Genomic DNA, 144,179 nt, shown 5'->3' on the forward strand with positions numbered 1-144,179 from the left:
TTAGTGAAATCAACGTCCAGGCGAATTCGGTAGAGGCAATTTCTATCACGTCTAGCTATATTGCGGGGCATGCAGAAGTCACAAGTAGGGTCGATACGTAGAAGGGGTCTGTATTGATGCTGCGGATCACACCACAAAGAGCGTTGCGTCTGCCAGGGTTTTGTAGTTAGAAGCCTCCACACCATCACTGCGAGAAAACGGTACAGGTAGGAGCAAGGTGGTGTCACCATGTGCCAACCTCGCTGCACCGTCAGCGTGATCGTTGCCTGCAAGGCCACAGTGAGCGGGTAACCACTGCAGCACAACACGGTGTCCAAGCTCACAGGCCTCAGAGTGGAATCTGTTTGAGTCATTGACAATCGGTTCCTAAAGGCTTCCTGGTGACTTTATAGATCGTAATGCAGCCCGGGAGTCACTGAAAATAACCCACGCTGTTGGCGGTTGTTGGAGAATGTAAGTAAATGCTGCTCGCAGAGCAGCCAGCTTGGTAGCAGTAGTCGAGGTGTGGTGACAGAGTGCCGCCGAAATTGTGGTGCGCGTTAACGGAACCCAGACGCCAATCTCTGATGAGACGGATGTGACAGAGCCATCAACGTAGATGTGACGGTAGGCACTGTAGCATCCATAAATGTGTTCAAGGGCAAAATATTTGTTGTTTTTCTTTTGATGCCAGGAACCGTTGTTTTGATTTGCCATGCTGTGTACCTCCAAGGTGGGGAGGAGGTCGTGACAGGGCGCTGGTAGTGTTGTGGGGGAATGTCAGAAACTTCCTCTATGTAGTGCGCTGCGAGTGGATGGTGAGGTACACGAGCCACGAACCGCATCTGGGCAAGAAGGAACTCCTCGGTTAGCAGTACTGATGTAGATAGACGTCTGCTCTCTGCTAGAGTACCCACTGTGGAGGTGGCCTTGGGAAGACCGAGGCAGATTGTGAAGGCCTTAGCTTGCATAGCTTCAAGGAGTTTGATATTTGTTTGTTAGATACCGTGAAGAGCTGGGAGACTGTAGCGTAGGAGGCCTTCACACAGCGCACCATACAGTCGTAGTAATGAAGGTGTAGAGAAGCCTTTTCTGGTGGCGGAGAGCATATGAAAGATAGAGGCGTAAGAGCAGAGCTTGATTTCAAGCTGTTGTACATGTAAGGACCATGGCAGTGACCTATCAAATGTCACCCCTAGGAATCTACGGCTAGTAACGTACGGTATTTGGGTACCAGCAACTTTTAGCACGTAGCGTGAAAGAACATGCCTCGAAAGCGCAATTGCTGAGCTTTTATCTGGCGACATGACGAGACCGCGCTTACTTAAAAATGATTCTATGCAACCTATGGCCCTCTGTAATTGGGCATGCACAATGCGCCTGTTGCGTCCGGAAAACCATATACAGATGTCATCGGCGTAAAGGAAGATTTAAACTGTAGCAGGCAAACATTCCACGCCAAGTGAGATATAGAAAAGGGTGGGAGTTAAAATCCCGCCCCCCTCCCGAGTTACTCCGCGAGATATATGATGCTGAGCTGTGTCACCTTCACTCGTTGACATGAAACTCAAACTGGATCTTTCGTGCAGATAGTCACACAGACAGTTATACATACGTCCACCAATGCCAACTGATTGTAAGGCTGAATGAGTTGCTTCACGTGTGATGTTATCAAAGGTTCCCTTCACGTCAAGAAACACAACAATGATCGTAGACCGCTCCGTTTTGCTGCGTTTGACACAAATGGTAAGGGCAATAACGTTGTCAATGCTGCTGCGTCCTTTTTGGAAACCAGACATGGCCGATGGGGAAATTTCCCTGTTCGTCAGGTCCCCGGTACAGCGGGAGTGTACTATTTTCTCCATCAGTTTTCCGACGCAGCTTAGAAGCGCAAGCGGGACGGTAGGCGTTTTAAGCCAGTTGATGGTTTTCCAGACTTGAGGATAGGTATCACACACGCACGCTCCCAACACGTTTCAAGGCGGTTGGTCTCCCAGGAGGTTTTATAAACTGCGAGCAGCTGAATCTTGGCCTTACTTGTCAGGTGAGAAAGCACATGAAGGTGGTGAGCACATGAAGGTAAGCACAAGACAAACGCTTTTATACAGCGAATGGCGCGTCTCACGATTTCCGGCAGTTGCTAGAGTGCTGTCGGCTCCGCATACGCAGCTGTGGCGAGGCGCAGCGAGTCACGTGATTCTACAGTTGCGGAGCCAGCGAGCGCCGTCGGCTCAACGCGCGCAGCTGTGGCGAGGCGTGGCGAGTCACGTGGCGTGACCTCAGAGCCGAGCCTCCGCTCCTCCTGAAGTTCGGAAGTACGGGCCGAAATTCTTAGCCTCAAAACCAAGTCAGCGGCGGGCCCTGGCGCTGTGACCAACAAAATTTTAAGAAACCTGGACGATGACTTCATTGGGGTTTTAGCGGAGCACAAGCCTGGAGTCGGGGCCGCCTCCCAAATCAGTGGACGACGGCAAACGTAATCCTAAACCCCAGACTAGGTAAGCCCCCAAAATTGGAAAACTTGAAACTCATCTCCCTTACTTAGCGCATAGGAAAACTGATGGAGCGCGTCATACAGACTAGGCTGACACGATTCATGGAACAGAACGGCCTGAGGCCGCACGAGATAGTCGGATTCCGGCCAGGCTTGTGCATGCAGGATGTGATGCTCCGCTGGAGACTCGACGTCAGCGAATCGAAATCGAGAGATACCAAGGGTATTCTAGGTCTAGCCTTGACCAAGGCGATAACGTCAGGCATGATGCAATACTCGACGGATTCCAAGATCTTGGAGTCGACGCGAGGACGTGTAACTGTATAGCCTTTTTTGTCGGACTGCAGCATCCGCATAAACTCTCAGGACTTTGAATCCCCATGGTTAGGCTAGGAAGCAGGGGCATGCCGCAAGGCTTGGCACTCTCCCCCTTCCTCTTCAACTTGGCTATCAGGGGCATTTCATCAGAAGAATAGAGTTCTTCATATTGAGTATGTACGCGGACGACGTCAACCTCTGGGTCAACCATGGGAGCGACGCGAGCATAGAGGACAGGCGGCGGCGGACACTGTGGTGCCCTACGCGGCCGAATGGGGCCTCTCGTGCTCTCCGCAAAAGTCAGAATTATTCTTCTATAATCCGAGAGCGCTCCGGTGTAATCCCGACTGGAAGTTTGAAATTGAAATAGAAGGCAAGACGGTGAGACATGGAAACCAAATCAGGATTCTCGGACTCTTTATACAAGAAAACGGATACAACAATGGAACAATAAAGAAGCTTGAAGCCTGCGCCACGCAGGTGTTGTGTATATTTAGGAGAGTTGGGCTGAATGGTCCAGGCCTCCAAGGGCGCAGCCTACTAAAACTCGTGCAGGCATCACGTGATCAGCCGCACATGTTATGCCATTCCGTTTCTCGATATTAGAACGGAAGAGAGCAATAAATTGGACTTCCTCATCAGGCGCTGCATGAAGAGGGCTCTGGGCTTTCCTATCAGAACGTTGACTGAGCGAATGCCGATGATTTGAGTCCACAACACTTGGAATGAGCTAGCTGAGACGTTGTTGACCTCGCAGCTTGAACGGCTAATTAAAACTGGCACAGACCGAACCACCCTCGAATGGGTGGGCCTACAATCGGACAGGGGTGCGCGCGGCAAGACAGACACCCCACTTCATTGTCGCGAAAACATTGCAGTTTTACCTCTGCTGAGAAAATGCACCTGATTCACAACGCGGAGAGGAGGGAGAAGAGAGCGGAGGCTCTGACAAGGCGCACCGAGAATACGGAACCGACAAGGGTCGCCTACGTGGACGCGGCTAGCGTTCGGTCGGGGCCGGCGCTCGCCTCGGTGATCGCCCGTCGCAGCTGCCTCCATTAGACGCCGAATCATAGACACGGCCGAAGAAGTTGCTATAACGCTCGCTTGCGTCGGAAAGGAAGCCACGTCAATAATTAGCGACAGCAAAACAGCTGTTGAAACTTCGGGGAGGGCACAATATCCCCCGAGGTGGCCAGGATCCTGTGGCACGGCAAGCTCAACCGAAAAATTAGCATAATTTGGACCCAGCACACGCGTCCTCCTCTGGCAACGAGGCGGCCCATGAGTTAGCCCGAGCTCTCTACTTCTGGGTGACCGTGGAGAGCCGCCCAACTGCAGGGTCATGGATGAGCGGCTGCAGACGTATGCAGAAATGGTTCAACATTAATGATTAGGAAGCAGACTGGCGCCACCACTGGACTGTAGCTGGACAAACAGAAAGGCTGTCGATTGGCGACGTCTGCAGGCCGGAAATTCTGTAAACCCGGCTTGGGTCTACAATTACCCAAACCGAATATTGAGACGCTGACAAATGTCGGACTTATGGGGCGAGAGGAACCCTCGACTACGTAAGTTGCGAATTCCCTGGCTACCCGGGTGTCAGGGAAAATATCACGAGTAGAGATGCCTCGGAGGCCCTGCTGCGAAGCGACGTCAACGCTGAACAGCTACGATATATGAGACAGATACTGTGCCATTTCCTTTCCCCAAAAAAACCAATTATTATTATTATTATGAACAGCTACGCGCAATCTGCCTAGCGGCCGAAGCAGCGAAGACGCAGTATCTTTCGGAGGCCCCGGCCCCCGTCCCCTGATCCTGCGTGCCGGGGGCGGGCAGTAGGAGACCTCCTACATTGGTGAAACAATATAGTTTTCAATCAGTCAATCAACCCGATCCTCCTGTTTTGAAGATCAAACTTCATAGCCACATGACCTTCGGCTCTATAAGGGAGGTCTAAAAACGTTTCGTGACATGGCCGACTTCCTGCATTAACGCTGAGAAACTTATCCGAGAGTCAAGCGGACAGAAAAACAAGAATCGTGTTGAAAATGCTTGTATCTGCATACGTAAGAATGTTTTTCTGGTAAATCATGTGAAAGTGAGCGACAAGCGTGCTTTGATCGCCACCCGCACCACTTCAAGCCCAAAGGTTCGAGTGGCAAGTGCGCTGTGGTCACCCCCTCCTCTCGTCGCAGCAGCTGCTCCCCCTTTCAGAGTTGCACCTGCTTCTGGTTCGTTTAACAGAATGTGATAAATGCCGCAAAGGAAAGCTACTACGAGCGAATGCAATGCCATTCAAACGGCGAGAGAAAGCGGGCTGCCGCGCAGGTGGCATAAGCGCAGGCGAAATAGAAAAAAAAGAAAATTGGTTTTTGAGGAAAGTAAATAGCGCAGTAATTGTCTCACATTAATTTATTTTTACAGGTTCCTACAGCGCCCTCCTGGGCATTATTACAGAGTATATAATTATATAGTATAATTGGTTTTTTTGGGGGAAAGGAAATGGCGCAGTATCTGTCTCATATATCGTTGGACACCTGAACCGCGCCGTAAGGGAAGGGATATGGGAGGGAGTGAAAGAAGAAAGGAAGGAATAGGCTCCGTAGTGGAGGGCTCCGGAATAATTTCGACCACCTGGGGATCTTTAACGTGCACTGACATCGCAGAGCACACGGGCGCCTTGGCGTTTTGCCTCCATAAAAACGCAGCCGCCGAGGTCGGGTTCGAACCCGGGAACTCCGGATCAGTAGTCGAGCGCCCTAACCACTAAGCCACCGCGGCGGGGTTATTACAGAGGAAATGCATCAAACCTGATGGAATATCGACATTCAGTGTATGATAAAAAATACATACATTATGCACATGAAACATCAAACTTGAGGACTTCAATGATAACACCACAATGGGCAGTAGACAACATACTATGTAGATAGATAATAAAACTGGGAAAGAATGCAGCAATTCAGTTATGCAAGATCAAAAAGTGTGGTCATGTAATAATGTGAAAAAGGCCGGAGAAGGCCCAGTGACGATTGAGTCCGGCAAACAGTTCCAGTCGTGTATCGTAAGGGGGGAAAAAGAAAATTTGGAAACATTTAGTCAGCAGGTATGCTGTCTTATTTTCATATTGTTGTCCACGTGGGCGGACACGTCAGCGGGCTCCTTTAGGTAAGGTGCACTATTGATTCCAGTTTTATTTTTATAATGCTAAAAAGCGATGGTACTCGTAAATACTTTACGCCTATCAGAGAGCAAAAGGCACCATAATCGTTTCACAATATTAGATGAGCGCTCGTGAAGTCATAGTTCCCCGTCATAAATCGAGTTCCACGCTTCTGCATTCACTCCAGTATATATATATATTATTTTCCGTTTCCAAGTCACATACTACGCACGCATACTCTAAGATCGTGCCAACATTTGCAGTATACTAGGTTAGTGTTAACTCCAGCGGAGCCTGCCTGAAGTAGCGTTTATCAAAGTTTATTTCCCATCTAGCACTACAGATGGAGGAATCGTAGAAAAAAACTGCCCTTGGGCAGCTTGACGAGTCTACACTAAAGACGAAATACACTAAAGAAGTAAAAAAAAATCATAGCTGGGGGAGCGGGATCCGAACCCGCGGCTGCGCTAAAAAATCAGTTCAGTTCCGCTGGCCGCAGCTTCACGGCTGTCGCGGACCTACGTGGTCACAACGTGCAATGATCCTCCGCGCGCGCATTGGCTTCGTGTGGCCCGGGGAACGACGGGTGCGTCACGGAATCGTGACGAGTGATGTGTGTGACGGATGCGGTGCAGTGGAAACACTAGAACACCTGCTACTTCACTGTACCGCGTTCGCCGATGCTCGTCGCGATATGCTCGCGGCCTATAGGGCGCAGGGCATACTACCCGACTCCATCAAGACGCTATTGTGGCCGCAGGGCAGTGCGCGCACTCGTGAGCGAACTTTGGTGAGCCTCTGTGCATTCCTCGAACACACGGGCTTGACATCCCGTCTGTTCTCCGTCAGGTAAGTTACACGCAGTGACCGAACGCTCCGCGAGTTCTACCTTGAACGATTAATAACTGGACGCCCAACTCCAGTTGTAGCCAACACAATGCTGTGCGCGTGTGGGATTTAATTCCTCTAAAATGAACTACTCACGCGCACAACCTGGACACATTTCTTATTGTGTAAATAGTTTGTACATATTACTTCTCCCCCTATCCTCTCTTCCTGTCCCCTCACCTCTTTCATTTCATTTCTCCATTCTGACTGCTAGCCTTTATTTCCGCTGCCCCAGCTGAGGTGCTTCAGTATCGATGACAGATGCCGGGGCTAGCAAAAATCTTTTCCTTCCTTTTTACTATTATTTTAATAAACAACCTCTACCACCACCACCACCACCACCTCAGCTTCAGACCACCACGCCATCACCACAGCCTTTTTTAATCATGGTATCTATTACATTGGATACGTATTCTATTTCCATTAACTAAATTATTTACAAAGCTTTTATGAAACCCCACGAAACACCGCAAAAATACAGGGCAGCAAAGCACTAGACGCGAGGTAAGGCTGTGCACGTCAAGAAGAAGGAGTGCCCCTCCGGTTTAAAGTCGGTCGGTTTATACACTTCTCTCAGATGAACAGTCAGTTCGGAGCAATCCTAACATCCTGCCTGCACGAGCTGCCAAGCTCTCCAGCTGTGCTTGAAGTGTGGTCGTCTTCGTCACGTACACGCGTTCACGCGTGTTAGACTGCCAGTCTCTCACGCTGTAGTTTGACAGAGTGCTCTTCATCATCTTCCATCCTTTCGCGCAGAAGCGCCATCAGATGAGCATGCCGTGAACCGAACGAAATGGCGGGAGATTAGAAGCAATGAAATTCAGAAGACCCAGTGCTATCGCAATGTCATCGGGTAAGGGTAAGTAAGCGACCTACAAACTTTTCTTGATCTCAGTCTATGCTGTACTTAGCGCTTACTGTAATTGCCGTGCTAAACGCTACTGCATAGTTTTCTAAATTTTCTTGCGTACATTAGTTTTTGTACACAGGCACAACAACGCGCTGACTCATTTTAGTAGTGCATATAGACAACAATGAAATATTGTAAGTGGAGGGCACATGTATGCATGCAGTGCGTGCCCGAAGTAAAGGCACAGTGATATTTTAAGGTTCAACTCGTAACTGCCTCGGTTTTGTCCCACGTATTAGCTCAAACAGCACGCACACACGTACACTCGAAAACACAACAATATAAGCATCTAGCCTCTCGTCCAATAGTGCCTTGAGGGCTTGTCTTATATGCTTATTACTCAGTAATATCCCCAAAAGTTGCCGACTACAAAAAATAATTCGAGTTTTAAAGGAACATGGACACCTAACTTCTGGGTGCTCACTTTCTTGTTTGTAATCATGCGTGAGGCATTATTATACATGGATTACCACGTGGTATTGTCCTACCAGAACTAAATAATTTATAATCTAATTTCTTTTGCGTTCTATTTCGGTCTCAGTTTCAACAGCCGAATGAGGACTGTGACGTCAACGTGCGCTTACAGGTCACGTGAGACATGAAAAATCTGCAATTGCTTCTCCCACATTCGTTGCCATTCCAGCTCTTGAGGAAGGCTGGCTTCAGCGCTGCAGTAAATTAAAACGATGACGCAGCCATTATATGAACGTTTTCATGCCTCACGTGACACAAAAGCACACTCTGATGTCAATGCCATCATTCGGCTGTTTAAACCTGAACAGCATGACAGAGAAAAATTTGATTATAAATTATTTAGCCGTCGTATGCGAATATGACATGGTGATTGACGCGTAGCAGTGTCTTCCGCATCATGGTAGAGAAGAAAGCATGCCACCAAAATTTGGGGTCTATACTCCTTTAATAGGACTGTTAGTGAGGATGAGGGTGACGGGGGACCGACGATGTGTGGTTGAGGGAGGGCAAGCAAATGTTTCGAAGTGAGAGTGAAGGTGAGATAGAGCCGGATAACTTTTCGAAATGGGGGCGGGGAGGGGCATGGATTCAAAAGTGAGGGTGAGGGAGGAAAAGTAAAAATGAGGGTATTTGGCCATCTCTGATCTAGACAGAGCGAGGGCACGGCTCCGGCGTAGCTGCGGTTGAGTGACGTCATGGTTGTCACGTGACTAGGCAGAGGCGAAGGGTCAGTTTCGGCGGCAGAGTGACGTCATAGCTGTCACGTGGTTTTTCCTCGGTTCAAGGTCTAACTAGGGCACACGGTTCACACGGTGAAGAAGTTACGAAAGCGAGTAGAAAAAGCCTGCTTTCGCTTTTAGAACCAACCATCGAAAATCTAATATATTGTTACGACGACGTGCCAGTGGAAGACGAAGTGGCCTTTCGCGTGAAAAGACGAACGAAGAAGAGGAGGTTAATGCAGCTCCCTGTTGGTGTTGGTGCTCCCTGCTGGGAACTCTTGATTCTAGCCCCTAACGCTTGCAAATAAATTTAAATAGTTTTTTCCCCGTTAAAGTCCTTGGTGGAGGTGCTGGGTGAACGCAACTACGTAGCGGACGACACCTACCACGGCCGACAATGACAGAAGCATCCCCCCAAGATTCGGCAGCATCGGTGTCCTCCGTAGTCTTCACTCACCCTCGTGATGCTTGACCGTTCTCTGGGAACACCGACTTCGACACTTGAGATCGCAGGTATGAACGGTGCAGCGCTAACAACCGCTCGGACCAAACTTTCATGCTTGCGAACATAGTTTTCCACCTTAAGGGCACGGCGTTCAATTGGTATGACACCAACGAAGAGACACTGATCATTTGGGCTGACTGTAAGCAGAAGCTCATCGACCAAAAGCCGACGGATCACCCAGCGTATCGCGCGCCTGTCCAACACGGCTGAGTCTCCCTCCTGCCAAGATCTTTGTTCTCGGAACCAGCCGACCTCAGCTGATAACGTGACCAGTATTGTGCGCCGTGAGCTTGAAGCAATTGGTCCGGCTCTCTTAGCAACTCCTATGGCCGACCAGCCGTTGACCCTTCCGCTTAATCAAGCCGTCGTGCGACAGGAAATTGCTAAATTCGGTTTCAACTCAGTCGCCGCTATTCAACCTCCCCAAGTACCCGAAGTCCCTAATCTTTATCCTGTCCGGCATGTTTACGCCACTCCTCGACCGCGCAATCCATCCGAGTGGCGTGCGCCTGACGACAGGCCCATATGATTTATTTGTTCCCGTGTAGGTCACATCGCCCGTCATTGCCATAGTCGATGGTACTCCTCCCAGAGGACCCGTTCCTCGACTCCCCCTTATCGGCCCAACGCTGCCCGCTCAAGCTCTTTCTTGCGACTGTTGGACCCATCAAGCCCCACCACCGACGTCTCACCGCCCCGCTTCAGCCGCTCACCATCCCCACAGCGCCGCCAGTCCCGTTCGCCGCAACGACCACGCGCCACCTCTCCTGGCCCCTACGGACGATCACAGGCGGAAAACTAGCTTCTGCAGCGTCTAGAGGTGACGCTGCAGTGAAGACCCGGCCCCAAAGTCCTCCTTTAGTTCTTCGGGATCCGCGGAATTTACTGACCATTAAAGTCGATGGAGTTGCCGTCTCTGTTCTGGTTGACACGGGCGCCCACATATCTGTGATGAGTTCCGGCCTACGACGCCGCCTCCGCAAAGTACTGACACCAGCTCCTACAGCCGTTGTTCGAGTTGCCGATGGCACAACGTCCCCAGTCCTCGGCCTGTGTGCTGCTCGTGTGACGATTTCTGATCGGCAAACCACCGTGCTCTTTGCCGTTCTCAACCACTGCCCTCATGAAATCATACTCGGCCTTGATTTCCTTAGTGAGCACGCAGCCCTGATTGACTGTGCTACAAGTGTTGTTCAGTTGGACCTACCGTTCCTCTTAGAAACACCTGCCCCAGTTGTGCACCGTCTCTGTACTGCTGAGTTCACCCGCTTACCACCTGCAGCCGCTACTTACGTTTTGTTTAAATCTGTTCCACCTCTTCCTAACGGCCAGTATGTCATCACTCCTAACCTTGATTTGCCCGTCACAAAGAATGCTGCCCTTGCACACACAGTTGTCACAGTATCGGCAAATAGCGCATGCCTACCTGTTTTCAACTTCAGTACGCACGTCCAGACGCTTCCTCAAGGCATGGGCCTCGCCACGCTGACCCCGACCGACGAATACGTGATTTCCGCAGTCACAAACTGTGTATCGCCCTCTTCGGGCGATCATTTCAAAGCTATTTCGAGACCTGGCCATTATGCCAATATGATCGCTTCCGCTCTCTCCGCAGACCAAGCTCAGGCGCTTACCCATTTACTGGCATCCTTTCAGGACATATTTGATTTCAATGACCGCCCCTTAGCGCGTACGAATATTGTGCAGCTTCGTATCAACACCGGTGACGCCGCTCATCTGCACCACCGGCCTTACAGGGTGTCCAGTTCCGACCGCCATGATACAAAAGGAAGTCGAAAAGATGCTCGCTAAGGACATCATCGAACCGTCTTCCATTCCTTTGGCCTCTCCCGTCGTCCAATTGTTAAAAAGAAGGCTGCAGTTGGCGTTTTTGCGTTGATTACGGTCACCTGAACCTCATCACAAGATGAGACATGCACCCACTCCCAAGGATCGATGACGCTCTCGACTGCCTCCACGGATCTCAATACTTCCATAGATCTTCGTTCCGGTTATTGTAAAATCGCAGTTGGTGAGCAGGATCGCGAAAAAACAGCTTTTGTCACGCCTGACGGTTTATACGCGTTCAAAGTCATGCCGTTCGGACATCGTAATGCACCAGCTACCTTCGAAAGGATGATGAACTCGCTCCATCGCGGATTTAAGTTGACTACGTGTATGATCTACGTCGACGATGATGTTGTCTTCTCGCCCACCTTTGCCTCGCTCCTTGAACGTCTCAGCAGTACCCTGACTGTATTTCGTACGGCTCAACTCGTCCGAATGCCAATTGACCGCCGGCAACTCACCGTTCTTGGACATCTCGTCGACGCCTCCGGTGTACGTCCTGATCCCGCAAAAATTGAAGCAGTGCAACACTTTCCTCGTCCACAGTCCCAGAAAGACGTGCGCAGTCTTTTTTATTATTTTTTCTTGGGGGGGGGGGGGGGGGGTTGTGTTTCTTCTTTCGCCGTTTTATTCATGATTTTGCCCTTATCGCTCGTCGCCTCACTGACCTACTGAAGACCGACACCGACCTTACCTGGGACTTGATCAACAAAATGCGTTTTCCACGCTTGTCCGCCTGCTGACGTCATCACCGAATCTGGCACATTGTGATCCCGCAGCCCTTACTGAACTCCGCACAGACGCCTGCGGCTACGGGATTGTAGCAGTACTCGCACAACACTCCCGGGGCCCAGACCGCGTCGTTGCGTATGCTAGCCGTCTGCTATCACCTGTATAGCGAAATTGCTCCATTACCGAACGGGAGTGCCTCGCCCTGGTTTAGGCTGTAGCTAAATTCCGGCCATACTTGTTCAGGTGTGTTTTTTTTCTGTTGTCACGGACCACCATGCCCTTTGCTGGCTCTCCTCGCTGAAAGACCCTTCCGAGCGTCTTGGCCGCTGGGCGCTACGCCTTCGGGAGTATTCGTACACTGTTGTGTAAAATTCTGGACGTCTTCATCACGACGCTGATTGTCTTTCTCGGTACCCTGTCGAGCCACTTGATCTCAATGGCACTGACGATATCCTTTCCCTCTTTGGAATTTCTGATCTACACAACATCGCCAAGGAGCAGAGCAAGGACCCATATTTGCAAATCATCATCGAGGGCCTCAGCTCTGGATGCTCGAAGCGCTCCCTGCAGCACTTCGATATTAAAAATAACATCCTCTGTCGCCGAAACTTCCGTCCTGACGGCACCTCCCTTCTGGTCATTCCCCAGCAGCTGCGCTCTTCTGTAATCTGCAGCTGGACACCTTGGTGAGGCAAGAACCTACGACCGGATACGGGGCCGCTTCTTTTGGCCTGGCTTATACCGTACAGTCCAGCGTTACGTCACCACTTGCGACCTCTATCAACGCAGGAAGAAGCCTTCGGCACCACCTCCTGGTCTTCTGCACCCTATAGACGTGCCTGTGGAGCCGTTCCACCGTGTAGGCTCGACCTTCTTGGACCATTCCCGACCTCGGAATCCGGAAATAGGTGCGTCGCAGTAGCCACCGACTATGCCAATCAATACGCTATCACCCGTGCATTGCCTACGAGCTGCGCGACCGATGTCGCTGACTTCCTTTTGCACTATCTTATTCTGCAGCATTGTGCCCGTCGTCAGTTACTCACAGACCGCGGACGCTATTTCATGTCTCGAATTGTTGACGACATCCTGCGCTCATACTCAACCAAGCACAACATTGCCACGGCATACCACCCGCCGACGAACGGGGTAACCGAGCGTTTGAACCGAACATTAACGGACAAGCTGTCATGTACGTCTCCCCCGACCACAAAGACTGGGATCTCGCCTTGCCCTATGTGACGTTCGCTTGCAACACCTCCAGGCACGACACAACTGGTTACTCTCCGTTCTATCTCTTATATTGGAGACACGCCGTCCTGCCTTTGGGCACACTTGTCCCATCCGCTGACCGTCCCGTCACCGCCTGCGCCCGTGACGCCATTGTCCAAGCTGCAGACGCTCGCCAAATCGCCCGTAGTCGGCTCCAAACGTCTCAGCAAGCACAGAAGTCTCTATACGACAATCGCCATCGGCACGTCAACAACGAGCTGCACCAGAGCTGCGGCAGACGGAAATAAAGGGGCAGGGGCAGAGGATGGCAAGGAGAAGAGGAAAATGAACATTGGTTTTGAGGAAATTAAATGACGCAGTAAGTGTCTCACGTATCTCGGTGGACACCCGAACCACGCCGTAAGGGAAATGATAAAGGAGGGAGTTAAAGAAGAAAGGAAGAAAGAGGTGCCGTAGTGGATGTCTTCGGATAACTATTTAGACCGCCTGGGGATCTTTATCATGCACTGACATCGCACAGCACACGGGCGCCTTTTGCGTTTCGCCTCCATCGAAACGCGACCGCCGCGGTCGGATTCGAACTCGGGTACTCCGGCTCAGTAGACGAGCGCCTTAACCGCTGAACCACCGAGGCGGGTCTAGTGCCCGGGCACTGTCAGAATTATAACCGCGCTATATAACACAGCGCGCTAACGGTATTTCTCAAATAGAGCACTGGGCATCCGCGACCTGGACCCGTTATTCCGCTAAGCACGCAATCACGTGGGGTATGTGCATGGACAAGTGTCAAAGAGAGACAGATAGAGAAACAACTTTATTTTTCGGCAAATCAAATTATAGGTCTACTGGGTCAATTCAGCCCCTCCAGGTTGCCGGCAGTCGTAGTCTGACGGTGACCTCTAGCGCTCTCATTGTCGCGCTGGACTGAACGCCGGGATCCGAACAGACGAGAACAGCTTCCCAATGTTCAGGAGAGGGAGCTATAACTAGATCTGCCGGACGCGGGTCCTGCGAGCAGTCCCAGATTATGTGGTCCATAGTGGCAGGCTGGCCGCCCAATTGGCAGAACGGGTATACCAGATCGGGGAATACGTTATGGTATGCCCATGGGTTCGGCTGCGACAGCGTCTGCAACCGTCGTCACGTGGTAGCCTGTTCTCTGCCGAGAAAATCGTGTGGAGGAGGCAGGCGCACTCGTAAGTCACTGCAGCATAGGCGCCGAGTTTCAAATCTTCCGGGGGGGGGGGGGGAGGTTCAGTTAGCACTCCATCTCTTTTTCATTCGCCCTCCCCCTTCCTCCGGGCATGCTCCTTGGCACGAGATTATTTATTTATTTATTTATTTTACTCTCAGGATACAGAGTACACCACAGCGACGTGACCACATTGTAGGGCGCACTACGTCTGTCTGTCATAACGCGCCACAGCAGGAACGCTCACGCATAGCTTTTACAGCACAAGTGTCCTCTCTGCCTCCCGCCAAGACGCGGGTCGTCATTGGTCATGTGCGACGGAACCGTCTGGAACCTTCCAGGGGCTCCTTCGCCGGTGTGTCACCGCCGCCTCCCAGCGATGAAGAGATGATGAAGCCAAGTGCGCGCAAGACACACACTCTCAACGCGTTTACAAGTAATACTTCAAGATTCTCTAACAGTCTATGCTGCGGCGCGTGCGCGCTTCCTTCGCGCCGTGCAGGCCTAACAAAAATGTGCGCCGATTTCATGACACGAGCCTCGCCCGCGGTAAAGAAAACAAGAGCATTTGCGTGGCGAGGCTGAAGGACACCAATATCTTAAAAAAGAGTGAGGATAAGATAGCCCGTGAACTCGTCGAGGCTTTCTTATTAGATCAAAGGTTAGTGATTGTGTAAAGTACCCTTTCAATCACCATGTATAAAAATGAAAGTGTGTTCTCAAAAATAATGAAGTGAGACATTTGTGTGCTGCTGTTTCTTCCTGAAACGCATTCCCTTGTGCGCATTGGTGGGTTCTCCTTACCCTCTTGATGTACCTTCTTATATTCACTCGCTCATGCTGAGAGTAAACACTTGCAAGTTGCGCCTGTCCAGTCTTTCTTGCTGTGTGTTATCTGATTTAGCGGCAGTGTTTTCTGTTTATATCAAAAAACCACTAGAAGAAAAACGGCGAAATACGTAGCCAGAGATTTTGTAAACACCAAGAGCTAATCAGGAATGCCACTACAGTAGAAGAAAACAAACAGATAGCCGGACTAAGATAAAACCCACAGGCGTACAACACACAGAGGCAAACTCAGACAGGATTATCTTGAATTAAGCCACTGAATTTCTTTTTGCCGAAGAGCGAGCGACGTACCACTGATGCGCGTGTCCTCACCAAATTTGTAAATCAATGAAACCTCAAGAATTTCTACTGCCAACGTATATTTTGAACGACCGACCACTTGGCTTGCCACAACAGAGGATGACAACCGCACTCCCTGCAATGCTTTGGCATTTGCCTGCCACTGGAAACCTGGAGGGAATTAGAATGTTCTCTTAATCAGTCGCTTAGGCACGGCAGGTTTGCCCTATGTATGAAAGACCGCAGCTCAGTAGGATTTTGTAAACAACGTTCACTGTGCACTCAACGAACTTGGTGGTGTGCTTGACGTTGCAAACGGGCTTTTTAGCCGAACTTCTGCTGGCCAGAGCGCAAAGATGACAACTTGTGGGGTGCAGTGAAGGCCACATCTACCCCGGACTTTCCTGCAATTCTTTTTAAATTGTGAGAGATGCCGTGGACGTGGGACAGCACTTCGACTTTCTTGATTTGCTTATTTTTCTGCCTGTCATCGGCGTTAGTGCATGCATGTTCTTGTCATAACTTCAACTCTAGACGGCTCATTTTATTGCGCGTTTTCTACTGTCAAACGATGCGTTAGATATTAGAATACATGGATTACCGGGTGGCATTTGCGTACAACCGCTGAATAATTTATAACTGAACATGTTCTCTCACGGCGTTTCCGTTTCATCGACAGAACGACGTCTGTGACGTCAAGTTGATGCTTTGGTCATGTGATCCACTAGAAAAACTACAATATATTCGCTGATATATAGCTTTTAATTCCCTACGCCATTGAATTCAGCCTTCTCCAAAGCCTGAGATGACAAAAAATGACCTCTCAGCGATTATATTACCGTTTTTCAAGTGGACCACGCGACCAAGACATCAACTTGACGTCACAGTCGTAGTTCGGTCGATGAAACCCAAACCGAAACAGCGCCAAGAAGAAATTCAATTATAAGTTATTTAGAGGTCTTACAAGAATACCACAAGGTGCTCCATGTATAGGAATGTCTCACGCATCGTTTGAAAGAATTCAGAGAACACGCAAGCAAATCTTGGTGTCTATATTCCTTTATCAGGCCTTCAGCTACAGCAGTGATTATCGGCAAAAGGTAACGGGCTTTCGTGAGTCTTTCAACCTGGAGGCCAAAACTTGAACCCATTCTGTGGCAACCATTCTGTGGCAACACGGCTTTAAAAGCGCGGCTCTAAGTGACAGCAAAGCAATGTCCTGTTTCACGAGTTTCGAATGTGATGATTTGAAATGGCAAGGGACGAACGCGGCATATAGGTCCAACAATGTGGCTAGTCAGGTTAAAAAACAGTCCTAAGTCTAAAAACTGTAGCGAGTGATGCCGAGTAAGCTCCAAGACATTGTCAGCGATTAAGGGAATATTATCTTCGGTTCGTTGTAACACAACCAAGAAGCCAACATACCTAAAAACTTTAACGACGCGTTCATCGATGAGTTTCTGATTTAGAGCGCAGTCAAGTTTCACCAAAAAGATTTCGCACAAATAGGGCGCCACACAAGAACCAATACAAATACCGCGTCTTTGAACATAAAATTTGTCATTAAAATTAGTATGGTGGAATTTAAGTAAAAAATTAGTAGCTCTTAAAATGCTTCCACAGAAAGGCCACAAGCATTCTGAAATGCTACATTTCCCTAAGTACCAATGCTCTCCCGAACAGCAACGAAGAGTTCATCATGCGGTACAGAATAAAATAAATCTTCAATATCCACCGATAAGGCGCTGTTTGCTCCGTGCAGGTCTTCACGAAGCATTTTGTCGCGTTGCTCACTTTGAACGGATCTTCAGAATGTAGCTTGCTGAGTTGATACTGCAGAAACTTGCCGACCTCAGCCTGCCTCGTGTCGCGCCGATATTTAATCGCTGCCACAGCATCGGTTCATTTTTTTTTACCATTTCCAGAGGGGCACGATGCAGCTGCCGAGGCGTGCGGACATATCTCACGCGAGCTCCACAAATTTTCGATGTTTTCGGCTGATTTAAGTCTGCGTCTTTAGAAACTTCAACCGGAGTCAGCCCCGGAAGCCACTAGGACCACCGGGATATCAAATTCACGCAAGTGAACCGATTTTGAGCGACTTTCGCGATCTTCAGATCGTCGCCCCGACGACGACGCTAAACCTAACGTCGATTCCGACTGCTGCCCACCCGCAAAGCGCCGGCCAGACACGTCGCCGACCTATAGGGCCGGAGACCGCGCTAGAATATTGCTATGAGTTACCGTATAGTAGGAAAGACGCTTCCGCCGGAGGAATTTTCCGTCAAATCCGGCTGGTTCGAGATAGGTAAAGCTAAAAGCGAAGCTCGCTCGCGCGGCAGCCACGAGGCAGGGGGAAGCCAAGATGGCGAACCTAACAGAGGAGACAAGATGGCGATCACGTGGCACTGCATTTGGTGGAAATGCAGCACATTCGACTCAGCCCCGGACTACATGAAGTCGTAGTTAGACCGAGCGAAAGATCGACTTAGGACTCTCTCGGCCTGCAAAAATGAGACGGTCTCGGACATCGTGAGGACGGCTGCGGGGACTGCGCTGGCTGACGCAAGATACAATATCAGCTTCATGAATCGGAAGTAAAATGCCATTTTGGTTGGCACCGACAGCAACGAGAAGGTGCAGAAATATCTGAACATTGCGCATCTCACATTAGACGTGGACAAATTCAAAGCGTTTATCTGGCGACCCCGGATGGATGCGGCAAGGGAGTCATTCACGGAGTTCCGGTGACTCGTACAATTCAACGCATTCGTGACAACTTAATCAGCAAGTACAAATCCAAAATTTGGAGGCTAGAACATTAGGGAAGGAAACAAGATCGATTCTGTTGCTATTTGAAGATGAGAAGGCACCATATTGGATCAACTACGCGAGCGTCCCCTTCGATGGATGGATGGATGGATGGACGGACGGACGGACGGATGGATGGATGGATGGATGGATGGATGGATGGACGGACGGACGGACGGACGGACGGACGGACGGACGGACGGACGGACGGATGGATGGATGGATGGATGGATGGATGGATGGATGGATGGATGGATGGATGGATGGATGGATGGATGGACGGACGGACGGACGGACGGACGGACGGACGGACGGACGGACGGATGGATGGATGGATGGATGGATGGATGGATGGATGGATGGATGGATGGATGGATGGATGGATGGATGGATATGGTGTCACCACTTCGCGCACTTTTGCGTGCGCTCCCAGACACAATTAGAGCGTGTGGGGGTAGCGGTCTCGGTCACAAAGAAGATGCCCTCGACTCAGCGTGGCATGCTCAGGCGGAGACCAGCGACCAAGTGACAAGGAGGTTGGTCGTTTGGTGCCCAACTTTCACCGATCGCAAGCCAGAGAACGGGTCGGAGCCAAAGGTTCATAAAAAAAAACAATGCTTATAGCGCAAATAGACGATACAGAGGATTTCACAATCACTCGTGCGAGCAAATACAAATTGATTTACAAATACAATGCATCTCATGCAAAGTAACAATCGAGATTACAATTCAAAACAATATTTGCATCTAAAGTGCACTAACACAGAGACAGACAAGCAACAGAACACAATTTGTTCACCGGGCACTGCGACAGTCCGGCTACCAGAGGAGCTCGACGGGGCCGTCCCGCAGGTTGGCGCACGTTGCCTCGCTGGTAGGGCTGGGCGAGTGGTGTTCTCCCGGGAGCCGAGCGGGCGCGCTTCTCGGAAGCTTAAACGGCGGCTCGGGCTAACAGACAGCGGTTGAAGCCCCTCATTTACAGGCGCAGTCCGCGTCTGTTTGTTCTTCGCGCCAAGGCAGGCGCGCACATGCAGTTTCCACTGCACAAGCTTCTTCTCTTTCTCGCGCCGGGCGCGCGACCTCATTGGTCGAGCCCGGAGACAGCCTTCGCGAAAATTCTGGGTCCTTCTTGCGATGCGAAGACGCCGGCGTGAGAGCGAAGGTGAGAGGGTATCACTTTAGCGCGGTCAAGGTCACGCCCTCTTCGTCGACGATGAGTAGAAACTACTCAGACATTCTAGAGAAATCGAAACCGCGCGTGGCCGTGTTTCCTTTGGGGCCGCGTCGGCGAGCGGAGTGGAAAGGGCAGCAGCACAAGCAAAGTTACGCGCTCTCCGGGGTTTCTTCCCCGCTGTTTTTTGTTTTATTTTACCGCGCCGTTTTTTTTTTCGAATATCGCCGAATTTTGTGACAGATGGATGGATGGATGGATGGATGGATGGATGGATGGATGGATGGATGGATGGATGGATGGGCGGGCGGCCTCCCGGGAGGGTGGATGGATGCATGGAAGCAAGGAAGGAGGGAAGGAAGGAGCGTCCCCTTTGAAACGGGGTGATGGCAGTTGCCACCATGCTCAGCTTTTCTTCTTTATTTTTGTTTTACTGTGCTGTAAGTGTAAACCTTGTGAACTATTGATGGAACCGCGCCGTGGGATCATTTGCGGCGCTTTCCATAGAATCCCGAAAGACGCCTTAAGGATGAATCTATCACACAGTCTTCGGGACGAAAATGTAGCGAACACAGGTGCGTGTACAACGATACTGCCTTTCACCTTTCGTAGCGACATAGCACGCAACCAAGTGGTCCGCCGTGGCTCATCTCCCGGCACTTTATGGTACACCATCCCACAGGCTCTGCTACTGCCCTGCGGTAATTCGGCACGGCTCTTAGGGCAACCAACGACGTCGCAATACCCGATCTTTTGCAGTACAGCAGCCTCCATCTGCCTTGCTAGTACGGCGCTGAGGTGTTGATCAAAAAGAAATCAACGACGCAGTACGTCCATGAACATTGGCTGTGCGCGCGGCGCGCACGGAGGCACGAATTAGCGTGCACTACACCGGCACAGTGTAAACAGCGGTACAGGCCAACAAATTGTTGCCGAGGCATAGCTTTGCGCGGGCAGCACGGTTAGGTTAGGCGCCGGCGGCTCATTTCCCCCTTCCGCCGTGATTATCCGTTGCAAATTAAATATATCCCCAGTGCGGGGAGTCGCGAGGGGCGGTTATAAGGTCGGCGCGTCGCGTGCATCGGAGGCTGTCCGAGGCTTTGGGGCCAATGGATTGTGATTTGTTGAACGGCGACGCTGCACGGTGCAGCAGGCGGCGTCGAGCAGGTTTCCCACGGTTGCAAGGGCAAGATTTTTTTGCCACACAAAAACGGATGGGTGCTCAAGGGCACTCGCATTTAAAGCTGGCAGCTTGAAATTAAAGCTGACGCACGACGCTTCAAAGGGTTAAGCGCTTAACACTGGACACCTTTAGCATACCAATGACAGTGTTGCCTTTACCGGTACCGGAGTACCGGGAGTCCACTCGCAGCTAATGCGCGAGCGCAAATCGTCTTGACGGCGCCAGATGGTGCCAGGTACCCGGCAGGCTTTAGGCAGCAGCGCGAGCGCCTGCAACATTGGGATGAACCAGCGCGGGCTCAACGTCGATGGGCGGGCTCCCGGTACTCCGGTAACGGAAACACGGTACACGGTATGCTAAAGGTGCCTGTTAAAGCAGTGTACACGAGACCGTGTGCCCTGCGCGCTTCCAAGGGTACAGAGTGCACTGGATCCGGCTCTGGCGACCACTTGCGTGCTGTTAGGTGTGGGGCTCCAACTCCATAGCAAGAAACCGGTGTTGTTGGATTACGCGTCGATCCCACCGCTGCCACCAGTTGTTAGATGCGGGCCCCTGGTTCGCCTGGGCCGTCTCTCGCCAAGGTCGATGTCCACGGGTTCCGGAACGGGAAACTGTTGTTATGGGGTGACGAAGAGATGAGAGGGTCTTCGAGGTGGAGAAGAGACTGAAAAGGGTTTATTTACATTTTTACATAGTGCAATAGAGAATCGGAGCTGGCGATCACACGCCAGATCGCTGCTTAAATACGGTCCCCTGTCCCCAGGTCCTTAGTTGGGGAATTTAGTTCATTGAAAATGCGTCCAATCACTGTAACGTCGATCACGTGTCCAGTCTTTAGGGTCCACCTTCCAGGACGCCCCCAACAACACACTCTTGCCACTTCTGGCAACTTATGGTCCGCGCTGTCCAGGAAGCAGTTATGAATAGCCCGAAGCGGGCCCGAAGCGGGCCCCAAGCAGCGTCGAAGGTCAGACACCTGCACTTCACAGCGGTAGCGTGGGAACGAAAGAATGCCATTGCACTTTGCAGAAGGTTCCACGTATAAGGAAAAGCACTTAGGGTAAGACGAGGTTGTTTTCGAAGCACGAGGATTCCGGCGTCGTTGGCTTAGTCAAACACGGCCGCATTTGCCACGGCTCATTTGCAGCCCCGCGCCGCTCGCCGCATGCCCCATCGTTCCTTCCGGGAGAAGGACATCGTTATGTCCCGGGTGGGTCCGGAGTTGAGAACAAACGACAACCACGATCCCCAAAAGCCGCTCTCAGGCAGCGGACAGCCGTTTCACCCCATAAATAGCAGGGGGGGGTGGGGGGGGGGGGGTGGGGGGGGGGGAGGGGGGGGGGGGGGGGAAGGTTCCTTGTAGACGCCGCCACCTGCATTCGTGGCGCCGCAACCCCGTCGACGGCCCTTTGAAGCCTCTGTCGATCGATGACTCCCAGTGGCTTGAATATTCTTGGCATGCTGGCGTCTCCAAATGTAACAGTGCACCTTAAGATGTGTACTCTGAATGGATTAAATTATCCGAGAGCTCAAATAGAACAGCTCCGCCCAACTGCCGATGTTAGTGAATAGAGCCGCAAACAAACGACGTGGAGGTGCGCGGAGTCTTGGTCTCCGCAGGTTCCAAACCTTTTTCTTAACAGCCCCGTATCCTGTCTCCCATCCCTAATAAATGATTTTCGTTAAGTAGTTCGAAGTTGACTGGCACATCCTGGAACGTTTCGCCGGCAAGCGTACGAACACACAAGTGCTCTTTATACTGCTGTCTCGTACGATCACCGACTATCGTGCCATTACAGTTTTTCATCAACCGTGGCGATCATCTGACCAGCCTCAACAGGCTCCTTCAAAGGTTAACTAGCACTTGAAGCGGCGCTTGGAGTCCCTCTGCTCTTCGGCGCTCGTAAATCGAGGCGCGTCAAAAACAAAACAAAACCACGGGGCACGCAAAGCGCATAGACGCGAAGCTCCATAACATACGGAAACTCCCCTGTCGGCCTGTGGTGCCGTCAAGCATCAGTTTTTTGCTTCCAACATTCAGGTTATACTTTGTCTATCTTCCTTGTGTGATAAAAGTGCACTATCGGTTTCAAAACAAACCTTACTTCAATATTGAACCGCACAACCTTCCTTTGTCAGCCTCAGAGATTCCTGGTTCCATGGAGCAAGGAAGGAAGGAAGGCAGGAAGGAAGGAATGAAGGAAGGAATGAAGGAAGGAAGGCAGGAAGGAAGGAAGGAAGGAAGGAAGGAAGGAAGGAAGGAAGGAAGGAAGGAAGGAAGGAAGGAAGGAAAGAAAACGTTTATTGAGCTCTAGAGAGTAGGTGAGCAATTTCGCGGAATCAGGTGTGTCGTCCGTCTTCTTACCAATGGTCGTCTGCCCCTAGTCCAGGGCTCCGCTGGATGCCGCTGCCAGCTGTGCTCGCCAGATCAGCCCAAGTTGGACGTCCTGACGGTCGCTGGAGAGCATTCCTTCCCATTGCTCCGCACTCGGGTTTGGTATTTTTGGTGCCACCTCTATTTTCTGGCAGGCCCACGTTATGTGATAGAGCGTGGGTGTTTCATGGCACCATGGGCATTTGTCTGTGTATTGTGTGGGTTGTATTTTGTTGAGTGTATTTAGATTCGGGTATGAGCCCGTCTGTAGGAGCCTTCAGGCGACGGCGTCTTCCCTGGAGAGAGATTTATGTGGTGGGGGGGGGTACCGTTTCCTGCAGCCCTTGTAGTGGTTTAAGATTGCAGAGTAATCTCTAGGGACAGGTTCGGCTTCCTCGAGGTCGCTTGTGGGAGCAGCTCGGTTAAAAGTGTACCCTCGAGCTACCCTGTCGACCGCTTGGTTGCCTTCCACTCCCGCGTGTCCCGGCGTCCATACTATCGTATCTTTTATTGGTTCTTCTGTGCTTTGTTTTGGTCGCTCCTCAGAGCGGAGTATGCGGAGCGCTCTGTGACCTATTCTGCCTAACATGAAGTTTCGGCATGCCGTTTGAGAGTCGGTTAAGGATCGTTAAGGATCGCTTAAGGTTATGGATTGTTAAGGATCGCATAGTCCGGTAGCCCTCCGCTGCCGCTAGAGCGACGGCCACTTCTTCAACCTCGACTATCATGCAGTCCCGTAGCGACGATCTGATGATTTCCCGCATGTCCGAGTTTATCACAGCCGCTACCGCGTTGGGGTTGTTTTGTCCCGTCCTTCTGGGGTATGAGGCAGCGTCCACATACATCGTTGTTGTCTGGCGGGCTAGTGATTTTTGGATGTACTCGGCTATCGCCTTTCTGCATTCTTCGTGTAGGTTGGGGTCCATGCTCTTTGGGATGGGGGTCACTTTAATTGTGCCCCGTATGCCGTCCGAGATAGTCGCGGTTCGCTGGATTTCTTGTATTTGTTCGTTGCATCCCAACTTCTGCAGAAGCTCCCTGCCAGACGGAGTCTGCTGTAGTCTCTGCAACTGGGCGACGTGTTGTGCCTCTCTCAGTTCTTCAAAGTTGTTTTGAAATCATAGTGCTAAAAGCTTCTCTGTGGATGCGCATTGCGGTAGATGGAGTGCTGTTTTGTATGCTTTGCGTATAATCGCATCAATCTGTTGGATTTCGCTTTTGATTGGGTTGTAGTATGTGAGACTAGGTGACTCGGCTGATCACCAGGCTCCTGACCAGCTTTAGCGTGTCTTCTTCTCACATGCCCGAGCGTTTATGGGAGACGCGCGTGATCATGCGAGCAACTTGTAGTGTGGAAGCTTTGAGTAGAGCAAGTGCATGTGTACACCGCTGGTTTGATTGTATCCACATGCCCAAGATTCTTATGAGTGTTTTCTCTGGTATGGGTTTTCCCTCTAGGTAGACGTTGAGCCTAAGCTCGTCGCTGTTCGGGACTGTGCGGTTATGTTTCCCTCTCCCGACTCTGAGCAGTTCTGATTTTTCGGTGGAGCATGCTAGCCCTCTCGCGTTTACGTAGTTCTCTACGCAGGTCGCGGCCTCCTGTAGTCTTTCTTCCTTTTCTTTTAGTGAGCCCGTATTTGTCCAGATGTTGATGTCGTCAGCATACATGGCATGATGTATTCCTTCCACTTCCTTATGTTGTTTTGCAAGGCTGATCATTGCAACGTTAAAAACCATAGGTGAGATGACCGAGCCCTGGCGAGTTCCCTTGTTAAGGGTGTGGAACTTCTCCGAGCGGAGTTCTACCAGCCCTATCGTCGCTGTTCTATCTGAGAGGAAAGCTTCGACGTAACCATGGAGGAAGGCAAATTCCTCCATAGTGGTGACGAGGGCGTCTCTTGTCCTATGACGTCATCACGCTTGTATTGCGAGATTGAAGACTAAACGATAGGGACTGAAGGAGGCAATCGCATGGCGGTGCCTCCAAAAAGGGAACTTCGTAAATCCGGTCTGGGCATATGATGCTCAGAAAGGTGAGAGACAAAACGATAAGTGCAAGCATTGTGGGGCCAGAGAGACCCTCGGCCACATAATCTGGGAATGCGCTAGCTCTCCAGGGGCTAAAGCAAATATAAATTGTAGAGAAAACTGGGAAGCCCTGCTGCGGAGCGGGGTCCCTGCTCCACAGCAACAAGCCATCCGCCTGGCGGAAGCCGCGAGGAGTCAGGACCTCATTGCCAGCTTCTAATCGCGGAGGTCCCGGCAGCCGTCACCCAGGTCTACGTTCTGGGGACGGGGAGTAGGAGGCCTCGTAATCTGGTGGAAAATAAAGTTGGTATCATCATCATCATCAGTTGCGATATTGGCCTGTGGCGGCGATATCTGTACTTTGGTCGTTGCTCTTTTCTATCTTACAAGAGCTTTGTTTTCAGCAAGAGTCGTTTTTGTTATCAGGAGCTGGTATTCTATGGATACAAGCCAACTTCAATTTCTCCTCAGTGTCCCTTTAAGAGAGCCGGAACGCAATTGAAGGAGAACGAATATATTGCAGTAGTCGCCATGCCTAGCGTGACCTACACGGATTTTTTTTACGTCATCCTCATCTCTCGGCTGTTGAATCCGAAGCGGAAACATGTGAGAGAAAGAATTCAGTTATAAATTATTTCGTGGTCACTGATGAACATCAGGTTGTCATCCATGCATGCTAATGTTAAACATCATTTGAAACGAGAAAACATACAACCAAAATTCGGTGTGCATAGTGGTTTAATTAGTAAATTTACCCGCCCTAAATTTAAAATCAGGAGCACGGGGTGCCTTTAATGCGGGCCTGCGTAGACGCAGCCGAACATGTGGCGGCTGGTTGCGTAGCCGCGTCAGGAGCGGCCTCCACCCTCGCTGCTCAGTTCTTCAGCGGCCGGTCTGTCCACGTCCCTCTCGTGGTCCGTGCGGCCTTTTCCGTGCTCGCGCAACTGCGCCGTCTCGGTCGCCGCCCGGTCCTTGTCCTCCAAGCCGTCGCACTCGAGCGTCAGGCGCGTCATCAGCAGCTCCGGATCCAGCGACTTGTCCTGTGCGGCAAGAACCACTTTCGCTCGAGGAGCAGAGGCCCTGGAGGGCACGCCCTGACGTTGGATAATGGCCGCCATCATGGCGGAGGCGTAAAGACCCGATTCATGGCCAGGTTTCGCGGGCGGCATCTGGCTCCTTGTGCTTTATGATCTATACCGTACCAAAAGCTTGAACAAACGCTAACATTATCTTAATTCATAAGAAAGGAGACGCCAAGGACATGAAAAATTACAGATCGATTAGCTTGATGTCCGCTGCCTACAAGCCAAATACTAAGGTAATCGCGCTAATAGAGTCAGGGCAACCTTAGACTTCAATCAGCCAAATGATCAGGCAGGCTTTCGTAATGTATATTCCACAATATATCATATTCACACTATCAATCAGGTGGTAGAGAAATGCGCAAAATATAGCCATCTCATATATATAGCCTTTATTGATTACGAGAAAGCATTTCACTCGGTGGAAACCTCGGCAGTCATGTAGGCATTGCGAACCAGGGTGTAAAAGAGCCTTATGTGAAAATACTGGAAGATGTCTATAGCAACTGCAAGGCTACCATAGGCCTCCATAAAGTCCGCAATAAAATTCCAATAAGGAAGGGCGAAAGGCAGGGAGACACGATCTCGCCTGTGCTTTTCGCCGCCTGTCTACAGGAGGTATTCCTAGGCCTGAATTTGGAACAGTTGGGAATAACAGTTAACGGATAATACCTAAAAAATCTGCGATTCGCAGATATCATTGCATTGCCGGTGAATTGCAAAGCATGATCAATGAGTTGGACAGGCAGAGCAGAACAGTGGATCTAAAAATTAACATGAAGGAAACCAAAGTAATGTTCAACACTCTAGCAAGGAACAGCAGTTCACAACTGGCAGCGAGGTGCTAGAAGTGGTAAAGGTCTACTTAGGGCAAATAGTGACCGCCGATCCGAATCACGAGAGGGAAATAACTAGAAGAATAAGAATGAGATAGAGCGCATATGGCAGGTTCTCTCAGGTCTTGAATGGCTGTTTACCAATATCCCTCAAAAGAAAAGTACTTTGTACTTTTAAGATACAACACTTGATACAACACTTTAATATACAACACTTGTATCTTACCGGTACTCACCTACGGCGCAGAACCGTCGAGGCTAACGAAAATGGTTGAGCTCAAGTTAAGGACAACGCAGCGAGCTACGGAAATAAAAATGGTGGGTGTAACGTTAAGTAAACCGGAGGTGGGCAGAGTGGGTGAGGGAAGAAACGTGGGTTAATGATATCCTGGTCCAAATCAAGAGGCAGAATGGGCTTGGGCAAGGCATGCAATGCGAAGGCAAGATAACCGCTGGTCCTTAAGGGTAACAGAGTGGATTCCAAGAGAAGGCAAGCGTAGCAGGTGGCGGCAGAAGTTTAGGTGGGCGGATGAGATTAAGGAGTTTGCGGGCATGCGGTGGGTGCAGCTGGCAAAGGACAGGGTTAACCGGAGAGACATGGGAGAGGCGTTTGCCCTGCAGTGAGTGCAGTCAGGCTGATGATGATGATGATCTGGCTCCTACGTAGCAACCTTGTATGCCCCACTACTATATGGTTTTGGTTTATGGGGGTGTAACGTCCCAAAGCGACTCGGGCTATGAGGGACGCCTCCCGAAATTTTGACCACCTGAGGTTCTTTAACGTGCACTGACATCGCACAGCACACGGGCCTCTAGAATTTCGCCTCCATCGAAATTCGTCCGCCGCGGCCGGGATGGAACCCGCGTCTTTGGAGCCAGCAGCCGAGCGCCATAACCACTCAGCCACCTCGGCGCCTTCCCCACTACTATATTGTCGCCGACAAACGTAGGGCGGCACGAAAAAAAGGGCTTTTGTTAGTCCGAAGGCCAGAAACCCAGCAGCGCGCGTTTGAACGGGAACGTCCTCTTCTTCGCTCCCACACGAGCCCAGTCATGCCGCTCGGCCGCATGGCGGCGCTCGCAGTGTGGCATTGCCCCTCTCCTTTCAAGAGGCATCGCCTCGATGCCTCCGGCAAGGGGGATAAAGAGTGTGGAGACACCGAAAGTGCGATGGCTTGTGGCGGCAGCACTGAATGTGAACTCCGGGAGGGGCTAACGGGCGTAATACGGTTTCATGCGGGACACGTGGACGACTTCAGACTTGGGCGGGCGAGAAGACCGGACAACTCCTTGCGGGTACACTTCATAGTTCACATCGCTGAGTTGACGTAGCACCTCGTAGGGACCGAAGTAGCGCCGCAGAAGCTTTTCAGAGCGACCGCGCACACGTATAGGGCTCCATACCCAGACGTGCTCGCCGGGTTGGTAAGTCACCTCCCTGTGGCGGAGGTTGTAACGCCGGGCGTCAGTTGTTTGCTGGTGGCGAATGCGTTGTCGAGCAAGGTGGCGAGCGGCTTCTGCATCGCGAACGAATTGGTCAGCGCCTGGGGCAGACGAGGGGGTACAATCCGGGAGCAGCATGGCGTCAAGCATGGTCAGGGCATCTCGGCCATACACCAAACGGAAGGGGGTGAAGCGCGTCGTTTCTTGGAGGGCGGTGTTGTACGCAAACGTGATGTAGGGAAGTATTTCGTCCCAGTTGCGATGGTCAGCGTCGACATACATAGACATCATATCTGTGATGGTCTTGTTCAGCCTCTCAGTAAGTCCATTCGTTTGAGGATGGTAAGCAGTAGTTTTTCTATGACTGGTGCCACTAAGACGGAGGACCTCGTGTGTAAGAGCCGACGTAAACGCGGTTCCCCGGTCAGTTAATACAACCACGGGGGCGCCGGGGCGAAGCACGATGTGGTGAACAAAGAACTGTGCAATTTCAGCCGCGGTGCCACGGGGAAGAGCCTTGGTTTCACAATAGCGGCTTAGGTAGTCCGTGGCAACAACAATATACCGGTTTCCCATGGAGGACACCGGGAATGGGCCCAGTAAGTCCATGCCGACTTGTTGGAATGGGATTTGCGGTGGATCAATTGGCTTCAGAAGGCCGGCCGGTTTTGTCGGTGGTACCTTCCGTCGTTGACACTCACGGCAGGTTCGAACGTAGCGTTGGACGACCGCAGCAAGCCGTGGCCAGTAGTACTTGTAGCGGAGGCGTCCCAATGTTCTAGAAAAACCGAGGTGGCCAGAAGAAATGTCGTCGTGGCATGCAGCGAGAACTTCCTGACGAAGTGCGGTTGGGACAACGAGGAGATACGCAGTTTCGGTCGGGCCGTAGTTTTTCTTGTAGAGGACTCCATCTATTAAGCAATACGACGAAAGTCCGCGAGAGAAGAGTCTGGGCGGAGACGGAGCGGTTCCTTCGAGGTACTCGATTAGAGGCAGCAGTTCGCAGTCGGCCCTCTGGTGGTGGGCAAGGTCGGATGTGGTGACAGCGCCGAGGAAAGCAGAATCGTCGTCGGACTCATCTGGTGGGCACGGAAGAGGAGCTCGGGAGAGACAGTCTGCATCGCTATGTTGAAGACCCGACTTATACACGATGGTGACGTCGAACTCTTGCAACCGAAGGCTCCACCGTGCAAGTCGCCCCGATGGATCTTTGAGGTTCGCAAGCCAGCACAAGGAGTGATGATCGCTAACGACTCGAAACGTGCGGCCGTACAGGTATGGGCGAAATTTTGTGATTGCCCACACAACAGCGAGACACTCCTTTTCCGTTGTGGAATAATTCACTTCGGAACGGGACAAAGTGCGACTTGCGTATGCGATCACGCGTTCCACACCGTCTTGCCACTGCACAATCACCGCACCGAGGCCCACATTGCTGGCATCTGTGTGCAGTTCCGTGTCGGCCTGCTCGTCGAAGTGGGCAAGAATAGGCGTAGATTGGAGGCGGGCCTTAAGCTCTATGAAAGCTTTTTCCTGATCTTGGTCCCAGAAAAAGGGTTCAGAGTCTTTTGTCAGGCGAGTCAGCGGCTCTGCGAGCTTGGAGAAGTTTTGAACGAACCTCCGATAATAGGCGCAAAGCCCCAGGAAACGCCGCAAGCTTCGTTTATCTGTTGGCTGGGGAAATGCAGCAACGGCGGCGGTCTTTTCTGGGTCGGGGCTAACGCCCTGAGCGCTCACAATGTGGCCAAGAAACTTGAGCTCCCGAAATGCGAAGTGGCACTTTTCAGGCTTGAGAGACAGACCCGCAGAACGAATTGCTTCGAAGACGGCACGCAAACGTTTCAGGTGCTCCTCGAACGTGTCGGAGAAAATCACGACGTCGTCGAGATAGACAAGGCAGGACTGCCACTTCAGGTCAGTTAATACGGTGTCCATCATACGTTGGAACGTCGCAGGGGCTGAACACAAGCCGAAAGGAAGCACCTTAAATTCGTACAGTCCGTCAGGAGTAACGAAGGCGGTCTTTTCTCGGTCACGTTCGTCGACCTCGATTTGCCAATAACCGCTACGAAGGTCGAGTGACGAAAAGTAGGTAGCATGGCGGAGGCGGTCTAATGAGTCATCAATGCGCGGCAGTGGATAGACATTTTTTTTGGTAACGTTATTGAGGCGTCTATAATCTACACAGAACCGTAGGCTGCCGTCCTTCTTTGCGACGAGGACAACAGGTGACGCCCAGGGGCTCGGCGATGGTTGTATGACGTCGTCGTGGAGCATTTCGGCAACTTGGCGGCGGATAGCATCGCGCTCCTTCGACGAAACACGATAAGGACGCTGACATAGCGGTCTCTGGTCACTGTCGACGATAATACGGTGCTTAGTTATTGGCGTCTGGCGAACCTTGGATGTTGATGCAAAACAGTCGCGGAAAGAGTCAATAAGGCTTTCCACGCGGCGTTTCTGATTGGTCAGAAGGTCAGGGTTCACGTCGCTCCTAATGGCTGTTGCAGTGTCCTGTTCGGCTATTTCGGGAGCCGTTGTTGATAAGGCACATTGGCCGGCATGTTCGCCAATTTCTTCAAAATGGGCAATCACCGTGTTTTTCGTCAAATGTTGGGGTTCACAACTAAAGTTTGTCACTAAGAGCGTGGTACGCGCGTGAACAAGGTCGACAAGGGCGCGAGCAACGCAAACTTGCCGAGACAGTAGCAGCGACATATTCGCTTCGGCAATGCCCCGAGTACCGGAGCTGGTATCACACTGGACTGTGACAAACTTGCTTGCTCTCGGCGGTATCGTTTTGTGGTCATCAGAGATGCGTAATGGTGCTCTGTGCGGCTCGGGGTCGGTATCAACGGCTCGCTGTGTCGAAAACGATACCAATTGCTCGTGCAGGTTGATGACCGCCCCATACTCTTTAAGGAAGTCCATGCCGAGAATCAGTTCTTTAGAGCACTCTCGTAGCACGGCGAAGGAGCCTGTGAAAGTTGCACCGCGGATCTTTATACGGCTGGTGCAGACGCCAACCGGCGTTACCACATGGCAACCAGCTGTGCGTATCTGCGGCCCATGCCAAGGTGTTAGAACCTTTCTGAGGGTTGCGGCTAGGTTACTACTCATGACAGAAAAGTCGGCTCCGGTATCGACGAGTGCAGATACGTCATAGCCATCGGCGGCAACAAGAATTTCGGCGGCGGAAACAATTGTTTGACAATTTGTCGGCGAGGTTTTTGGTGCCGTCGTCGATGGGGTCGTCGCTGAGGTTGTCGGTGAGGTCGGCGGTGGGATCGTCTTTAAGGTCGGCGGGTGGGGTCGTCGCATAAAATCGTCGGATGGAGGCTGTTCACTGTCTGCGGCAGCGGCGGTCCTACCCCCAGAGGACGCCGTCTTCAGTTTTCCCGGCGTGGGGACGTACCTCTGAACTGGCCAGAAGATGACGGGCGGCCGGGCGAAGAGAACCGCCTTGGGGATGGCGATCGGGACTGGCGTCGCTGCGAGGTCGAAGATTGCACGTTTTCAGCCAAGTACTGTTCGATATCCCGTGGTCTTTCACCGTAGCGTGGTCGAGGTGAGTCCGGTGAAAACCCCCTTAAACCCATCCTGCGGTAGGGGCAGTGGCAGAGGATATGGCCAGGCTCTCCGCAGTGGTAACAGAGCGGCCGATTGTTTGGCGTACGCCAAACGTGCGCTTTGCTCACGGGGGGCCTGAACTCCTGCCGCACGGAGGGTGCTGTTGCGATGCGATTGGCTCCTGCAGGTATTGCACAGGAGCGATGGGGGAAAAGGCTCGCATCGCTGGCCCGGGACTTCGTAGCGCCTCGCTGTACGTCATAACGGAGGGCGCCGGGTGTGGAGCTGGGGGTGGCTGCACAACTCGTCGGATTTCTTCGCGGACCACGTCCGTAATGGCAGCGACGCTGACCTGTGGAGCTTCAAAGCGAAGTTTCGCCAGTTCCTCGCGCACCAGGCTTCTTACAAGTTCCCGAAGGTCCTCGGCGGGCAGCGACGTAGGCGTGTACTGGGACTGAGAAGAGGCTGCTACAGTAGCCTGACGTCCGTAGTGGGCGCCCCGTTCCTGTAAAGAGCGCTCGATACCCATTGCCTCCTTGCTGAAGTCGGACACTATTCGTGGCGGGTCACGGACCAGTCCGGCAAACAGCTGCTCTTTTACGCCACGCATTAAGTGTCGTACCTTGTGGGCTTCGGGCATAGCAGGGTCGGCCCGGTTGAACAGTTGCGTCATGCCCTCGATGAACATCGCGACGCCCTCGTTCGGCTGCTGTGATCTCGAGCGCAGGGCGATTTCCGCTTTCTCTTTTCTTTCGCTGCTGGTAAATGTCGCTAGCAGCTCTCGACGAAAAGCCTCCCAGGTGGTAAAGGAAGCTTCGTGGTTCTCAAACCACGTTTTGGCCGAGTCCTGCAGCGCAAAGTAGACGTTGCGCAGCTTGCGCTCGCCGTCCCACTCATTGAAACTCGCCACTCGGTCAAAGCTGGCCAACCAGTCTTCGACGTCCTCGAACCTGTCCCCGTGGAACGGTGCCGGCGATCGAGGTGCGTGAAGGACAAATGGCGGGGTACTCCCGGAGTGCTGACTTGTCTGGCTAGCCGCGGTGGATGTCATGGCCCTTACCGGCGCTGTCAGTTGGCCGAACTCGGGTTGTAGGCCTCGCAGGCGGCGGCTCGCTTTGTGGACGGGTGTTGTGTCCAAGCGTCGCTGATCAGCATCAGAGTTGCCCCCGGGGTGAGCGTTCATGGAACGATACCCAGCGGCTCCACCAAAATGTCGCCGACAAACGTAGGGCGGCACGAAAAAAAGGGCTTTTGTTAGTCCGAAGGCCAGAAACCCAGCAGCGCGCGTTCGAACGGGAACGTCCTCTTCTTCGCTCCCACACGAGCCCAGTCATGCCGCTCGGCCGCATGGCGGCGCTCGCAGTGTGGCAATATATACTGCTAGGATGTTACTAGCAAAAAGTTCTAACTGAGGGGTGCTCTTGGGCCCAAAAGACGCAGCAAAAGGGTGCTGGGGAGGAGATAGCGCACCTCTCTTCTCTAATAGGTGTCCCGAGGGGCGCTGACATAAGTATCCTGCCCTACGCTTTGGGGTCCGGGTAATTGCATTCGCCGCACGACGTGATTGTCAAGCTCGTGTGGTCCCGAAGCGATGCGACCACCATCCTGTTGCTCGCCATGGTTGCCTGCAAAGGCGCGTCATACTAAAGTCTCATTATTAAGCTCGATATCGCGCTACATGATGCCTCTTGCGTACGCGCAGTGGCAGTGGTCGGGGCCAGGTGAGGTCAATGCCTCTGCGTAACCAGCGTTCGGGAATCTCGAATGCATGTCTCAGCTGCGCTAAATATCTCGGCTGGTGGGAACGGCGCTCCACGAATCCATCAATATTAGACGACTAGGTAACGGCGCTGCACCTGAAACGACGCCACTGTCACAGCATGTCGCAGTCTAAAACTACCGCTTTCAACTGCCAGCAAATCACGACGCTATCCAGGCAGTCCACAGAGTGAACGCTGCAAAGAGTGCGTCGTCAGATGGTCACGTGGCTCATGTGGGTACGAGTACACTCATGTCTTTGAAAGCACGCACTGTAAACATGACCGCGCTTATCACAAATAGAACAGATGGCCCCGTAAGGAGTATAGACTACCGAAGAAATTTAGGTAAGCTTCGAAGAAAAGCAAGACGAAGAAAAGAACCACGAACAATTTAAGGTGGTAAGGCGAGGCGACCGCCACCTTCCCTGAGTGAAAAACTTTCAATCGAAAGACCGCATTTGCCAAAATTTTCGTACGAAAAAAAGTTCCAAATATGCACTCTACAGACAAAACTACAGGCACTTCCCTTTGTGCTTCGTCCGAGAGCGTCCTCAAACAGAAAAAAATTCACGGGCTTTTTAGTTTCGGGATATCACAAATTACTGAGCGCTAGAACGGTCAGCCTTGGTTTCACATGGTTTATATTGACTTTTAGTGGTTGTGCTTGATTTGAACTATTTCTAGCGTATGATGTAAGTTTACGTGATGTGGCCTAATAGCAGACATTGAGTGCGGCAGAACTGGTGGTTCTCTACATTCATAGATCCCTGGGAGTCTTCATACCACTTCTGGAACAGCGGTGCAGCAGCTAAGCGGTTAGGCGATACGAAACTGCCCTGCGATGGCAGGTGCTGTTATCTGTGGGGCTTGAGCCACCCAGGTTGCTTTTCCCGAGGAACCTCTCGAAACTAATCACTAATTCAACTGCCACCTGCGACAGCGCACAGTTTGTTCACAATCCAGTGGCCAAATTGTGATAACCTCACAAAGTGACGTGACATAGGTAGACCACCTGCTTCCTAGGTTGCTTCTCTGGGGATTTTTATGGATTTTTCGCCCACGGTCCACGACGCCGATACCGGATTTTCTGCGACATGAGCTCCTTAACGCTGTCGCGTTAAAAAGCGGTCCAGTACAGTCGCTTTTGTTTACTCCTATGTATTCAAGGGAATCATTCTGGTTAAATAGATATCAGTTACCGGAATAATCGCATTTATAATCCCTCTCAAACTAGACATACGGCTATAAAGAAAAGCCAATACCGATTTTTAACATAGCCGAGACGTATAATAGACGCATAACAGTGTAAAGGGCGCCAGCAAAACATTTGCAGTGTTAGGTGAGTGGCCTGCCAGGGCATTGTGCGTGGCACCACCCGATGCTTGGACGACGCTTAACCTACCCTTAAGAGTAGAATGCGTTAGCACTATGATCCCTCAATGCAAGTACTCCTTCTCTTACAGAGATCGGGGATAATGCTGATACCATTACTGGCGCAGTGATGCAGCGGTTAAGCGATGCTCCACTGCTCCGGCAGTTACATGCTTAAAGCACAGCCACACTGTCGGCATGTGCGACTCAGGTTGCTCTTCGCAAGTTCACGTGAAGCTCATTTTTCACAGATAGTTCTTCGGGAGGTTGTGTCTATCTCGACCAAAGAACTGCTCCGGAGTGCTACGATCACCAGGTGTAAATTGCATTGAATTTATTTGGATTTATTTGAATGTCACGTGTCATGCTGACCAGGTGGCTCACAACCTGGTGGGCAGGTTGCCGCCTGCCCATCGTGGCGAGTGGGCCACCGGCTTTTTCGTGGTATGGACGGACGGACGCCGGCACATCTCGTCAACGGGACCTCTGATGCTACCGCATTAATAATCACTCGTTATTATCCCTCTGAAAACAGTCAGCCAAAGGGTCATAGTCCTGCCCTGAGGGCATTACGCGATAGCGTAATTGGTTCATTCCCATATATGAAGAAGGTTATTCTCTACTTTACATTCAGAGATTCCTGGGAGTCCTCATACCACTCCTGGCGCAGATGTGCAGCGGTTGAGCAATGGGCAACTGCCCTGCGATGGCAGGTGCTCCCAGCGATGGGCCTTGTGCATCCCGGGTTGGTCTTCCCGAGCGACCAATCATTAATATGACTGCCATCTACAGCGATGGGCAGTTTACTCACTATCCGGTGGCCAGGCTGTGATGACACCAGAAGGTCCCGTGGCCTAGATGGCCCACCTGCCTCCTAGGATGCTCTATGGGAAGGACAGAGGCTTTGATAACCACTGACGAATTCCATGTACATAGGCATTAATTTATTAACACTATCGCGCATATCCTTCAAGACGTGCATAAGTGTCCCCATCCAATTTTTTGGGCCCTGCGTCTACCTCTAACCAATTACCAAATCATAGGGTCGAGTTCGAACCCGAGTACTCCGGCTACTGACCAGGGGTACCCGGGTTCGAACCCGACCGCGGCGGCCGCGCTTCGTTGTAGGCGAAATGCAAAGGCGCCCGTGTGCTGTGCGATGTCAGTGCACGTCGAAGATCCCCAGGTGGTCGAAATTATTCCGGAGCCCTCCACTACACGGCACCTAGCTCTTTCTTCCTTTCTTCTCTCAGTCCCTCTTTTATACCTTCCCTTACAGCGCGACTCAGGTGACCGCCGAGATGTGACAGATACTGCGCCATTTACTTTCCCCAACAACCAATTTTCGTATTCATTTTGATACCGCACAAGGAGTTTCCTCGGAATATCGAAATGATTTCACTGTTTTCCGCCTGCTTTCTTTTTCTCTGAGTGCGTTCCGTCGCGATGAGTCTTTGGAACCCTAGGCGGAGAGTCCGTCGCCGGCGGCTTTTTTTTTATTGCCACGGGATACCCGCTGGCATGAAGAACAATTTACAGATATATACACACCGGCTGCTGAGTGGCGGCGGCGGCCGAGGCGCCCGTGCCCGAGGCAGCGCTGGGGGGCCGCGAGGAGCCCTCACCAAACTCGTAGTACTGGCCGTCGGGCGAAGAGGAGGTGGTGCAGTCGGTTCGCGACGGCCGGGGTGTTGGAGGCCGTCCCACGATGGGCTTCAACTTGACCATGTCCACTTCGGGGTCCAGTTCGGTGGCGATGACATGCCGCTTGCCATCGTCGAACGATACCGACCGCCACCGGCGGCCAGGGTAGGACTCGTGCGTGGCCATCGGCAACATCTGAGGAGACGAGCCGCCACCGCCTGAGGTCTGAAGGCGATTTTTCTCGTCACAGTACGCTGCGCTAGCTCATTGAATAAAGTAACATGTGAACGCTTCATTCCTATGCAAAAAATGGTTCTTGTCATCATGTGTATGCAGATACAACAGCTAGAAGACCATATTCTTCTCATAGATCTTCCAAAGGGCAAGGTTTTGCACTGACCCTCAGATCACCTGCAAATGGAGCAGGAAAATGCTAGATCGCGAAGTAACCAGCCATCTCAGACTCGGTAATAACACACACGCCGTCATCATGAGACTTACTCTAGCGTTTCTCGGCCACTAAAGACATTCAAGATCACGCATTCACCCAGTACCTAGACTGGAGCAACGACGAGACCATCAGCAGACCCTAACTACAGCCCTGTTACACTGCGGCGACAAAAAGCGACATCCCCGAATTTGTATAGCAGATTGCCATACACACCTCCATTTCCATGCGCAGAGCGGCGGCGGCGGCCGAGACGCCCTCCTCGGAGGCAGCGCTGGGTGGTCGCGAGGAGCCCTCGCCCAACTCGTCGTACTGGGCGTCTGGCGACGAGGAGGTGGTGCAGTCGGTTCGTGACGGCCGGGGTGTTGGAGGCCGTCCCAATATCGGCTTCAGGTTTAGCGGGTCCACATCAGGGTCCAGGTCGGTGGCGATTACGCGCCGCTTACCATCGTCGAAAGATACCGACCGGCACGTGCGGCCAGGGTGGGGCTCGTGCACGGCCATTGAGAAGGCATCTGCGGGTGCGCCAAGCGACAGGTGACGTACTTGAAAGCGCACAGATGGCAGCCATGTGCTCATAGCCGTCTCACGACGAAACACAGATGAAGCTGATTGCGCCACGGAACACCCTAACTGCCTTCACCTGACAACCCGCCAGGAATGTAGCCCGCTCCCTCGTAGGAAATTACGGTTGGCACCGGGAACACACTCGCAGGCTTCAGCGAAGATCTTACAACTCAGCTTGAATGCACTGCGAAACAACTGCGGGCAGCAGTGGGCCAAGACGACGTGGGTCTTGCTTTCTAACCCCACTCGACCCTCACACCGCACAAGCTGTCAGCGCAAAAGCGTGAATCGGCTGGTTCCAGAGGCTCTCCCGGGAAGCACTGTCGACGTCTAGTGCGAGTCCCTACCAGCGATCGTAACGCGTCTGCCAGTCGGCGCGCAGCTAGAAGAGCGCGGCGTGAATGCTGATGCTAGCGGTGCATCGCCACTCACGTTCTCCAGCCATGTGTCGACCAGGTGAGCCGTGTGGACGGGTAGCGAGGGTCTGCCTTTGGCCGTGGAATGCTCGGGGCTGCTGCCGATAGCCATCGGCCTCCCCGTGACCGGACCGCCGCTGCTCCGCGCGCTGATGTTCGCTACGGCGCGCCACGAGCACCCAATCACAGCCGAGCTCGCGCCCGCTCGAGTGATGGTGATCGCTGGAGCTTGTCACGGATAGCCAGGCCGCTGCCCGCTAGTATAGGTAATGCACCCTTATTTAACCCATTTCCGCCCTGGTGGCGTCCGTTGACACCAGAACAGATTTTTTTCTCGAGCCTCAGTAACGGTACAAAAATCTATTGATATTAATCGGGAAAACTCCGTTGCGGTCCCTGTTGCGATCGGCATCACACCTAAGCTGTGCGGTATAAGGAAGAAGAAAAGGCAGCAGGGAAGTAATGAATGAAGAAGTCGAGGTACCGCCAATATTTAAATTTCTTTCTCGCTAGACTTTCCTTTTTTTCAGCTGAGAATTTTAAATGTGGTTTATGGTGCATTGATTACAGGTGGGGGTTTAACGTCCCAAGGCAACTCGGGCTGTGACGGGCGCCGTAGTTTTAAATGTGCTGCGAACGGCCTTCCTAGCTCACAACTACCACGACCACCATAGTAAAATAAATAGAAAATTATGCTTTTACATGGAGGAATGCGAAAGCATGTTTATTTGAGAAAAGGAATCGTTTTTGAGGAAAGGAAAGGACGCAGTAGCTCTCTGATTTCGATATCTCGGTTGACACCTCAACAGCGCATAAAGCATGCAACTGAAGGTGCATAGGCCATCGGTCCGAACCTCTGACTGGCCGAAGCCACCGCCTAAAGTCAAGACCTTTCGGCCGTCGTCTAGGCGGGTAGCCCTCTGGCTACCCTCTTTCTGATGGACATTAAAGGTTTTCCTATCCTATCCTATATCCATGAGGAGGGCGCTGAACATAAATTCTAAAGAATTCTGGGAGACCCTGCTGCGTAGTTCGGACCCTGAGCTCCAGCACAACCTCATCTGACTGGCCGAAGACTGGTCAGAATCTAAACGGTGCCTCCTACCTCCCCGGTCTAGTACAGAAGGGGTTGAGGGAATACCGTTTGTCTGATATTAAAGTTCTTTCCTCCTCCTTCTGCCGCCGCGCATCTCTTTCCATCGTGCTTCTTGTCTCCTGTCTGCACGTGGCAGCGATTGTGACTCAGCTCGGGTGTGACGTCATCACTCTACATATGAGTGGTGACATCGGTACCAACAGTGACGGTCTCAGCGAAGAATTAAATTTTGCAAGTCGTCATGTGACGTGACTTTAGTGTGACGTCATTACCTTTACACGTAACTCATTTCTTTCAGGTCTTGTAAAGTGGCTTTTGTATGATGTCATCGCCTTGACACGTGACTTGCAATTTGTAAGGGATCTTGTCACGTTACCCACTAATTACTTTGCTTAATCAGCATGGTAATCAATGGTGACGTCATCATTTTATGTCGTTATTTTCAATTTTACCAATTACCACATTTTCCCTAATTACAATAATTTCTTAATTTATTTTACTGATTAGCGGTGTGGCATCATTCTTCATCAGGGCATATAACACCATCAATTTTTTACTTATCATTAAACATTTGCACATCCATTCAATTGGAGTGACGTAATAGTTTGGACAATTTTTCGGGCAAGATCTGCGCACACAGTTGAGCTCTATAATGCTTTCGCATTAATACTGAGAATGCCTTCGGGTGCGTTTGGTTGGAACTATCAAATCATGAAGGTCTGTTTGCCAATACCCCTCAAGACAACATTGTATACCAGCTGTATCTTACCGGTACTCGCTTATGAAGCAGAAGCGTGGAGGCTAAGGAAAAGCGTTCAACTTTAATTCAGGACACGCAGCACGTTATAGAAAGTAAAATGTGCAATGATCAGTTTAGTTACGGAATAGGAAGAAAACAGAATGAGTCGAGGAATACACGCACGCGGGTTAATGGCATATTCTAGTCGTAATCAAGAAAAGGAAATAGCCTTGGCAAGAGCATGTAATGCGAAAGTAGAGCCACCGGTCAGAGAGAGAGAGGGATATAGAGATCTTAATTAGTACAGGAGAGGTCTTACTGGTTGTTTACCTGGCATGCTACTCCAGGTGAGGGTGAAAGCTACAGCGTTAAAGTCCCCGTCCACCAGAAAATCCGCTGCCGGTGTTGTCGGCGTTGTGAGCGAAAAAGCACGGTCCTGACTCTAGCAGGTGGGGCCCTGAGTGCAACCTAGGAGGCAAGTGGGCCACCTAGACCACCTGAGCTTGCAGAGTCATCACAATATGGCCACCGAATAGTGAGCAAACTGCCCACCGTGACAGCTGGCACTTAAATAAATTGGTTAAAATAAATTAATTGGTCGCTCGGGAAGAGCAACCTGAACCGCACAAGGCCCACCTCTGGGAGCACCTGCCATTGCAAGGTAGTGGCGCATTCGCTTCAACCGCTGCACCATTGCACCAGGAGTGGTATGACAACTCCCAGAGATCTCTGAATGTAAAGCAGATAATGAGCTTCTGCACTGGGCGCGGGAACAGTGACCTCAACATGGCTACAACGCTTCGCTTTTTCACCGTGCAATCTGTGCTGTCATTCATTACGAGTAACAGCATCCTCGGCTGCGCCCTGTGCCTCCGCGTTTTTGTAGCGAGAGCTACACCGGGCTACCAGTCGAGCAATTCGCGGTGGCTGGGAGAGGCCAGTTGTGCGTATGCGCTGTTACTAAGGCAACCGGAGAGGAGCAGCAGGTGCACCGTGCGCTTCGTCGCTGCCTCGCCGCACGCCGCTCTATCACCCGAACCGCGCGTCGCATGCGCAGCATTGCGTACAAAAGGCGCAGATGCAGTGGGCGGCAGTATCACAACGTTTGACATGGATGCAGAGAAGGTGAGTCCAGCCGCTGCTAAACAGCGGTATAGACAAGGAAAGATTAATGTACTCTTCCGGTCCTGAGGTTGTCGCCTGGCACTTGGCTACTCAACAAAGAGAGAATGAGCGTAAGAAGGCGAAGAGTGCAGCGCAGACGACCGAACAGAGAGAGGAACGGCTTGCCAAACGGAGATGCCAGACTGCCGAGCATAATAGACGGCACATAGCCGCCGAGATGGAGCCCAATGTCTATCATTGCTAAACATACAGTGACCACAACAAGTTCAGCCAGGGAAACGTGCCTTTTGCTACGTATATCTTGGCATAGCCGAACTAAGCCACTGCTATTTTTTGCTTGGTCCGGCGGCTACAATTGCCGTATTTTAACGCACCGACAACTTCACCTGTGCGCCCAGCCAGGCTTTCCGCTCATGGAATCACCCGTCTATAGCCGTCCAGCGACATCGACGTTGGCATCATCAGCAGCATCGGATCCAACGCGCAGGATTTCACTTCAGTGGGCGCGAGAAAAGTGGCATCGGCATGACTCCAATGCTTCATGCCGTCACGTCATAGTTAAATTTACGGATTCAGACACGAAGAAAACGATACTATCACTGCGTAATCACTTTTAGTCGAAAAGACATCACCATGAGTAACGGTTTTTCCCCTGCTACACACCTGGCTCGAAAAAAACTTAGAATTCGGAAGCACTCACGATGGTCCTCGCTCTTTTAAACTACGATACAACAAACTGTGCTTCAATAACAAATGATTGATGTATAACGCAATCACAGACACTGTGGACGAGATCATGACAAGTGCCGAAACTAGAATACCGGAAGAAGTGCCAACTGACCCTGTCGGAGAGATCGAGGCACATATGATGAAGCTACTGTGTTAGATGCTGGTTCTGCATCTCCAGTTACATTGTATAGGGAATCGCGAGGGGCAGTGGACAGTTGTCACCTCCTGTATCAGTTGTTTTTACCAACGTCAGAAGTCATCTTAAGAAACTCCCTTATCGCCCGCCATTGACACATGTACAGCTCACATTGTTCCACTAACTGAAACCTGGCTCCCATCGCATGTGTCCGATAATGAAATCTTTCACACCGCTCATGTTTACTCAGTTTATCGTTGCGATAGAACGGCAAGACGTGGCGATGGGTTCTCCTTGCCATTTCAGCAGCAAAGAGAACAAGGAGAGCACGAGAGAGAAAATGGGGCAGAAGGATCAAAGCACGGCGATAGTGAAGAGAGCGCGAAGAGAGCGGAGGAAGAGGAGCTTGAGGAGGAAAGCAGAGGAAGAGTTACGACTATAGCATGAGGAGGAAAGCAGAGGAGGAGAGCCCAACGAATTATGATGACGATGAAAATATTCGGGGAAGACGAGGGTGGTGCCCTTAGTCCGGGACTCCATGGGCGTAAGCTGCTGTCCGTGCTCGTTCGATAAGATGATTTCGACGTCCTTTCGAGCTAGACATTGCCGCCTCCCACCTCTCACACGTTGGTTGAGTTATAATATCAATGACTTGGTTTTTTTTTTGGCAGGTCTATACCATATGGCACCGGTCTGCCTTCTCCCCTCAAAATCTGCATTTTGATTCGATCGAATCCAGGTTTATGGCGTGTAATACGCAAGGGCTGTGGAATGTCTCAATCTGTAGTCTATGGAGGTAAAATTTGTTAGCTCAGGTTTTTGGCAGCTGGGGGCTTTGTCTGCCGCTCTAATCTGAGGTGCTGTAGTATCTAGTTGTATGTTGTGAGTGGATCGAACTGGTCCCATTCCGAAGCACTTCTGTCGAGGCCCCGGGGGAGAAAAGCTAGGGCTGAGTTGTGTGCCAACCCGTTTCTCCCTACACCCTGGTGGCCAGGTATCCACATCAAGTCTTTTGACATCAGCGTAGGCTTGTCTGCTTTGGAGGATTAAGGACGCAAGCGGGGCAATCCTACTCTTAATGAAGTTTCGCTATGCTATTTTTGAGTGCGTAAGTGTTTAGAGGCAGGATGTGTGGCTGCGAGAGCTATTGCCACCACTTCTTCTGTTGTGTCGCGGGTCACTGCTCACTAGGTCCATCGACCGCCTGTCCTTTGGGTAGAACCGCCACTGTGCCTAGTACACCTTCGGGACCCGCGGCATCGACGTGGAAAACGCGTTCTTGCATGCCGTGGTGTTTCTGTATTCCCTTTGCCCTTGCTTGTCTTTGTGCCTGGTGGTACATCGAATGCATAATAATAATAATAACGATTTATTTCCATCATCGTACAGTGTTGGAGGGGATGGGAATAAAAGCGGTTATCGCTTGACAAGGCACCCACCCCCTGTACAGCAAGTGGGCAGTGGCATGCGACGGCACTTCTTTGAACACTTTGAACACTTGCGATGCATTCTTGCTACTAATTTAATTTTTGTTGCTCGCGGTGATGTATGTCTTTTAGTTACGTTTTGCCCTGTATATTTATAATTGTGTTTAATTTTTGCCTTGTATCACGCGTTGTTTTTAATTTATTCTTCCTATATGCTTAATCTATTGTTTTGCCCCCCTTACTCAATGCCCTTCTGGGCCCTGTAAGGTATTTTGAATAATAAATAAATAAAAACCAGTGTGTGCAGAAAACAAATACGGGTTAAATCAAAAAGAATAAAAGCAACAAAAATGATAAAACGCTTTTATAAAAATTATAACAAGAGCAACCAACACCTGAAAAAAAAATACATGTTTCTTAAAAGGGGAGTGGCCTTGAAGCATCCTCTGCAGGCGTTTGGGATGGCTTGTTTGTAAGGTTGAGTGGGCACTCAATATTGAGGTTACTGAGGACCCTCCTCCCTGTCTGTGTGGTTTCTAGTCAGAGGACTTGAGCTGTGAAGTGTGCCTCGATGAGGTCTTCGATGGCGTTCGGGAGCCCTAAGTGGAACATTCGCTCTGTTGACGTTGATAGCGGTAGTGTCATAGCTCTCATATGCTATCACGATTATGTATATCAGGCTTCATGAAGCGAAGGTACGGCGCCACATATATACGACGCAGCAGAGAACAAATGCCTCTATAAAGCGAATACCATGTTTCCTGGCTGTGATTCGGGCCACTTGTTCGCCCATGTCACGGAGTTTTTGTAGTGCGAGTCCATTATTTCCCCTGTTGCTGATGTGAAGCCCAAGAATTTTGAGTGCGTCCACCTCATTTATTGAAGTGTCGTTGATCTACATTTTTATGCTGCCTTGGTTCTTCTGTTGTCGCCATGTAAGAAGTTCTTTTTTTTTTTCAGGGGAACATGTGAGTCCACAGTCTTGTGCACAGAAATGAACACCCGTTGCCACTTTTTAGAAAGACTTCCATTGTGCTCCGTCTGCTGGGTGGAGCCGCCCCGGGCGACCGTAGGCTCAGCGGCGGTGGCGCCAAGTTGTAGATCCTCGGTGCGCGCTTCGCCGCAGCCAAGGGCAAGCGCCGCTATCGCTCGCCGCTGATCGCCTATGACACCAATACGCCACCAGCTGTGGGCAAATTTAGCGATATCCAATATCGTAATCGTCGGCCAATTTCTGTACAGTTGTCGGGTTACAGGACACGCCTGCCTGGCTGCAATTCTTCATCAGCCTGATCAGAGCATGACTACGCCCACTGGAGGGCAAATGCCACTCCCATATGTTACTATAATTAACCATCTCATTTGCCAGCTGCCGCCACCGTTTCATTTTTAACGCGACAGCGTTAAGGAGCTTGTGTCGCAGAATAGCCGATGTCGTCGACGTCTTTGGCCGCGAGCGAAAAATGGCGCATCTCGGTGGGCACGTGGGTGCCCACCTTCCCTTACGGCGCGGTTCGGATGTCCAGCGAGAATTGTGAGAAAGGCGTCATCTCCTTTCCTTAAAACCAGTTTCATTTCAATTTCCTTCCTTTTACAGCCCGGTTCGGGTGTCCACCGAGATATGTGAGACACGCGTCCTTTCCTTTCCCTAAAAATTTTATTTTCATATTCCTTGCCTTACATCGCGGTTCGGGTGTCCACCAAGATATGTTTCCTTTCCTTAAATTGTCCGGGGAAAGGGGTCGCACCGAAAAGAGGAGCATATCTGATACCTGATTTAATATGCGCTGCGGATCCTTGGACCCCAGATATTAAACTTATTTTTGGAATATGGCGGGGTGCTCAACTTGAAGCACTCTGGCACGGGTCGGCCGGTATTGCACTGCCTCCGGGATCGGCCCGGGGCATATTAGCGCACGCCTATTCTATCTTGGATCTCCTATACTCCTCTCCTACTTTCAGCACGCGGCAGCGAGCGTGGCTCGGCTTGAGCCAGTAGGCAGGCCCGTGCACTTTCCTTTTCTTCCTGTCATCAACAAACACCACCAGCAGCGCACGGAAGGACGATGACGTTCCGTGGATTCCTTAGCAATGCTGCAACATGCTGTCGCGTCCTGCTCTTAAAGGCGAAGCTTAAGCGTCCTCCAAATTTTTCTTTCCATTGCTCGCTCGCTCCGTTGTCTTTAACTTAACCGAACCTTTCTCGCTAGCCTCTTTCTGCCCCATAGGTGAGTACGGGTAAGATACAGCTGTTGCATACTTTCCTCTTGAAGGATATCGGTAAACTGCGATCCATGATTTGAGAGAACCTGCCATGTGCACTCCACCCCATTCTTGTCCTTCTAGTTATCTCCCTCTCATGATCCGGATCAGCGGTCATGCCTACCACGTCTAGCACCTCGCTACCAATTCTGAACTGCTGTTATCTTGCAATACTGTTGAACATTACTTTAGTTTTCTGCATACTAATTTTTAGACCCACCGTTCTGCTCTAACGAAAAAATTAACAAAACATATTTGTTAATTGTCCGCCATATTTTACATTATGCCGCCTTTGTAGTGGCTGCGAAGTATTGCACTTATGCAGCACCCTCTGAAAATTCGGTGAAGAAAAAAAACGCGCACTCTAACGGGGGGACCTTGTTAAATCCTTCCTTGAAGGCCGACATGCCATACGCCTCAGTGGGGAGGCTGTCGGATCATTTGTGCCTCTTCGCGGCGTTCCCCTGGGATCGGTGTTATCGCCATTATTTAATATTGCTTTTATCCCCCTTGCTTGGCGCTTACATGATGTCTCTGAGATTAAGTTCTTATTGTATGCTGATATGATTTAACGGTGTGGAGCACTCACAGCAACCTGATGGTTCAAGCAGCAGGCCTACAATCAGCCATAGATATTACGTCGACTTTTGCTTCTTCAATTAGCCTGCAGCTTTCAGCGAGCAAAACCACATCCGTGTCAGTCTCCAACCGCTGGGGGCGCCGTAAACTGGCTGCAACATCAATTCGTCTCCATCTATCCGGAACTCCATTTCAAGAAAGTTCTACCGTAAAAATCTTGGGCTTGACAATACACGAGTCAGGAGCAGGTACTGCTTGGCTTTGTCTGCCTAAAAAGCAAGCAATTCAGGCGTTGGGTCTGATTACACGCATGGCTCCTAAAATAGGCGGAGCCCGCTCTCATGTTGCACGACAGTTGGCGCGGGCGGTTCTGCAACCTCACCTCGTTTACCAAGGCCAATTCCAGCATTTGACGAGGGCTCAATGGGATCGTCTAGAGGCTGTTAATCGAGAAGCAATGAGGGTCATCACTTGCCTTCCCCGCATTACCCCGATAGTGGCGCTCCAAGAACATGCGCAGCTGAATACACTAGATGAGCTGGTGCAGCAACGACGCGCAGCTGGCCGCCTAAAGTCAAGCCTTACACACACAACGTGTGCACTCAGGGCATATGCTTCATCGCACTCCATTCTACAGCCGCCCCCGCCAGTTCTTCCTCCCTGGCGTTTTGTGCAGCTAAGCGACAAGCCAACTGATCTACGTCGGCCATCACCTACCCGCGCGGCATTGTCGTTACGCGACCGAATTATAGAGCAAGACGCCAATCTGCCGCATGGCTCCATCGTTATGTACGTTGACGCAAGCATTCAGGCCTGCGAAACAACAGCAGTTTACTGTCCTTGCAAGCCTGCTCTGAACAAAACGTCAAGGTTTCGCCTCTAAGAACCTCCTTCTGTGCGGAGATGCTTGCGGTTCAAGAGGCACTTTGCTCTGTGTCCGCCGTTCCCATGCTACCCACGGCCCGCATTGTCATTCGCACCGACTCCCTACACGTCACACGCCTACTACGACGAGTCAGTCACACCAGAGAAATCTGCCAAGACATCCGTCTAGTGGCACGCATCCCGCAGTAAATCCTTATTGAGTGGGTCCCGCGTGAACTCCTGAGCGCACAAAGCCGCGCAGATTCTGCGACCTGCCTTTCGACCCAAACCTCGTCTTTGACTCAAGTGCTCACTTTGGATGACACACCCTCCTTCTAACAAGAAAAGAACACCTCCGGCGCCGCACACGTGCTGTAATCCCTCCGTGTGCGGTAACCATCCCCCGTGGTCTTACCCGTGCAGAGGAGGTTGCGCTTCGGAGGATACGGGTCGGAGTTGCCCTAGCTCCAGCTGTGACACGCAAGTGGCCGCATTTCAGATTTGTATCCCCGCCCCGGGTGTCCCGTCTGCAAGATTAGACACTGTGAGGCGGATATCCACCACCTATTGTGGAACTGCCCGGCGCTGAAGCCGACGAGAATACGGCACCTGGCGGCAGTGGGTCTCTCACCGGACAATCCAGATTCCTATATATGGGGGAAAGGAAATGGCGCGGTATCTGTCTCATATATCCTTGGACACCTGAACCGCGCCGTAAGGAAGGGATAAAGGAGGGAGTGAACGAAGAAAGGTGTAGTAGTGGAGGTCTCCCGAATGATTTCGACCACCTGGGGATCTTTAACGTGCACTGACGCCGCGCAGTATGCGGCCCTCTCAATTCCGCCTGCACCGAAACCCGACCACCGCGGCCAAGATCGAACCCGCGCCTTTCGGGTCAACAACCGAGCGTCATAACCAGTGAGCCACCAGGGCGGCTGTAATAAAGGAACAGGGGAGACGATAGCAAGAAGTGCAGAGAGGAGCGATAGCGAGAAAGCACTACAAAAATATAAAAAGGTGAACAGGTTTTAGCCGCTCGCGCGCGAGTGTCCAGGCACTGTCCTAATTATAACCGCGCGATAGCGACCACTTCACAGATTAACAACATGGAAACACATAGGCAGTTTTAGCGTGGCCGAGCAGTCGTACGGCAAACACATTGCTACCGTTGCCAGGCTTGCCAAGCCACGGCAGCGGTTACCATGTAGTTACCCTACGCTGGTGCTGAAACTCGCTATACAAAGCCACCGCACGCACGTAGCGTCCTGTCACATCACGCGCGCTACCTGGCAATGAGCAAGAGGGGGACGTCCGGGCCGCTTGCTTGATGTATGCACAAAGGCTCACCATTGTTCTGTTGTGGGTGCACGCACTAAAGGCAAGTCTTAAAAAAAGTCGCGGGTGCGCTTGTTGACGCGCACCCGCGACTCATAAAATTGTTGCCATTACCAGTATTCTATCAAAATAAATACAAGTGTCTTTTAGATCCAATTATTACAGTGAGGATTTCAGTCAGAAAAATGCCTTAGCGAAGCCATAGTGATTGAATTTGTGCAAAATAAGAACGATAAGCATAGTGGCGCTATCTAGTAAGAAAAGGCTATGTACAAACACTCGAATGGCTCGAGCAAGAATACTTTTCATCACATGCGATGTTACGTTCAAAATAGTTTTGGTAGTTAAAAATAAATTGCCTTGTTAAGTTATTTAAATACATAAAACACTGACATAGCTCGAAACAAAATGCTGTAACTCATGGAGAAAGGAACATGCCATCAACATTACTACTGGATGCACCATCGGCCAAAGGCTCCCAGTTCCCTTTGCAATAACACGAGACTTCCATATTTTTTGTCATGCAGATCGGATAACGTGGGCCTATCTATCGTTAGCTTTCCTTCCTCCATGCTGTAACTTTTGTTATATTCCGGGCAGCGGCAGACTGTTGCAGAGCAGGTGGAGGGCCCATTATTCCTGTGTGTGCCAGAATCAACTGTCTTGAAAACTGGGCTGAAGAGCAGTGTAGTATCACTTCGTCCTCAAAGCAAGGCCAGTTGTAGCAAAAGGTGACAAAACCGCAATTAGCATTAAACATGCCAACCAGAACCATAACTCCTAATTCACTGAAGCGGGAGTCTCTCACTTGGAAGGACGCAGCCATGTTTTCAAACCATGTGCGCAAAAGCCGCAAAACTAACTTTGGAAAATTGCATGCGTACGTTGACACTGCGCACTAATGCAATTTCCCCTTGGAGCTTTCGTCATGTGTACTCTGAACCGGTTATTCCGCTAAGCATGCAGTGATGCAAAGCCCGCTATACTAAAACTGTTCGCCGGATGGTTGCATGGGCAGGGGTCGAAATTAACCTCCCTGGGCCCTCCAGGGCAGGCGTTCTCTTCCTTCTTTGATTCAATAATTTAACTCTTCACTATGTGTAGTGTTAAATGGATGGAAGTGCATCACTGTGACATGACCCACTGGAGATAAGCCTGCTGTTCTGGCAAGGTTGAGGTGAGCACCGAGAAGAGACAGTTACTCCCCTTTCCTTAATAATAATAATAATAATTGGTTTCTGGGGAAAGGAAATGGCCCAGTATCTGTCTCATATATCTTTGGACACCTGAACACCACACCCATAAGGGAAGGGATAAAGGAGGGAGTGAAAAATAGTAGAGGGCTCGGGAATAATTTCGACCACCTGGGGATCTTTAATGTGCACTGACATCACACAGCACACCAGCGCCTTAGTGTTTTTCCTCCATAAAAACACAGCCCCATGGTCCAGGTTCGAACCTGGGCCCCTTTCCTTTCCTGAAAGCAAATTTTTCAAGATAAACACTGGGTCTTTCCTTTCTTCGATCAATTTTCAAAGAAATTTAAGGCGGTGTCTACTGCATTGACCACATATTTCTTTGGAGTGTGCCAGAACAGCTGCTGCTGCTGAGCTGGGAAAGGAATCTCATGGCAGAGGGCTCTGGAAAGTTTCGACACCCTGGGGTTCTTTTCCATGCACTCACATCCCACAGCACACGGGGGTCTTTTGCATTTTTGCTTCCATAGAGACGTTACAGCCACAGCAGGAAGTAAAAAAAAAATCTCGCATTTAAAGCATGCGCACAGGAGTAGATTTTATTCGTAAGCCATTCTTAGTGTTCAACTCACAATGTAAGTTGAACATAGTCAAAAATTAAAAACAAGACACATGCTGCACAACTGCAATTAAGTGGGTACTGACAGACACGTCTGGTTTAAAAGTAAAAGATGAGCAACATGCATTGCTAGATAATTTTTTCACAGCGTCAATAAAATGCAAAAATGAGCATGATGTTGGTTATAAAAATTAATTCATCTTCTATTGTCAGTACATGCGCGCACGATGTAAAGTAAATGAGATCAGCATATACATGATCGAGCATATCTTACAGCAATTTAACAAAATAACTGATCATTAGAGACATGATTCTGGTGAAATTCATATGGCAAGCAAATTCGTCTAAATCGAGCTGTAGATTAAGCAATCAAGTAATGTGAAATGTTGAACTAAATTTAAGTCATGTTAACAGAAAAATATAAGCATGCAGAATTTCACGGAGCACATGTCGTCTCAAGAAGCGTCAGTTCAGCTGAAACCTTTCCCAATACCTAGCAGAGGAAGTGGGTCATATTTTAATGGCTTTTGCAGGCCATAAAGTCCTGCCAAAGGCTGTCAAAATTTCGTAATGTTCAGAAGAGGCTCTTGACTGCTAGACCTTCAATAGCAACCTCGCAGCAGCCTTCCAAGCCTGTCGAAGCTCAACTGGCTGCACACAAGCAGCCTCGCTCAGTGCTGAGCGCCTACAGCTCCATCTCCCAGTCACGCCGCTGCTGCTCCTGCCTGGTCCTTGCTCGTGGGCTGGCGGGAGCCCGGAAGTTCGCCTCCCGCAGCGGTGATCTGCTGGAGGTGGGATCCGAGCCCTTGCGCACCGGTGCCGAGCGTCCAGCCACCGCTCGCCTGGTGCGGACCGCCGGCCCGCTGCTGCGGACAACAGTTGAGGAGGCGGCTGCGGCACGGTTGAACACCTCCACGCTGCTACGCACCATGCCCGCGTTGCGCTCCCTGATCTGAATGATGCTCTCTCGTTTCGCAGCTGAAGATGCTGGCTCTGGGGGCACTGCTGGCAGCGCGAAGAAGCTGTCGCTCCATACAGCTGGCTCAGCCATACTCTGAGTGCCTTTGATGGTGGGAGCCGAAGATGTCAGAGTCACTGACGGTATGGCTGTAGTTTGCTCTTGGCCTTCGTTCGTCACGGTGGCCTCATCCCGAGGTTCGCAGGCGATGGCAGCATTCGGTGTTGTCTCCTGGAGTGGTGAAGTTGTCTCCTGGAGTGGTGGAGTTGTCTCCTGGAGTGATGGAGTTGTCTCCTGGAGTGGTGGAGTTTCTACTGTGGTGCCATCTGTTGGGGCAGCGGTGCATGAAACGTCCACGTCCATGGGTTCATCCTCCTCTTGGTTCTCCTCTGTGGAGGAGGGCGCACCATCTTGACCTTGTGCTGGAAGCTGGGGTTCCTTGGGAAGCACGGGTGGTGCTTCGACCACTGGCTCCAGAGAAGAACAGCGTGTGGTGACGGCACTGCTTCCCCGATGAAGCTGAGGAGAGGCCACATCCAAAAAGAGGGTCGGATTCTTTTCCAGGCACTGGGCCATGAACGCCTCCTTGCGAGCCTTGATGGCCGCGAGGTGTGCCATGGCGGGCGCATTGAAGACGGAGTCCACCTGTGAGGCATAACGCAGGCTTCTCTGCAGGTTCTCCTTGCCAACCGGTGGCCTCGGCTTGCTGCCTGCGTGCAAGACAGAAAAGCACAGAGGTTCAGTACCAGGCATGGTTTTGATACTGACCGATCTATTTATTCATTCATTACATGCAGTCCTCACGTTTTTTAAGAGCGTGAGCTCTTACTACTTACATTTGTCAAGGATGCGTCTCTCTGCAATGAAGGTCAAATTGACCAAAACAGTTACCACGTGACCATACTATATCACATAGCAACAGTAGGTGCGTAGCGCCTCAATTAATACCTATACTTCCAATCCGTTATATATGTACCAGTATAGCGGTCCTCAAAGTGGGACCAACCTGGGACCACCATTTGCCTAAAATTTGGGGGCCACCCATTTGACGCAGAATGTTTGAAGTGGTGTCAAATGACTTCGTATGTTCCTGAGGAAAAAAATTTCTAATTAAGATGAAGCCGAAAGTATGTGTCGGATTCGCAACGACGACCTTTCCGGCCCCAAACTGTGCATTCCAAGGACTTTCAGGCAGCCATTACGGCCGAACCGTTTGTCGCAGGGGGTTCCGGATCCATGGGGTAAAAAGATTTTCCGCTTTGTAATGCACACATTTATAAAATTTATTAACTGATATAACGAGGAAATGTACTGGATACAGCGAAGGTGGCTGTAAATCGCAATAGTAATGCAAAACCCATAAGGTAGATGGTGCTGCTTGCGTCTTAGAACGGATGTTTCCGGAAAAGAAACATCCGTGGATGTTTGGATTTGATCTTCTCCACATTTGCTGAGCACACTGATGGAAACACTTGAAGCTTTCGTAGTTAACGCTCTTAATTTGAACACTGAGGCGTGTTGGCGAAAAAGTTTTTTTTAATGCTATAGCATTCAAAGCCTCATCACAGAAAAAACCCAGCGGTGAGGTCTCATGAAATTCAGTGATAGTTTGAGACAGTCATCAAGTCACGGAAAAAAAACTTGGCACTGTAGTCTGTCATAAAAATCTCTCAATTTAATACTATATAGCATTCCCGACACATGAAGAAGTTATGTGTTCCCATAGTTTTTGTCACCCCCCCCCCCCCCCCCACCCCCCATATTATATTAAAAAAAAAACTTGGAGGTCATTTAGGCTTGGCCTTTAATAATAGAACGCGATAGCACTGTCCTGCTGGCACCGCTTATCACCAGCGGCTATCCGCTGCCATGCACGGGTGTGCCCGTGGGCACACTCCAAAATGAAAATGCATTAGTCACTGGACTACGCGCCCACACTTGTGCCATCATCCTGACTAGAGCTGCCGTCGTGATCGCTGCTGCGGTCCCACAGCACGTCTTTCTAACGGCGTCACTTAGTGAAATCCCGCACTTCGCAAACAGCCACGTCACAACATCGCGTGGAACAGCTGAAAATTTTGCCTCGCTACAGCTGCCACACCTGATTACCCGTTGTGAACGTCGAACTTGCGGCCCAGCGTGCAGTTGTTCGTTTCTTCGGCTTAAATGACGACAGCCATCTTGAATGTAGCCGTGAAAAAACGCCGGTCGCTTACAGGACCCGGAGCACAAATAATGACTGACAAAGACATGGACGAACCACTACAATAAAATCTTGTGAAACGCGGCCGGCAGTAGTCAAATGAATCAGAGCCAAAGAGAAACTACATGTGAGCGACATTGGCTCTTCCGTCGGCTACCGACAATCCCGGGCACCTCTGCCGCCGCGATTGGAACAGCGGCCCTTCCATTAACTATCGATGCTTTCTTGAGGGCCGAGTGCGCAGTTTAAAGTAAAAAAAAAACAATTAGAGGACGCCTATTAAGAGTAGAACGCGAATGTGCTATCAGGGCACCGCGTCAATCTGCAGCCATGTGTGGGGAGTGGAGGGGGTGGCGGTTTGCTGCTTATTGACAGCCGCCATCAGCCGCCACGCGCGGGGAAAGGATGCCGGTTTTGTGCGTTGACATAGCAGCTGCTCAAGGCCAGCACCAAGAGCGATGCGACAGAGACACGCAGCAAAAATGCAACCACGCTGTAGCATGCCTGATATCTCATTGGTTTTGACTTTATTTATGGTGCCATGCTTTGGTTTCGATTCTTGGCCCCCCTCCCCCACTTCAGATTTTCAAATTTCGAAAAGTAGGTCGACTTACAATCGTGTAAATTACGAATATTAGAATGCATCTACTGCCAACTACCTAAAGTCATTCAGAAACTCAATGGTGAAAGGGAAGGTGAAATGGTTTGTTGAGAATTTGAAGTTCTTCAAGAAATCGAATCTATGAAGCTTAGAGGTAAAGCATGCCAAGTATTTTTTCACCAGCATTTAAAATAGAGACTAATCGCTGAATAAAACCACCGCGATAGTCAGGCTTTTCCTCACTACGTTAGAGGAGTGCAGAGAAACTCGTTATGACGTCATTGTTGCCGAAATTCAAGATGTCCGCTACCTTCGCCCACGAGCTGCAGTGAGTCTTCCAACACCGCCAAACAATGCTTCGTGGGCTTCACCAATGACGGTGTTGGTTTTTTACTTCCTTGAAACAGCCGTTTATTAGCTGGAAACGCAGCGCCGCCCTATGTGACGTCATCGTTGTGGCCTTTGCCCATCGCCGCGCACTGCAGAGAAGCATGACCACCAAAGCAGATGTATTGTGTGATTACATCACCACTTCAAATCCTAGCACAAAAATACTTCGCATGCGTTACCTCCAAGTTTCACACATTATACCCCTTTAAACTCGTCGAATTCTAAAACCTCTTCACCTGCCCTTTAACCACGGAACCAGAGGAAAAATGAGAACCAATCAAACTGAGAAGACAATTAACCGCTGCAGTTCAGTATTTTTTATTTCCCACAAGCACCTGAAATCAAATGAAGAATGAAATGAATGCATTTGCAATCAGAGGATGCCTTTGACACTTTTGCTGGCACAATACAGTTTAGCGCTACAGTTTAGCACAATTTAGCGCTCATCTCTGTCGTGTCGTCGTTCTCTCGCCGTGTGCGTCTTTTTTTAGCGCTAAGCTGTTTCAAAGCAATACAGTGCTTTTGTATTACAGGCACATTGCAGCGCTTCCGAAACCCCGCTAATGTCAGAGATGAAATTAGCTGGTTGGTCGAGAGAGGTCATGTCACCTTGTGACACCATCAAAATGTGGTTTTGTTTTTATGGGGTATAATATCCCAAAGCAACTCAGGCTATGAGGGATGTTAAAAGTGTGGGTAACTGAGCTAGTGGTGCATACTTCAGGTTTGGATGCAGCAGAATCAAAATAATGGGATGCACAAAGGAACACATAGAACAAGGACTAAGTCCTCGTTCTTACGTTCCTTTCTGTGTCCTGTTCTTTTGATGCTGCCGTAGTGAGGCTTACAGATAACTTTGACCCCCTGGGATTATTTAATTTCACTGACATTGCATAGTGCACAGGAATACAGCATTTCTCCTCCATCAAAATACGACCGCCATGGCCGGGATCGAACCTGCAGCCGAGCACCATAACCACTGAGCCACCATGGCTGTTGAGCACAACCTACCCTTAAGGGCCAGCCTGACTGGTCCAGAAGGGGCACATGGCCTTGTGACGTCATCCCAAAGTGTTCACCGAGGCAGGTCGCAATTACGTAATGCTTGGTCAAAAGAGGTCACGTATTTGTGCGATGTCATCTCAACCTGCCCACCGGGTTACGAGCAACCTAGTTTCTATACAAGAATCTAGATACAGAATCGAGATCAAAAATTAGAAGAAACACATGCTATATAGTAGCAGCAATAGCATAGAGCATGTGCCTCGCGTGCAAGGGGACCGGGGTTCGAATCCCGGTGCTGCGCAATTCTCGCCTAGATAAAAAAAAAACCTTGACGGAATAGCAATACCAAGCCAGATGTTTGACCTGATCTCAGCGACAAGAACCGACAATGCACTCCTTCACCAGGGCAGGAATTGGCTACCCTGGTGTAGCCACAACTTCCTACACGATTACACCAACTAACCCTCAGCCCTTAGTCTTCAGCAGCTGCACAATAACTGGGAGGATGATCAATTTCACATATAAAGGCATTAACCTGTTACTGCTATCAGTTCACCCTTAAGGCAGAACTTAATTGTCCCCTCCAAGTTTTTTTCTTGTTTTTCTGGGCCAACATGTTCTTTCCGGATGGCATCATAGTGGCTGAGAGACTGTTTGGCTGGAAGCATGATTTTTTCAATCACTGGAGAGAGTTTAAGGCACCTCTTTATATGCTACAACCAAATGGCACAGCCACAGTTGTTGGTTGTATCCGAGATCAGTTGCCATTGCCTTAAACTATGTTTGGACAGGAGTGCTGCACTCATTCGTAATAAGTGAGCACTCGTATCCGCGGCAGTTACAAGTGGGCTCAACTGTATATATATGTATTTTTTTTTGTAAGAAGTAGAAAAATGCCACGAATGAATACGGAGCATGTAAAAACAGGCACCACTATGCATAGGAATGTCCTACCAAATTGTGCGAAAGCTAGTGACAGGTGCGGCTTTGCAGCCGCGGCCACCCTGCTCGCCCTATCGCAGCAGCTGCGTCACATCTCACCACTGCAGTCAGTACCACCTACACTCCCAAGACCTTGTAGAGATGACTCTTTTCAGTGAATACAAGGAATGCCATGACGTGTTGTGTTTTATAGCACATAGGCAGCTAAGTCATCTGCACAAAGTGAATGCTGTAATGAGTGTTTAAAGGGTCAGAAATAAAATGTTTTCAAGATATTAGTATAGCATGTTAAGGGCTTAAAACAAAAAACAGATGAAATTGAAGCGAGCGAATTCTCCTAGGAGCAAGCTTTGCTGGAAAGGGATGTGGTCACTGTAGAAGAATGCAAAAAACAGTCAAACCTTGATATAACGAATTATTGGCCATGTTGAACTGTTAAACACATACAATTCTCACTTTATATATCAAACGTGGTTTGCCCCAAAACGGATATTCAGTCAGACCTTGCTACAATGAAAGCCGTGACAGCGATATTTCCGCCACAACGAAGTATTTCAGATTTCCCGTCAGCATATCACACAAGGCAATGCAATTATATTCCCCTACAACGAACAATTTACGGAGTGAGACAAAATTTTTCCGAGCAAGCAGTCAATTTTTTTTTTGCGCATCCCCACGTGCCGTATCTTATTAGGTTTCACCAAACACAGCTGCCGAAGACAGTTTGTACTTTCAATAACGTAGCTGGCATTCTGTGGAGAATCAGAATTAATGTGCAGTCATCTACGCATAGCGATGTGATGCGGCGCACGACTGCCAACTGCCAGCAATGGTTTTGCCAATGCGGCCCGGACTCCGCGCTTGCGAACTGTAGTCGTTGGCGCAAGGCAACTTTCCCTTGCTTTGCTGATGAAGGCCTAACGGAAACGAGTTCTACAGTGTTTATATCAGTGTGAAGCAATCGTGTCAACAGAAATCGGTGAAAATGTTTAACATTATATGAAAACCGGTGGCTAGTTCCAGAGTGCTTTTTCTGAGGGTTCTTTGCGGAGCATGTTAGGCGTTAGGCCTAGCGACATCGAAAAAGTGGCGCGCAAAGATCTGTTGTCGCCTGGCGCGCCGGTGGGCGGCATCAACGTTTTTAGATATACTGGCGGCACGCCGTTGCAAAAAGGCCGATGCCGGCTAGGCCAGCGCCACAGGCAAGCATTGTGATACCGTTTTGTAGCGATAGCTACACTACGCCTGCCGCAGCTTATCCTTGTCCTGAAGCATCCTCGTGAGGCTGCTCCTTGGGACAGCGTAGTTCGTCGCAAGCGCTGTTTTTGTGAAGCGACCACTCTCGAAGTCGTTGATTGTCTCCACCTTCCTTTCTAACATAAGGGCATTGTGAGGTCGCTTCTGCGCTGCCATCGGATGCTGACTTCGCAACAAAATGTCGCAGACGACGCTCAACAGCGGATGTAAGGCTTAAGCCTAGCTGAACACAACTGCAAGCACATCGTGATAGAAAGCAAGAGATGCGGTTGCAGTGTGCGAGAAAACCGGAAACGTCCACAGACAGAAATCGGAAAGGGAGGGGGCGGGGGGGTACAGCAATGGGCATGCCCGTTCACGTCAAGTTGCATTTTCGAGCCTATTTTCGGCTCCGTTTATAAGGTGGTCGGAAAATTTCTGTTCCGATTAACGAGATTTTTTTTACATTGCCTTAATACAAATCCAACCAACTGCGAGGCGTTTGTTCCATTTAAGCGTTGGTTCTGTTTAACCGACTTCTGTTTATCGAGATTCTACTGTACAAGTATCTTGGGGTGTGGATAAATAACGGTGCTGAGTATCCGACAGAGCATGAAAAACATGTAATGAATAAAGCTAGTAGGAATGCAGCTGTCATGAAAAATAGGGCAGTGTAGAATAACAATAGGTATGAAGTGGTAAGAGGGATCTGGAAAGGAGTGATGGTTCCTAGCCTGACTTTCGGTAATGCGGTCCTGTGCATGAGACCAGATGTTCAAGCAAGGCTAGAAATTAAACAACGTGGCATAGGGAGGCTAGCTTTGGGAGCACATGGCAATACACCAAATCAAGGGGTACAAGGTGATATGGGATGGGTGTCGTTCGAGAGCAGAGAAGCTAGCAATAAGATAGCATTTGAGGAGCGATTGAGAAAAATGGAGGAAAAGCAGTGGGCTAGGAAAGTTTTCAGATACACCTGTACATAAGGAATATTGACACGAAATAGAGAAAGTGTACTAGAAAATTGACAAGCAAATATCTGGACAGCAGTAGGGGGAAAATCCGCAATTATCGGTTAAGAAAAAGGTTAAAGAAGCAGAGAGAGCTCTGGGGAAAACAGGGATGCTGAAGAAATCAGCACTGGGAACATACAGGATTTTTGAGCAGGAAATTGCCAAAGAAAATATCTATGATAATTGTAGAGGAAACTCTTTGTTGTTTGAGGCCAGGACGGGAGTTTTGTGGACTGACATATAGAGTCAGGTACCACAAGATAGACACGTTGTGCGTTGCGTGCGGAGAGGAGGAGGAAATGGCTGAACACTTCATACTTTTCTATAAAGGGCTTCACCCTACAGTGGAAAGCAGTGGGGCTGATTTATCCAAGGCATTGGGGTTTAAGGACAGTGAAGGGAAAGTAGATTTTAAGCGGGTAGAAGTAACCAAGCAAAGGTTATCTGATTGGTGGTTAAAATCAACACAAGTGTAAAATTTCATAATTCATGGCTAGGTGGCTTGAACCCCCGCACGATTTAAAGGATTCAGCCGTATCCATCCATCCATATGCCTAGAGCAGGTGTCCATGGAGTCTGCTTAAAAGCAACAGCTGCGCAACGACACAATTGCAATTAGGAGCAACAACAGGAGGCCCCAAAAATAGATCTCTCGCACCACAAATACACTGGCAACGTACACAGGCCAATTTTCCCTATATCCTATGGCAATTTTTGCAAAAATTTCGCACAGCTTCAATGCACTTTTTTTTCATGTAATGACCTTAAGTGTTAGAAAAATACATCGCTTTGAAAACAATAATTGCGCCATTCTGCCGTTAGAAAAAAACACTTAAGCTCAGCCTTGAAGGTATGACGCGATAGTGTTATAGGGTTATGTTGATATACAGTGCAGTCCACTTATAACGATACCACATATAACGATATATCGGTTATAACGATGGGTCGACATGAGAGTGTCATTTTATGCATTAGGTCTATGGGGAAAAAAACCTTTATAACGATAGGTTATTCACCGCATATCGGATATAACGATCAAAATATTGCCATCCAGATGGCTTTTTCGGTGCAAAATAATCGTAACATTTGCGTCGCTAAGTTCCCTGAAACGAACGATGTCGAGACGAGGCGATGTTTACCTCCGTAAGTTCGTATCTGCTGCCATTACCACGCTGCGCGTCCCGCACCGCCCGCGCACCGGAGAGTACTTGAGCAGGCGCAGCGCGCCACAAGATGGCGCTAGCTGCTTCATGCGCGTCAGTCACAGTCGCTCCGAAAGAGAGAGAAAGAAAAAAAAAAGCGACAAGCAAAGCGACGCGGTGGCACCCGTGCCGCACCCAGTCTTTCTCTCTCGCGATAGCAGGCTGACGCTACTGAAGCAGCGTGCAACCAACGGTACAACCCAGTTCAAAGATGGCGCCGACAAAGCGTAAAGCTGTGTCGCTTGACACGAAGATGGATATTTTGCAGGACTCTCAATGCGGCTTCAAGGTGAGCGCCCTCGTGAAGAAGTATGAGCTCGCCCAGTCGACGATATCAACCATCTTTAAAACGGGGAGCACCGCGATTGTGAAGGCAGGAGCTATCAGCGGCCATGCCGATCAGCGGAAAAGGGTTAGAGACCCTTTGTACGCCGATGTTGAAGAGGCGCTTTACCAGTGGTTCATCACAACCCGTGCGCATAATGTGCCTATTAGAGGGCCAACACTTGCCACCAAAGCGAAAAACTTCGCTTTTCTTCTGGGACGGCCAAATTTTGAGCCTGGGGGAGGCTGGATTCAGTGCTTTAAAGAGCGACACGGAATCGTTTACAAAAACGTGGTAGGGGAAGCGGCGTCTTTGGACACAGAGGCAAAGCAGCAGTGGCTGCAGACAAAGCTGCCCTGCGTGCTGGAGCGCTACGCGGAGAAGGACATATATAATTGCGACGAAACTGCTCTGTTTTTTCAAATGTTGCCGTCGAAGACTCACGCTCTTAAAGGAGATCGATGCCCCGGCAGGAAGCACTCGAAATTTAGGGTGATCGTGTTGCTGTGCGTTAGCATGGACGGGAGCCATCGTCTCAAGCCTTTCATGATCGAGCGATCAGAGAAGCCAACGTGCTTTAAGAATCAGCACATCCCGGTCCGCTATCGCAGCAACAAGAAGGCGTGGATGACCCGCGACCTGTTCGAAGAATGACTGCTCGAGTTCGACAGTTTAATTGAAGGCCAAGGAAGAAAAGTAGTGTTGCTACTTGGCAACTGTAGCGCACACAGCGTTAACCTGAAGCTAGCATCTGTCGAATTGATGTTTCTGCCTTCGAATACTACGGCAGGCCTTCAGCCGTTGGACGCCGGCGTGATCGCCAACTTTAAAGTCCTGTATCGGCGGCGCATGCTGGAGTGGCTAATTTTAGCCATTGACCGCGCAGCTCCTGGCACGTCGGATCATGCAGACGGGCCCCAATGCTGCCAGCACCAAAAGCGATGACGCCGATCATGGCACTGACGACGGCACTGCCGATGATGGATATCGTGAAGAATGGGAGCCTTAATGCTATCATATCATTATTCACTCCTAAATTATTCAAAGCAAAATCCTATTCACTTAAAACAAAAAAAAAAACGCTATTTGCACACTTCTAGAAGAGACATAAAAGGGCCAAGCACTGACCGGTGCTTGAATGCCTCCTGGCTCCTGGCCCATGCCGCAGAGGCCGTGGGGAGGGTAGCCCCGTCCGCAGAGAATTGGGCCGGCCGCGCCGGAGGCTGCTCTTTGTTGACGAGGTGCAGCTGCTGCCGCGCAGGAAGTGCACCGTCTGTGGCACAAGTGGATCCACCGGTACAGCCACCGGCTGGCTGAGATGCGCCGCAGGTTTCTCAGCGTAAAACGTCGCGGCACCTGGAAACACGTGCAGTCTTTGAAACAGGAAGAAATTTGCACCATAAGGCATGTGGCCTTGTTCACAGCTTCTTGAACACACACACACCAGGAAAAGGTGTCAATGTGTATGTTTTAGTCACAGATGGTTGAACTTTCCAAATTAACACCAGAAGTTCAGTAATAAATGGAACTTGCGAGGCTACTGGACAACCTCTGTTCGAACCGGTGATGTCCAAAGAAAAACTCAATGCAGTAAGCGCTCAAAACATGCAGTTAGCCCTGTAGCAAACAGCTTGAAGAGAAAACATGGCACTATGGCCCGAGTGCTGTCCCAGTGTTCTTTGCTGCAATGACGTCTAGACGGAAACTTGCCTAGCTCAACTTTTTTCTCTAAATGCAAGAATACCGCACATGCAGTGCAAAAGCTCCAATATACAGCCCAACAAATGTTGAAGCAGGCACCGCAGTCAAAAATATGTTGCACACAAATCTAGTAGTAGGTCAGGTTTTCCAAGAAGTCTAAGTGTCCTGATAAAACACTGCTATTCTACCTAGCATGTTTGCACAATGTGCTAAGCTGCCCTTCACTCTCTGCTTGCCCCAACTCTCGGCACTGGTGCCATTTGGACTGGTGCCTTCCATTTGCTCCACAATGACACCTACCTGAACTCATGACACTTGTTGCAGCAGCAGCCTCAGTGTCTCGAGGCTTTACAGCACTTTGCTCTTGAACTTGCAGCGTCTGCAAATGAAGAAAAGATGGAGCTCTGGGTTGTGAGGAAACCACTGCACACACAATGTCCTCAACATTTCTGCCCTTCACATCTGCCACAATAACGAAGCAGACCAAAGAGAAAAAGAACAAATGCTGCTTCACAGATAAGTCATTAGAATTTACATCAAGCTGACATCAGAGCACCAACCCTACACTGTGCTGTACAAAAAATGCAAAACTCCACGTTAACCTGCAACAGCATATGCCATACAAAAGTCATCAGCTGTGAAAAAAAAAAAAATGAGCTAGCACAAGATAAAATAGAACATTCAAGACAGATAGAACACAAGATAGAATTGCAACATTCAAGGTGTGCGTATGATGCATCGATTAACTTCACAAATTTATAAATCTTCGAAGCGTGATTGAACAATCTGCTTTAATTATTGCACACACTGTGCCTTCAGCTCCCCTTGGCAAACAATATTACATCTGTGTCTACCCTAGATGTTGAGATATCGACATACTGAGACAGTTAGAGGTGTCCAAAATTTTCAAGCCGTTATTTCTTCTGCTCCTGCACAAATTCACCCAAACGATCTTAATTAAACATGATCAAAATACTGATTTTCCAAACGAAAAAAAACTAGTAGAGTTAGAGAATAATAGGTGTAGATTCCAGAAATATTTTTTCAAAATAGATTTTTGCGTCATTTTTTCATCCCAGAGAGCAGTGTCCCACTTCAAACCATGCACGAGTGCGCAGTTTAAACCATGATAGAGTATGTACTGCCTCCCACTTTATTAAAGGGACACTGAGGAGAAATTGAAGTTGGCTTGTATCGACAGAATAGCAGCTCCTGATCACAAAAACGCCACTCTTACTGAAAACAAAGCTCTTGTAATGTAGAAAATAGCAAGAATCAAAATACAGGTGCCGCCGCCACAGGCCAATCTCGCAAGTACAAGCATGATGACTTTCTAGGACAAGAGGCGCCACCCCGAGGAATTTTCCTTACTTCATGGAAGCCACGAATCTCTGAGGCTAGCAAAGGAAGGTTGCGCACCGCACCGCTAGCCGTCAGAAATCACGGAGTCTGCGTTTACGTCACGTATCACGTCACTCCGTTCTGTGACGTCATAAGAGTTCTCCGTGTCGTCATAAGAGTTCTCGAGCTTGAATCAGAGCGGCGGGAAAAACTTTCTCAACTTCGAATCCAAATTTCTTTTAAATAAATGCATCTTTCGCGCCCGGACAAGCGCCAACAAATCCATGAAATGCCGAAGTATCAGATTTTGCTAACAAAAAAAAAATGATAGAGTTCTCCTCAGTGTCCCTTTAAAGTGCTCCTGGAAGGTTCTGTCTTGTATCCCGCCAGATGAAAACAGGTTGCGACCCTCGTTACATTTTCTCAAGAACACTTCTTTGGTGTTAGCCCTATCACAGAGGGCTACGTGTGATTAACATGAGATGTGGGCTTGCTTCTAAACTTCAAATTTGTTTTTTAACTGGATTACAGTATTAACATAACACTATTAAAAGAACTTTATTACTTGTTTCTATTTGAAAAAATTGGCAGTGGCTTAGCTCGGCTATGCCAGGATATAAGTAGCAAAAGCTAAGGCATAGCTTGGTTAGCCTTGGTTAATCTTGATTGCGAGTCCAGGTTAGTCTGGTTGTCTGGCCAGTTGTTGTCACGTGGTTGGTCAAGTGGTGCGGTGCGAGCACGGTGGGAATGCGAGCACGGCAGGAATGCGAGCACGGCGAAACTACGAGTTCGTAGCCAATACAAAACCGAAAGGTTTAATGGTGGCATTATAAAGGCAAGCTCAACAACAGTGCTTGCTTGCTAAGTATAAAGACATAGCATGAACAAATAAAAACAGGCTTCAGTTCTTTCTTAGTCAATAAGTGGCCACAATAATGACCTTGCTTTGTCTGCCTCATATATTTTTAAAATACTGTGAAAGGGCAATTTCGAACACCTGTTACAACATGGCTGCCAAGTGCATTCAATCATGAACCTAAACTACCTTTGGTTGCCTATCCAAGAGTTTCTCAAGGGTGCTTTCCGTTTTTCGAAGACCAAAAACACCTCTTAACGGACTTATAAAAATAATGAATGCTAGTCTAGAGTAAACAGAACATGTCCAGGTTACTTTATAGTTTTATTGTTTTTGGTTAGCGGACAGGGTACAAATTTCTATCGCTGTGCTCCGTAGAAAAAAAAGTTTTTCTCTGTCTGTATTTCGCCCAACAAATGATAACTGCGGTGGCCAGGTGAGTAGGTGTGCCAACTGCTGGGGCACGAAGCACAGTTGTTCACTGCCCCTCCGCTTCACGACATCAAAAGTGGAGCTGCAGTCAGGGGTCTGTCGCAAAGTTTAATCGTTGTGCAATATTGGTGCCACTTAATCCCACTATCCCGTGCCCATTTATATAGCAAATACGACCTACAAATGACATTTACAATAGAAAAAAGCTGACTTAGATGATCTAATTCAAATTCTTTTGGATTCAGTCCTCGGAAAGCCTGAAGTCAATTGATCCATGAAGTCCTGCAGCGTTTGGTTCGTAAGCATAAGCAGGCAAAAATTAAGTGCTCATGCAGTTCGCAATGGCACAGAGTTTAGATCAGTGAACTGTGTGGCCAAGGTTAGAACGGAAACAGGTCAAAACCACCAGCTAAGTATGTAAGGTGCAAATAGCTTGAAAGGGCTACACTTAGACCTTCATCAGGACTAACTTATACTTCCCGTATTATTTTGAGTAGAGGAAGGTATATGCATGTTTTCTAAGAAAACTTCACTCTGAGCAACAAACTAGTTTTGAGGAGTGTGAAACACCGCTGATAAAAGTTGACCTCTGCATCACTTGAGATTTCAGTTTTTCATTGCGCTCGTGGATGCTGAAGTTGCAACTGCAAAAACCATTCTTGAAATGGAGGTGTTGAAAACAAGATGTTCGGCAATGCTTATTTGACTCACTGAAATAGCTATGGTAAAGATCGTGATGCGTATCTGCTTCAGCAGGGTGGACAGCTGAGCTAGTTGTTGCATTCTTCACAACACTGCAGCACTAAAGAAAAAATCTGCTTGCAGTACAAAAGAAAACAGGCTGGACTTAAGCCTTAACCCACGTCTGTAAAATCATTGCTTTAGACAAGAAACAACTGCACTGTTAAGTAGCTCATGTAGCGACGAAATGTTTACAACGCGATAAAAGAAAAAAGGCAATGACACTCATGGTGATATGCATCATAAGCACTAGCTATTCAGACGTAATTACATTTAAGGCCCATGCATTCATTTTTGGTACCACTCAAGAAGGCTGCTTCAGCCTCCTTTGGCTGCCAGTGTATGGGGACTGAAGATTGAAGCTACGTTATGGGGAGGTTGTGGTCGTTGTTTTAGATGCACCACTGCAACAACGCTCTGACCACAGCGCCAATTTCAGCATCATGAAGTGGAGAAGCAGCGAACTACTCGGGTGCGTCCAGGCACTGTTACATTACTAGCTGTTTCTTTAGACACACAAGCAAGCCTTTGACAGGTGCACATGGTAAAATTGCCGAGATCACAAGAGTGTCTGATGCATCCCCATAAAGCACATCAACTGCGCCTAGAAAAATGCAGTTGCTGGAGGACTCATCCCAAATGTGCTGCAATGAATTAAATCGGAAGAATGAGGTGATATGAGTGATGCACAATGAATGTGCAAAGTAACGAGGGAGCCACAACAAATATGGTGTGGTGAACATGGTGCAACGCCTGCAGTGAAATAAATACGATGGAACGAACAAAGTGCAGCAAATGACACAGCAAGTGAAGTGAACTGAGTGCAGAGAACGATGTGCGCAGAATAGTGCACCGAATAAACACAAAACTCACCACTGAGGGGGTCACCTGGTGTGGCCTGCCTTCCAGGAGCTCGGGCGTGTTAGCCTGCTGCTGCCGGCTGGGCACCCCTTCCTCGCGCTTCGCCCTGCTGGCACACATAGAATGGCACCAGAGTCAATGACTGTCACATGTGTTTGCTCTGCAGAACATTTCATCAGCACCGCTGAAACTGTAGACTCTAGCAGTGAAAAGTTCTCTGTATCAGCACTTCCAACCATCGACACTCTGCTGACCTAAATATTTCAACTTTTCTACAGTTTTTTTTTCTTTTCCTGCTTTGGCATGATAAGAATACCCCACTGGTGATGGAATGCAATTTTGTAAGCCCTAACATTGCATGCATTCTTTCTACCATTTTTATATTCAAGCCTTTCTCCCGTGCAGTTTCAGTTTACAGATGACAGGGACACCTGGCTTTTGATCCAGTCCCATCATCGCTGTGGCGCGGGCGTGAATGATCAAAGGCACAAAACGAAATCGCTACATAGACAGTGTTGTACGAGATGTATGGATTGGCTTCGAGGCATGTTTCTGCCAATGTGTTTTTCTAGTTGCCTACAGTTTAAAAACGCAGTTTCTAGGTTCCAATAGACGAGGACTGTGTAGGAGTAAAGTGGCTGCCAAGGAAGCCTTCTTTCTTGGATGCTGCCTCCTTTCTACTAACAGCTGCTCAGGCAGACAGAGCCGTAGCCTGCGACCAAGCATGAGAACCCTAAAGCCTTGTGAAATAAAGAAGCACGCTGCCCTTACCAGAACAATGCACATTTTTTTCACATGTGCTTCCCGGCTGCTATGTTTCCTACTTAGCGAGTTCTTTTTCCTAGCAGTCCCATGAAAAACATAACAGCAGGGTTCTACTATAGCTACTGTAGCCAATGCTAGGTTTCTCATTTGTGAGCGTATATTTATAAATGAAGTCTATTTCTGCAATACCTTCCCCTTTGCAGATCCCATAGACTTGTTCCGGAGGGTACATTCTGTGTACTACGTATCTTAAAAATTAGGTATGCAAAAGGCATGAGGCTGAATTTTTTTTTTTAGCATCAAAGAAACCAGGTCGGAGCAAGGACCCATCCAAGAAGTGAAAATTCAATGATGCGCAAGAAGCTTGTGTTCCCTTGCCACAATCTCTGTAAATGAGAGAAACAATAGAGTTCCACCCGAAACAAAGAACATAACCTTCAAGGTGGTGCTCTCATAGCTGGGAGAAAAATTATGTTGATCTGTAACATGTATCACCAAAACTCCTTTATGGTCTGCAGGACAGCAGTGCAATCTTGAGTGGCCTATAGCATTTTGCCACAAGGTCCAGTCCACTTCTTCAAAGCAGAGGAACTGGACAAACTTCACAAGTACGAGAGTGGATGGTGATGATTGAGATATGACAGAGGTCTCAATTAACACTCCTTGATCAGATTTATCAAGATGAAAGCTTTTTTTTTGCGCCTAATAACACATGGCTGCACCTTTTACCTTTGTGCCGTAATGCAATGGATTATTTTATGTCTAGTCTTTTCGATCGTTTGAAATCACCGGTAAGGATTCAATTCCAATTCTGGTACTAGTGTATCTCCCTGCCACCGAATGGGCAAACCGTCGTGTGGCCTATCTGCCTCATGTGAAGCTATTTTAGATCTGATGTTTTTGTTAAACCTTAAACAAGCTGTTTGTGAACACACCAGAGGGTCATCTGTTCTAGACTGATTCTTTGTTAGTCAAGCCTTTTCCGAATGAGTGCTTGATGTTGAACCAGGAATCTCAGATCACCGTCTTTTATACTTTTTTTCTGCTTCGCCTGTTGCTTCCGGGATGAGTCCAGTTAAAATGATACAGGACTATGTTTGTGCTGATGATAATGCAATTATCGGCACCTTACAATCGCTGCTAAGCAGCTCTTGCGGAAATGACGTTCATTGTTTATGGCATCACTTTAAGAACGCAGTGCAGTACTGTACTGAACATTTTATTCCACTTAGAAAATGTTCACATCAACTGTACCAATCCTTGGGTAAGTCGAGAAATTGTTCAACTGAAACGCAAAGTGAAGCGATGTAGGAAGAAAAAGATATCTTCCTTACAACAGTTCCAACTGCTAAAACAGAAACTTGCTTTCAAGTTAAAATCAGCGATGTTTCATTATTTTAACATGACGCTCCCCGAATTGATCAAAAGTAATCCCCGAAAATTTCGGAATTTTTTAGGTCTAAAGAATGAGCAGTTGAGTAAAGTTTGAATTAATGATGACGTGACCGAATGCACAATGATTGAAGAAGATTTTAACTTTTACTTTCAAAGCGTTTTTCTGACTGAGGGGGCAACCACAACTAGAATTCAAAGTGAAGATCCTGGTAACATACCGGTTATTTCTGTGAATGGTGTTTCGTCCATGCTGCGTAAACTTGACAATAAAAAAGTTCTGGTCCTGATGGCCTTGCAAATGCTTTTCCTAAATGTTTAGCAGCACAATTATCCGAGTTTTTAATGCAGATATATCAAGTTTCCTTACTTTCTGGTGAAGTACCGCAGGACTGGAAAATGGCCTGCATTGTAACAAACCATAAAAAAGGAGATAAGCTAACTATTTCTAACTACTGACCAATTTAGATCACTTCTTCTCGTTGTAAGTTAATAGAACACAGTCTCTGGTTACCTTAATTTGTTTCTAGCTGAAAATAACATTTTATCTCCTTTGCGACACGGCATCAGAAAGGGTATGTCCACTGTGATGCAGTTAGTTACTACGGTTAATCAATTCCAAGTTGTTCTTAATAAATCAGGGCAGGTTGATGTTCTTTTTAGACTTTCACAAGGCTTTTGATACAGTTTCTTATAGTAAACTCTTTAATAAACTAGATAGTATTGGCACTCCTACTTACCTTGTTAATTGGATTTGTGCTTATCTTAAACATAGGAAACAATATGTTGAGGTTAGTGGCTCCGCATCTAACGAGCTTCCAGTTACTTCAGGCATACCCCAAGGGATCCGCGTCTTGGGGCCGCTGCTTTTCCTAATCTACGTAAATAATCTGTCGGTTTCTATCCCTGAGAATGTCTCGTTAATGCTTTTTGCTGACGATTGCATACCTTTAGGACAATAAATGGACAGAATGATCACTACATCTTGCAAAATGCACTTTTTGCTGTTCATCAATGGTGTGTAAAATGAGATACGCAATTAAACCTTGATAAAACTGCCCTTTGCAAATTCCACGTAAAAAACATTTTAGTTCTTTCTCTTACAGCCTGCTAAATAATTTATTCTTTAACTCATGACTTAACATGGACTTCCAACATTGCAGACATTTGCTCCTCGTCTTTTTCTAAGCTTTGCCACTTAAGGCGGAAGCTTAAAGATGCCCCATGCAAAGCCGAACTCCTTACATACACAACATTTAATAGGCCCAATTAGAGTTCGTTTCGGTTTTACGGGATCCATTCATAAAGGAAGACATATATCGGATAGAGCTGGTGCAAAGGAAAGCGGTTAGGTTTATTTAAAACAAATACAGGAGGTTAGACTCACAAGACTAATGAAAGCCAATCATATTCCATTACTTGAAGTATGCAGAAATATTTCCCGTCTATTGTTTATGCATAACCTTTTAACACGTAAATTAAACATACCCCACCCCACAATTCTCAAACAATTGTCGCACCGAACACACCATTCACGAATTCACTTGCTCAACCCCATTTTTGCAAGGAGTGACTTCTTCAAGCACAGGTTTTTTCCACAGACTATTTCCGACTGGAACTCTCTTCCCGAGGACATTTTCCAGTCCTCCAATTTCAGTAAAGCTCTCAAGAAGCATTTTCTTGAGTGCATGAGTGTTGTATTGTTTTTTTTTTTCGCTTACTGATTGTAACCGCATGTATACCATTGGTATTTGTCATGTTAAAAGCCTTGTAATGCTCCTCCTGCATGGGCCAATATATTGGCCTGCAGTATTTTGAAATAAACAAATAAATCAGACTGTGCATGTTAATTGCAGCAGCTGTTCTGAATGGCATAAAAATGTTTCACATGTTTCAATAAATTTGTAGCAGCTGCAAAAATTTCTTCACGGAACAAAGTGGAGTGCATTGGTGTATATACGGCCTCTGTCAGAGATCTTCGGGCCACATGACCTGCTTTTTTGCAGCATAGTGGAGCATTCACAGCATCACTGAAGAACAAAAAGCCTTGAAAGCCTGCGACAAGGGTGCGTCTTGCCTTGCACAAGTTTACAGCTTGGTGGATGCCTCAAATGCTTTACTACAGCGCTCAAAGCAAACCCTGCGGCCTCAAGAGTTTTGATGGGGGTGAACCTGCAGGATATTAGCAGCTATTGAAAGAGCCGGATAAGGTTGTCACCATCTCATGTAGTCATATTGCAAAATAACTACCTAAACAAACTGAATTCAATTGCAGGTTCTTGCCATGCCACCTTGGTGATGTGGATAGTGTGGTGCAGTGATGAAGGCATTCTGAACTTTCTACGCTTCCCTTCTGCTAGTGCTGTGGCTCAGAGTCAGCCGAACCCTGATCTGAAAGCCAGGCTGGCCAACATGTAGCAGAATGAGTCAGTTGAAGCCACTGATGCCTTCATCCATGGACCCCCCTGGAAATTTGGACAAAAATTTTTTTTCACTAGAGGTAAAACGTTGATTAGCACACTCAGAAGCGCCATTCCGGATTGCGAGCAAACGATGGATGCTCTACAATGGCTGGAAAAGAAGCTGGAGTAAACAAAATAATACAGAAACAGTTCCCGAAGGCACTATTTTTCCACTGCGCAAGTCACAAATTAAATCTCATCATCAACGATTTGAACGACGTCTGAAAATTCGAAACGCAATTGGGATAATCAAACAAACCCCAGACTTCTTCCGCGAGAGCGTGCTCCGGAGAAAATTGGTGGCCAACATTCCGATGCTGTGTGAGACAAGATGGTCTGCAAAATACAAGTCTGTTGGGGTCTTCTCTCAGCATTACATGGCCATAGTCGAAGCACTCGAGGAGCTCGCGTCCACAGAATCATGCTCGAACGCTGCAACTAGACAACGAGCTCGCATCCTCTACTGCGCAACAACAAGCTCATCTTTCATCGTCTGCTTGCACATTGTAGCGAAGTACAGCACTCGGCTCGAACTAGTTACGAACGTTCTGCAAGGTGTATCCATGGACTGTGCAAGACCACATCACTGAGCTGCAACGTATTTTTCGTGGCCACCAGACAAACGCTGTAGAGGAGTTCTGTGACGTCATCAATGCAGCAAGGAAGGCAGCCAATCACTTAAATGTGGTGATATCTGTACCAAGACAAGTCTCTCGTCAGGCCCACAGAGACAACTGCGGCATTCAGTCGCCGGAGGAATGCTACCGTGTGACAACATATGTGCCGTACTTGGACTCTCTCAATGATTCTTTAGCTCGCCGCTTTTCTGAAAGCAATGAGAGGAGCTTCAAACTTCTCCAGCTGCATCCATCGAAAATGAAGCACTTGAGCCGTGTTGAGTTTCCTGCCTTGGCTGAAGAACTCCTATGCTTTTACGGCATCGACAACTTCAAGGAAGAGGCAATCTCTTCGTACGAGATGTTGTACAAAGAAACTGGGGACCCATCAGCAATAACTTACTGCGAGCTTCTACATCAGGCGAAGACATTCTTCCCTGCTGTTGCAAAAGCCATTGAGGTGGCTCTGACTTTGCCAGTTACTACCTGTACGGTCGAACGCTCCTTCAGTACAATGAGAAAAGTGGAGACCTGGCTACGCTCAACGATGACAAACGACTGGCTGAACGGCCTTTGCATGATGAGTGTCCACCGAGAGCATGTAATGAAGCACAGAAATGAATTTATCACCCGTGTCAACACGCTATTCGCCCTGAAAAATACGAGGCGTCTACAGTTGCTGTTCAAGGAAGACTGATTGAGTGACTCTAGTTGCGTGTTTGTGAACCTATTGCGCTGCGTGCTGGTCATCAATTCGGGTGAGTCGAGAACCCACATGCAACAAGACTGAGCACTCTTCTCCACGAAGTACCAGTATCTTTTTGCATTTTTTATTAATTTTAATTGTTTGTTTGTTAATAAACTCCATTGTATCTCGCCAAACCACACATTAATTTGCTGTTGTAATTTTTCTTTCATGTGTGTATTTTACTTATTTACTTATAAATAAATAAATAAATAGACTCCGAAAATAGTGCCTTTTTGCTGCGAACATACCGCTGCCCACCCCCTCCGGCGCCAACAACGAGCCCCCCCCCCCCCCCTACAAAAACTTGCCTTCATCTTCCTTCAAGGACAACGATGTCTCTTGTATAATTTCACTGAACTGCCTCTCAAACATGCACTTTCAACTCTGCATCTTGTGACCTCACCTCACATGCTGTGTCAAAGCACTTGCAATCAAACAGACCTTCTCCGTGTTGCCGATTCCACTGAGTCAAAATCCATTCTTTTACCATGATGCAAACTCCAAAGGAGCTCCCAAAACGTCAAACACAGGCATGAAGACACGCTGGCCATTAACAACATGCTGACCCCTAACAAACAGTTCCATGTTCATGCGAGTCTTGCATCCTTTGGTAGAGGTGGCAGTCGCAGAGAGGTCAGAAAAGGCTACAGCTTTCTAACAATTCCCCCTCCCTCCTTGCCTTACAGGTATAGCTGGATACAAGTCAAGAATGAAGTAACAAAATGCCCTTCAATGGAGGATCTCCAGCCATCGGTGTCTGCTGATTGTCATTGACTTAGCGGGCACTCCTATAAAACCTGTTGGTGCCACATCGCAAGGGGCTGGCAGGTGCAAGTGTTAAACCGCGGATCAACCATATTAGCCACAACATCATGACAATTTGTCAATGTTACTGCCAGGAGGATATCCTTCGAGGCTTATCTGCTGCATAGTTTATTGGCTGTAGCCTACTACATATACAGTTGAGCCCATTTATATTGAACATGAGCGTCACGCAGCGTTCGTTCATTATATCCCGAAGTTTGTAGTAAGTGGACCACAGCTTTAAAGACAGTTGCTTGTCAAAACACAAAATTTTTTCTTTGCGAAAAAGTCCGTGCTGGACATTTGTTTTTGCAGCGCAGATCCGATGGGGGTAGAGATGCGAAGTGCTGAAAAAAACGGGCAAATTCCGGAAAAAAACTGGTTTTTTTCCGTTTTTTTTCAGAGCACTTGGAAAAATTAGTCAAAATTTCTGCAGAGAAAAAATGTACAGAAATAAAGTTTACGCAACACACAGTGCCGAATGCGAAACCGAAATGCCGATCGACGGCTGAGTAATCGCCATCGTTACCACATAATGTCAGCTCCGCCGTCGGCGAAGCTTCGTCAGCTGGATACAGTTTCTCTTGTTTTGGTGCTTGTTTTGTCCTCTTTTGGCTTTCCTTCGCATCCGTGTGCAAACTGTTGCAGAAATCCTCATTTAGATCCGTGTTGGAGTGAATTCTGCAATGGTACGGCCACTTTCCAACGTGTGGATGCACTTCACGGTCGGGGAGACCATTGGCGGGAAATGGGGACCCGCAGTCTGTAAGTACTGCAACAGCAGCTATGCTTTTCCCAATGCCACGCGCCTTTCTGGGCACATTGCTCAGTGCGTGAAATTCCCAAGAGAGGAAGTGACACCACGAAGCCGCTCTCGCAGCCCTTCATGTAGCAGTCGTAGTTCAAGCGAAGCTCATGGCGTAGTAAACAGCACAGCGAGCAGTGCAGCGTCAGCGAGTGGAAGGGTGACTCGGTTCGTCGACACGATGACACCTCAAGCGCAGAAGAACGCCGATAAAGCGCTGGCTAAGGCGATATACTGTTACGGTGTGGGATGCCACGGGGTGGCCACGGGCCCGCCCAGAGAAATATAGCAGCAGTACGGAGGAGAGCCGGCGAAGCACGACCGGCGGCGGCCAAGCTTTCTCGTTCTATCTCCCTCGTGCTAGAGCCGCGCGCTCGCCGCTCGCCGCTCGCGCTCGCTCTCCGCCTCTTCTTTTATTCCCGTATCACCTTTCCACCGGGGGGGGGGGAGGGGGGGGGGGGCGGGGCAGAGAAGTCAGGCCGTGATTTGATGCAGGGTTTCCTGGGGCGATGCAATGTGGGCTCGCAGATAGGAAACGGTCACACTCTTCGTTGAATTCGAAGTGTGTGAGCTGGGCGAAGGTGTCTGCAGTCGCCGAAGAAGGTCCCACACCGGTTAGGCTAACTTCAGGGAGTTTTATGCATATTGAGCGGCGATCTGTTTATGGGACTGCATTGCGTGGGGAAGGCATGGAGCCAGCAGGCGACGACGGCACTGATGAGGACCCGGTAGCCAAGTCGGAGTCACCGCAGGCGCCGTAGACATATCGCTTCATGTTTGAAACATGCTCTGGGAAAATGTGGTGCACACCGCATGGTCGATGCTCTGGCAGGTCTTCGAGGCGGTATGTCACGGGGCCGAGTTGGGCAACGACACGGTAAGGGCCGCGGTATCGGGGCAAGAGCTTTGCGGCACGGCCAGTCGCACGGATGGTGCGGCGAACGAGGACCAAGTCACCGGGCCGGAAGGGGGGATGTGGTGGTGCTGCCGCGTTGGCCGCTTGCACACGCGCGTGAGCCGTGAGGAGGTTGCGCTGGGCGTCGAGGCGGGCGGAATGAAGTCGTTGAGCAGATTCAGTTGGTGACGCAGTAGGATGGGGAAGGCCCAACTGCGCGTCGAGAGGGATGGAGGGCGTTCTGCCATAGACGACTGAGAACGGCGTCACATGCGTTGTTTCTTGCGCTGCAGTGTTGACTGCAAAAGCTGCAGCAGAAACAAAACGATCCCAGTTTGTGTGGGACGGAGCGACGTAGGATGCGAGTATATCCGTGAGGGTACGGTTAACACGCTCCACGAGGCCATTGCACTGCGGATGATTGACGGATGTAGTGGAATGCGCAATGCCGAAGGAGCGGAGGGCTCGCTCGAATTCATGGGACATAAAGCAGCTCCCACGGTCCGTGATGAGGCGCCGGGGAACACCGTGCCGAAGAACGAGATGCTGTTCCACAAACGCGACGGCATGAGCGGACGACGTGTCTGGAACGGGCAGTGCTTCGACCCACTTGGAGAAGTAGTCGATCGCAACCAGAACATACCGGTTGCCGGCACGCGTCTTCGGAAACGGGCCCAAATGATCCAGTCCAACCAGCTCGAAAGGTGAACTTGGTGGCGGAAAAGCCTGCGGGGGTGGCTTGGTTACACCTGTGGACGGTTTTCTGTACTGGCATGTCTGGCAGGACGCCACGTGTTCCTTGACATCTCTGGACATATTAGGCCACCAAAACCGCTCCGACACTCGTGCGTAGGTCTTGCCGCGACCAAGGTGACCAGCCGTGGGAGCGTCGTGTAAGCCGCGCAAGATTTTCGACCGCAGTGTTGCCGGCACAACTGGCAACCAGACGGGTGGTCGACCACGGAGCCGCTTCACATGACACAAGAGGTCGTCCTTCATTCGATAGACCCGGCGTAGTTGGCGGAGGCCTGCGCCGGCGGCGGTGCTAAGGGAGTGGATTGTGGCAGCAATGGCGGGATCTTGCGTTTGTGCAGTCCTCAGGTCCGTCAAAGCCGTCACGGAACAAGGGTGGCGAGAAAGGAAATCGGCATCTTGATGGGCAGAGCCGCGCCGATGCACTATTGTGAAATTGTACTCTTGAAGTTGCAGGGACCAGCGTGCAATCTTGGCATTCAAATGTTTGGCGGACTGCAGCCAAGTGAGAGCGCTATTGTCCGTGACTATGGTGAAGTGACGGCCGTACAGGTAGGGACGGAACTTCTCGACGGCCCAGACAACGGCGAGGCACTCGAGTTCGGAAGAATGGCGGCGGCGCTCAACGTCGGAAAGCTGGCGGCTGGCATAAGCTAGGACTTTGTGGTCACCAGACTCGTCTTCTTGCAGGAGGACAGCGCCGAGCCCATCTTGGCTGGCATCCGTGTGGAGGACGATGGGGGCCGATTCGTCGTAATGGGCCAATGTAGGAGGCTCGAGGAGGGCGTGCTTGACGTCAAGAAACGCGAGCTGTTGGGCCTGCGTCCAACTCCACGGTGCATTCTTCTTCAGCAGGGCGGTCAATGGAGCGCTGCGCTTGGCAAAGTCCGGAATGAAACGACGGAAATACGAAGCAAATCCAAGGAAACTTTTGAGCTCCTTGGCGGTGGTGGGAGCTTCGTAAGCTGTAAGCGCTTTTAGCTTTTCAGGGTCGGGACGGATGCCATGCCGGCTCACAACGTGACCCAAGTACGTCACCTCCGCGAAACCGAAGAAACATTTTTTTGGTTTTAAGCGAAGCCCAGCAGAGGTAAGGGCTTCGAGGACGAGTTTGAGGCGTCTCTGGTGTTCTTCAAATGTAGCCGCGTAGACAATTACGTCATCCAGGTAGACCAACGCCATAGTCCACTTCAAATGGCCTAAGACTCGGTCCATGAGACGCTGGAAGGTGGCTGGAGCGTTCGAGAGACCGAAGGGCATACGGTTGAACTGGTAAAGGCCGTCGGGAGTCACGAAAGCCGTCTTTTCCGCATCATCGGGGTGAACAGGCACCTGCCAGTAGCCCGAGAGCAGATCTAGCGTGGAAAAATAACGGGCCCCCTTCAGGCGGTCAAGCGCATCGTCGAGGCGAGGCAGCGGGTACACGTCGCAATTAGTAATAGCATTTAGCTTCCGATAGTCAACGCAGAAGCGGTGTGTTCCATCCTTCTTGCGCACAAGGACAATAGGGGAGGACCCAGGGCTACAAGAAGGGGCAATGATTCCCTGGTCAAGCATGTCGCACACGTGCTGCTGGATGACTCTCCGTTCGGCTGGCGCTACACGGCGAGGTTGGTGATGAACAGGCCCGCGGTTTTCGGTGTTGATCCGGTGTTGAGCCCAGGAAGTGCACCCGAGTTCACCGGCGCTGAGAGCAAGGCAACTGCGATGCTCGAGCAGCAAGGTCTTCAGAAAGGCGAGCTCCGCACAGGTCAGGCTGGGTCCAAAGTTAAATTCTTCCCATGATAGGATCGCCGGCGCTGGAGGGTGGCGAGGCGGGGCTTCAGGTTGCAGAGACGCCACTGGTGACCCGGGGTCCAAAACTGAGGCTGTACCCAATTGCGTGCCGGGAGTCAGCGCGAGAGGTACGCTGCTGATGTTGAGTATAAATACGTGGGCCTCTCCTTTGAGCACAGGCCGAAGGCTTCGAGGGGAGGTCATCTGACGGGCTGGAGCTGAACACCGGATGGGTTCGAACAGCACGTCTGCTGTGACCGGACTGTCAAGCTTGGCATACACCCACGTTGCCACACCCGGTGGCAGGGTCACGGCGGACGCCACAGTCACGGTAGTGACGTCGAACGGCTTGACTCGACACGGCCACTTCGTCGCGAGGTCACGCAGAGATGCTGAGGCACGCTTGGTCGCCGACACCAGGGACTGCCACAGGGCGACACCGAGGCTGGAAACCCGGCTAAGCCAGCCCGGCCCACAGAGAGTTCGGCTCGCCCGTGGTTTGGTTCTAGTAAAATTAAGGACGACTCCGGCTTGCTGGCACCAACCGCACCCGAGGACCACTGGCCAAATAGGGCTGTCTGCGACAACAAACTCGGTGGAGATGGTATTTCCGAGTGCTGTCAGGTTGACGACGACACGTCCGACTTGCTCCACAGGGGTGCCGTTAAAAGCTAAGAGCCGGGTTTTGGCGGCTGGCAGAAGCAGGTGGGGCGCGTTAGCAACAAACGATTTGTGCAGTACATTGACAGCCGCTCCAGTGTCAACCAAGGCCTTTACGTGCCGGTCAAGCAGGGCGACGTCGACGAGCACGTAAGGAGCATCAGTGGTAATCGGAGCCGACGAAAGGAGGGGACGCGGAGAACGAAGGAGTGTGGGGACGGCGGAACGGTGCCCCCGGAGTTCCGCCAAATCGTTTCCCGACGTTGGAGGGCCGGCACAGTCCCTCGCGTAGTGTCCCCGCAGGCCGCAGCGGAAGCAGGTCATGCGGACGTCGTTACGCAGGCGTCGGATAGAGGCCGCAGTTGGGGCTGCGGACCGAGGAGCCTGCACCCGGACGCTGCGCTCGGCAGACGGTGGCGACCCCCGCGTGGCCAGCAAAGTCAATTCCACCTCGATGGCGAGCGCCATGGCGGCGCGGACGGAATCGGGACGGCCAGAGCGGACCAAGCGCTGCACCTCGGGGAGTCGGATGGCGTCGACAAACGCCTCGGTGCCGACCAGGGCCACGGCGTTCTGAGGCGCTCCCGGCAGCGACTGCAGAGCCAGGCGCTCAATGGCGGCGGCGAGGTCCTGGTACGTCTCCCCGGGCTCTTGACGGCGGGCTCGCAGGCGGTGGTACTGCACACGGGGTTGACCTGAGGCACCATAGTGGTCGGCGAGGAGGCCCGCCAGAACAGTGTAAGAGCCCAGCTGGTCGGGCGGCACGTTCTGCAGCAGCTCGGTGGCGCGGCCCCTCAGTTTTGCAACGAGCATCCATGCCTTCATTTGCTCGTCCCAGCCTCTCGCCGCCGCAATACCGTCCAGCTGGATGCGGTAAGCATCCCACGAGGTGGTGCCGTCAAATGTGGGCAATTCCACAACGTCCAACGAACACTGCGGCGAGGACGCACCCGCGCCGAGCACGCCATTGGCGGCCACGACCGCAGGCCCAGCGACAGCAGAGCCGTAAACAGCGGCGGCGGGGACGCCCAAAGGCACCTGACCTGTGCTCGGCTCGGCTGGCACCAGGCGACGGAGTTCGCGCCGGAGAGCTTCCATCTCCCCAGCCTGGGCAGTCAGACGGGCCTCCCATGCGTCCATCCGTTGGGTGACTGTATCCAGGAGGCGCTCAACACCGGCGTCCGGCTGCTGCGAAGAGCCGAGCCTCTCCGAGCGCCTAGGTCTAGCGGAGCCGGCCGCCGCGTCGTCAGCGCTATCGGCTGGTGGTGGACTCCTGTCGTCTGGCACGTCGGGTGCTTGATTCTGGGAGCGGGTGAGCGGCATGATCCCACCGCTGCCACCAAAATGTTACGGTGTGGGATGCCACGGGGTGGCCACGGGCCCGCCCAGAGAAATATAGCAGCAGTACGGAGGAGAGCCGGCGAAGCACGACCGGCGGCGGCCAAGCTTTCTCGTTCTATCTCCCTCGTGCTAGAGCCGCGCGCTCGCTCTCCGCCTCTTCTTTTATTCCCGTATCAATATGCTTCCAACTCTCCCTTCACCTTGGTTACAAATGACTATTGGGTGGCTGCATTTAAAGCACTCAGACCTTCTTACAAGCCCCCAAGCCGGCACAGCTTGGCTGGACCATTGCTCGACGCAGAATACGAGGCCGCTACCGTATCAGTGAAAAATTCCATTGAAAAGGCTTCATGCATCACCCTTGTCACTGACGGCTGGACAAACGTCGAAGGAGAATCGGTTATAAACTTTGTGCTGTGCACACCATCGCCACTGTTTTTCAAGTCAATCAACACCGGCACAAACAGGCGTACCGCGGCCTACCTGAAAGAAGAAATCTGTGCAGTTATGGAATCGGTCGGTAGCTCAAAGGTAAAGGCGCTGGTAACTGACAATGCCAATAATATGAAAGCAGCATGGGCTGCTTTCATATTACTGGCATTGTCGATTGGCATCGAGCGATTTCCTCACGTTACAGCGATTGGTTGTGCCGCACACTCTCTGAACCTGCTGATGAATGATCTACTTACACTTGGCACAATCCAAGATGTGCATAAGCAGGCGAAAGATATCATCAAATATGTTAAGAAAACTCGCTTGGTGTTGGCCACATTCAAGGAAAGGCAGGCAACAAAGTACGGCAAAGGTGTGAGCTGCAGCCTGAAGCTTCCGAGCAAGACGAGATGGAATGGTGTCTGCCTCTCCTTTGAAAGCCTTTTGCGAAACAAGGAGGTTTTGCAAGAAATTGCTATAATGGAGAATGTGCAGTTCGACAAGGCTCTTAGTGTTGTCGTTCTGGACGAAGAAGAGCTCTGGGTTGCATTGAAATCATGCCATACTTTGCTAGAACCCATCGCAAAGGCTATCAAAGCCGTAGAAAGTGACCAAGCGCTGTTGTCGAACGTCAAAAATTTGTTTCACAGTCTAGCAGAGGAGATTCAAACGAATCCGCAGTGCTCTGTTCTTCTGCAGAATGAACGGGATCTCGCCAAAAAAGCCTTAAATACACGCAAGGCGTTTACAGTTCGTCCCATACACTGTGCAGCAAACCTTCTTGACCCAAGATACAAGGGGAAAACCTTGACTGACGAGGAAGTCTTGTCAGCGTTTGACTGGATCTCTGAGCACAGTAAGCCCATGAACCTCGAAGGCATATGGTCAAGGTACGGAATATGGGCCTCTGCTAACCACATGCGGCCTTCAACGTGGTGGGAGGGAATCTGCACCACTAAAACGGTGATGCCTCTGGTTCGAAACGTTTTACAGATTCCACCATCATCAGCTGCTTGTGAGCGAAACTGGTCCGACTTCGCCAACATTCATACTCTGCGTAGGAACAGGCTAAGTAATGACAAGGTGCAAAAGCTTGTTTTTGTGCACGCACATCTCAACATGATGAAGAAGGCTACAGATGAAGCCAGTGATACTGACTCCGAATAAGTTGTATAAGTTCACCTTTTCACCGCCTTGGTCAATGTATCCAAAGTTGAAGCAATGATGAAATAGCAGCCGCAGAAGAGGCATTAGATGTTTTTTGTTATAACTTTCATAACAGTTCCACAATGTCATGCCTATTTACAGAGAACAGACCGCTTTTGCTGGATGCTTCTATAATTCCTTCAATCTGTGAAATCCTTGCACTTGTTTGTGAAAAGGCAGAAAGAATTTCTTTTTCTTTTCTGTTATTTGCACTATGAGAGTACAGCAGAATCTCGTTGATACGATTCTCACGGGCACCGAAAATAAAAACGTATTATTCAAAAATCGTATTATCCAAAACGGACTCCAAAAGATCGCGAATAATACATACTTGGCACAGAACTTCCTTTTATTAAAGCACTTTAAAATAATCCGTCACTTTGCGCTGCACTTTTTGCTTTTCGAGGTCCTGCAGCAAGCTTTTTTGGAACTCCTAAAAACGAGTAGCAGTTTCCTCACTGAGCTCCGCAGACGCGACAAAGCCACGAAGCCCGTCCAAAGCTTCGAGTGCACCGTCAGTATTTAATGGCCGATGATCGCTGCTGCAATCTCCGGCGTCTTGGTTGTCATCGTCGTCGCTCTCCTCTTCAGCGGTAACATCTGCAATGATGTCTTGGACGGTGCGCAATTCACATGTCGCCAGTTGGTCGTCCGCCGATACAAACTCTTCCGGAGACGCATCGACATTGAGGTCACCCCAGTCCGGGATGTCAATCTCTGCGCCGTCATCTCCATTTTCCTCAGTATCGCCAGGTGCACAAAAAAAGCCACACTTCTTGAAGCAGTTGGTGATGGTGTCGGGTTTGACGCGATCCCATGACATCGCCAGAAAATGGATGGCATCAAGAAGATCCACCTTCAAGCTGGCATCTTTCCGGTCAATCTTGGCCAAAAAGCGTCTGACCAACAAGCTCCTAAAGTGAAATTTCACGTTTCTAATGATTCCTGCATCTAGGGGCTGCAAGTGGCTGGTGCAGTTGGGCGGCAGGAAAATTACTTTTACGTTTTGCAGCCACGAAGTATCGACAGGGTGCGCGGCCCAATTGTCGAGAAATAGAAGAATTCTACGGTTCACGGCACGCATCCGGGCAACCAGAAGGGTGAGGAACTCTGTGAAAAGGGCTCCGGTCATCCATGCCTTCTTATTCGCTTTGGAAATGACAGGAAGGCGTGGGTTATGCGAAAAGCAGCGTGGCTTCCAGTATTTGCCAATGACAGTAGGCTTGAGCTTCTCGGTTCCATCAGCGTTGCAGCACAACAATACGGTGACTCTTTCTTTGCTTTTTTTTCCGCCTTGACACGTCTCATCTTTTATGCTGAGACTTTTCTCGGGCTGAAGGTTGATGAACAACCCAGCTTCATCTGCGTTGAACACGTCCCTTGGCTGGTACTGAGCAATCACCGCCGGCAGAGTCGGAAGCCAGTTGGGGACCTGATCTTGGTCGGCAGACTTCCCTTCGCCGGAAACGGTTTTATACGACAGGCCATGCCGTGTTTTAAAACGATGGAGCCACCCGCCCGAAGCTTTAAAATCTTCGATGCCCAACAAGATTGCTATCTCATCAGCTTTCTCGCGAACAACTGTCCCGTCCACGTTCACGCCCGCCGCCCTTGCTTCCCTGAACCATGCCAGAAGAAGCTCTTCCATCTTGCCATGCTGGGCGCCCCTTGTTTGTCTCACGCCGGCGCCAAAGACTTGTATGTTCTTCCGAATTTCCTCTCGCTTACTGACGAAAATGTTCAGCATGGAGACAGGCAAACAAAGTTCGCGTGCCAGGTCGACACGTTTCTTCTGCAGATTTTCGTCGACTTTTGCGAGGATGTCGAGTTTTTCTTTCAGCGATAACGCTTTACGCTTTCTAGACATGGTGAAGCGCACGGGTGAAACGTGGCACCAAAACAGAAGAAACGATAAGGACGAAGTGCAAGCTGAACGCTCGAAACACCAAAATGGCAACGAGAAATGGCAAGCACAAAGCCAACAAAGCCTACAGCATCGTCAATGCATGCGCCAATCACTGCTACTTGGTCACGTGATTTTACCGTGAGTACTGTCTTAGGATAGATGGCGCTAAAAACCTTTGGTGCGCTTCGGTGCGTTTGGTGTGCGAGCTTGCGAAAATTGCTCCCAGAGGCCGCCACACTGCTGCAGGTGCTGTGCGGAGGCACGGCCGGACTCTAGCCGAGCCGAGCCAGGCCAAGCCTCCAGCATACAAAGCGCGCGTCGCCGCGTCTTTAGTCCGCCGTGCCGGTCGTTTCGCTCGATGTTAATTTCAGTACCTCTGCCCACCCGCTGCAAAGGACTGGTTCTGATGTCATCATCATACAGAAGACGTTTCCGGGATCGTATTATCCAAACCGACGTGGAAATACGATCGTATTAGCTGTACAAAAATGCATTTACCTCTATAGGGCATCGGCCGGGAACGAAAAAAAAAACGTATTATGCCGAAAAACGTATTTAGCCGAATCGTATCAACGAGATTTCACTGTAATGGCTCTTGACATTGACAATAAACCGTTGTCATGCGGAAAAGAAATTTTTGTTTTTTTTTTTCCATTTTTTCCAAATTTTCGGGAAAAAACATGAAAAAAAAAAGTTTTTTCCCGATTGTTCAAAATTTCCTGAAATTTCGCATCTCTAGATGGGGGAGGTTTCTAATTTCTTTAAAGCAGAAGTGTGCTCTTTGCCAAGGCCCTTAGCATAGACAAGTTGTCTGAGGCTCTCTATGTATGCCATTGCCACGGGCGCGCTAATGGATGCTGGCTCCAAAGTTTCATCCTCATCTGATTCCTCCGCGTCACTCTCATCCTGCACTTCAGAAATGATGCCCTCGTCCGTGCACGGTTCCGCGGTGTTGGCGTCGTCATCAACAGAAATAAAATCACTCCAACCAATATCATGAATCATGACCCCCCATGTCGGAGCCGACGATGCGCTGCCACAAATCGCCACCGGGCTAGTCATCTTCCGAAGCACCAGGCTCGGCATAAGACACTGTGTCGACAAAGCCGGCCTTGCGGAAGAAGTTCCGCTCGCCAGTGGCCGTCACCTCCGCCCAGGCCGCTATCATCATTTCTACCACTGAATACAATGGAAATGGGCACACCTCTTTCTTCCTTTCTTCTTTCACTCCCTCCTTTGTCCCTTCCCTTAGGGCTCGATTCAAATTCAGGTGTCCACCAGTATGTGAGACAGATACTGTGGCATTTCCTTTCCCCAAAAACCAATTTTCATTTTCATTTCCAAGATTTGAAGGAAGCCAACGAAACATCTGCACTGCACCGCAACAAGAGTGACAAAAGTGAGCGATGGGGTAGGTGTGCAATGTGCACAGGCAGCAATCAAGCCAATCAAGCTAAAGATACAGACGCACAGTGCCAGCGGAGAAACCGATGAGGGGTGTTCGTGAGTGTCAGTGCAGCCACCTCTTTGCTCCCACGGAAGGCCAGCTTCACGGGCGGATCGCAGGCCACGCGCAAATTTGCAAGAGAGTGAGGAGAGGGGAGCTGGGTTGCGAGGAGGGGCGGGAGGGCAATCATGGGGAAAGGGCAGCTCGTTTGAGAGCGGCACGAAACGGGGCAGGCAGTTCGCCCACGATGAGGCTCCGGAAAACATACCGCGCGTCGGACGCACAAAGGGGTCGGAGGCAGGTTATCTCGCATCGCGGCACCGAGTTTACGCCATCCGTTCGCTGTAACCGATCAGGAGGCCTTAATGACGTTCGTTATACGTGCGATTTTGTGCCATTGCAACAATGTATATTTTGACGGTCGCGCAGGACTCATTTGTTATAAGCGAATGTTTGTCTTAAGTGGGGCCGTTATATGTGGGCTCAACTGTAGTATGAACCTTGCCTATGGTGCAAGCCTTTACTGGAGTGCATGCCCTTTCTCGCAGAGTGAACCCTTTGATTGTAGTGCACCCCTAGAGGACATCAACCACTTTATGCACAATGCATTAACTGCCAAACGCTCATTATATTCGTGGTTGAGCCACTACATCTAAGGTAGTAAGTTCGTTTGTAGCATTCCCACTGGGTAGTGACAGACTGTGGTCACCGTTTCCGCTTGCTCAGACCCTTCTAATGATAACAAATTGACCGGGCATTGAATTCCAGGAGTGGCTTGCCTCTTCCAGGGCGAGAGTCCCCGAGGCAGGAGCTCGCGTGGCTTGCGGCGCTTGGACCCAAGGGCGGGGCCGTCGGGGGCGACCACAGGGGAGCAGTCCTGCCCATCCGCGGCCTCGGCCTCCGGCACCTTGCGCTGAACCACTAGGCGCCGCAGCTGGTGCAGCAGCAGGCACGCTGCACCATTGCAACACACCACATGGTGGTGCTCGTGCCCAGCAACACGTCATGCAATGCACAAGAGTCAGTACTCCACTGTGTTCAAGGGAATCCTCCAAAGTGGAGGAAATTAGAAATGAGGGAGAAATTATACACTCATTCGCACCCACCTGAGTACGCCCAAACACATTAGACTGACACTGTTTTCGGGTTGCTTGGTGGGCCAGCGCTGCTTTTCAGGGTGAAGACACTACTCTCGTCGGCGCCATGGGGGTTCAACTTTCTTGTTTTGTTGCACTGAACACAGGCCGTTTGGAACAGAAATTTCCTGTTACTTTTTGAAATTATTCTGCAATTTTGATGCTCTCACAAGATAGAATTGTGCCAGAGATTAATCAAATATGTAGAAACTTTTAAACAGTTAAGCAATAGTAGGTAATATTTCACATCCCATCTTCAGAGGAACTATCCATTGTGAACAGTTGTCACCTACAGGTTTTTGTGCGGTTTAACGTCCCAAAGCGAGTCAGGCTATGAGGAAGATGTAGTGGAGGGCTCCGGAAATTTTGACATCCCACAGTACACAGGTCTAGCATTTTGACTCCATTGAAATCTAACGGCCAAGACCGGGACTGAACGTGCGTCCTTCGGGTCAGCAGCCAAGCACCATAACCACTGAGCCACTGCAGCAGCTTACTGTTAAATAAAAAACGTAGCATATTTCTATTGCACTTCACTAACCGACAGACTCTAAATTACTAATACTTCTCTAACAGTCATGAGGCCTTATTTCGAGCTGCACCGCAGCCACATCCCCCTTCTGGTATGAAAGAAATGGTGGAAAGGGCTCCTTCCATTAGCCACACGAACATGGCAACAGTAGGCTCCGTTGCACACGTATCAGTGCTTATTTCTTTTGCCCCTTGCTAACAGCAGCGACTATGAGCAATTTTGTTGCCGTGATCAACAACTAGCGGCTGAGGAAGCAGGTTTGTGTCTCTGAAGGAAGGAGACGTTTGTTTCGCCGACTACCCTCTGACAGTTTGGTCGAGAGGGTTAGCACAGCCTGCACAGGTGCAGTAATAAGACATCTGGGGTTGTCTGGCTCTTGGACCGAATTCGACTGTTACACTGCCCGACGAGGGGGGGGGGGGGGGGGGGGTCCCAGTTCGGATGAGCAGCTGTTTATTGATGCTACAGTTGCACCTCATTATAACGAAACTGAAGGGGCCAGGCAATTACTCAGTTACAGCCGCAGCTTCGTTATAGCCCGTCTTGAGAGAGCTTCCAAGGGCGGAAGGGGGGATAACACACAGCCCTCCTGTTCCCCCCCCCCTTTCAAATTCAACCAAATGAGAAGTTTATCGATGATGGAGACTGCAGCACAATAAAGATGATACACATAAGAAGGGAACACATGAAAAAGGCTGTGCCCTCCTTAACTCATCCTACAAAAGTTTATTCACCGGCCCTCCTTCTCCCTGCATGGCAGCTCACCCGAATTGGTCTTCTTGCGGCCCGCACGCCCGGGCAGTGGTGGCGGAGTGGACCCCACAAGGTGAGAGGCTTCGATAAGAGCCTGCACCAGGGACACCACGCTGTCCAGATCCTCCCTGCAGCAAACAACATCCACCCCCACTTTGCAACCATTGCTTTCAGCATGCTCGTTGATCAATGCTGCCAGCGTGTGGTATTATCATTGTTTACCACAAGACACGCAACCTGATTTTTCTGAACAATCGTAATCAGATGCAACAGCTTCTACGATTTCGAGGTTGTTGCGATTTTTAGGCACATTACCCTGAAAGTCCTTCATCGCCTTTACATCAGGTGTAGCTAAGAGCGATGGGCATTCCTAACCTGATATCAGCCAAGCATGCACTTGCTATTTATTCTGAGCTGCCCACCATAAGTCTAACAGCCAACACCTAGTGCAGTGGTGCACGTGGTGATTACAAAAACAGGAAAATAACAAATTACTGAGAAATCATCAAGAAGTGTCAAGATTTGATGAGCTCTGCAAGCTTCATTTGAAAGCGGCGAAGTCACAGTGAAATACATATCAATTTAAGCTGCCATCACGAAGTTCTAAAGACATCATTCTCACAATGGGACTCCAGTTGCCCGGAGCAGTGTCAAATATACAGGTTGGATGTAGTGTCCACTAGGTAAATACAGTCAGTGTGTCTATGAATTCGTACACGAAAACAAGGGCCCATGACTAACATCTGGTCATCAAATCTTCAGTCCCACAGTGTGCAGGGCAGAATTGCAATCATCTTGAGGAGCTGGTAAGCAGTTCCAACAAGTCAAGACATTCCTGCTTGACCATTTTTGCGTGTTCTTGAGGTGTAGGAAAGACGTGTGGCAGATTGTATCCCAAACATTGCAGCCATACTCGGGCCTTTGGAGCACAGGGCTTTGGTACATGGATATATAGCATGCTGAAATAGGCAAGGCTTTGCAAGAGCATGTCACTGTGCCAAGCACAAGCAAGCGTGTGTCCTTGCCAATATGCAGGGCAAAAAGTGTGACTTCACATCCAGCTGGACATCTAAGTAACAGACAACAGATACCTTCGTAATGGCCTGGCTGCTGAAAGTAGCAAAACTCAACTGGGTTGCTCTTGCATGTGAACAATATACAGAAGAACCCCGCTATAGTAAACTCTGGTACAGCAAAACTGTTACAGTAAAGTGAAACTGCGGTCCCATTTCACTTCCCATAGACAACTGTACATTTTTATTCTGTTATAGTATAGATTTTTTTTTTTTCAACGAAATGGCTATAGTAAAGGCCATCTGGCTGTGGCAACGTACTTCCAGCGGAATGATAACAATGCGGCATGTGCAAGGCCAACGTTCAGAGGCAAATGGGCAATAAAATCCCATGGGTGCACTTAAGTCTGCTTAGGTGCAGTAATGCGAAAGCATTTCTCTTACTGCGTGTCCTTCCTCCCTCGTGCGCATCTGCTATCTCGCTTACGAGAGCACCATCTGCTGGACCAGCACCGTACATTGCGATGGGGGGTTTCAGTGGGTGACGCATGATGGCGCTAGGACTGCATTTTTATTCAGTTGGTGCGGACATGCTCTGTTCACAACTTCCTTCCACAGCACCTGTCCACAGCTTCTGGTGACGCCACTCATGAGCCAAGAAATGCTTTGGCATTAAGATAGCGCTCTTTGATATAGCTTTACCATCCAGCTCGAAGCTGTGAGGAGAAGCCAACTTCTGAAATTCCTTGGTGCCTTGAGACAAAAAGCAAGGCACACACGCACAGAAAAACTAAAGCTGGCTATGAACGCAGAAAGAAGGTGGCGGGGGTCGCTGAGAAAGGAAAGACCGTAAAAATGCAGTGCAGAGTAGGGAAGGGAAGAAAAGGAAAGCAGTGGCAAGAAATGGAGGCATCTCACCTCCACTGTGTCACGCATTTCTGCCTCTCTAAACGACGCCGAGGCTGCTGCAAAGGATGCCAAGGTCACGCAAAACATTGGTTTCCAAATTAAATCAAACTCGCATTATATGCGTAACCATATTGCATTTAATGTGGCACTTCCACAAGACATAAAAAAATTTAAAACGTGATAGCATGAGGTGTGATAATTCAAAAATAAATAATTATCACATAAAGGGACAACAAGGGCAGAATGGAAAGGATTTGTGAGTGTTTCTTTTATAAACCAAACACTGTGTAGTAAGTAGCCAATTAATTACCAGAGAGCATCCTCAGAGCCATGCCATCACCAACAACTGATATATAAAGACACTGATATAGAAAAGATTTTTGCTGATTCGAGTCACTTTACTATAGAGGGGTCCTACTAAAGTCTTTTCCACATTTAGGTCGACACCGTGACACACATCACCTGTGGACAGAGGGGAAGTCCTCTTGCACCAAGCCACAGTCGCAAGGGGAATGGATAATTGAAACACAGTAGACTCCAGTTAAGACAAACTTGGTTAAGATGCTCAAGTAACACTTAACCTTGGTTAAAATGGTTAACCTTAAACTTGGTTAAGATGAATTCTTGGATAAGATGAACAAATGAGACCATTTGGTTGGTTTCCCATAGGACTCAATGCAAAAAAAAAATCCGCTTAAGACGAACTGTTTCGCATGTCCTTCGGTTAAGACGAACTTCTGCAGCGACCACGAACCACAGTGACCCAGCATAATGGCACTCACAGGGCGTCCGAATGGCACTAAGTAAATGGATTGGAAACTTGAGCTACAAGTGCGTTAGTTGATCTTGCTATGTGGCCGTCAGTGAAGACAGGCGGTGACCTATCGGGCTGTAGTGATGACCTGTACTTTGGTTTCCAGGTCAGAGCTGAGCCGCAAGGTCTCCATAGGCCCGGGTGCACGAGCCTCTCAAGCATGATTGGTGGGGGACCCGTCAGACAGTCCTAGAAAATGTGGTCTACGCTGGCTTTGCCACCACATCTGCTGCACTGCGAATTAAATCTACCCAGGTACGCATGGCTTAGGACAGCGGGGTTAGGGAGAGCTTTAGTTTGGAGTTGTCTCCACAGTACCTCTTGTTCTTTGGTTAGAATTTTATGCGGAGGTGGGAAGGTTATCCTTTCTAGCCTGTAATGTTGAGCATCGCGGTAGGTATTAGGGCCGTGTCTTGTCATTCTGACGTCAGAGTTAGCATCCACAGCTCGGCTGATAGATCCTCGAAATTTATCGTAGGCTGCCTTGTTCTCCAGGTTTCACAAGTGAGCAAATTCCGTGTCTTTCCAGTCTTTTGTGTAATTCTTGAGAACTCCCAAGGAGATAGGAGATAATTTGCCTTTGGCAAAATTGGCAATGGCTGCTAAGAAAAAAATTACATAAAGTGATTACAGGCAGAAAGAGCACCCCCAAAAGATGACTTCCGCATATTTTCGCGCAAAGCTGCGGGGAAGTCGTCTTGCAAGAGCGCGCTTTTTTGGGAAAGGTCTCTTGCCGATGAAGAAAAGGCAGGGAACCATCGGGCGTATGCTGGCACAGGTCTCTGCCATATTGGCAAGGCATCGCGAGCGCGTCACACGCCGTGCATTGCCTTCCACCAACTATAAGGCACGTACGCTCAAAGCACACCCGTTCGTTGACTTGGGGCTTAAAAATTCTGGGGCTGTATTTTCAATCGACGCAGCGCTGCAACACGCATTACTGTAGCGCAGAGACGGCCAGATATCAGCGCCACGCACACAGCCCACAGCGTAAGGAAAGGTGCATGGTTTGCCTGCTCATAGCATATGCTGCAAAAGGAGTGAGATAAAACGCACATGGCTACCCTGTTGCGCACCTTCGAAGTGCTCCGAGCAGGATGGAAATACAAAATCAGAAGAAAAAACAGATGGCAGACACTGCATGATACAGCGAGGAAAAGAAACGGTCAAAAGAAAAAACTAGACCAATGCAGTTTTCAAGTAAAATGATGCGAGTGTGCTTTGTGCACAGCACAGTAAATGTTCGACTCGCAATTATGCTCTCTCCGAAAAGCTATTTTATTAATTACTTTTATGTAACATATTTGGACACATCTAGCATGCTCCCACACCTCTTTTAGAGGCATTTGTGTTAAGTGAACTTCTGACAAGACAAATTTCCTGGTCCCTTCATGGTCACCCTAAAGGAGTCCTGTATTTTTATGTCATCGGCGTACTGCAATATCTGCATCTGTGGAGATCATTCATAAAGCGGCTGAGTCAGGCACCAAGTCAGAGATGCGACTCTGAAAGGATGAGAATTTTAAAGCAATTGAGTCAAAGGCCCCATTCCCTTGAAATTCCGCTGTCGGCTTTGTGAGCAAACAGTCACAGGCATGGCTCTGGCAGATGGTCTCCAGAGAGTAACCTAGGAGGCAGGCGGGCCACCTAGGTCACGTTACCTTGCAGCGCCAACACAACCTGGTCAGATTCAAAGAGCGGTTACTGCCTGTCTTCGAACAGTAAATTTGTCTAAATTTCTCATTTCTAAATTTCTTATGTACTTGAGCAACTCGTTTGTAATTTACCTTCCTTTACTCGACTGCAATTTTTTTGTAGCTGTTTTAGCTGGGTTCTCATTTGATTTTACTAATTGTATTCGTTGTCCTCATTGCTCTCATTGTATGTTTATAATATACATTTGTTTTACTAGATTTGTTTATTTTTTGTTTCAACCTCTTCGGTTCAAATGGCATTTGCTGTATCACCGCACGATCAGACAGTTGTGTGATAGTCTGCGAGATACGGCGAACATGCTGAACACCAGCACTGATGGCCAGATGTGCACTTTTTAGGCAAGGTTTAAAAGACTCACAGGACAGTTACATGTCTGTAACCCTTAGCTGTGCTGAGGGGTTAGGTATCTTCGATGCCAATCTAGAGCTCACCAAATCACTTGGGGCGTCTGAAGGTTTTGCTTCCTTCAAAAAGTATAGACACCTAACTTTTGGGAGCATTATTAAATGTGGATTACTATGTGGTAATCTCCTACGACCAGTAAATAATTTATAATCAAATTTTTTTCTTGTGCTGTTTCGGATTCGGTTTCAACAGCCGAACCATGACTGATGTTAAAGTGTGGTTCAGATCACGTGAGGCAAGAAAAAACTGCAATACTATAATCGCCGCTTCTATATTCCTTGTCATCCTGGCTCTTGAGGAAACTTCGCTTCAGCACTGTAGTGAATTAAAACGAAGCAGCAATTATATCGCAATGTTTAAAAGAATTCTGGTTTAAACTGCTACGCTCCTCTCCGATGCTCAAGCACTTGCTAGCTTTCCAAGCATATAGTACAGTAGCAAAGCCAGGCGCGCAGCATGCATGCCAAGCAAGCCACGATTGCAGGCACTTGGCACACAATACCTTGGTGTTCTGCCAAGTTCATTAAGAGCTGGGCCAGTCTTGATCAGTCTCCATGCTGGCTGAAGCACTGTCTTCGACAATTCTGCTTGCGCCCATTTTTAACAAACGCTGGCCTAGTAGAAATGAGGTTGACATGGCAGTTTCAATGCACATTACGGCTATAGTGCTGAGTCTCGGATGGAACAAACATCTTTGGAGGTGGTGTTCGGTCGCAGTGTAGATGCAGGCATCAGAAGCTGTCTTCATCTCGAGTGTACATGTTGTAAAAACATGTGTAAGGGCCGCACTTTTATTTCCAGATTCGAGGGCCAATTTTCAGGGTGCAGCCCATACACGCGATGTTCGAAAAAAAAAATCTTGTAAGTAAAAACACCAATCAGGGATTGAGCGGCATTTATCATGCGTTCAATCGTCAATCGCGAAGTCTTCCGATTCCGAGCTGGTGCTGTGCTCTGGTGCACGCTCATCCCGCAAAAATCATGCAGCATGTCCATTGTCAATGCACAGCCGTTGAGAAGTTAGACCCCCATAAACCATAAACCTTTTGGTTGCACCATCGTCAGACGTATCTCTCGGCCACGTCTAATTTCCTGCCTGCCGTAAGCTTTCCATGTTCGACAGCAAATTCCCAGTGATGTGGCTATTAAGGTGCTTGCCCATTGTGCTAAAATTGCAACGCTCGGTGGCAGCACACGAAAGCCACAACTACGGTGAACTAACACGCTACCACAACTCCCATGCCTTTGACAGCCACAAGAAGCTGGAGCTGGTGATACTGATGCCAATATGGATAGTGGAAGCTTGTGGTGAAGGAAAAAGTTGACGATGATGATGACGAGCCGCGGCCATGGGCACCATCCGTGGGCAGCACCGGGAAGCTCCTGTGCACGTGCCCGGCCTCCGCAATCAAGCACACCGTTGCTTGCAGCTGGAGCTGATCGCGGAGGCCAGGGAACATGCATTTCGAAGGCTATTCCTTTGTGGGATGTGGAAAGTTTGAGTGCGGCCCTTACACGGATCTTTTTTCTCTAATATTACCTTTGGGAAAACAGGGTGTGGCCTGCACACGGGCGTGGTCCTTACATGTGTTTATAAGGTGCTGAGTAAAAAATTTTACATGCAAAGTGTAAAAATGATGGGCATTACACATGTGCCCCAGAAGGCAGGAAAAAATCCTCCACAGGCATTGCCCTCTCTCGAACACAATGCAAGGTCACTGCAAGGCCACCCCAGTTGTGTACGAATCTCTCACGACAGATGCGGAGTGGAGCGAGACTAATGAGTTGTCAACTCTTTTCTTCCTTTCCCAATTCAATCTCCACCCCACTGCCACTTTTAAAGCAGAGAAATTGCATTCCATTTAACAGCAGGTAAAAAAAAAAAAACTCATCCTGCCTCAAGTGAACGAGAGGTACAACAATGGTATCATTCTGCGTTGCTGTGAGCATCAGCACTGCTATACTGACCGCCCAAGCTGCATGCACAGATCACGAATTTCTTTGAACTGAGATGAAACACTATGCAGCCGGAAAAGCTTGCCTCTAGATATGTGTAACTGCATGGTTGTCAGCCTATGGTGGACAGGCAGATCGCACCTCAGCAGCCATTTTCACCGTTGGTGTGCTGCCAGGGATATTTTAGCAAACGGATTTTACAGGAGTAACTGTCATTTATTTGATCCAAAAATTTGACTGCATAGTGTGGAATGCTGTCTACACGTCATCACTATACCACACTTGCATTGGTGCAAGCTCTCACCCCAAGCTGTCACTCATCAGTGCTTTGCAAAAACTTTATTCTTATAGAAGCAATATATAGCATATAAAGGAATCAACATATCACCATATCGCAGGAATCGCATGTGAATTATATATCACCAAATGATATTTGCATCATAATTAAATGCAAACTTCGATTGATCACTCATGCTGGACCTAATTGGCTGGCCATTTGGAATTGGGCCAACAAAAGGTAGGGCCAAAAATCTCAATCACGAGGAGGTCAATCGGCCTCCATCTTGATGCGCATGGTGCTAGAGTTTTTTAGGAGACAGAGAAACAAGCAGCAGCTCAAAAACGCGTCCCAAAACTTTGCCAGACTGAAGGTGGCTCACGCATACGGCATGAAAATGGCACGGTAGAAATCAGTTTGCGACATTTGTTTTTGCTCGACTACTTACTGCAAACTGGCAGTGCTTGTTTGACCATTAACTGCAAATCGCACCCCCTTTGCACGGTGTTAAAAATGAGGCTAATAGGTATGATATGGGTGTTATCTTTCCTGCACAAAAAAAAATGAATGGGATTTGTGCGATTGCGGAAAAAAAAAACGACTGAAAAAATGGAAATATCTTAAATGACCTGTGGGATCAAGCAAGAGAAAAAGATTTATCCTGCTCTACAGGTATTTACGAAATTCCTCTTCCCTGCGGACAAGTAAAGATAGGCCAGACAGAGTGGTGTAGCAACACACGCCTCGAAGAGAATGACACCGTATTTACACGTAAGTCGATTCGAATGTAAGTCGACCCCCCATATCGCATGTCAGGAAAAGAAATAAAAACTTGAAAGTCACTTAAGCTTCCTCTTCAAAAGTAGAGCGCGTGGGGGGGGCCTGCCCATGGGCACATTCCAAAATTAAAATGCATTAGTCACTGGACTACTTGCCCACACTTCCACCGTCATCCTCACTAGCACTGCCGCCATGATCACTGCTGCGGTCCCACAACACGATGCTCCAACGTTATCATGCAGCGAAATCCCACACTTCGCAACCTGCCGCACCACGACATCATGTGAAAGAGCTGAAAATTTTGCCTCGCTACAGCCGCCACACCCGTACCACCTAATGCGAACACTGAACTTGCAGCCCGGTGCACAGTTGTTCATTTTTCCAGCGTAAAGAATGACAGCCGTCATGAATGTAGCCGTGAACGAGCGCCGGATGCTTGTCGAACCCGCCGCACAAATGACGACTGATGAAGCACCACATTAAAAATTCGTAAAACGTAGCCGACAGTCGTCAGATGCGTTATAGCCAAAGAGAAACTATGCGTGAGCGGAGTCGGCTCTTCCGTCAGCTATTGACACTCCCCGGCACCTCTGCCATTCCGAGTGGCGGTGCCACCACGATGGGAACAGTGGCCCTTCTGTCTAATATTGACGCTCCCTTGAGTGCAGAGTATGCAGTTGAAAGTGAAAAAAAAAAAAACTTGGAGGATGCTTAAGCTTCCCCTTCAAGAGTAGAACACCATAGCGTTATCGGGCTGCCGCCGCTTATCAGCAGCCGCAATCTGCAGCCACATGTAGGGAGGGGGGGTGCGGTTTGTGGCTTATTGACAGCCGCCAATAGTCGCTGTGCAGGGGAGGAGTTGCCGGTTCTGCAAATTGACATAGCAGCTGCTCAAGGCCAGCACCAAGAGTGAGATGGATCCGTGCAGCAAAAATGCAACCACGCTGCAGCATGGCTGTATCTCGTATGTCTGCCGTTATGCTGCCATGCCTTGGTTTCAATTGTAAGTTGACCCCCCACTTCGGATTTTCAGATTTAAATAAAATAGGCCGATTTACAATCATGTAAATACGGTAGTTGCTTGGAATCAACTCTGTCCACGAATCTAGATAACCATTTCTAAGCAGGCAAATCATGTTTACCATCATTAGATCATTGTTTATCTTATTCAAGAACACAGACCGGCTAACAAGTGTACCACATACAGAAAAAAAAATGTGTCAGCAAGCTGTATGTTTTCCTACACAATAATGAAGTTGTGCACCTCAATTCTGACTTAGAAACACGTGCGTTTTTTTGTTTTGTTTTGCTTGTTTCCCCACGCCTGCCATGAATTAGAAATGTTTCCTGAACAAGCTTCAGTTACGAGTAAGCGCTCATCCCGCATTTCTCTCCCTTTCATCCAAGCCTTCTGTGCTGTTCTGTAGCAATGAGGAACGAATACTTTGCGACACTCATGTTCGTTACAAGTGGGCTTCAAACAGAGCTTAACATTTCGAAACAGTGGTGACAACTAAGGCTATATCTGCCTAGGCAGCCAGCGCTTGCTGCCACCCAACTCAAAAGCAGTGAGTTAAGCAGTCTGACACAGTTTTCCTAATTTTTGTCCCGATGATGCAGCTTAGCTGGTTTGATGCGTCGCAGCTGCACCATGCTTTTAGAAGACTGCTTTGCCCACTGGAACAGCCCCATGTGCGCCGATGAAGCAGGCCGAGAGAGGTCTATTCAATGCTCTCTTTCAGGACGGACTTGCCTGATGGTTGACAGGACTGTGGCAGAGCAGCAGAGCTCCATTCTGCCCAGCCCGAGAACCATGCAGAAAGGAAAGAAGAGGAGACAGCAGAGGCCCTGATGTCACTTTCCATTAAGCCAGAAGAACAACTGCCCCACCATAGTGACTACGGACTTCGGCAGGCAGGATCTTTTTTTCGGGAGGGGTCATCCATGCTAATTTCTTCTCTCCAGCGGAAAAGAGGTGGGGAGGGCGCATGTGCTGGGTGGCACATGCTAAACAAGAGTACAGCCAAGAGAAAGGGAACAGCTTCACTTAAAAGAGAGGAAAGGGGGGTGCGGGGGTTCAATTTGAGTGCCCCACTTAAAAGCAACCATGCCATTTCTGGCCACTGCTAATAGCGCCTGGACAAGGTGACCGCCACTAATCACTCAGGCATAAAGGAAAAAAAGCATCCTGGTAAGCACCTTCGCTACAGTGCAAGAAAATTTCCTCCGATATTTTACACGCCTCAGTCTGTTTACTTTTTGCACAATTTGCTGGTGAAAGGCATGAGAGCTGGTCTTGACGCAGCAGCTACGACACAGTTTCTGCCCGTCACTATACTTCAGGACAACTTTCCTTGGCAAAGTAGGGAATGAGCTTGGAGCATCTATAATTGTCATTCTGCCAAATAGTTGGGACAGTGCTTAAGACATCATCCTCGTTAAAGCCTCCATATTGGCTCAACTGAGATGCCCTCTCTGGGTCGTAAAAATCACCAAACCAATGCTCCCATCCGGGATGGACTCACCTGGTGGCCGACTGCATGGTGGCTGGGCAGCACAGGGTGGGTGCTAGCACCGTGGCCAGGTTGTGGGCCCCCATAAGGTTGCCGGGATCAGCGGCCAAATGTGCCAAGCCTGACAGCAGGTGGCGCAAGCATGCCAGCCGCTCGTCCGGCAGCAGCCGCAGGCCCAGCAGCACTGACTCCAAGCCGTGCTTCGCCTGGCACCTGTCGCACGCACACGACATGTGGACGCATGTATTTACAACATACAGCAAATGGGGCCAGGAAGAGAGACTAGAAACAGAGCTCAAAGAGGGGCTTCTATGAATGTGGACTTGACTAGCTGTTTCATTAACTAGTAACATGGTGGTACTACATAGTAATCAGTAATGTTGCTTTCTTTTATGACGACATGGCTCTGCTCTCTACCATTTCAGGTGCTGCTCCTTATTTCATTTCAAGCAAACATATTTTCCATCTAAACAATATGTATCCAGGCCTTATAAAAGTTGTATATAATATGAGTAATGTCGATCTTATCCTCAACACATGCTCCACAGAAATCACTAATGTAGTGAAAACACTGGATGTTCACATTAGCAATACCATGCTGTGGGACCACCACACAGAATATTTGTAAACGAAATTAGCTCATGTAGTAAGTGTCCTTTGCTACAGCAATGCACACTCCTAGTTAGAACTAAACTTTCAATCTATCTCACTGTTTCAATTAGATAGCAAGCATTGTAATTTAGTATGAGGTAGAACCACGCAGGAAAAGCTTACTTTTAATGCTACAGAAAGGTACATTACGAGCTATAGCCAATGTTCCGCATTTATCCCCTTCACAGCCAGTGTTCCCGCAATTCCATATCGTGAAATTTAACAAGATCTATGAGTACTGCATTCTAAATCTACAGATTGCAGACACAGCAAAATGTTGCTTTCCTCTAGGAAACCGTTGATTTACAAGGAAACCATACCTGCTACACAACACCTGCTACACAACATGCCTGCTACACAATATGCCACAAGCATGTACAAACTATGGCTTCCAGATGGTTATGGAAATACTACCTGCAAGTCTGACCAAGCTTGGTGCGATGAAAGAATCTATTCCTTATTCATCTTTCAAGAACTTGCTCTACTTGCTTCTATGAGGTTATTTTTGATTTACAATCAGTGATGTGTAAATCATAATAATTAGGGTTTATTCTTCTTTCATAATTGGTCCTCCAAAAAGAACTATTATTCCAATGTTATCTGGTTTTTATGTCTATGCAATTGTGGGTTTCTGCACCCTTTCTTTCACCACTTTGTACCGCCCTGCCAAACCAATACCAAAAATGGGAGCAACGTCAAGCTGCTATGTGCAGCGTTTGTCTCCCATTGCCACAAACAGGGTACTTTGCACTATGACTGAAATAAAGATGTGATGAATGCATAACTCTTCCAAGGCACCAACAGCAAATTTATTGAAAGGAATGTACCGTATTTACTCGCATAATGCTCCCACTCGCGTAATGCTCGCACCCCCCACATTGGCTATCAAAAATTGGAAAATTTTTTTTCCCCCACATAATTATCCCCAAAATTACTGCCGCGAGCCGTCTGCTTGTCGTAGCGATCGCCATCTATTGACTGCGGCCACAACTAACTGCCATGGTTGGGTGCGCGTGCTACTAGGCGGCGGTACTGTGCTATCATCCGCTGCCACCGCCGCTACCGCTCATCCACTCACCACCGCTACGCCATTTTGCGAAGGTGTCTCCAGCTCCGGTGTCTCGTAGGCCTCGTTTGCCTTCTTTGCGTGTTGCACCGTGCTCTTTGTGCCGCTTCGCCATGGGACACTACGCAAGCTACACAGCTGCTTTTAAGCTAAAAGCTATTGAGTATGCGTTGGAACATGGCAACCGCGCCGCCAGCAGACACTTCGGCGTCAACGAGTTTTGCGTCCGGTATTGGGGACGGCAGCACGACGAACTCAAGACGACTGGAATCCTCTTTACTGGAATATATCAAGGCTCGACGAGCGGATGGGTGTGCTGTGTCGATTGATTTGATACGGAACCAGGCGCTCGTAATCGCAAGAAAGGAAGGCATCCTGGTGCAAGACTTCCGCGCTAGTAACGGGTGGGCCACACGATTTATGCGGCGCAATGCACTCTCGCTCAGGAGGCGAACGACGCTTTGCCAGCGCCTGCCCGCAGCCTATGAAGAGAAAATAGTGGACTTCCATCGATTCGTTATCAGGATCCGGCAGGAGAAAAACTTCTTGCTCTCCCAGATAGGGAACGCGGACCAAACTCCGCTGAATTTCGATATGCCTAGCAGCAGGACAGTCGAGCAGACAGGCGCTCGGACTGTGCACGTCAGGACTACAGGTAAAACAGAGGTGCACGGTCATGCTAGGCGTGACGGCGGACAGGCGGAAGCGCTCCCACCATACGTCATTTTCAAGCGGAAGACCCTCCCGAAAGGAAAACTCCCCCCTGGTATACATGTGCGCGTCCAAGAAAAGGGGTGGATGACCGCGGACCTTATGCTGGACTGGGTGAAGACTGTGTGGGGGCAGCGACCGGGAGCGCTTCTTTTTCCGTCGCTCCTCGTGCTTGATAGCTTTCGGGGCCATCTTCAAGAGCCGGTTCGGGCGAAGTTCAAGGAACTGCGCACGGACCTGGCTGTAATACCCGGCGGCCTCACATCAATGCTACAGCCTCTTGACATATCTTTGAACAAGCCATTTAAAGATAACGTCCGGAGGCTGTACGCAGAATGGTGGCCGAAGGTGAACATGCTCTGACGCCGGGCGGCAAGATCAAAAGACCGTCCGTGGAGCTGCTGTGCAGCTGGGTATCAGAGGCATGGGGGATGATTGATGTAAACATGGTGGCCAGAAGCTTCAAGAAAACAGGAATTTCGAACGCCCTGGATGGGACCGAGGACCACCTGGTGTGGGACGACGAAGAAGCATCGGAAGATGAAGAAACCATCGATGCCAGTGTTGACATGGACTCTGATGAAGAGTAGAATTGCCTGCAAGACATACGCAATGCGAGTAGTGACGGGGAGGTTGCGCGCGGCGAATAAAGTGCTTTAGCAGCTTGAGCTTACGTTCAGCCTGTACTTTCATAACGAAGGTAAGTTACGCTTGAAAGTAATGTTTTCGTTATATTTACAATTGCGGACCTGACAATCCTGATCTTGCACCCATTCATCTTTGCATTTAACACTCCGAAACATTTGCTTGAAAATTTTCCCCGCATAATTATCGCACTCCCAAACTTCGCGTTGATTTTCAGGGAAAAAAGTACGAGGATTACGCGAGTAAATACGGCACAAAATTTCTGCCAATGTGACAATGCTTGGAAAATGCGACATTTAAATTGCAGGGTTTGTAAAATAAACACCCGTGAGACCGTACAGTCAGTTTGTGCTTCAAAAGGTACGCATCACTCTATAAATCAGAAAATTCATGATACCAGTTGCAAATTTGCCTGGAAGAAAATGGCCGAGGACATGCTACCAAAAGCTCGATGCTATCAAAGCTATCTGCGCATTGCACAGATAGCAGATAGATACGTGGATCGCACTATGCAAAAACTATTTTTCACATTTTATCCTACGTCTAGAAACCCATAATCTCGCAGCAAACAGAATGAATGCGACAATGTGATCAATTGCGCGCCACATCCAGTTCGGTTATATTGTAGAAAGTTTAGATTTCAGTTTCACATCCGTATAGCTTCGAGTGCATCGTATGTTCTATTTCAACACGACGTCGCCTGAGAGGCAAAGAGGCCACGATGCAAAATTGAGGTTGCGTGCTGTTGAATATGCGCTGGAGAACGCGAACTGCGCAGTTGGAAGACAGTTCCGCATGGCACAAAAAAAAAATTATCCAGGACTATCCGTTTCTTTTTTTTGATAGAGCAGCAAAGAGCGCTCCAAAGTTGACGGCCACTGAGAACTTTGCGGTAGGGCGCCGTTTCCCCAATTTGGCTGAGCAAGGACATGGAAGTCAACATCGGGGCAGTTTGTGAATGTTTGTGCCATGCGCATTTCCGGCATGCCCTCCATACCACCAGATGACAAGAATAAACCCCTGCATGCTGCAGGCCTATTTCGCTTCTCTGTTTTCATTACACAGGGTGACAACATGCCCGAACAGCATGATGCCCACCGGCATAGATACCTATGCTAAGAATTGATTGAAGGATTCTCAGAAAAACTGTTTTCCACTAGTGCTGCCTAATACAGAGGTAGGATAACTCGAGGCACCCGAGAATTTTGTTCGTAAGGAAAGAAGGTTTTGGCCCAGGCCAAGACCAGATTGCTGCAGATCACTCGTAATTTGTCACAATGTAATTTGGCATGTAGCAGACTGTCTTTTGGCACACTTTGGCATGATTGGCGCAACAATCACATCACTGACAGTATTTCTGCGGTGTTTCTACGATATCAGGGTGCTCAGAAAAATGTAGATTCTTGACGCCCAGTCCATACTGCTTCTGAGCCCCACAGTGCAGCATTCAGGGCACCCATCATGATGAAAGGGCTCTGAAAGGCCAGGATGAAGGTTTTTCTCACCTTGCATAATTTGGCAGCTCGAATGGTGCCTTGAACTCTCCACTAGGAAGTTGAAAACATACCTTATCGCCTGATGACTTTCGATGGAGGGTGCGTGTAAATGTTCCCTTTTAATTTCAGTGGTTCATATTATGCCTTCTTTTTTGTGCAAGCCTTCTTGCCAGTACCATGATGGTGACGTTATAAACCTCCTTTCTACGCTTAACCCCTTCAGTGTTTATGATGACCTCAGGTCGTCACACGCGCTCACCACTTATTCGCTTATGACGAGGCTACCTCGTCACGGGAATTTCGACGCTCTATAAATGGCTTTTGACGAGCACAGCTCATCAAGTTGCGTTTTACATTTAAAGCATAGATGGCAGCACCCATTCTGTCATCTGCGCATTTACTGATTAACAAATACCACACTAGGTGGCAGAAGGAGTTTGTTTATGTGCTGATACTCATGCTGTTAGCTCGAGATTTTCTCACGCTTTCAAACAAGCATGGCTTCATCCGTGCAGCGTTATAATGTGGAAGAGTGTGATCTGTCGTAAGATAGCGCATGTGATGAAGATGTTGGCTTCGTGCTTTATTCTTCAAGTGAAGAAGATAGTGATGACAGTATCAATGATAGTGATTTTGAAGACGATGAGAGCATCGGCGATACAATCGCCAGCTCCCGTGAATGGTGTCGAATCAACCTGAATAATTTTACACGAGACCACTACGGATCGAGTTGAAGGGTCCACCGATTTTTCAGTTCACAGTAAGTTCCCCCCACAGCCACTGGAGCTTTTCTGGAGACAAACCCGAAGACAAACCGGTATACCTCTCAGTTGTTGACTTCAAAGAAGCTGGGCAAGCACTCTTGCTTCCGAAAATGGTATCCTGTTATGAGCAAAGAGCTGAGTGTTTGTTTTAGCCTTTTGTTGCTTCAGGGCACCGTGAAGAAACCAAACGAGAGGCTTTACTGGTCCAAAAATAGTGCGATTGAGACTCCTGCAAATGGGGAGATAATGCTTAGAAACCACTTCCAGCTTGTGATGAGAATGTTGCACTTTGTCGATAATACGATGAACCAAAACTTGGAAGGACACCCTCAACCTCTTCTGTGAAAAATCTGACTGGTATATCAGGAGCTACTGAAGAAGTATTGTACATTGTACAGAGGGCAAAGCACATGTCTAGAACGACCGAACAGTGCGTTCCGCGGCTCCCAAAGCCACTGTAACCATGAAGGCAAAAAATAAAGATGAAATTCTACGAGTTCACCTGCACATGCTTACACCAAGACCATTTTTAATCAAATGTTACCACTAGATATTGCTTTTTCAGCCAAAAACACGCCAAGAACATGTTCTAGACAAGCGGTTTGCCCTCTGCACGCCCCTGAGCGCGACGTAAGTGTCGACAAAAGCCTTCAAAGGATGGCTTAGTTGGAAGCAGTACATGCCGCTAAAGAGAGCGAGGTTTGGCATCAAATGATTCCTTCCGTGTAAGCCAAAAAGGGAGTATTCCTGGAATTCAGTGATATATACGGGCAAAGGCTGATATATACAGGCAAAGAATTCAGTGATATATACAGAAAACTCTGGAATGGCCATGAATGTTGTAGTGAAGCTTGTGGTGCCTCTCCTTGACAAAGGCTACTGCATTACTACAAGCAATTTCTGCACTTCTCCAGAACTTGCTGATTTCCTGCTCAAAAGGTCCATTGACATCTATGGAACCACTCGAGTAACACGCAAAGATCTTCCCCCTGGCTTCGCCTCAGCAAAACTAAAGAAAGGCAAGGTGCTCGCCTTTCAACGAGGGAAGTGTTTGGCATTACAGTGGATGGACAAAAAGTTGGCCACGGTTTTGTCCACTGTACACAGTGTGGGAATGGTACCATTTATAGACAAGATGGGGAACCAGACCATGAAGCCTGAAGCGATCATGGATTATACCCACACAATGGGAGGCGTCGACAAGCCGACCAGATGCTGTCAAGCTACACAGTGCCAGGAAAGCGAAATATTTCCTACAAGAAGATCTTCCAGCACTTGTAGGATGAGGTGATGCATAACTCATTCATCCTCTATCAGAAACAAGAAGGAAGAGCAATCCATCTAGAGTGCCGGCTGCAACTTGTTGATGAGATCGTCACGTCAGCGAGTATTCAGCGAGTATACAGGAAAATTATACGTCCCCAAGAGCAGAGAAAAAGCAATGACCCCTCCTCACTCAAATGCGTGCTGGTCACCCTGCTATGAGCACCAATTCACATGCCTGTTAGACTACACATGAATTATAGCCCTTTTTTTCCCTAACCCCACACAAAAACATGCTTTGAAAGCTCCTGAAAAGTGGGGAAAGGATAGGACACTGACAACTACAGCTGGACAGGAGCACAGGTCCTAAAAGAAGTCCAGAAGGAGCTTTTTCTGGCAGCAAATTCCTTACATGACTGCCATATCTATGACTACATTGTCTAAACAATATATTACACAATTTTCCCCATACCTGGAGGACATATACATGCAGGTATTACAGGCATGGGACAACAGCTGATCCCCTGCTCACCTGAGCAGCAGCTGGACCAGTGGCTTGGGCAACAATGGCTCGGGAAGCAGCTGGAGCCACTGCTTGAGCAGGCCGGACACATCGTGGATGGGCGCAGAGGCCAGCACCACAGAGGCCACTCCTAGCGAGGCACTCGACTCGAGCGACGTCTGCACGCGTGTGCGCAACATAGATGTAGACAGATGTGACAGCATTGTGCAAAGCAGAACAGGAAACAGCATGCCACATTTCAAAAACAAGCCCTAATTCACAAGCGATGACTCAGCTCCATTCTCAGTCTCTCCTCTGGTCACAGTACAAAGTTCAGGGCATATGAGTCAAGCACCTTACTGCAAATCCGAGATGCAATGTCTTGCTTATTTCAAGAATTACAGCACTCTGACATTCTGAACACCAAAGCTGAGAGCGTCGTAGTAGCGTATTCATACGAATGTAAGTCGACCTATTTATTTTAATTTGGAAATCCAAAGTTGGGGGGTTGACTTATAATCGAAACCAAAGCATGGTACCATCAATAAAGGCAAGACAGACGAGATATCACGGATGCTACGGAGTGGCTGCAATTATATGTTTCCTCTACAACCCTGGAGCATTCGGCTGTTCTGCGCACTTGTTCAGAAGAATTTTCAATTTTTTTTTTTACTTTTAACTGCGCACTTGGCACACATGAGAATGTGTACAGGTGATGAAAGGGCTAGCGTTTCGATTGCGGTGGCACCCTCACTCAGAACAGCAGCGCTTCCGGGGATTGTCTGCAGCTCATGGAAGAGCCGATGCCGCTCACTCAGTTTCTCTTGACGCATCTGACTTGGCTGCCAGCCACGTTTTACCGGTTTTTAATGTAGTGCTTTGTCAGTCATCATTAGTGCTCCGGGTCCGGTAAGTGTTTGGTGCTTGATCACTGCTACATTCAAGACGGCTGTCATTCTTTGCGCCGAAGAAACGAACTGCGTGCCAGACCGCAAGTTATATATTTTGGGATGGGTGATACAGGCGTAGCAGCTGCAGCGAGGTGCAATTTTCAGCTGTTCCACACGACGTTGCAGTGTGGTTGTTTGTGAAGTGCGGGATTTCGCTGGACAACAACATTAGGACAACAAACTTGTGGGACTGCAGCAGTGATGATGACGGCAGCACTAATCAGGACAATGGCAAAAGTGTGGACGACAAGTCCGGTGACTAATACTTTTTCATTGCGGAATGTGCCCATGGGCACGACCCCCCCCTTTTTTCTGACATGGTATATGAGGTTGGGGGGGGGATCAACTCACATGCAAGTCAACTTAGGTCAAATGTTTAGGGGAATCCCCCAAGGTGGAGTAGAGTTGTTGCCGTCCCGGTAAGCTCAGTGGGTAGAACAACTGCTCCGGTGAAGTGGTGGACCCAGGTTTGAACCTCGAACCAGGACGAATTTTTCCTTAACTACGAAGGTTATGAGAAAGCTGTATAGCTTTCCTTTGTAGCCGTATGGCTGCGCTTGGGTGGATGTTAATGAGCAATTACTCCCTTGTTGCAAGACAACTTACATTGTGTAAATACGGCATTTTTCTGTGCAAAATGTGGGTTTTAATGTCCTGAAGTGACACATGGAGTGTCGAAGATGTCATTTTGGAGGGGTTCCAATTGCTTTCCACAACCTGGGGTTTTTCAGTGTCACAATAGATGGGCTCCTCATACATTTCACCTGAAGTACAGGAAAAAGCTGACTGAGCTTACTCTGGCACGCACTCAAAGTCTGAAAGGTGGGTGCTTTTGCAGGTTTAGCCAATGCACTTGAACTAACATTGCAGAAATGATGACCACTGCAGCCAAATATGAGGTGTACGGCTACACATTCAACTGAATGACAACACCTGCCAAGCCAGCAGGGTAGGTCACAGAACAGGAACAGAAACTGCTACGCTGTTCACAAAACAGTGACACATCAATCAACAAGTAGCTTCACCAGGCAGTGGAAACAGATGTGTGTTTGAACTTCCTTGACCGATAGTACAAGAACATAGGGCCCACATTATATGCTCACTCTAAACAATTTTCAGAGAAAAAAAACACATGAAATGAATTGTAAATTGTGAGGTTTAATGACCTGAACTGACTCACAGGTAATGAGGGACGCTGTAGAGAAGGACTCCGGATTGGTTTAGATCATCTGGAGTTCTGTAACGTGCACTGACATTGCACAGCACACGTTCGTTTTTGTATTTCACTTCCATTTAAATACGGCAGCAACAGCTGGGATCGAACTCGCGACCTTCAGATCAGCAGCTGAATGCCAATGGCACTGAGCCACTGTGGTGTGTAGGAAGACATAAGGCATGACTTGCGTGACAGCAAACAAAGAGCAGAGTTGTAGCATTTCCGCAACTTAAATGACAACTGTGGAGAGTATTTTAAACATTTTGACTTAATCAACACGTACTGTTCCTTAAAGTCCCTTCTCTACACCCCAACAAACTGTTTTTCAGAATAACAGGTGGAACTATGTATATCTTAAACAGGACAAACAACAAACCGAAACCAACACTGTTTATGGCCAGGGCCTGCTTGATGCTATGATGACATCACAAACACTGCTGGAAAAACAATCATATACGCATTCAGTGGCTGAAATAGCGACTAGAAATGGCGACTCAGTCCATAAAAAGCACACGATGGCGCAAAGCAGTCCTCAAATTTTGTTTCGCGAGCTGGAGGCAAACGTCAATGCTTGGGTTCACAGGTTAATGAATTTCATCTCAACTTTAAATCTACATTTCCTTCCATTCCTATGAATAAATGCTGTGCTGCTTCCCAGATGCGCAGGGAAATTTCCAGAGAATTTTTCCTTGCATCAGTTTAAGACAAGGTCAAGCAAGTAAGCTCAGACTGGCTCAAACCAGCAATGCCAGTGATGAACTGCTCGGAGTTCAGAGTTAACATTGCTGAAAAGGAAAGTAAAGGATGCTTATGTGCATCCGTACCACATGGAACATGTATTAATTATTCATTGTGCCCATGAACAAAAACAATTTTAGCTATGATGCAAAAGCACACCCAATGCATATGCAAGGAAAGCTTGAATCTGTCAAAGACATACAATATCAGCAGCATGGTCACCACTACTGTTAGCTAAAATTTAACAAACATGTGTATTACAGGGCTGGTAAAACCAAGCATTTTTACTGAAAACACATTCTAGTGCTGGAGCCACTTTGCCATTCCATCGGAACAGATGGATTCTAGGAAGTGAGACATTGCAGCTGCCCCTTTCATGTCATCCAGACATGCAGCGATCAAACATGAGCACTTAGCCTCACAACCCCCCTAAGTCACATCAGCGGAGGAATTGCATGAGTCAGCCATGTCGAGCAGGTTGCCATACCAAAAGATTGGTAGGTTTCAATGAACAAATTTATCAGAAGTCACATCTCTGAAGCCAAACACAGAAATGACAAATTACTCTATTGCAAGCTAAACTGCAGGACACTTACCACAGCCAACAAGTAAAATTCACACTGTCCCTAACGACACAAAATTCATATCTGCACTGTGGCTGATGTTTGAGACAGGGGCTCTCAGGAGTGCTCTTGCTGATGAAATGCAACAGCTTTAAGCAGCATTTTGAAGTCAAACTATAGGTTATGTGAAACCTGACTACTTTCCCGAGCAGAAGAATGCACAGTGCAATGCCTTGAACGGCTTTTACCATGCAATGCATGCTGCAGCAACAATCTGCACTTGTCTAAAAACAACCTCTTCCGAGACACTTCTACTCCATGTCAACCCCAAGTCTCATGCGTTTCCACATGAGTAGATGACTCACCCTGAGGAGGCGTTGTCGCGACAGGGAGCCCGACTTCCGAAGGATGCCCTCAGTTGACGCATGCGACAGCAGCGCACGCAGGCTCTCATCCAAAAACCTGGAAACACACATACACAAGGCAAACGACAACTGATGTAAACTAAACAAAGGAAGAGAAGTACCATACAAGCCAAATGTCACATTGGACCAACGCATTTGGGTTCTCCAGGTTTCTGCACTTATGGTTTATGGGGGTGTAACGTCCCAAACCGACTCAGGCTACTAGGGACGTCGCAGTGAAGGGCTCCGGAAATTTCGACCACCTGCAGCATTTTAACGTGCAGTGACATTGCACATTACACTGGCCTCTAGAATTCTAGTTTCTAGGTTCTAAAATTCTAGAATTCTAGGTTTCTGCACTTAGGCTGCACAGTTTATCACATGCTGCTATTGGCATTGTGGCAAGGATGCAGCCCATCGATGCCAGTAAAGCTTCTGCATTGTTTTTTTGAGCACATTATAACACTGCATCACAGAATGAACCAAGAGTGAATGAAGTAATATGTGCGCAAACATTGACCACCTTTACTGAAGACTAGTGTGAAATATGCCCACAGCTCTTTAATGAGCATTAGCAGTCAAACTTCATGTGAAAAATAGGAATCAGCACTACTGAAAGCCCACATGTTACAGTGTTTGGATTTAGTTTGGTTTCATGGGGTTTAACGTCCCAAACCGACTCAGACAATGAGGAACGCAGTAGTGGAAGGATCCGGATAATTTCGACCCCCTGGGGTTCTTTAATGTGCACTGAGGGCGCGTAAAGTGCACAGGTCTAGCATTTTGCCTCCATCAAAATGCCCCTGTCGCGGCCAACATCAAATTTTCGTCTCTTGAGTCAGCAGCCGAGCACCATAACCACTGAGTCACTGCAGTTGCGGCAGGGCTCCTTCAAGAGTTGGTACAAACAGCTAACAAATGTAAAGCCTGCTCACTGCCCGGAAAAAAGAAAAGAAACCTTTTGGGAAGGAAATGCATGGCACCCTCTAAAGAAAGTTCGGGAGCTAGGTTTCAGGAAGAAAGTGCAAACAATGTCTGTCAGAGAATCTGAAAGCACTGGGACAGCCAGCAAGCTTAAGGCGTCAAATTCCATACCTGTGCCCCTCACGAGAGATGCATTGTCTTTAGCCAATTCATCGATAGCCAGGCTAGGCCTCAACTCAACAGGCCACGCTGCTGCATCTAGCATGCGAGAATATTCTTGCAGGCTAGTTGGTACATATTTGGCCGAATTTCTAGCACAAGAGAAGAGGACAAAGGAAACAGTTCTCCGGCATCGTCGCCGTCTTAACCGGTGAGTGCGTTAATGAGAGCCACCCACTGTGTGCATGTGATTAATGCACCCACCAGTCATTAACGCACTCACATTATATCACGGTCAACCTGGGTCGCGTAAGCTTAGGGGTGACTCTGTTTGGAACAGCTGCCTGCCAGTGCAGGGGTGCACCACTTGACTACACCAGTGCGATATGAGGTCACTATCTTTTCTACCTCAAAATATCCCCAAAAGTAAACATCTAAACAGCTATCACTGAATCTCACATTACATAGTCGTAACCGTCCTGTGAGATTTTTTATTGAAAGAATACTTCACACTCCAAGAGTGTCAAGAGAGGCACTGTGCAATCATGTTTTACCAGCGCCCTCAATAAATCCTGCCTGCATGCACATGGTAGGGCACAGCTTTGCCAACCAGGTGCAGTACCTGTCTAGCGCAGGATACGAGCCTGCCCTGTTCACGACAGTTGCCGAAAGCATGCTAAAAAGGCTGATGTACCAGCAAGTGAGCTGAATGAAATTCACAAAGAGAGGACAGAGAAGGTTACGGTTATCCTGTATTTTCACGGGACCTTGCACAACCCAAAGAAATCGGCAAAAGGGCTGGCGTTTATGTCCTTTTTCTGCACCTGAAAAGCTCTCCAAAATCTGTAGGAGGGTTAACACTGAGGTCATGGCCATCGCTTGCTTTAAGCGACACCAGCAGCACATTGTGGCCTGCAACATAGCAGTTTATTCTGTTCCGCTGGCCTGCAGTAGACGGCACATAGGCCAGACAGAAAGGTGCCTCAATGAAATGCTAAGGGAGCTTGCCAGAGACATGGAAAGGAAAGCAGGGAGCAAAATGATTGAGCATACTATGGAATGCCATAACTACAGCCCAGCGCTTGCAAACAGCAATTCTGCCCAGATGTCAAACGCAGCTTGGAAGAGAAATATTTGAAGCCATCAAAACTGAAAGTTCCGGGAACACATGTGTCAGCAAACCAATTATGCTCAGAGAAAAATAGATCAGGTATCTTAGACATTAGTAAACCCCAGTTTAACCAGTTTCATGCATAGGGTGGACAAGATAACCAAGTCAATATCATTAGCCTCCATGAAGATTTCCTTCTGTTGTTAGAAGCGGTTACTTATAAATTCAGAGTTATTTCAATAAACGATGGAGTCTCTAGCTGTTGTTCCTTGTCCACTTCCCTTCCTTTGTCCTCATCTTTCTGGATCTAGCATCTCCTGGAGTGAGTTGGCACTAATGCAATGCAATGCAGGAAAAGGAAAGCATAAAGTGAAATTCAACAAATGCAAGCAGTACCTTTCTAAGCTTTCTTTGAAAAGTGCAGAAGCGTTTTTACTGTGGACAGCCGAAAATAAATTGTAAATTGTGGGCTTAATGTCCTCAAGTGACACTTGATTACAACACATAAAGTGAACAACGGTGCCCCAGGGTGCCTGCCAGGGTTCTTGCCTCACAAGCTTCAGGGTGCTTGCCAACTTTTCGACAAGGGCACTCATCTTCTTCTGGGCAAGCGTTCACTTTGTGTGGACCAAGAAACCGTCTGCGTGCCCACTCTCTAACATGGGCTACGAGGTATGCCGTAGCAGAAGGTTCCGGATTGATACAGACCACCTGGGAATCTAACATCCATTGACATCACACAGTACGCAAGTGCTTTTATATTTCACATCCACCGAAACACGGTCGCTGTGGCTGTGACTGAACCCATGATCTTGCAATCAGCAGCTAAATGCCAAAGCCACTAAGCCACTATGATGGGTCGACAGTCCATACATACCGTTTGACAAAGAAAGTTTGCCATTCTGGTGCCCAAAATGATTAGCATGAAGGCTCTAAGAAGATGTCCACCTGTGGCAAGTTGTCCCTTTGTCCATATGCTCCTATAATGTCAACTGAGCATGAAATAGCGGACCAGCCACCCAGGATGCACCCACCACCACCTTTTTTGTCCCAATGACAACAAGCAAAAAATTATAACAGCCAATAGCTTTTGTTCTTGCTGCATGTCCACCCGCTTCATGTCCATCAGTGTGACTGACAATACACTAATGCATTATTGTCCACCTCCTGATGTCATGGAAGACAAATTTTAGCAGCCCAGAGAGATTAACATTTATGATAATCTACGACGCACTACAGCCCCACAGTGCATGCCAAGGGAATGAAAGCGCAGTTCACAACACCCAAGTAAGGCAAGAAGACAAGATCAGTAATCTTAATGGCCTAAGGGGTCAGTCACTGTAACGAAAACACGACAGAGTTAATTCATGACTCAAAAAGGAAACCTTTGTCCTACAGATGAATTGGCCTGGATCATGACAGCTATATCATTAGCTGCCTTCTTATTTATTTATTTACCCACAGTGTCATTGCTGGTATTACAGCAGGGGGTGAGAGAGTTTTTAAAAAGTACAACAAGGAAATGCAATACAAGGTCCGTCTTAACCCGAACAGCTTCAGCAGTATTAAGCACTGACGATTCTACAGAAGTTCACAATTGCACCTGACATGCAAAAAGCATTGCCCAAAGGACACTTACCAAGGCACAATCAGCCCAGGCACAAGGTGGGAGGCCTGCTGCGGCTGCTCAGCAATGTCCACGCCAAACAGCGGCCACCCACTCAGTGTCACCTGCACAAGAGTCCACACGTAGGCGGCTATAGAATATACTGATCAAAGGCCGCATTGTAAGCTCCCCAAGTTGTTCAATAAACCTCAGCAGAATCAAGTTTGCGACCATTCAAAATGCTTGTGACCATTATGTGCTGCAGGGTGCCACATGAAACATCCCACATGTACAGAAAATTGAATTTCAGAAGTAGATAGATAGCCTTCTTCCAGCATCACTCCAACCCGCTATCTTAATGTCCACCAAAGCATAAAAGCTGTGAAACGTTTTTGCAAACAGCAATTAGCTTGTAATGTACTGCTTCAAATTACACTGCAATTCATGCTACAGCAGTGGAATGCACCATGATTCACAACAGCAGTTCACCACATGCATAGCCTTTGAGCACTTCATGGCTCAGTGTTTCCCGTTGAACTATATGTTATACTAATGCGCTGATGGCCATATTGACCACAGCTGAATATATAACATGAGAAATGGAACTTTTGGACTAATTGGCGAAAGGTCCTTGAAAACTATGTGCATAGCATACAAGCCTGAGTGCTCTTTTTTTTTTTATGTCCCTATATTTTGACCTTAGTTTATAATAACTTGCGATAATGCTTTTTTGATTTTATGCAAATTATTCAATTTACAATGTCACATTATCATGTGCATTGTACCAGAACACATTTGTTAAAAGTTCTTTAATTCAACATGTCATTCTTGACTGTCTTGTAAGCAGGTTACAGCCTTGATAAAGCTAACTAACCAAAACATTCACAAGTCCAAGTTCTGTTGTCTATCTTGACATCTAAACACTGCTGATATGAAGTGCAACTTTGGATTACAAGGCGTGAATGTGGCGACATTCGAAAAGGGCACTTGAGAATAAATAACACCAATGCTAATCTGGTTAAGAAGAAGTGCAAAATATAAACGCCAAATTATGCCCTTCACAAACAAGGGGAAGGCATTTTATTCAGTGGCAGCATCGGCAGTGATACCAGAAAGTGGAGGAGGCACATGCAATCATGCAAGAAGACGTCCACAAGAACTGCAAAGCAATTAGAGTCCATCATAAAAAAAAAGTGGAAAAACAAATATTTCTCAAGGGAGACACATCTTACCAATGCTACATAATGTATGCCTACAAGAGAATGCTTCAGGAAAATTCAATTTAATAACAACATACTGCCTGCTGTCACTCTCACTAATGCTCATGCATGGGTCAGCCATGTTCTGCATGCCACTATTGTGCAATATCACAATGGCCCCATCTTGCAAATATAAAACCTCTCCCATAGTTTCAAGAAAGTAGGAGCCTTTAGAAAACACCCCTACAGCTTCACGTACACAGAAGGCTTCTCAGCTGGAGCTGGAGAACTGAGTGGTGCAGAGTTTACTTAACATGCTGCTGACAAGCTGTTGACAAGCGCAGCCCGCCTACAATCTCAAGATTTTTAACGTTAGCTAAGCAAATACTGTAAAGCGAAATTACAGCATCCTGACAACAGCGTTGGCGCCCTCACAAAGCAGTGAAATACAGTCTTCAAAGATTACATTTTTAATGCTGTGTTTGCGTGTGTGGCACTGAGACCTATGTGGAACACTAACCCGGGTTGATTTATGTCATAAAAAAGGTGGAAGCACAGTAGTCACAGCTGCAGAGTAACTAGCTTCGGAGAACCAGAAATATTGTGAAAATATCTGCTAGCGGGAGTAGGAAACAAATATATTTGATCTGCTCTAAAGGGTCTAATTACAAACGGACTGGCCAGGCGTAGGCAGGAAACTGCAATACGTGGGATGTTTCAGCAACCAATGATACGCATTGCAATGACAGTGACATGTGAGGGCATATCGGTCGTCAATAACCCCGTGTAGGTTCAGCCACCAAGGGAAAACGAGAATTTAAAGGGTGGGGCTGGTGCTTTGTTCCCAGCAAGACCATTGCTTGTGCTGTCGGGACTTTAAAAGCACCGATTTTACCTCAGGACTTAGAGACCTAGAGATAATTCTGCAGCAAACAGCTAGACTGAGGCCACTGCGGTGCTGCCTAGGCGACTGACGTTAGCTGCCTAAGCTCAATCAACTAGGGACCTAACCGTTAAACGGCGATGCTGGACCCTTGCCGATAAGGATATTTTGGCAACCGTTACGGAACAGCGAACATCCAGATTTCAGGTGACTGCGGTGGTAACCTCATACGACAAGAGAAATTCGAATGCGCCCAACCTGTTTGGCCGAAGCCACCGCCGCTGTCTTGAGGCACGGCACCCGAAGCCCCAAGCGCCGCAGTTCGCTGGCCGCCAGTTGCCTATCGTTGTCGCCTCTTTCATGGGGTGTCGAGTCGGGCATTTCGTCTACTCCCCACACTGGACACGGCAGCTCGACGGCACCACGACTTTCTTCACTGCGTTGGGTCCAAGTTTCGAGTCTCCCAACAACCGCCGAACTAACGAGCAAGCGGGCATGCATCGAGCGCTTCAAGTCGATTCAAGTTTCGTGCCACGCTCGAGCCAAGCCCGACGAGTTCCAACGGCTTTCCGGGTATTCCCGAATCTCTCAGCGTAAGACCGCGCGCACAGGCATCTGTAGAAAATATTTTAGCCGTCAGAGCGTGTTCCTGCTATACCTTATTCCTATTTTTTCAATTGTACACTTATTACTCATTTCTTCAACAACAAAACTTTCGACGCTGACATCGGAAGCGCTTGTCGCGCCAAATTTTTCTTAGCGGCTGTGGTGCTTCAAAATAGTCTGCACAGGAAATCAAGTTTTCATGCTTTTGAGCCGCAAGCAACACAATTGGACCTTGTTTTCGTCTAGCACTTCCAACAAAATGTTCTTCCATTGTTCTACTCCCGTACCGCTAGCTCCGCCCTTCTGGAACACCTAAAATAGGCCCTTGACGAACCTAATATTTCAAGAAGCTTTTTTTGCAAATGAGCGATGCTTCTGCCATCTTGTGAATAGTAAACAAAATATCTGCTTATAAGTTGTAGCAAGAATGTCAGCGTAAATTAGAAATGATATCCTCATAGATGGCGCGTCTACTCGTATGTTAAATATCAGGCTAATGGTTGTGTCGTTTCGGGAACTTGGACTGCCAACAGTTTTTCAGCTTAATCAAAGATTTCGGATGATGTCATCGCCGGCGATCCGCGCTGGCGAGGCCACCGGTAAAGAAAGGGGCGCAGCGGCGGACGTCAACCCGCGTCGTGCGGCGCCTGTCGCGGAGTCAGCTGTTTCCGAGTCGGCGACGATGACGTGCACGTGAAGCAGCCGACGCTGCGAGCCACACTGCGATGCGGGAGGCCGGCGTCCGGTGCCTGCCGCTCAACGTCGTCGGCAGCGTAGCGTGCGCCTTCGGCGCGGCCTTCTCCGCCTGTGTGTTCCAACAGCAGCTCATGGCTTCGCTGTACCTGGCCGTGATCGTTGTAGCGCTGGCCTGCTACGGCATCCAGCGTGCCGCCCTTCCGCGCGTCGACGACGCGCTGGCCGCCGAAGTGATCCTGGGCGGCGAGCAGGGCGACGGCGGGTCGCCGCTGCCCCTCGTGTTCGCGCACCGCGGAGGCGGCCACGACGCGCCCGAGAACACGCTGGCCGCCATCCGCGAAGCCAAGCGCAACAATGCGTCGGGCATCGAGTTCGACCTCTCCTTCACGCACGACAGCGTGGCCGTGCTGTTCCACGACGAGACGCTCGAGCGCACCACGGACGGCGAGGGCTTGCTGGCGGCCACCACGTTCGAAGCACTGCGCCGGCTGGACGCCGCCAGCAAGCACGCGTTCGCGGAGCGCTTCCGCGGCGAACGCGTGCCCACTGTCGAGGAGGGCGTCGAAGAGTGCCTGCGCCTCGGCCTGAGGCTCATCGTGGACGTCAAGGAGTACGACCACCGCGCCGTCGCGCTCGTCGACGAGCTGTTCCGCAAGCGGCCCGAGCTCTACCGGCGGGCGCTGGTCGCCTCCTTCTACCCGCAGTTCATCTACGCGCTGCGCCGTCAGAACCCGGGCATCGTGACGGCGCTCACCTGGAGACCGGGCTTCGTCGCGTACGAGGACGTGGAGAACCTGCGGCCGCGCTTCAAGTCCTTCGTGAAGCACTGGATCGCGCGCGTCGGCGACTGGCTCCTGGAGCGCGCCCTGCACGGCGGCGTTCTCCCGCACCTCACCGGCGCCTCGGCGGTGCTGGTGTGCAAGAACGCGCTGAGCGCCCAGTACGTGCGGTCGTGGCGCGACCAGGGCCTGCACCTGATCGCCTGGACGCCCAACCACCCGGCCGAGAAGGAGTTCCTGCGCAAGGTGCTGCGAGTGCCCATCATCACCGACACCCTCCGCCACGCCTGAACTCTGCGCGCCCTCGCACTGCCGCGAGTGGGCGCACATGACGACGACGCAGCTGCCGGGATTTCTAGCATGGCTAATTTTCCAGTAGGATAGCTAGACTGATCAAAAGTCGTTGCTCACATTTGAGTTCATAGTATGATGATCGAGTCATAGTGATATATCGTATATGCAAGGGCCACTGTATCAGTGACAGTTTCATTGCTACAACCATTAGAGAACGTTTTGATCTTGTCTTACGTAAGACACCTTAGCAAGTTGAGTAGGTGCTGTGTACTCTACAGCTTGTAAATTGTTTCTGTTGACTGGAGAAATGGCACAAGTCACCGCAGGGACTTCACTACTGCTGTCTTCACGAATTTGCGAGTCATTAACTGTGCATACCCTCTGTATAAATGGGACCATATGTGCAGGGTAATTGTTGAAAAATGTCCGTGATTGAGCATAAGCGTCCGGGTTTACTAGGGATGTGGCTGGCACTCACAAAGCATGTGCTTATGTCCAAGAATTCCAAAGCTTTCTTGAGGTTTGTAGAGATCTGCCTTTGACAGTTCTACTGCATCAAAATCATATTAACACTGTAGTGCTACTCGTGGTCTTGTAGTTTGCCGGCCCTGTATGCAGTGTTATAGAAAGACAGAAATACCTTGGGTAGTAATTATGCACAACAGTACTTTTAACAAAGAAGATGGGTGCATGTGACTAAATTTGCTTTCTAATGTATTAGCTTAAAGCAGGCCACTTATATCTCATCACTGTGCTGTAATGTAGACAATAACACCAGGGTCACTTCCTGTTAGAATTTAATGTTCTGTTAGAATTGAAAGCCTGAATCTCAATTCTCCCAACAGTCATGGCATCTTAGCTTCTGCTCTTAAATACAGCATCCCTACGCTAGGCCAAGGTTCCATGGTCAGCCCAGCACTTATCTGATGACAGAATTTCTGCCACCTCCTGTAATTCGAATGGGTAAACCTTTATCCCTTCCCTTACGGTGGGGTTCAGGTGTCCAATGATATATGAGACAGATACTGCACCATTTCCTTTCCCCAAAAACCAATTATTATTATTAACTTGAGTTAGGCCTAAGCAGAAGCTCTCTACACATGATCATAGCATTCATGAATCTTGATTGTTAGCAACATGATTTTCCATTTTGAGCTCTTTGTTCGTATCACTTGTGAAAATCCTCTTCAAAGCCTGGCTATCCCTCACAGCATGTGATTCTTGGAAGTTAGCAAATGGAGGTGCTATGTGTAAGCAACAAATTAAAGCTTTTGCCTTTCATGGTAGTTGATTTGAGTAGCGCTGAAATGTATTGCTTGTTCCAGCTTTTAATTTTTCCTTTTGGTCTGTAGCATTCATTCTTGTGAGCACCTTTGCTCCATTTTTTTATTTTTTACCAAGCACTCGAACGGTCAAGCCCCCGATTATTATGGAGTTCGTACCTTGCGCACAGTTTATCTCACTGCCCACAGACATTGTGGCTCTTGGCTAACCTCCAAGTTTTGGCCTAGTCACACCTCTGGATTTTGAATACCAGGCCTATATGAGGAGTTTTGAAACTTGTGTGATCAACAAGCTCCAATTCAAATGAAAATTTTTAGTCAGCAAGCCTATCTTTGTTGTTAGTTGCCCTCTACGGTGAATCCTCTCTACTTAGCATGAAGCTAACTTGAGAATGAAGCTTAGGTTACTCTAAAGCTGCATATTTGTTTTCTGGCAGCTTCGCGAGCAGCTTGATGTGCTTGCACCATGGCCAGATTAGTCCTGGCTACCGTATTTTTGCACCGGTGATCTCGATGAGACTTTTGTGGATGGACACAAGGGGGCCCCGCGTGGCCTCCAAGAGGGCCACAGGCGCCCTTTCAACCATGGAGCTCTCTCAACCTTGACCAGCTTGCGTTAATCATATCAGTGCAAGCCATGTTGCCAGTTGCGAGTCTGGGAGCTCGTGTTTCTGCAAAGTAGCCTGCTCTTTTGCACGACGATGTTCTTTTATTTCTTGGTTTTCATATTTAATTATTTTTGCTCATTGAGTGTCGATAGCAAATCATGCAGATCTGTTCAAAATTGTTTTTGTTTTTATTTGCTGTCATGTGCCACTTTACAGCATTGTCATGATTCTTTTGGTTGTCTAAGTTGTTTATGTGTTTTGTACAGCCCTCTATTTGGGTCACTCTGCTGCAGTATATCACATAATAAATCGAAAGTGAATTCATGTCTGTTCCTGTTCGAAAGTTGAGCAACACCTGGGTTGGTTTACTTTTCCTTCCAAACAAGTTACAAATAAACTAAGCAAACAGAATATTTTTATATATATTTAGCGGAACTGCCATTCTACTGGACTTTAGCAACACCCTAGTCTTTCGATCTTCATGAAGGGTTGTGTTCAGTAGATCGAGCAAGATTTTCTGAACTGCTGTTTAGCAGCAAAAGCTTCAAAATTGGTTATGAAACTTAGCGGTGCCCATGAATCAATCTTGCTCCTTGTTCTACCCAAGTCGTTAACGATGAATTCCAGACAGAGACTGCTTGTGAATTCCAACTTGGAGGTGCACGCGCCACATCGCACGTAAATTTGAACACACCTCCATGGTTTTAGAGCTAGTCTTAGCACTAACAGTGGATCCAAAGCACTGTGAGGTCACTCGAAGGGGCCTCCATCCAGAACTTATTCGAGTATCAATGTATGGCTTGTATAAGCTCCTTAAGACAGTGGTCATCTATTTTGTGGATTTCAGAACTTTTATTTCCTCATAAAATGTCGAAATAATCCTCTCACAGTTTCATTGGTGCATGCGTGAATTACTTTTGTGACGTAATAGTAAATGCATGCTATTTTTGTATCGTTTGCGCTCCTCAGTCAGCACCCTATGCCGTTAGCTAACTCAAAGTGACCATGGTCAAGTAGGCACGAAGGAATGGCTGCTCTTCCAACAGGAATCACCAAGGCTTCCACCATCGTTGCTGACACAGTGACGTCTTCGGCAACGTTGACGCCAGTCGCAAGGTACAAGAAATCCGACCGGCTTTAAGGAAGATACATTATAGCCTTCAAAAACTGAATCTCAAGTACATGGAGTGCCGCAAATTTAGTCTAAGGACTCGGCACTAATTTCTGGAGTCAAACTGCCGACTGCCTATGATATAGCGAAAACGTTCACTTGTGTATTGCGATAACTCGCACGTTGTCACTGCCAGTTGGCTGGTGTAAGCAGCGTGTGCACAGAGCCTGTAGAGTGCCTAGCCTTGCAGTGCGCATGCCATCTCGCAATCCTTTCGGCCACGTCAGCATCCGCGCCTGCAAACACGGTAGTGCGCACTTTGCACATATCACTCTCTTATCCTCCGTGTTTGCGAGTGGGCTGCCTTCCCTTTTTTCGTTCTAAATCAGTTATGTACCTATATGGTTCCCAGAAACAAACTGTTCCTAGCTGCTAATAAGATAAAAATATGCAACCTAATAACTGAATGTCAACTTGACAATATTATGTGGGACTGTCACACAGCGTATCCACACCCTTCATTCATCGTGCTTCAGCTGACTTCAATATCCATCCTGTTAATTGTGCTAACCAATGTGTTGCACTCCATCATTCCATTTTGTTTCATGATCAGCAGTATGATCAGTGCTGTTACGATTTACCAGTGCTCTTAACTGCTGTGTGCTTTGCTACTGATGCCTTCTTAAATGAAAGTTCGTTTACAGAACATCTGCAAACAAGAGTTTACTGAATGCGTGTCGTGGGGGAAAAAAATTGCTGCAGTGCAGCCTCACGACCTAGTTGCCTGGTATAGGTTCCCGAGGGTGGAGCAGGTGTGTTCCCTCATACTTGTTGCCATTTCAGGCAATCTGTTTGCGTGACAACGCTGAATGATTTAGTTTCTTCCACTTGCCCATATCCCATGAACATCTGCTGCGCACTGTGGGTGCTTTTGGACGTAATTCTTTGTAGTGCAGTTACTGTATTTTGTATTTTTTTCCAGTCTTATAAAATCATAATTAATTCCACTATAGTCTGCATATGATAGTTTTGTTTGGATTAGAGCATAGCTTTAAGCCTTATTATTTCCGTGATTTAATTCTCATAATGGTAGGCATTTGCATGGAAAAGGGAAAGTTGTTGCCCTCTATTAACGTGACAATAAAAAATCTATAAAGGCTATACAGGTAATAAAAAAGATTCCTTGCATATGAGCACAATTCATTGCAGCCACCTCTACTTAAAAATTTTGCTTCTGCAAATTAGATCGTTACTTTAGGAACTTCGGTAAAGTCAGAAAATGTTAAGCCTGGCTACCTGTTACAGGCTAAACAGATGAATATAATTTTATTCATAACATGGGTAAATTGCCAAAAGTGAAGTGCATCAAGCTGAGCTCCAACGGCATTTGTGCCATGAATATTCGCAAAATGGGTCGTTATATGTAGCGTTTCATTAAATTGAGCTTGCACGTCCCAGGACAAGAAAAAAAAGAACACAAGATCAAGGAGGATGACAGGATTGAGTGCTAAGCTAACAACTTTTATTTTGAAAAGCTTATGAGGTGCATATCAGGCCACGTGACCAAGGTAATGGAGAAAGGGAAACAAAAAATGACTGCTGCAGAAATTTTCGATGTTCATTGCTGGATGTGGGTGTGGCGCATGTGGTAGGTCTGCAGAAATCACCTGAACTGCAGTGTTAACACTTATGTGAGCTTTACTTTTTTTAAAAATTGAGGCAGCTTCATCGCAATTCTCTTGCGAACCTTAATGCAGAGGGAAAGCTGTTTTTATCCATTTCTTTACACATTTCTTTCTGCAATTCTTCACATTTCTTCCTAGAATACTTTCTGCTGTTCTTTCCACATTTCTTTTGGCAATTGTTTACTTTTATGTTGTTTTTCTGTTTGTTCTTAACATTTATTTTTCATTTTTGTTTTTGCTCTGGTTTTGTTGTTTCTTGTTTTTATTTCATTTTATTCACGTTGTTTGTGTTTATTTTATTAATTTTATTTTGCACTCCGCTGCCTCCCAAGGCCGTTTTGCATATCGACATGGCCTTGAAGAGCGAGGAGTTGGGCTTTCGCTCTTAAAATTTTAGTTCACTTGTGGTCCATGACGTTTCTTTCGCTTCAGTCGCACACGCTCTCTGTCCCGGTTTTTCCGCAGCTGGGTTTTTTTTTTTTCGCTTGCGTCTTTTGTTTTCCGGTTGCGTTGATCATGTGACCTGATATGCACCTCTTAAATACTCGCCTCTTTTCGAAATAAAAGTTCTCAGTTCTGCGCTACTTCCTGTCGTCCTTCTTGCGCTGGGACCTGCAAGCATCGAAACAAACCAACTCGCCCAACAGCAAGTGTAAGTTAAATAAAGGAAACGTCATAGCCAACGCTTTGCACATACAACGTCACTAATGTTTTACACCGCAAGCATATAGGCGAATCCGCAGAGCTGAAGGTTCTGCGAACAGATCGGGGATCAACGGCATTTTGTCAATGGCGAACAACGGAAGCCATTTCGAACTTTGCGAACGTGCGTATGTAACACGACACAGGATACAATATCAAAGACGCTTGTTTATACGATTGGCATTTGGTGTATCACATGTAGTGAAACGCGTGCACGTACGCTGTCTCCCCGCATATGTAGAGGCCAATCGCGGGTGCCGGAAAAGATTGTCGGTGGCAGGGCACTTACAGTTAACAAATATGTCAGCACTGAGGCGAAGTGCCCCCCATCGAAACAGCTCGTATAGCGACGGTTTCCCACTGTGCATCATCGGCTTCGTGCATAATGCAATCGCTCAGTGGGCCGCGACGACGCGGTGAGCTGACGCGCGTCTATACACGATACGGATTGCTCGTCACCGCACTGCCTGTACTCATCGGAAGAAGCAAGGAGCGTCGGGCGGGGAGGAAACGTTCATGGCTGTGGAAGGGGACGATCCACTCCATTGCGTTTATATAAATACGTCCTTCATTTTATTGCGAATCTTTCCGCCAACGCAGCCCACGAGGGAACACATAGGTGCGTCATCCCGCCTCCGGTGGCTCTCCGCGCAAAAGAAGTAGACATCATTAGGAAAAATCGGGTGGAGCATCCATGCACTTGACTGACTCTAAGATTATTGATTCTTCCACGTGACCACATTTTCTGCCACCTGACCACGTCCGTCTTTTCCCCGGGGATATCAATTGTTAGTATGCGCCTGTCTTGCACCTGTGTTTTCCTGTAGTTCTTGTCCGCTTTCAGCATCCTTTCTGTGCGCACGAACGTCGAAAAAATGGAGCACCAACTACAGCCCACCAAAAACGGCTTGCTGTATAAGTGTGGGATATATGCGACGGTGCATGTGCCTTAATTTTACACTCAAAGGTTGGACTCAGCTAGAGCTCGAGCCGGCGTTAACAGATAACGATATGGTGGTTTAATTGTCATTAATTCCTCTTCGCAGTAAGAGATGAAAGAAGCGCTCTAATGAGCAGCCTCCAGCCACGAGTAGTGAATGCAGATAACAGTGGGACGTACAGGCGACAACGCGGTCGCAGATACAAAGCGTGGGTGATAACCCCTGGGGCAGAGAAAATTACTTGAAGGCTCAGTGTCAGATATCGATTCCCCTTGTCATTGCATGGTACACCACTTATTTGCGATAAAATCTTCGGGGATGAAAGGTTTATTTACGCGCGTTCCACGGGTAATTTTTTCAAGCCCATTGTTGGATCTCTGTATACGGCTTTTCAAGGGGGTAAAGCGTGATCTTCAGTACTTGCTGTGCAGTATATGTCATTCTTAGAGGGAACACGAGAAATGGTTAAGCCGCTATTTAACGCAGAAAAAAAAAATCAAGTTTCTCCGCGAAGCAGATCGAAGCGCGGCTTCAGACTGTTCCTCTTGAGCTCTCTCCGCATCTTTCGCTTAACGGTAAAACCTGCTTATTTTCTCAGGTTAAATAGCCGGCTTAACCATTTCTCGTGTTCTCTCTAAGAATGACATATAGTGTACATGCAGGGGGCTCTTGCAGGAGGTTTCATGCACTGAATATGGCAAGGTGGAACTCTGTACGGCTATATAGTAGCTTTCGTCGGGCCATGACCACATGAGAAAAAATTAAAAGCAAAACTCAAAAAACAACTTTTTGCTGCTTTTTTCCCGAAGCAAGCAAAGTTGAAACAAAAAAAAAAAAACAAGCAGTGTCGAATATTAGCCCTTAACAATCATAACGAACAATTTATTCCGGCCAACATTTCGAGTGCGGTAGATGGCTGGGCCGAAATAGGAAACGCGAGAAAGAGCGCTTTATATTATACATGTTGCAAAATAATTCAGAATTTGCACATGACATCATACTTGTTAATCGACTACGGCACAAAGCTGTATTATCGTACTGTACCTTTTTACTGCAGCTGCGGCAGTGGCTCAGTGGTTAAGGTGCTCGGCTGTGGGCCCGAAAGACGGGCGTTCGATCCCAGCCGCGGCGGTCGCATTTCGCCTCCATCGAAATACCAGAGGCCCGAGTACTGTGCGATATCACTGCATGCCAAAGAACCCCAGGTGATCTAAATTATCCGGAGCCCTCCACTATGGCATCCCTCATAAGTATTAGTCGCTTTGGGTCTTTAAAACCTCATAAACCAAGCCAAACTTTTTAATTGCTTTCCGTTCCAGCCAAGCTGCAGCGAAGACGCTGTCAGAAGTGTTGCGTCTTTCTGTTCTGCGTGAGAACACGGCATCACGTAACGCAAATTCTACTAATGAATTTTCTATCACCTGCTGTTGCCTCGGGGCCGCTTATCCATCATCAGCTTATCTATAAAAATTCAAAGGGTAGACCAATCGGCATTTTTTGAGCTATCATTACAGCGACGCTACTGATAGGCGCTGTCTTAGGCTGAAGAGAATGCTTGTTTCCTCGCTCTCAAATATGGCGCCCCAGTTTGACTCCACGTCCAGAAGCGAGCCGTTGTTTCAAACAGCAAGATTTGAGAGATCTCGCCATGTGGCTCCCACTCACCAGCAGTGGTTTTCTCCGCGGTCATCTGCACCAGCGGATTCTATACACGAAGGAGTATATGTATCGGCGCCCTACTTTGCGTTCGGAGAGCTACGCCGGCTCGATCGTCCAGGGCGATACTGTTTTCGCAGAGTGGTAGAATTAAAGAGGTGGTGGTTTCGGCTCAGACTTCTGCGATCAAAGATCGATGCTCCTTTAAAAATTAGCACAAAATGGCGCGTCGTTACGGCAGCCGGAAGCAAACTCGCTAATGACCTAGAACAATAAGAACACTTATTTACGGGCTGCCGGAGTGAATGTACCGTGGAGGGCGTCATGAACGTTCATGCGATAGCATCCGAAATCTCGCTCCGCAGAGAGCGCGTGTGCGGAAAATGGCAACATCGGCGGCTGCCATGAATGTGCAGCCTAGTCCTTCGTGCGCTGCAGCTAGTACGCAACAGCCGATTACCGCCAGCTGAAAATGACTCCATGCGCAGGAAGAGGTGGCCAAGAAACACTGCATTCAGAAGGACGCCAAGGAGAACTAAATGTGGTAGTCAATTTCGATTGATTTCCTTCTCACTACTGTTCTAAGGAGAAAGTTTTGCTAGCCCAATTAGACGAAATTCGGCCGGCGTACGTCACTGTTGAGGCCGAGAGATAGTCCCAAGAAGATGGCGTCGCAACAGCCGTCGTCTAGCCCCTGATACGGTGAGTGCAATGACGGCATGCGCAACAGATACCAGGAGCAGCCATTCCTTCGCCTGCGACGCGCCATTTGCTAGTAGGGCATAACTGCCGGACCTCCTTGGGACGCCATTTATGTGTTGGCATTCGCACCAAAATTGCGACGCAACTGCTTGTCGTACAGCGTTACGGGTGGCTTATTATGGGGTTTAACGTCCATAAGCAACCCGCAGTGAAGGGCTCCGGAAATTTCGACCACCAGAGGTTCTTTAACGTGCACTGACATCGCACAGCACACGGGGCTCTAGAATTTCGCCTCCATCGAAATTCGACCGCCGCGGCCGGGATCGAACCCGCGTCTTTCAGGTCAGCAGCCGAGTGCTGTAATCATGAGCCAACGCGGCGAAGACTCTCTGTGGGACCAAACGATGGTGGGGCGATTACTGCTTTCGGGGCTAACATAAAGCCGCCGTTGGAGACGATAGCTCACTCTTTCCATTCCCTGACTCAACGAGCTCAATTCCCTGGCCACGGCAGCAGCGATCGGGCATTTCGAATAGCAGAAACAGCAAAGGCAGGGTGGTCTATGCCATTGCAAAGCGAAATGCTCTGCTCGCGCTGGCGCTGCTTCGAATCCCGTCTCTGAATTTCGTCCACAGTAAAAGTTTTAAGCGTGAAATGCATTTTGCTCCTCTAGTCGGTGCACCTCATGTGACCTTGGCGCCGAAACGGATGGAGAACACGGCAAGAACACAGAGGCGAATCTAAACGAACTTTGGCGAAACTCAGCCACTCCATGGTGCCTACATACTGCGCTGATGCCGGAGCAGCGCATGCGTCAGCAACAGTGTCTTCCTGGTCCGGTCAAGGGGAGGAAAGCGCGAGCAACTGCCGTTCCGGCTAATTGCAGAAACCTCCGCGGAAGCCGTAACCGGTCTGCATGCCTATAGCGCTGTGAACGTAACTGAAAGAGGAATTGCCGCTAGCGTCTGTAGTAACGAACAAGATCTAACTGCAAGCAGAAAGGAGAAAAGGTCTACCTCTCTCAGCCGCGTGATCCTTGCAACCGCCGCGCATCTATTGCGTGTTTCTCGAATTTCATCAGTCGCGTTACCTCGAGCGCTGTCGCTTGCTGTGCGGCGCCGGTCACATACACTCTGGCCTGATTCCCTGGTTGGTGATTTTTGGGTATGTTCTCGTGACAGTATTGCGATGAGTGCAGCGAGACCCGCGTGGATACGACGGGAACTGCTATACTTGCGCTCTCTTTCTCCGACGCTCATTTCGGCGCCATGGAGCTACGATTTGGTCACTGCTGTTGACGAAGCACTCATCGTGTTTGGTCTGCAGAAGAGTCAGCACATCGTGCGAACCGATTATGCACCCTATTGGCGTCGCGTAATTATTTTTGCGCGGACAGTGAAGTCCACTGCGTGATAGTGGTGTGCTTTCACGCGTTACTTAAGTACTAGGCATTTTTTTTGCAATTCTCTACGATTGTAAGGTACATCGTGCATGCATTCAATTGCGTGCACTCACTATGCACAGAATTATCGTTCCGTATTGGGTGCACAGTATGCATGGAATTATTGCACATGTGTTCGTGAATGATGCACAAAATGATGTACTGAAAATGTCAGCTGTGCCGTTTGAGATAAATTTAACCCCTTCGGTGCGTCCACACACACACACTATCTGCATTGTACGGAATGCTGTAACGTAGACATATAGTGTATTTTGAGAAATCTAATCTCTCTTTTAGACTGAAGGCAACGGGAAGGATATATGTGTGGATAAAACCATGAAAATATGTTCTTTGTTTTCCGTAGATTGGCCCATGCGATACGGTTACCATTGTTCACCAGAAGCGCAACCAATTTTAACATGCCACAACAGCAAAGAAAGGGTTTACAAAAACCCAAGTAAACCGCGGCGCGCACTGCCGAGCGCAAAGCAGGCGGACAATGATAAATCCACCTACCTGGTGGGTTTATCCACATTGATTTATCCACCTACCCAGTCGGCTGAGACTAAGAAGTTTGCGGGGATACGGTGGCCGCCGCTGGCAAAGAACAGGGTTAAGTGGAGGGACATGGGAGAGTCGTTTGCCCTACAGTGGGCGTAGTGAGGTTGATTGTGAATATAAAGTGGCATGCATTTCAGTTTCCACGCCCAAAACTGTTACAGTGCACTGATGCGCGCATCGTTGACGAAAGCTTTAGAGGACCGTGTGTTGTGTATAGAGCGCGGCACCACTATCATATATCGCGAGCCCCGCCTATATTCAATTGTACACAAACACATCATCGGAATAAAAATTCGCCAGAGGCACTTAGGACATGCTTACTTGTAGGAATGCGAAAGCATGTCGTGAACACAAAACGTCTATGTTTGGTTGCAGTTTTCGAACGTAGTTTATTTCAGGCGATCAGTCTTTTATTTTTCTGGAAGACGCCACCAACGCACACACAAGTACACGCGAGCGCGCATATGACACCACCCGCAACGCTGTACAATTAGCGGTGGGATCACAATTTTGATACGAAAATCTGGGAAGGAACACAGTTTAAGGTGCATATGTCGTCGGTTCGCATCCCTCTCGCATGCTAGCCTCCAGCTTCACAAGCATATGTCAGCATACATATGCAAAGAGAAATCATATGACACCACCCGGAACGATGTACCATGAGCGGTGGCGTCACAATTTTGGTACGAATGTCACCACATGAATGACATGGAGGTCGGCCAGTGACGGGTATATACTATAGACGAACAACATGTATAGGATTGTCTATATAGGTGCTCGGCTTGCTGTGTGCGCCATACGGGTACTTGACGACGTCACCCTTATTGCTTGCCATAGCTGGGATTTTCTGTACGATCTGCGAATACACATACTAACACAGATACACGCTGCCGGCTTCTCACGTAGTGCATGGACTAGTAGTTCTTTCGCATTACAACAGAGTCTTTGGAAGGACGCCACCGCCTACGAATGTTGTCGTCATTCTTGCCCCTGACGCCGACCCGGTGACTTGGCGTTCGGCCATTTCGATGACAGGACGGCGGCTAGTCACGCGGGAGGCGTGTCAGGCGATGGATTCACTCACACCGCTGTTTGTGGGCACTTTTTCAGGGAACACCTGGACAGCCGCCTGTATCATGGCACCAATGAAGAGAGTATTTTGAAAGTTTCCTACATGTAACCAGACTAGACGAGTAGTTGCAGGTTCGGAAGAGGGCCATCTTACTACAGTGGCTAGGCTTTGAGGGTTCCCGGGTATTCCGCATGTTGACTCCGGGACTGTAGATCGCGAGCGCTGCAGCGGAGGCTTCGCTCGACCAGAAGTTGGAGCTAGCATGCAAGTATTCCGCCGACCGTGTACACTGAAGCGCTTGGCTTGCAGGAACACCATTTCATAAGTACTGGGAATGTCCCCGTTGATCGTCACCGATTCACGCTGCGATGCAGGTTCCGGACGAACCGATACTCGACTACGTGTCTCTTCGACAAGTGGCAAAGACGCGATTTCGGCCCCTTTCGTGAGGCATCTTTGCTTGGCAAGTTTGTCCACGGAGTTTGAAGTGCCACAGACTATGAAAATGGTCCAGGCTTACGCTGAATGAGACAGTCGAAATCCTGCGGACGTACGAAGAAGCAGCAGCAGGACGGTTACGACGCTTACCGGGCCCAGGGAGTGACAAAGGCAAGCGGTCAGCTGCTGAGGGGCGGTTCCTTATCAGGTCCGGTGCTCAAGTGCTCTACCGGTGCGAGGGAGCGCTGCGAGCACGCGAAGCGACCAGACGAGTGCCGTATCGGCTCCTGTTATTTTCCCCAGGAACCGCGGAACTTTTCGTGTGACCCCACCGAAACCGTCCCTATCACCTCCCCAGCATCGAGAGGAACCTGCTGGTCCTGGTCCTGAGAAGGTAGGCCCGAAACTGGCTGTTCTATGGCAATTTTTCATCAGTGCCACGCCGCGGAACGCTATGGCGACCACTACTCAACGCGGCTACGATCCCACTGCAATGGCGTGGGCTGAAATCGACATTCAACAACCCGAAGACACGTCTCCACCCATTGAAGATGAAGGACTCTTTACGCTGATTTCCATGCGTAAGCGGACCCAGCGTTCCAAGACATCCAAGGACGGTACCACGATGGCGTCGCTCAAGCAAACTCAGGCAGCTGGGCTCAACGGCCGCCTCTTCTCCGGCAGCGATCGCGCTGCGCTGCCGCTGGATAACAAGGGTGCTTTATGGCGCCCGAAAGAGATGCCGAAAATTAGCTCAGAAGATATAATCGTGGTTCTCAAGCCAAGGCAAACCATGAACCTCAAGGAAATTTTCCAGCACGGCGAGTTGGGAGCGGCTATTGCCCAGTACGTGGGAGGAGACGCTGGCGCCTCGCTCAGCATATGGCCAGTCTGGACCCAGAACCTCGTCGTTTGTGGGACACAACACATCGAAGCAGCCAATAAGCTGACTAAAGACTTTGACCTCAATACCGGAGCGGACTCATATCCATTTCGGGGCCACGTGAAACTTAATGGTGAGGCGTGCCGAGGTGGGATCAGGGTGCGGGCTGATGAAACGACGGCTTCCCTCAAGAACAAGGTGAAGTGGCGCGAAGGTGAGATAGGCTTTGTGCGCAAACTGGGAAAATCAAATATAGCGGTGCTCACCTTTGTGGGCCGCAAGGTGCCGCGCTACGCGCACTACAATTGTGAATGTACGCTTGTGCGAGAATACAAACGGACGATCCCTGCATGCTTCCGCTGCGGGACTATCGGCCACCGGGTTGACAGCTGCCCACATCCGGACATCGGAAGATGTGGATTTTGCGGGCAACATGTGGGCGCCTCCGAGCAGGGTCTTAACGAACATGACTGTACCCCATGCTGCATGATCTGCGGGCAAGCCCACCTGACTGGCTCCGCTGACTGCAAGAGCAAGTTTCGGCGTCTCCAGCGATCGAGACCGCTAGCCCAGCAGCACCAAGGGGAGCAACCAAACAAGTCAAGCAAGTCCCCTGGGAACAAGACGGGCAAGTCCGGCCAAGCGACTGGGAAACAAGGCAGCAGGAAACAACCACATCGCGCTTCCAAAAAGGCGAAATTCGGGACCGGTGACAAGCCGCCAGCTTTCCAAGCCGGGGATTCCCCCCCCCCCCCCCCCCTTGGCTGCAGCCCAACATCAACATCAAAGGTAAGCAGCTGGGCGGGCGTCGCCTCTGTTTCCTCTCCCTCCCCTTCCCCCCTCGAACTTGAGCTGAGAAAAGAGCTAGCGTTTCTCAAAAACCAGAACGCGCAGTTAGAATCCAAATTGAACGCACTAAAAAACGCTAGGGCAGAGCCACCTCCATAGGAAACAATGGAGGACGCTGATGAATCGGCGTCTGAGTGCTCGAGCATCGCTCTGCTGTCAGGTGCTCAGCTCACTGCAAATCTGGAAAGCCGCATGACGGATATTGAGCAAAATGTGGCGGATCACATGACACAACTGCCAGCGATTATTACACAAGTCATCCAAACACAAATGCAGCAGCTGGTAACAACCATCACTCAGCAACTGACTGTGTCCGTTACGCAGCAAGTCACACAAAACATTAAAGCCTGGATACAGGCTAACCCAAAATTGCTTAGGCGGGCAGGACCAGTAAGGGAAGTAGGCCGTCCATCCAAAATTTGCCGCGAAACTATTGAGGAAGAAAATCAGGATAACCCCCTCGCTACCATGCAGGGCACCAGCGCAGTGTGTGGGGTGAGCCAGCCAGCCTCTAGCCTTCATCATGGCTCAGGGCACTAAGAGGACACCTCGTTAATAAAACAGGAACCTTTGGGCATAGTACAATGAAATTGTAACGCTTTCGCGACAGCGCGAAACGAGCACACCTACGGCTTTACCTTGAAACATTGGACTTTCATGCCGCCATTGTCGCGCTTCAAGAACCTGGGGCATCGGCCAAAATTTCTGGATACAACACTTCTGAGAGGGACCCATCCACCTGTATTTTTGTACATAAGTCGTACACAGCACAGGAGGTAGACCTCGACATAGAGATAACGTACTCTTACACTATGGTCACCGTGTTACCTCTGCGACGCTCTGACCCCCCCCCCCCCCCCGTACACATATTGAACATATACTGTCCGCCCAAGCTCAAACATATTACTTTCTCAGATATCTTCAGCCGGGCACTGAAGATAGCGGGTCGGGACCCATTTTTGATTGTGGGAGATTTCAATGCCCCCAGCCAATTATGGGGATACAAGAAGGGGGAGGCGAGAGGTAGAAAGCTAGCGGAGCTTATCTCTACGCTAGGCATCACCCTCCAGACCGACCCAGCGCATCCCACACGAATGGGAAACTGTGACTCCGGACACGTGTCCTGACCTCACACTTTCCAAACACATCCAACACATGGAATGGAACAACACGGAAGAGACACTAGGCAGTGACCACTGCATCATTAACACACTTATTCACACGCGGCCCCTCAAAAATCCCCTCACACAAGCTCGACTCCCAGACTGGCAGGCTTTCAGAAAGTCCCTGCCCTCATCCAACCTGATTAAAGATGGATACGATCAGTGGGCCCAAACACTTATGACAACACTCAAGCAACACGAAACACAGATGCAGACCACGGAAGACTGCCCGGCAGTGGACATATCTGGGAAGCCCGCCGCAGCCTAACCAAGAGTTGGAAAAGACAAACATAACAGAATACTCAGAAAGCCCATCCTAGATCTCACTCACAAAGCAGCTCAGTATGCCTCGCAGCTTGCTGACGCCAACTGGATAGATTGCTGTAATACGGCTGCGAGATAGATGTCCGGCAAGAACACTTGGAGGCTTTTCCGCAGCCTTATAGACCCCGCGCAGACGCGGGGAGAAACACAGCGCCAATTACAACGAGCACTCCATAATTTCAAGGGCAGCAAAACGCAACTTGCAGAGACACTCAGGGACAAGTATCTCTGCTGCAAACACGGCCCTCGCGGTCAGGAGTATCTTTACGCAGGCAAAGATAATCCTGAGTTGGACCAACCGTTCCAATTATTTGACCTCAAGGCAGCCCTGGCCAAAATGAGGAGAGGCACTGCGCCTGGACGGGACAAGGCCACAGTTAAACTGCTGGCCAATCTCCCTAACCAGGCGTATGAGGCCCTTCTGAAATACATCAACACTATATGGAAGGGCGAGAACCCGCTCCCCCTTGACTGGAAAACAGCCCTAGTAACCTTCATCCCCAAGGCGGGAAAGGAAATCAACACAGACAACTTGAGGCCTATCTCGCTCACCTCGTGTGTGGGCAAGCTGATGGAAACCATGGTGCGGTATAGGCTCTCCGAATACTTGGAGCAACGAAACACATTTCCAGACACTATGTTCGGCTTTCGCCCACATAAGTCGGCACAGGACGTACACCTCCAGCTCAACAGAGACATAATACAACCAGTCGAACACCCACACAATGACAAGGTCGTCCTGGCCTTGAACTTGAAAGGAGCCTTCAACAACATCAAACACAGCGTCATACTGACACACCTCAATGAAACCAACTGTGGCCGCAACACTTTCAACTATATCAAAGACTTCCTGACCGATCGAGCCGCACTAATCAGAATCCAAGAGGAAGAATTTGGTCCGTATCAAATGGGTACGCGGGGGACACCACAAGGCGCGGTGCTATCCCCCCACTCTTTAATTTGGCGATGCTCCATCTCCCAGACAAGTTGAATGGTATCGAAGGCATACGGCATGCGCTGTATGCCGATGATATCACGATCTGGGCCACAGAGGGAAACTTCGGGCGCATCGAGGAATGCCTGCAAACAGCCGCTCACGTAGTGGATCGCTACGCAGGGCAGTGTGGTCTTCAATGCGCACCCAACAAGTCTGAATTTGTGCACCTTAGGGCATCCCCTAAGGACACTGCCCAAATACATCTCTCCTTTACAAGCAGCCCCATACACGAGGCCAAAGAGATTCGAATACTCGGGCTCTTCATCCATAACCAAAGAAGAGTAGACACAACATTGCACAAACTCCGCAAAGTTGGAGACCAAGTAGGCCGTATGGTCCATCGCGTCTCCAACAAGAGAGGGGGTTTGCGAAGCAGGGATGCCGTGCGGCTGGCCCATGCTTTCGTAATCAGCCTAATCCTCTATTCTGTCCCTTATCTACCCTTGCGGAAACACGACGAAGACAAAGTTGAGGTAATACTCCGCAAAATGATGAAGAGGGCACTTGACCTTCCTGTGTCCACCTCCAATGCGAGACTTCTTGCATTGGGAGTGCTGAACACTTTTCAGGAACTCAAGGAAGCCCATCTCACAACTCAATACACGAGGCTAGCCCAAACGAAGTCGGGTCGGCACTTGCTAGTCCGCCTTCACATCCAACATGATTTTCACATTCAGGAGCGGGTCCGAGTGCCCGAACTCTGGAGACGCGCCGTCAGAGTTCGACCCCTCCCCACTAAGATGGACAAGGAGGATCATAGTGGTCGTCGTCAGGCTAGGGCGGAAGGCTTGGCGCACCACTATGGCAACAAACATGGTGTCTTTTACGTAGATGTAGCTGGGCCTACCCACGGGGGGTAGTACACGGCCGCGGTCATACGTCAAGAAATACAGGTGGATGGGCTTTCCTTTCGAGCCCCAGGCACAACACAAGCTGAAGAGGTTGCCATCGCCCTAGCTGCTTCTGATTCAAAATCAAAACACATAATAACAGACTCGCGTTCGGCATGTCGCAATTATGAGGCTGGCTGGATAACTCCACTAGCTGAACGAATACTAAGGAACTGCAGCCGGGATACCGATCCTACACCCCGCCGCCTGGTTTGGACTCCGGGCCATTAGGGCCTATCAGGAAACGAAGCTGCAGACGCGGCGGCCCGAGCGTTCCCATTGGCTCCTGAGCACCTGGAACCTGAAGGTAGCTACTTACTCTCCTTCAAAGCTATAACATCCTATTATAAGGATAGGCATCGCTTCTACCCGGCCCCTGCAAAGGGACTGGGGAAAGCAAACGAACACGTCCTACTCCGATTATTCACGAACACAATGCTGTGCCCGGCAGTACTAAAACACTTCGATCCCGCGTTCACTGGCAGGTGCAAACACTGTGGGGAGGTGGCTGACACCTACCACATGGTTTGGGCTTGCCAGCGCAACTCAGCTCTCTCCCCCCACCCCAACCCTACCAGAGAGGAATGGGAGGCGGCCCTGCTTGGCTGTTCGGACCTTAAGGTCCCAAAAGGCTTTGGTCAAGAGAGCTAAGCTGGCGGCTTCGACCAATGGGGTCCCGGAATAAGGACTCCACCCATTTCGGGGCTCTTTAAAGAGCCTCACCTCTTTCATTAAATAAAGGCTTTTCACCACCACCACCTACCGGTGCGGCTGAAATAGACATCTGGACAACTCGCGTGAATGCAAGGCGCGTGGGCAAAATTGTGCAAGGTGCCACACAAATGGGCATTTTCGAGTAACGCGTGAAGGCCGCGGAGGAGACTGCGGGCTCTTCGGGATGAAGATGGCACGGAGCTGTTGGTTGTGCTTACGGTGACGCAGGCAGGACGGGGAGCTTTGCTTGTCATTACGTGCATTGAGGACGAATCAGTTCAGTTGCTTGTCAACACTGGCTCAGCTATGTCCATTTTACCTACGCATGTATATATCAAGAAAAATTCGCCTGCCGGTTTGACATGAATCCTGCTGTAATGACATTGTAGGACTTCTCGGGCCAAAGGATTTCAGTCATCGGTTGCTTTGTGGCCAGTACTATACTGCAGTGCATTGGCCAACGTCCGCTTCCACGTGGTCCCTGGGGGGCATGGCGTTATTGGGTTTGGATGCAATACAATTAACAGCTGCGGTTGCGCATTTATGGAACAGTGTTGGTATGCTTGTAGATGGCGGCGAGCATCGAGTCACTGTTCCAGAGCTACATGAGTCTTCCTTCCTTTCTGCCGACGTATTAGGCTTGGCGAAGAACGCGTAGTTCATGGAGTGGAAGTGCGCACCAATGTGAAGCCAGTGGCGGGGAGAGTTCTGCGCCTGCCCTTGGCACTACGAGAGCAAGTCTCTACGGAGCTATCAAGGCTGGAACAGGAAGGCATCTTTTATGGTGTGAATGCGTCAATGTTAGTGTTGCCGATAGTTGTAGTGAGGAAAAAAAGGTGTAAGGATCCGCCTCTGCGTAGATTTGCAGGAAGCAAACAAAGAAGTTGTGAATAATTGATTTCTACTGCCTTATACTGAAGAACTCTTGAACCAGCTAATTGGGGCTGCATGGTTTTCAAAATTGGACTTAGCATCCGCATACTGCCAAGTAAAGTTGGCTGAAGGCAGTCGAGAAATAACGTTCATGACGCATGAAGGACTGTTCTGTTTCGCAGAGTATGTTTCGGCTTCGCCTTGGCCCCTCCTTCACTTAGCAGATGTTGCGAGAGATATTGAAGGATTGTAATGGTGCTGTGTTCTACATCAACGATGTCACTCTCTTCGGCAGGTGAAAAGGGGGACATATCTGCCGCTTGCGCAAGGTTTTAAGACGGACTGCTAAAGCTGGCCAGCAACTTAACAAAAAAAATGGTGGTGGTTTAGCTCTGGTTAAACCTGGAGTGACGCGATAGCTATAGCTGGCCGAGAGGAACATGCTAGGTTGAATTTCAAAGTCAGTCTTTCGCCGCTCCGTTTCGCTGGGCGTTCGTTCTTCATCTTCGTCCCACTTGACACGGCGCATGCGCACAGCTGCTGCAGCTCGGTTTCGCCGGCGCGCCGCGCCGCCGGCAGCAGCAGCTGCTCCGCACCACGTGGCTGGTCACGTGATCAACCACGTGGCGGTGGCGGCGCCGCCACGTCGTGGCTGCACCGTCACGTGCCACCGCCACGCTGAAGGCTCGAAATGCTACCGTAATGTAGCTATCGCTACAAAAAATTCTGAGGTGCAAGAACTGTCATTCCTAGGACACCACATCAGAACTAAGTCGAAAGTTCATGCAATACTCTGTGCACAGCCGCTGACTGACGTGGTTCATCTGCACTCTTTTTGAGACTTCTGGGGTAATATTATAATTTTGTTTCACACTATGCAGAGGAAGTGGAGCTATTACGTTGGATTCTTCGCAAGGACAATGAGGTCTGCTAGGACCAGAGCGCCGCGGACAGTTTCTGTAAGCCCAAGGCACTGCTGGCATCGTTTGGGGTGGTGGCCATGTTCGACAAGGTGCTACCTGTACAGGTGATGCTTGGGCCTATTGGTTAGGGGCTGTGTTGCACCAAGTTGTTGATGGGGAGTCGCGGAGAGTTCCATATGCAGCCAGGACTTTGACATCGCAAGAGCGCAAATACTATACAGGAGCACGGGAAGCATACGCATGCCTTTAGACTGTCGAATATTGGCGCGTGTATTTGTGAGGCCCATATTTCGCCCTACGAACCGACTATCGGGAACTGTTTAATTCGCTATCCATTAATGGTACAGGCCAGCGCCCCCTTTGAATAGAAAGATGGTGTGCAAGGTTCATGCAGTACAACTTTACTGTACAGTGCACAAAGGAAGAAACCAACGCTGTAGCTGATGCACTGTCTCGATTCCCGCAGCCATCAGTGGAAGGTGAGCCTTTGAGAAAGTAGTCTCTGCAGTGTTAAATGTAGTTATGAAGAGAAAACTGCAGGAAGCAACAGATAATGACCCAGTGGTGGAACAAATAATTCAGTTTCGTATATGGTTAGCCAGAAAAGAGGAAACTGTCGGGAAAACTTGTTTTTCGCACGCATGAGTTGTCGTTTCGTGCAGAACGAACAGTGCTTCCAGCAGTGCTCAAATATTCATTAAAAATGTAATGAATGTTTTTAGAAACTGTAATGACTTTCGAAATTAGGCTCATTTGCCTTTCTCACGACTTTGTGGCGATATTTCCTGGTCATTACTAATGACTTTTTTAAAACAAATTGGTCACCGTGAATCTATAGTCTATTCCTAATGAATGCTTTTCTGATGTCTGATTGGTCGTTGAAAAACCCGACGCAAATAACCAGTTGAGTACTGTAAAACAAGAAGGGATATGCTGGAGTGAAAAAAAAAGGACAAGAAAAATAAATCGCGGAAAAATTTGCCACATGGGCGATTCGAACCGGCGACGTTCCAGTTCTCAGCTCACCACTCTAACCACTACAACACTTCTTTTTTTTCTTTATTGCATAGAAGTAGTGCCGAAAATAAAAGTCTAAGCACGCTTACGCCACAAAACACTAGGCCACTTTACCCTTGCATGAACCCTCCCTCCAAAACATCAAAAGTCTGGGAGGCACACACATGCATCCAGATAGGGAAGCCAGGTAGGCGGCTCTTGCAGGGCAGCGTATACTCCCCACACCAAAGCGTATTGTTCACAAAACAAAGATTTCGACGACAGTGGTGGTTCGGCGTGGCGGTCCATAATGCGGCTCTTCCAGAGGCTAAATAGTTCCAGCAACATAAATAGATCATATGGCACAGCACTACTTTTCTCCGCGGGCAAAATAGAATACTGTAGGGTTTGATGTCAATGTCCTTCTTAATTGTTCATTGTAAAATGGCCCAGAAGATAGCATCAATTGTCTGTGGTGCAATGCACAGGCGACAGTTCACCGACCATGGCGCAAGCATCTCTTTTTCATGAAGCCATGCCTTCACAGGCAGCGTTGACATGTGCAGCATAAAAAAGAATGTTTTCGGGGCAGAAGAAATGCACATTCGCCTAACACGTAACACGTAAGAGTAGTGTCGAGGAACTCCAGAAAAGGTTGCCGATACAACGGTACAGGGAAGAAATACTCTGTAAGTGTCTGAGTCATCTGTCTTCTGGAGAGGCTATACAGGTAGTCTAAAGAAAGCGCACAGCGAGGAAATTGAATGTTTCAGCAACTTCCTTAAGGAATCCCCATAAAGGCCCCTCACTAGTGTGTCCCGTCGGTGCGAATAGGAAAGGCAAATGCGCACTGAGACGCCTAATAAGCACGGCTACTAAAAAAAGGGTGGTTTGAAGATTTGAAAAAGAAAAAACGCGAGACAAGCTGATGCACGAATAAGTGAACAAGGCCGATTCCACCAGTCTCTAGAGAAAGAAATAGGTTATCGCGACGCATGGGTTCCCATTGAGAACGCCATACGAATGTAGCAAATTTTCTGTGCGTCACCTGCACTTTCTTCCTCGCACAGTGGAGAACCTGCAGCACATAGGCAAGTTTTGCAAATAAAAAAATGTAGCAGACTTGAGCCCGAGCAAACACTGATAGTTTCCTACCCATCCAAGCCTGGGTTAGTCGCCTCATGGAGGCCATCTGAGAATCCAAGTAGGCGCCAATGTTGCAAATTTGGTGAAGAGAAACCCCTAAGTAGTGAGGGGGCCCGCAGTTCCAGCTTATGCCATCATAATGACTTGGCGTTGTACCGCAATGGCCCAACCAAAGCCCCTTGGATTTATCTAGATTAAGAGCCACACCTGATACCTCGCAAAACTGTTCAGTCAAATTCAATGCCACAAGCACACTCTTTTTGTCAGAACAAAAGTGGGCGACATCTTCTGCATAGGCTAAAATCTTAATTTCACACTGCGCCAAGGAGAAACCACTGATAGATGTGCGGTTAATAATATTAAGGCAAAGGGGTTCAAGATATAGGGCAAACAACAAAGGCGAGAAGGGACAACCTTGGCGAACAGATAATTTCAATGGAATAGGTTTGGTTAGCTCTTGGTCAACAATTAGCCTTGTAGAGGGCTCCTTATAGCACAGTCTTATGCCCCTAAGCAAAACATCTCCAATATTTGCATGCTCTAAGGCCGAAAACAAGAAATCGTGACGAGCTTTATCAGAGGCCTTGGCAAGGTCAATATGAATTAGAGCTACTTGTCCGATCTCATCTGATACTGTCTCCACTACTGAACGTGCAATACGAATATGGGTTTGGATGCTGCGGCCTCTGATACCGCAAACCTGATGCGTGACTATCAAGTGAGCGACAACTAGCTGCAGACGATTGCAAAAAACATTTGCAAAAAGTTTGTAATCTAGATTACAGAGGGAAATTGGACGATATCCCTCAACTGTTTTCAACCGATTTGAATTTGTGCTTATTGGAATTAATATAGCATGCCCAGAATAGATAGTTGGGGGCAAAAAACCAACATCGTAAGAAGCCTGGAAAACTTTCATCAAGACTGGCGCTAGGCAAGTGGAAAATGTTTTATAGAACTCGCTAGTAATGCCATCTGGCCCAGGAGATTTCTGAGCCGTCAGGTCAGAAATTGCAGATTTAATTTCGTCCAAAGTGATAGGCCCCTCCACTAGAGCACGCTTCTCATCGTCAAGTTGGGGGAAGGCTTCGAATAAGTGACTGTAACCTGATGTCACGTTTGTGCCCGCACAACCACCAAACAGCTTCCGATAATAGTCAAAGAAAGCCTCAATAATACCGGGACGATCGCCGTATATGCAACCACTATACTGAGTTTCCAATATTTATTTAGCCAGAGCAGTCTGCCTTTCATCACTCAGGGCCCGAAAAGATGGTTGCTCATCCAGAAATCTACGGGTCCTAAATCTTATCAAGGCCCCTTTGTATCTTTCGGTTTCAAACGGTTGAAGCTCTGTGTTTCCGGCAGTGATATCATCTACATAGGCACCAGGGCTAATCCTCTAACTCATGTAGCTCAACTAAAGTGCGGCCGAGCTCTCTAAGGTGATGTCTCTTCAAAAACGCGATTCTTTATGAGGCTTCAATAGCAATGTTTTTGTTTCTTGTTTAAGTCCCATTTTTGCAAAACTGAGAGGTCACCGCGTGACCACGTGTCCTTCAAGCAATTAGATACAGCTCGTTTGAAGATTTCATCTCAGAGCAGGCAGCTATTCAGATTCCACAGCTTCCATCGAGGATGGAGTATGCGCCGACTGTACCTCCGTATCTGAAGAGACACCATGCAGTGATCACTGAAGAATATGGGCCGCACCCAGTAACCAGAAACGCTGGATAACATGTCTGCTGAAAAGTAAATCCTGTCAAGCCGAGCACAAGAGAAGCACTGAAATTGAGTGAAACGGATGTAATGTCCCTTATCTTGCCCAACATCCACCAGGTTGCATTCGCATTCCAAATCAGTGAGTAAAGCAGCACTATAGGGTCATATCGCTTAACACTGCTCGGTCTTCATCCCTACAAACACAATTGAAATCACCCAACAGCGCAATTTTACGATCCGTGGACAAATGGTCTACTAATGACAGGAAAAATAGCCTTCTATCACTCTGCTTTACAGGAGCATAAACACGAACAATTCGCCACTGTACACCCGAAATTGCGAGGTCACAGCAGATAAGTCGCCCGTCATCATCTGTGCTATACGACACGGCAGCAATCCCCAGTGTGTTGGCCAGGAAAAGCATACACCCACCTGATAAGCCTCTCGAGTGAATAACGATAACATTGAATTCTGACAAAAAGGGCTCGACAGCAGCTTCAGTCTCCTCATCAGAGGACAGCTTGGTTTCCTGGATGGCTGCCATACTCACACCCTATTTGTTTAAAATATGCCGCAACTGATGCCTTCGACGATTACGCAAACCCCTAATGTTAAGGGTAGCGACCTGAAATGCTGTGACGCCCGCCATTTTTGCTGCCTGTATTATTGTAGGCTATCCCCTGTACTGGGGCGGCCGGCCTGCAAACCGGCGGCCTGTAGGGCAGACATCGCCCTGCGTTTTGAGGTGACGCTTCCCAATACCACCACACCAGGTGCCTTCCGCACATCGCCATCGACACACACCTCATCATCTGCAGGACGGTTCAAAGGTGCGCTGTTGTCCATCGCCTCTTCTGAGACAGCCAAGGCTTCGGCCCATGAAACCTAGTGGGCCAAGTCACTCGCAACCACGCTGGCAGCTGACGGGGCACCAAGCACTCTAGAAGCTGACACTTCAGGCGGCACACTGCTGCACTCCGGCACTGAAGGCATGTGGCATATTCAGTGGCTGAAGCGCGTCCACTGATTTTACAGCAGGGGCGTTCTGCTCTCGTGATCGATGGATGACAGGTGGCTCATGAGCAACAAGCACAGGACTCAAAGCAGCAGACCCGAGTAGACCCGTGTACGGTGGCTTTGGGTCTGGAGACGGGGATTCCTGTTTGTCCGTACTTGCAGGCGGACCCTTGCCGTTGTTCGGTGCAGAAGCCTTTGGTCCGTGTTCTGTTTGGAGCTCATGACTCAGTTCACCCGATGCTTCCACAACATCCGACACATCCATAATGTGCTCTGACACCACTTCATCCTCATGTGCCTAGTTACCTTGGCGTAACCTGTCAGCATAACTCATAACACAATTGTCTATACTGTGTGCCCAAAGCGTCGGCACTGGGTGCATCGAAGCGTACGACACTGACGCCGTACATGACCCACACGGTTACAACGAAGACAAAGCGGAGGCCTGCCTGGGATCACAACTAAAGCTTGTACCTCGAAAACGTTGAGCGTGTGAGGTATTGTTCAAGAAGAACAGCGCGAAAAGACAAGGACCACAGGATGAACACAAAGACAAGCGCTGACTTTCAACTAAAGATTTATTGCTCGGAACGTGGTAATAAATACATCAGGCTCTAAGCAACAAAAAGAACACATAGGAGTGACACACTTGTCCACGCACACAAAAAATACCAAACAGATACAGCAGCATTACTTCCTTGCAGATAGAAATTCTAATTCTTTCTTTGACAAAGATATGGAGGGACTACTGATACATGCGTCATTTAGCCGGGCGATTTCAGCAGCTTCAATGATTTCTCGAGTCAGCGTATTGGGGTGTCTACTTAACACTTTTGTTTGTTGGAAGAATGGTTGGCACGTTTTGCTTTCGCAGTCTCGACAGTGGATGCCGAGGTGCCCTTTAACAGTATTATAAACAGTGATATTATGTTCTCTTAGGCGCTCGTTCACACATCTGCCCGTCTGGCCAACATACTGTTTCCCGCACGAAAGTGGAATAGAATAAATGACACCTTCTTGGCATGCAACAAACTTATTTTCATGCTTTATGGAACACTTTTTTGGCGTGAATTCATCATTAACTCGTTTACACAATTTCCCAAGCTTTTCGGGAGCCGAAAAAACAACTCTTACTTGAGCTCGGTTGCCTATCTTCTTTAGCTTATGGGAAAATTTATGAATGTAAGGAACAACTGTTGTTTTTTCTTTTTCCTTGGCAGACTCTGTCAGATCATTCTTGTTGTTTTTGCTTAAACTTGCGAGCATCGATTCAGAAACGGACACGAGCAGTTGCTTGGGATATCCTGCCTTTTCAAGGCGATCAGTTTGCTGGTTGAAACTGTCTTGTTGAGCATGAATGCAAGATTTATTTAGAGGACTCGCCCAAGCATCAGTCCTAATGAGGTATTGTGCTTGCCGACACTCCGTCCTTGAGCGTGAGCGAGATTTCACGGTTCGCTGTGTCCATGTGCTCCATTCCGGGGCACCGCCACTTCTCACGCTCGATAGTTTGTACAGTTCCAAAAGGCTCCAAGATAGAGAGAGAGAGAGAATGAAAAAGAAACGCAGGGAGGTTAACCAGATGTGAGTCTCCGGTTTGCTACCCTACACTGGGGATGGGGGATAGGGGTTAGAAAGATGGCAGAGAGGAAAACGCAAAAAAAAAGGAACGTGCACACATGGAGACACACACACACACAAGGCGTTCCAGTTAAAGTCTTTCACACAGGCCGGTAGATTGTAAGAAGCGCAAAAGCGCTTGCACGGCCTTCTTCTGCGACGGTGGGTCCTTTCGATGTTTTAGAATTCTTTGTTCGGATAGCGGTTGGTCGTCCAGTTGGTCAAGTTCGTGGCTAAGGCATGCCCTCTGTGGACTGTACTGCGGGCAAGAGCACAATATATGGCCAATTGATTCTTCATGGCCGCAGTGGTCACAGGTTGGGGTGTCGGTCATCCCTATGCGGAAGGCATAGGCTTTAGTAAAGGCAACACCCAACCAAAGTCGATATAAAAGCGTGGCGTCTCTACGGCGAAGCTGTGATGGCGCTCGAAGACTTAATGTTGGATCAAGTGAGTACAGTCGCATATTTCTTAAATGTGGCTCATTCCATTGCGACTCGGTGCACTGCCGAGCAAGTAGGCGGAGCTTCCGTGCCGCGTCAGTTCTAGAAAGAGGAATTGGGACGTGGCGCTCCTCAGTATGGGCTGAGCGGGCAGCGTGATCCGCCCGTTCATTGCCGATAATCCCGCAGTGACTTGGAAGCCACTGGAACGTTATTTCATGGCCGGCATCACTTATATGGTGTAACGTCTCTGTAATATGGAAGATTAGTTGTTCGTGCGGTCCGCGCCGTAGAGGTGACAGTAGAGACTGCAGTGCCGCCTTCGAATCGCAGAATATTGTCCATTTGTGTGGCGGTTCATCACCAATGTGATGAAGGGCAGTTAAGAGCGCTGCGAGCTCTTCTGCCGTCGATGTTGTCGCGTGGGTCGTCTTAAATTTGATTGTTGTAGCTTTCGCTGGAATGACGATTGCCGCCGCGGAGCTGCTTGGAAGGACAGATCCATCAGTGTAAATATGCGTTGAGTCACGGTAGTTCTCGTACAAATGTAGTAGCGTGAGCTGTCTAAGGGCTGGTGATGACAGATCAGCTTTTTTAGAGATACCAGGTATTGCGAGGTTGACTTTTGGCTGAGCGAGGCACCATGGAGGGATCGAAGGTCTCGCAGCCGGAGTGAAACAAGCTGGCAATGATTCATCATATGCAGTTATCGTTTGGCTGAAAGATGTGTGTGGCCTGTCCGCTGGTAGAGATGCTAAATGGTGACGAGGATTCCTGGCTAGATGCCTTATATGGGTCCTGAGTACTTCAATTTCAATGTGGGTCTTGACAAGGTGGTCTCTAGCGATTGCTATCGTAGCCACTGTTGAAACACTCTGAGGCAGGCCTAGACAGATCCGGAGCACTTGACCCTGAAGACTTTGTATTGTGCGTAGATTCGTTTTGCCTGTGTTGTTTATTGCTGGCAAGCTGTATCGCAGAAATCCTAGAAAAAGCACCCTGTACAGATGTAACATGGCACTAGGCGACATTCCCCAGGTCTTGCCAGCGAAAAACTTGAACAGGTGGCAGATGCCTGTCAACCGTTTTTTCACGTATGATATGCATGGGCTCCATGACAAGTCCCTGTCGATTATGACACCTAGAAACTTGTACGATCGGACCCGTCGT

At 49.0% G+C, this 144,179-nt stretch overlaps 3 protein-coding genes across 5 annotated transcripts; 1 reads left to right on the forward strand and 2 right to left on the reverse strand.

The window, feature by feature from the left end:
- Window positions 1-25,890: 25,890 nt before the first annotated feature.
- On the reverse strand, window positions 25,891-38,464 carry LOC144104665 (uncharacterized). Of its 2 annotated transcripts, none has more exons than XM_077637805.1 (4): window positions 38,313-38,464; window positions 37,530-37,828; window positions 36,773-37,060; window positions 25,891-26,199 (listed from the first exon to the last, which is right to left on the reverse strand). In XM_077637805.1, the coding sequence occupies exons 1-4, from the start codon at window positions 38,323-38,325 to the stop codon at window positions 26,008-26,010; spliced, it is 792 nt and encodes a 263-aa protein (XP_077493931.1). In that variant the 5' UTR covers window positions 38,326-38,464; the 3' UTR covers window positions 25,891-26,007. The 2 variants fall into 2 exon arrangements, with proteins under 2 accessions (XP_077493931.1, XP_077493930.1); XM_077637804.1 differs by having other exon boundaries at window positions 36,773-37,090.
- An 11,895-nt stretch (window positions 38,465-50,359) lies between these two features.
- LOC144103214 (uncharacterized) lies at window positions 50,360-114,425 on the reverse strand. 2 transcript variants are annotated; one of them, XM_077635986.1, is made up of 12 exons: window positions 114,133-114,425; window positions 111,826-111,917; window positions 107,954-108,050; window positions 104,152-104,300; window positions 97,036-97,236; window positions 86,653-86,768; window positions 84,999-85,173; window positions 66,223-66,316; window positions 62,280-62,358; window positions 61,407-61,634; window positions 52,198-52,218; window positions 50,947-52,071 (listed from the first exon to the last, which is right to left on the reverse strand). In XM_077635986.1, exons 1-12 carry the CDS (start codon window positions 114,373-114,375, stop codon window positions 51,089-51,091), a joined length of 2,478 nt encoding a protein of 825 aa, XP_077492112.1. In that variant the 5' UTR covers window positions 114,376-114,425; the 3' UTR covers window positions 50,947-51,088. The 2 variants fall into 2 exon arrangements, with proteins under 2 accessions (XP_077492113.1, XP_077492112.1); XM_077635987.1 differs by lacking the exon at window positions 52,198-52,218 and having other exon boundaries at window positions 50,360-52,071; window positions 114,133-114,424.
- Window positions 114,426-115,033: 608 nt separating this feature from the next.
- Window positions 115,034-118,464, forward strand: LOC144105284 (glycerophosphodiester phosphodiesterase 1-like). The gene has a single exon (XM_077638425.1). It carries the CDS (start codon window positions 115,206-115,208, stop codon window positions 116,244-116,246), a length of 1,041 nt encoding a protein of 346 aa, XP_077494551.1. The 5' UTR covers window positions 115,034-115,205; the 3' UTR covers window positions 116,247-118,464.
- Window positions 118,465-144,179: the final 25,715 nt, after the last annotated feature.

The sequence above is a fragment of the Amblyomma americanum genome, chromosome 9 (assembly GCF_052857255.1).
Source record: "Amblyomma americanum isolate KBUSLIRL-KWMA chromosome 9, ASM5285725v1, whole genome shotgun sequence".
NCBI classification, from domain to species: domain Eukaryota; kingdom Metazoa; phylum Arthropoda; class Arachnida; order Ixodida; family Ixodidae; genus Amblyomma; species Amblyomma americanum.

Excerpts from the sequence above, each read along its gene's own strand:
- LOC144104665 (XM_077637804.1), bottom strand. Across the intron at positions 37,091-37,529 it reads CTCTGCGCATGGAAATGGAG|ACCTCAGGCGGTGGCGGCTC; the intron begins GTGTGTATGGCA and ends AATCGCCTTCAG. Across the intron at positions 26,200-36,772 it reads CCGCCGCCACTCAGCAGCCG|GACAAGTCGCTGGATCCGGA; the intron begins GTGTGTATATAT and ends CTTGCCGCACAG.
- LOC144103214 (XM_077635986.1), bottom strand. The coding sequence starts at position 114,375 with ATGCATGCCCGCTTGCTCGTTAGTTCGGCGGTTGTTGGGAGACTCGAA. Across the intron at positions 66,317-84,998 it reads GGACTCTCGCCCTGGAAGAG|GGCGAAGCGCGAGGAAGGGG; the intron begins GCAAGCCACTCC and ends GTGTGCCAGCAG. Across the intron at positions 62,359-66,222 it reads ACCAGGTGACCCCCTCAGTG|ACGCTGCAAGTTCAAGAGCA; the intron begins GTGAGTTTTGTG and ends CTTCATTTGCAG.
- LOC144105284 (XM_077638425.1), top strand. The coding sequence starts at position 115,206 with ATGCGGGAGGCCGGCGTCCGGTGCCTGCCGCTCAACGTCGTCGGCAGC.